We start from the raw sequence: 115,701 nt of genomic DNA on the forward strand, positions 1-115,701 counted from the left end.
AGAGAGATACAGATAGAGGAGAGAGGAGAGAGAGAGATACAGGATTTTTATGAGAGAGAGATACAGAGAGAGGAGAGGAGAGATACGATACAGAGAGAGAGAGGAGAGAGAGAGAGAGAGATACAGAGAGAGAGAGATATACAGAGAGAGAGAGGACAGAGAGAGGGAGAGGAGAGAGAGAGATACAGAGAGAGAGAGAGAGAGAGATATACAGAGAGAGAGAGCTTTAACCTTGAATTAGTATCTAACAGGTCCTCCCTGGAGACATTTTAAGAAAGTTGAAGCTCATTTACTGTATTTCTATCATTTAAACAAGGAAAATATTACCCCAGCCATTATCACCTTGGTTGCTGTAGCTTCCTTCACCTCAGTCCGTCTACTAACACACAGCCTACAATTATCCACCACACGCTAACTCACATTAACTCAGCCACCGGGATTAAAAGATATTATTTAATACGTACAGAATGATCGCAGAAAAAGTATTTTTTATTAACAAAAGGTTTACACATTTTGCCATGGGATGGGGAAGACAATTTTTTGCAGTAGCGCCTTGGGACCCAAAAGCATAATCAGTACTCTAAAGTCCCCCTTGAGCTGGTCTGGAACAATGAGGTAGTAACTCAGGGTACCGTACTAAACCACAAATGACCTCTGAATCCCGTCAGCATAATCGCAAAACGTTTAGTTGAGCGACTCACTGTATTTGTCAAACGGCAGTAGGAAGCATCGATCACCATGTCACCAGAATAAGACCCTTTCTGGGAGAGGAGCATCAAGCTCGTCACCGTGCCCTTTCACCACCTCGTGTATAGTTCATCATAACTAATTTCATCTGTCGCTTTATTAAACTGAATGCTTTCCCATGATTCCAAGTTCACTTCCATATGATTATTATATCAATAGTTACGCATAAAGGCCCTTCCACCACCATTACGCACATAATACATTTTACCAAACACGAACCGATCTCACCATGTCAAACGAACAAATTATCTGTCGGCGTTTATACAATTGTACCGAAACTTCCTGTTTCCGTCACAGCTATTGACGTTTTTATACGGTATGACTTTACTCGCATAAAAACTGTGGATGGAAACGTAGTTAATGACTGTAAAAAAAGAATGGACAAAGCCCTCGATCAACGTGACGCCATTCATTCCTATGTGAAGACTCAATAGCGCATTGAAGCCAAATGAAGTCGGTTAAGATGGCGTCTCATGAAGACATAACATGGGCAGTTTGAGCTACTCCAGGAAGTGGCGTTACAGGCTAGCTCAGTGCTGCCAACCTCTCTCAATGAGTAACTCAAGGTGAAAGCCTTGCCTTCCCTGTGGCTCAGTTGGTAGAGCATGGTGTTTGCAACGCCAGGGTTGTGGGTTCGATTCCCACGGGGGGCCAGTACCAAAAAAATATGTAAAAAATTAAAAATGCATGAAATGTATGCATTCACTACTGTAAGTCGCTCTGGATAAGAGTGTCTGCTAAATGACTAAAATGTAAAATGTAAATGTAAGGCCAACCGGGGTACTGCAGGCTAGCTCAGTGCTGCCCCCCTCTCAATGAGTAACTCAAGGTGAAGGCCGACCGCGGTACTGCAGGCTAGCTCAGTGCTGCCCCCCTCTCAATGAGTAACTCAAGGTGAAGGCCGACCGCGGTACTGCAGGCTAGCTCAGTGCTGCCCCCCTCTCAATGAGTAACTCAAGGTGAAGGCCGATCGGGGTACTGCAGGCTAGCTCAGTGCTGCCCCCCTCTCAATGAGTAACTCAAGGTGAAGGCCGATCGGGGTACTGCAGGCTAGCTCAGTGCTGCCCCCCTCTCAATGAGTAACTCAAGGTGAAGGCCGACCGCGGTACTGCAGGCTAGCTCAGTGCTGCCCCCCTCTCAATGAGTAACTCAAGGTGAAGGCCGACCGCGGTACTGCAGGCTAGCTCAGTGCTGCCCCCCTCTCAATGAGTAACTCAAGGTGAAGGCCGATCGGGGTACTGCAGGCTAGCTCAGTGCTGCCCCCCTCTCAATGAGTAACTCAAGGTGAAGGCCGACCGCGGTACTGCAGGCTAGCTCAGTGCTGCCCACCTCTCAATGAGTAACTCAAGGTGAAGGCCGACCGGGGTACTGCAGGCTAGCTCAGTGCTGCCTCCCTCTCAATGAGTAACTCAAGGTGAAGGCTGACCGCGGTACTGCAGGCTAGCTCAGTGCTGCCCCCCTCTCAATGAGTAACTCAAGGTGAAGGACGACTGCGGTACTGCAGGCTGACATTAGCAACTAAATTATCCTCATAACTTCTTCTGTGTGCGATTTTAAAATGAACGGTTCAAGGACATACATCTGGTGTATTAGAAGCAAATATTTGTACCATGATTGACACAAAAAAAAATGTTACACGAAGATTGAACACAAAGATGGCCATTTCCCCTTTCACCCCAATGGTGGAACAAGCTCCCTCACGACGCCAGGACAGCGGAGTCAATCACCACCTTCCGGAGACACCTGAAACCCCACCTCTTTAAGGAATACCTGGGATAGGATAAAGTAATCCTTCTAACCCCCCCCCCCCTTTAAAAGATTTAGATGCACTATTGTAAAGTGGTTGTTCTACTGGATATTATAGGTGAATGCACCAATTTGTAAGTCGCTCTGGATAAGAGCGTCTGCTAAATGACTTAAATGTAAATGTAAAAATGTTTCCTGAACCTCCGTGGCTCCAATGAGAGGGGGCAGTGGTTCTCCCATTGTTTAGATAGACAGACTCATTTACCAATATAAACATGTTTAACTGTCGCGGGCTAACTGAGTGACTGTCAGTGACACATTTATTTATTCTATTTTTATTTATTTATTTATTTATTTATTTTACTAGGCAAGTCAGTTAAGAACAAATTCTTATTTACAATGACGGCCTGCCGGGGAACAGTGGGGTTAACTGCCTTGTTCAGGGGCAGAACGACAGATTTTTACCTTGTCAGCTTGGGGATTACTGGCCCAACGCTCTAACCTTTCGGTTACTGGCCCAACGCTCTAACCTTTCGGTTACTGGCCCAACGCTCTAACCTTTCGGTTACTGGCCCAACGCTCTAACCTTTCGGTTACTGGCCCAACGCTCTAACCTTTCGGTTACTGGCCCAACGCTCTAACCTTTCGGTTACTGGCCCAACGCTCTAACCTTTCGGTTACTGGCCCAACGCTCTAACCTTTCGGTTACTGGCCCAACGCTCTAACCTTTCGGTTACTGGCCCAACGCTCTAACCACTAGGCTACCTGCCTAACAAGAGGAAGACTGCTGATGCACAAACCATTTTAGAAATGGCACCTTGTATATTCTACTATTCTACCTAGCAACAGTAAGTTGAGACCCCGACTGATTACCGAGGTCTGGACTGTGTAGCTACGGCCCTGTGGGGAAGTGTCCTAACTGTGTAGCTACGGCCCTGTGGGGAAGTGTCCTAACTGTGTAGCTACGGCCCTGTGGGGAAGTGTCCTAACTGTGTAGCTACGGCCCTGTGGGGAAGTGTCCTAACTGTGTAGCTACGGCCCTGTGGGGAAGTGTCCTAACTGTGCAGCTACGGCCCTGTGAGGAAGTGTCCTAACTGTGCAGCTACGGCCCTGTGAGGAAGTGTCCTAACTGTGCAGCTACGGCCCTGTGGGGAAGTGTCCTAACTGTGCAGCTACGGCCCTGTGAGGAAGTGTCCTAACTGTGCAGCTACGGCCCTGTGAGGTTAGTGTCCTAACTGTGCAGCTACGGCCCTGTGAGGAAGTGTCCTAATTGTGTAGCTACGGCCCTGTGGGGAAGTGTCCTAACTGTGCAGCTACGTCCCTGTGAGGAAGTGTCCTAACTGTGCAGCTACGGCCCTGTGGGGAAGTGTCCTAACTGTGCAGCTACGGCCCTGTGGGGAAGTGTCCTAACTGTGCAGCTACGGCCCTGTGAGGAAGTGTCCTAACTGTGCAGCTACGGCCCTGTGAGGAAGTGTCCTAACTGTGTGTGTGACAGTGTTGTGTATGTCCTCCTGACCATGTATCTTGACCATGTTTGTTTGTTTGTCTCTCCAGGTGTTGAACGAAGCGGTAGGGGCCATGATGTACCACACCATCACTCTGACCAGAGAGGACCTAGAGAAGTTCAAGGCTCTACGCATCATCATCCGCATCGGCAGCGGCTACGACAACATCGACATCAAGGCAGCCGGAGAGCTGGGTACGCACCGATACTCACTGTAGTCATTTAGCAGACACTTTTATCCAAAGTAACTTTCGTTAACACATGCAGCGCATTCGGAAAGTATTCAGACCCCTTGATTTTTTTTTTCTTCCACATGTTGTTACGCTACAGCCTTATTCTAAAATGGATTAAATAAATGTTTGTCCTCATCACTCGTGCTTCTACACCTGCATTGCTGTTTGGGGTTTTAGGCTGGGTTTCTGTACAGCACTTTGAGATATCAGCTGATGTAAGAAGGGCTATATAAATACATTTGATTTGATTTGATTTGATGATCACACACAATACCCCAATAATGACAACGCAAAAAACAGTTTTTTATAAAAAAATTCTAATTTATTACAAACAGAAAACAGAAATACCTTTATTTACATAAGTATTCAGACCCTTTGCTATGAGACTCGAAATTGAGCTCAGGTGCATCCTGTTTCCATTGATCATCCTTGAGATGTCAGAGCTAAAACCCAGCCATGAGGTCAAAGGAATTGTCCGTAGAGCTCTGAGACAGGATTGTGTCGAGGCACAGATCTGGGGAAGGGTACCAAAATATTTCTGCAGCATTGAAGGTTCCCAAGAACACAGTGGCCGCCATCATTCTTAAATGGTGAATATTATATGGGGTATTGTATGGTATGTATTATATGGGGTACTGTATGGTATGTATTATATGGGTATTGTATGGTGTGTATTATATGGGGTTTTGTATGGTATGTATTATATGGGGTATTGTATGGTATGTATTATATGGGGTTTTGTATGGTATGTATTATATGGGGTATTGTATGGTATGTATTATATGGGTTTTGTATGGTATGTATTATATGGGTATTGCATGGTATGTATTATATGGGGTTTTGTATGGTATGTATTATATGGGTATTGCATGGTATGTATTATATGGGGTTTTGTATGGTATGTATTATATGGGTATTGTATGGTGTGTATTATATGGGTATTGTATGGTATGTATTATATGGGTATTGTATGGTATGTATTATATGGGTATTGTATGGTATGTATTATATGGGTATTGTATGGTATGTATTATATGGGTATTGCTCCCCTCTAACCAATTAACAACTGTATTTCTACACACCTGATCTACATCTAACCTGTGTGTTTGTTTCTGTAATGGTGTCTCTTAATCTAACTCTGTCCTCCTCCCCCAGGTGTCTCTTAATATGTCCTCCTCCCCCAGGTGTCTCTAACTCTGTCCTCCTCCCCCAGGTGTCTCTAACTCTGTCCTCCTCCCCCAGGTGTCTCTAACTCTGTATGTCCTCCTCCCCCAGGTGTCTCTAACTCTGTCCTCCTCCCCCAGGTGTCTCTAACTCTGTCCTCCTCCCCCAGGTGTCTCTAACTCTGTATGTCCTCCTCCCCCAGGTGTCTCTAACTCTGTCCTCCTCCCCCAGGTGTCTCTAACTCTGTCATCCTCCCCCAGGTGTCTCTAACTCTGTCTGTCCTCCTCCCCCAGGTGTCTCTTAATCTAACTCTGTCCTCCTCCCCCAGGTGTCTCTTAATCTGTCCTCCTCCCCCAGGTGTCTCTAACTCTGTCCTCCTCCCCCAGGTGTCTCTAACTCTGTCCTCCTCCCCCAGGTGTCTCTAACTCTGTCCTCCTCCCCCAGGTGTCTCTAACTCTGTATGTCCTCCTCCCCCAGGTGTCTCTAACTCTGTCCTCCTCCCCCAGGTGTCTCTAACTCTGTCATCCTCCCCCAGGTGTCTCTAACTCTGTATGTCCTCCTCCCCCAGGTGTCTCTAACTCTGTGTGTCCTCCTCCCCCAGGTGTCTCTAACTCTGTATGTCCTCCTCCCCCAGGTGTCTCTAACTCTGTATGTGTCCTCCTTCCCCAGGTGTCTCTAACTCTGTGTCTCCTCCTCCCCCAGGTGTCTCTAACTCTGTATGTCCTCCTCCCCCAGGTGTCTCTAACTCTGTATGTCCTCCTCCCCCAGGTGTCTCTAACTCTGTATGTCCTCCTCCCCCAGGTGTCTCTAACTCTGTATGTCCTCCTCCCCCAGGTGTCTCTAACTCTGTATGTCCTCCTCCCCCAGGTGTCTCTAACTCTGTATGTCCTCCTCCCCCAGGTGTCTCTAACTCTGTATGTCCTCCTCCCCCAGGTGTCTCTAACTCTGTCCTCCTCCCCCAGGTGTCTCTAACTCTGTATGTCCTCCTCCCCCAGGTGTCTCTAACTCTGTATGTCTCCTCCTCCCCCAGGTGTCTCTAACTCTGTATGTCCTCCTCCCCCAGGCGTAGCGGTGTGTAACATCCCGTCGGCCTGCGTGGAGGAGACAGCAGACTCCACCATGTGTCACATCCTCAACCTGTACCGACGAAACACCTGGTTGTACCAGGCTCTCCGGGAGGGCACGCGGGTCCAGAGCGTAGAGCAGATCAGAGAGGTGGCGTCCGGAGCGGCGCGTATCCGCGGGGAGACACTGGGCCTAATAGGCTTCGGTGAGGAACTGTGTGTGGAAGGACTCTTCTGTTTTATACTCTCTCTCTCTCTCTAATGCCCTCTTTCTCTCTGTCTCTCTCTCTCTCTCTTCATCTCTCTCTCTCTCTATATCTCTCTTTCGCTCTCTGTCTCTCTCTCTCTCTCTCTCTCTCTCTCTCTCTCTCCATCTCTCTCTCTCTCCCTCTTTATCTCTCCATCTCTCTCTCTCTCTAATGCCCCCTCTCTCTGTATGGCTGAGAGACACAGTTGGTCTTCATGGTGGACACTGTCTCTCCCTCAATCAATTAATCAAATCAAATTTTTGACATCAGCCGATGTCACGAAGTGCTTATACAGAAACCAGTCTAAAACCCCAAACAAATCAAATCAAACTTTATTTATAAAGCCCTTCTTACATCAGCTGATATCTCAAAGTGCTGTACAGAAACCCAGCCTAAAACCCCAAACAGCAAGCAATGTAGAAGCACAGTGGCTAGGAAAAACTCCCTAGAAAGGCCAGAACCTAGGAAGAAACCTAGAGAGGAACCAGGCTATGAGGGGTGGCCAGTCCTCTTCTGGCTGTGCCGGGTGGAGATTATAACAGAACATGGCCAAGATGTTCAAATGTTCATAGATGACCAGCAGGGTCAGATAATAATAATCACATTGGTTGTCGAGGGTGCAACAGGTCAGCACCTCAGGAGTAAATGTCAGTTGGCTTTTCATAGCCGATCACTCAGAGTATCTCTACCGCTCCTGCTGTCTCTAGAGAGTTGAAAACAGCAGGTCCGGGACAAGGTGGTACGTCCGGTGAACAGGTCAGGGTTCCAGTTGGTCCGGGACAGGTAGTACGTCCGGTGAACAGGTCAGGGTTCCAGTTGGTCCGGGACAGGTAGTACGTCCGGTGAACAGGTCAGGGTTCCAGCAGGTCTGGGACAGGTAGCACGTCCGGTGAACAGGTCAGGGTTCCAGCAGGTCTGGGACAGGTAGCACGTCCGGTGAACAGGTCAGGGTTCCAGCTGGTCCGGGACAGGTAGTACGTCCGGTGAACAGGTCAGGGTTCCAGTTGGTCCGGGACAGGTAGTACGTCCGGTGAACAGGTCAGGGTTCCAGCTGGTCCGGGACAGGTAGTACGATGTTGTGACTAAACCATGCTCTCTGTCTCTGTGTGTGAAGGTCGTTCGGGTCAGGCGGTGGCCGTGCGGGCCAAGGTGTTTGGCTTCAACGTGATCTTCTACGACCCCTACCTGCAGGACGGCTTGGAGCGTTCCCTGGGCGTCCAGCGCGTCTACACCCTACAGGACCTGCTTTACCAGTCAGACTGTGTCTCTCTGCACTGCAACCTGAACGAACACAACCACCATCTCATCAACGACTTCACCATCAAACAGGTAGAGAGGACAGACACACAGCTGACCTTTGACCTTTATGGTATAACTCTCTGACTCCCAGTCAGTTATTCATTCATATAGTTATTAATATGAGTTATTAAATCATATAGTTATTAATATGAGTTATTAATCAGACTGTCCTGAACACCTCATCATCCTTATATATATATATATATATATATATATATATATATATATATATATATATATATATATATATATATATATATAAATATTATATATGATATGTTATTATTATTAACTACCAACTCTGCCTAGAAGGCCAGGTTTCTTGAGTCACCTCTTCACTGTTGACGTTGAGACTGGTGTTTTGTGGGTACTATTTAATGAAGCTGCCAGTTGAGGACTTGTGAGGCATCTGTTTCTCAAACTAGACACTGTAATGTACTTGTCCTCTTGCTCAGTTTTGCACTGGGGCCTCCCACTTCTCTTTCTATTCTGGTTAGAGCCAGTTTGTGCTGTTCTGTGAAGGGAGTAGTACACAGCGTTGTAGAAGATTTTACAGTTTCTTGGCAATTTCTCGCATGGAATAGCCTTCATTTCTCTGAACAAGAATAGACTGATGAGTTTCAGAAGAAAGGTCTTTGTTTCTGGCCATTTTGAGCCTGTAATCGAACCCACAAATGCTGATGCTCCAGATACTCAACTAGTCTAAAGAAGGCCAGATTTATTGCTTCTTTAATCAGAACAACAGTTTCCAGCTGTGCTAAAATAATTGCAAAAGGGTTTTCTAATGATCAATTAGCCTTTTAAAATGATAAACTTGTATTAGCTAACACAACGTGCCATTGGAACACAGGAGTGATGGTTGCTGATAATGGGCCTCTGTACGCCTATGTAGATATTCCATAAAAAATCTGCTGTTTCCAGCTACAATAGTCATTTACAACATTAACAATGTCTACACTGTATTTCTGATCAATTTTATGTTATTTTAATGGTGTCACGCCCTGACCGGGTGAACTCAGGTGTTTTGGGTCAGGGTGGTTTATGTTGGGTGGTTTTCCTGTGTTTGTTTTCTGTTTTGCGTTGGAGCCTTGTGTTGGCTCTATTGGGGAGTATTTCTATGTTGGTTTCTGTCTTCCCAATCAGAGACAGCTGTCGCTAGTTGTCTCTGATTGGGATCTCATTTAAGTTCATTTTCCCCCACGCTGTTGGTGGGGAATTGTATTTGCATTGCTATTCGTAGCCTGTGAAGCTGTTCGTTCGTGGTATCGTTTATTGTTTTGCTGGTTCACCGTTCTAATAAAAATGATGATGAACCAAACCTCCGCTGCGCCTTGGTCCCTCTATAACGACGAACGTTACAAATGGACAAAAAAAATTGCTTTTCTTTCAAAAACAAGGACATTTCTAAGTGGCCCCAAACACGCTGTCTGTGTGGGTGGACCATTTCAGTTTGTCTGTGACGTGTACACGAGGAACTTAAAACTCTCCCCCTTCTCCACTGTGGTCCCATCAATGTGGATAGAGGGGGCTGCTCCCTCTGCTGTTTCCTGAAGTCCACGATCATCTCCTTTGTTTTGTTGATGTTGAGTGAGAGGTTATTTTCCTGGCACCACACTCCCAGGGCCCTCACCTCCTCCCTGTAGGCCGTCTCGTCGTTGTTGGTAATCAAGCCTACCACTGTAGCGTCGTCTGCAATCTTGATGATTGAGTTGGAGGTGTGCATGGCCACGCAGTCATGGGTGAACAGGGAGTACAGGAGAGGGCTGAGAACGCACCCTTGTGGGGCCCCAGTGTTGAGGATCAGCGAAGTGGAGATGTTGTTTCCTACCGTCACCACCTGGGGGCGGCCCGACAGGAAGTCCAGGACCCAGTTGCACAGGGCGGGGTTGAGACCCAGGGCCTCCAGCTTAATGATGAGCTTGGAGGGTACTATGGTGTTAAATGCTGAGATGTAGTCAATGAACAGCATTCTTACATAGGTATTCCTCTTGTCCAGATGGGATAGGGCAGTGTGCAGTGTGATGGCGTTTACATCGTCTCTGGACCTGTTGGGGCGGTAAGCAAACTGAAGTGGGTCTAGGGTATCAGGTAGGGTGGAGGTGATATGATCCTTGACTAGTCTTCATGATGACAGAAGTGAGTGCTACAGGGGCGATAGTCATTTAGTTCAGTTACCTTTGCCTTCTTGGGTACAGGAACAATGGTGTCCATCTTGAAGCATGTGGGGACAGCAGACTGGGATAGGGATTGATTGAATATGTCCGTAAACACACCAGCCAGCTGCTCTGCGCGTGCTCTGAGGACGCGGCTAGGGATCCCGTCTGGGCCGGCAGCCTTGCGAGGGTTAACACGTTTAAAGGTTTTATTCACGTCGGGCCCCGGAGAAGGAGAGGAAGGGGGGGTGCAGTCCTTGTTAGCGGGTCGCATCGGTGGAACTGTGTTATCTTCACATGTCGTGAAGTAAAAGTTGTCAAAAATATAAATAGTAAACTAAAGTACAGATCCCCAAAAAACGACTTAATTAGTACTTTAAAGTATTTTTTACTTAAGTACTTTGCACCACTGGCTGAGAAGCACAGAGAGGGGAAACATTATTGCTGTGTCAATATTACACAATAACACCAGACCCTGTCTTGTCTGACACCTGGTGGAGGAGACCTCTCTCTCTCTCTGTTTCCTCTTCCTCTCTGACTCTCAGGTTGACTTCACTGCTCAGAGCTGCTGTCAATACAACAATACCCCATCTGGTCTGTCTAGTCTGCCACCTGGTGGAGGAGAGGAGAATTACACATACCTCCATTATCTCAGTTTCCTCTTCTGTTCTGTCATGTTTCTATTCTTTCTGGTTGACTTCACATCTGAGAGACAGACAGAGAGAGAGAGAGCGAGAGAGAGAGAGAGAGAGAGGAGAGAGAGAGAGAGAGAGAGAGAGAGAGAGAGAGAGAGAGAGAGAGAGAGAGAGAGAGAGAGAGAGAGAGAGAGAGAGAGAGAGAGAGAGAGAGAGAGAGAGAGAGAGAGAGAGAGAGACAGACAGAGAGACAGAGAGAGAGAGAGAGAGAGAGAGAGAGAGAGAGCGAGCATTGAAGAGCTGTCTGAAGGAGAACAGAATAGAGAAGGCTCTATCTCTTAACCTAGTTCTTAACTCCTCTCCTTTTGTCTCTTCTTCGTTGTTCTCTCAAGGCTGCATCTTCTTATCTTCTCAAAACCAGTCACATTTTGTCTTCTTTTCTCTCCACCCCCTCCAGACACTGACAGGCTACAGCCCTGAGTCTGTCTGTCTGTCTGTCTGTCTGTCTGTCTGTCTGTCTGTCTGTCTGTCGGTAATGCTCCTGTCTGTCTGTCTGTCTGTCTGTCTGTCTGTCTGTCTGTCTGTCTGTCTGTCGGTAATGCTCCTGTCTGTCTGTCTGTCTGTCTGTCTGTCTGTCTGTCTGTCTGTCTGTCTGTCTGTCTGTCTGTCTGTCTGTCGGTAATGCTCCTGTCTGTCTGTCTGTCTGTCTGTCTGTCTGTCTGTCTGTCTGTCTGTCGGTAATGCTCCTGTCTGTCTGTCTGTCTGTCTGTCTGTCTGTCTGTCTGTCTGTCTGTCTGTCTGTCTGTCTGTCTGTCTGTCTGTCTGTCTGTCGTCTGTCTGTCTGTCTGTCTGTCTGTCTGTCTGTCTGTCTGTCTGTCTGTCGGTAATGCTCCTGTCTGTCTGTCTGTCTGTCTGTCTGTCTGTCTGTCTGTCTGTCTGTCTGTCGGTAATGCTCCTGTCTGTCTGTCTGTCTGTCTGTCTGTCTGTCTGTCTGTCTGTCTGTCTGTCTGTCTGTCTGTCGGTAATGCTCCTGTCTGTCTGTCTGTCTGTCTGTCTGTCTGTCTGTCTGTCTGTCTGTCTGTCTGTGTGTGTGTGTGTGTGTGTGTGTCAGAGTAGAACACAGCCGTAATAAAAGGATGATTGGCAGCACAAGGGCTTTTCATGTCCTGGATTTCATATTTTGTCTAGATTTAAGGGATTACAGTTTCTTCCAAGAATATTAATTGGATTTTTCTGGAGCTGTTGTTTTTCTCGCTAGCAGTTTGTTGTTGTTGTCTAGTACAGTTATCAACTGTCATCTTGTCCTCAACGTAGTGCACTATAAAGGAAATAGGGTTCCATTTGGGACGTGCCCATCTACAGCCAACTATGTGAGCTGAGCCAAGTAGTGCACTATCAAGAGACTAGGTTTCCATTTGGGACGTAGCCACGCACACAATCCTTAAAGCACTTTTGACAGTCATCCTTCAGAGCTGATTTTCCTCAGGTGTAGATGTCTCTCTATGGGGATGAGACAGACATATTTGTGTGTGCGTGTGCATGTGTTGTCCAGGTGCTCAGCTTGTCATGTCTTCAGTAGAGCATTCAGTGGAGCGTCAAAGATGTTCTAGGCTCTTCTCCAGCTCTATCAGTATGTCATCTGTATTCTGGTCTCTCTTCTCCAGCTCTATCAGTATGTCATCTGTATTCTGGTCTCTCTTCTCCAGCTCTATCAGTATGTCATCTGTATTCTGGTCTCTCTTCTCCAGCTCTATCAGTATGTCATCTGTATTCTGGTCTCTCTTCTCCAGCTCTATCAGTATGTCATCTGTATTCTGGTCTCTCTTCTCCAGCTCTATCAGTTTGTCATCTGTATTCTGGTCTCTCTTCTCCAGCTCTATCAGTTTGTCATCTGTATTCTAGTCTCTCCAGCTCTATCAGTATGTCATCTGTATTCTGGTCTCTCCAGCTCTATCAGTATGTCATCTGTATTCTGGTCTCTCTTCTCCAGCTCTATCAGTTTGTCATCTGTATTCTGGTCTCTCTTCTCCAGCTCTATCAGTATGTCATCTGTATTCTGGTCTCTCTTCTCCAGCTCTATCAGTATGTCATCTGTATTCTGGTCTCTCTTCTACAGCTCTATCAGTATGTCATCTGTATTCTAGTCTCTCCAGCTCTATCAGTATGTCATCTGTATTCTGGTCTCTCTTCTCCAGCTCTATCAGTATGTCATCTGTATTCTGGTCTCTCTTCTCCAGCTCTATCAGTATGTCATCTGTATTCTGGTCTCTCTTCTACAGCTCTATCAGTATGTCATCTGTATTCTGGTCTCTCTTTAGTCTCTCTTCTCCAGCTCTATCAGTTTGTCATCTGTATTCTGGTCTCTCTTTAGTCTCTCTTCTCCAGCTCTATCAGTTTGTCATCTGTATTCTAGTCTCTCTTCTCCAGCTCTATCAGTATGTCATCTGTATTCTAGTCTCTCCAGCTCTATCAGTATGTCATCTGTATTCTGGTCTCTCTTCTACAGCTCTATCAGTATGTCATCTGTATTCTGGTCTCTCTTCTACAGCTCTATCAGTATGTCATCTGTATTCTAGTCTCTCCAGCTCTATCAGTATGTCATCTGTATTCTGGTCTCTCTTCTCCAGCTCTATCAGTATGTCATCTGTATTCTAGTCTCTCCAGCTCTATCAGTTTGTCATCTGTATTCTGGTCTCTCTTCTCCAGCTCTATCAGTATGTCATCTGTATTCTGGTCTCTCTTCTCCAGCTCTATCAGTATGTCATCTGTATTCTGGTCTCTCTTCTACAGCTCTATCAGTTTGTCATCTGTATTCTAGTCTCTCTTCTCCAGCTCTATCAGTTTGTCATCTGTATTCTGGTCTCTCTTCTCCAGCTCTATCAGTTTGTCATCTGTATTCTGGTCTCTCTTCTCCAGCTCTATCAGTTTGTCATCTGTATTAAGATTCTTAAAAGAAGGACGCAAACAAATTCTTTGTAATAACTTTATGTTGGTGGTGCCCCTCTTTAGATCAAATCAACCCCCCCCTCCTCTCTCTCTCATCTTTCTCTTTCAACCCCCCCGACCCTTATAGATGCGTCAGGGAGCGTTCCTGGTGAATGCAGCGCGGGGAGGGCTGGTGGATGAGAAGGCCCTGGCTCAGGCCCTGAAGGAGGGGAGGATACGTGGCGCTGCCCTGGACGTGCACGAGATAGAACCGTTCAGGTGAGGCACGCGTGCACGCACACACACACACGTGGACGTCCACTACACAGAACCATTGAAGTGAGACACACAGTGGATGAGGATATAGTTTACCTGGCAGTAACACCTCAGTATAGTTTACCTGGCAGTAACACCTCAGTATAGTTTACCTGGCAGTAACACCTCAGTATAGTTTACCTGGCAGTAACACCTCAGTATAGTTTACCTGGCAGTAATACCTCAGTATAGTTTACCTGACAGTAACACCTCAGTATAGTTTACCTGGCAGTAACACCTCTACCAGCTCAGTATAGTTTACCTGACAGTAACACCTCAGTATAGTTTACCTGGCAGTAACACCTCAGTATAGTTTACCTGGCAGTAATACCTCAGTATAGTTTACCTGACAGTAACACCTCAGTATAGTTTACCTGGCAGTAACACCTCAGTATAGTTTACCTGGCAGTAATACCTCAGTATAGTTTACCTGACAGTAACACCTCAGTATAGTTTACCTGGCAGTAACACCTCAGTATAGTTTACCTGACAGTAACACCTCTACCAGCTCAGTATAGTTTTCCTGGCCGTAACACCTCAGTATAGTTTACCTGGCAGTAACACCTCAGTATAGTTTACCTGGCAGTAACACCTCTACCAGCTCAGTATAGTTTACCTGACAGTAACACCTCAGTATAGTTTACCTGGCAGTAACACCTCAGTATAGTTTACCTGACAGTAACACCTCAGTATAGTTTACCTGGCAGTAACACCTCAGTATAGTTTACCTGACAGTAACACCTCAGTATAGTTTACCTGGCAGTAACACCTCTACCACCTCAGTATAGTTTACCTGGCAGTAACACCTCAGTATAGTTTACCTGACAGTAACACCTCAGTATAGTTTACCTGACAGTAACACCTCAGTATAGTTTACCTGACAGTAACACCTCAGTATAGTTTACCTGACAGTAACACCTCAGTATAGTTTACCTGACAGTAACACCTCAGTATAGTTTACCTGACAGTAACACCTCAGTATAGTTTACCTGGCAGTAACACCTCAGTATAGTTTACCTGACAGTAACACCTCAGGATAGTTTACCTGGCAGTAACACCTCAGTATAGTTTACCTGACAGTAACACCTCAGTATAGTTTACCTGACAGTAACACCTCAGGATAGTTTACCTGACAGTAACACCTCAGTATAGTTTACCTGGCAGTAACACCTCAGGATAGTTTACCTGACAGTAACACCTCAGGATAGTTTACCTGACAGTAGCACCTCAGTATAGTTTACCTGACAGTAACACCTCAGTATAGTTTACCTGACTGTAACACCTCAGTATAGTTTACCTGGCAGTAACACCTCAGTATAGTTTACCTGACAGTAACACCTCAGTATAGTTTACCTGACAGTAACACCTCAGTATAGTTTACCTGACAGTAACACCTCAGGATAGTTTACCTGACAGTAACACCTCAGTATAGTTTACCTGGCAGTAACACCTCAGGATAGTTTACCTGACAGTAACACCTCAGGATAGTTTACCTGACAGTAGCACCTCAGTATAGTTTACCTGACAGTAACACCTCAGTATAGTTTGCCTGACAGTAACACCTCAGTATAGTTTACCTGGCAGTAACACCTCAGTATAGTTTACCTGGCAGTAACACCTCTACCAGCTCAGTATAGTTTACCTGACAGTAACACCTCAGTATAGTTTACCTGGCAGTAACACCTCAGTATAGTTTACCTGACAGTAACACCTCAGTATAGTTTACCTGGCAGTAACACCTCAGTATAGTTTACCTGACAGTAACACCTCAGTATAGTTTACCTGGCAGTAACACCTCATTATAGTTTACCTGACAGTAACACCTCAGTATAGTTTACCTGGCAGTAACACCTCAGTATAGTTTACCTGGCAGTAACACCTCAGTATAGTTTACCTGACAGTAACACCTCAGTATAGTTTACCTGGCAGTAACACCTCTACCAGCTCAGTATAGTTTACCTGGCAGTAACACCTCAGTATAGTTTACCTGGCAGTAAAACCTCAGTATAGTTTACCTGGCAGTAACACCTCAGTATAGTTTACCTGGCAGTAACACCTCTACCAGCTCAGTATAGTTTACCTGACAGTAACACCTCAGTATAGTTTACCTGGCAGTAACACCTCTACCAGCTCAGTATAGTTTACCTGACAGTAACACCTCAGTATAGTTTACCTGGCAGTAACACCTCTACCAGCTCAGTATAGTTTACCTGGCAGTAACACCTCTACCAGCTCAGTATAGTTTACCTGGCAGTAACACCTCAGTATAGTTTACCTGACAGTAACACCTCAGTATAGTTTACCTGGCAGTAACACCTCAGTATAGTTTACCTGACAGTAAGACCTCTACCAGCTCAGTATAGTTTACCTGGCAGTAACACCTCAATATAGTTTACCTGACAGTAACACCTCAGTATAGTTTACCTGACAGTAACACCTCAGTATAGTTTACCTGACAGTAACACCTCAGTATAGTTTACCTGACAGTAACACCTCAGTATAGTTTACCTGGCAGTAACACCTCAGTATAGTTTACCTGACAGTAACACCTCAGTATAGTTTACCTGGCAGTAACACCTCAGTATAGTTTACCTGGCAGTAACACCTCAGTATAGTTTACCTGGCAGTAACACCTCAGTATAGTTTACCTGGCAGTAACACCTCAGTATAGTTTACCTGGCAGTAACACCTCAGTATAGTTTACCTGGCAGTAACACCTCAGTATAGTTTACCTGACAGTAACACCTCAGTATAGTTTACCTGACAGTAACACCTCAGTATAGTTTACCTGGCAGTAACACATCAGGATAGTTTACTTGACTGTGCTGTTGAGGTCAATAGACATCTTTCAACGAGTCACTCCAGATCTATAGGCCTTCATAGTATCAACAGGTGGACCTTCCCAGGGGGACAGTTTACTGTAGGAGCTTTCATTGAGGGTTAGTTATGGTGCTGAGGGTTAGTTATGGTGTTGAGGGTTAGTTCTGGTGTTGAGGGTTAGTTATGGTGCTGAGGGTTAGTTCAGGTGTTGAGGGTTAGTTATGGTGTTGAGGGTTAGTTCTGGTGTTGAGGGTTAGTTATGGTGCTGAGGGTTAGTTCTGGTGCTGAGGGTTAGTTATGGTGCTGAGGGTTAGTTATGGTGCTGTGGGTTAGTTATGGTGCTGAGGGTTAGTTCTGGTGCTGAGGGTTAGTTATGGTGCTGAGGGTTAGTTATGGTGCTGAGGGTTAGTTATGGTGCTGAGGGTTAGTTATGGTGCTGAGGGTTAGTTATGGTGCTGAGGGTTAGTTATGGTGCTGAGGGTTAGTTATGGTGCTGAGGGTTAGTTATGGTGTTGAGGGTTAGTTATGGTGCTGAGGGTTAGTTCTGGTGTTGAGGGTTAGTTATGGTGCTGAGGGTTAGTTCTGGTGCTGAGGGTTAGTTATGGTGCTGAGGGTTAGTTATGGTGCTGTGGGTTAGTTATGGTGCTGAGGGTTAGTTATGGTGCTGAGGGTTAGTTATGGTGCTGTGGGTTAGTTATGGTGCTGAGGGTTAGTTATGGTGCTGAGGGTTAGTTATGGTGCTGAGGGTTAGTTATGGTGCTGTGGGTTAGTTATGGTGCTGAGGGTTAGTTATGGTGTTGAGGGTTAGTTATGGTGCTGAGGGTTAGTTATGGTGCTGAGGGTTAGTTATGGTGCTGAGGGTTAGTTATGGTGCTGAGGGTTAGTTATGGTGCTGAGGGTTAGTTATGGTGCTGAGGGTTAGTTATGGTGCTGAGGGTTAGTTCTGGTGTTGAGGGTTAGTTATGGTGCTGAGGGTTAGTTATGGTGCTGAGGGTTAGTTCTGGTGTTGAGGGTTAGTTCTGGTGCTGAACGTTATTTATGGTGATGAGGAGATTAAGTGAGGAGACGAGGAGAGGAAATTAGGAGATGAGGAGAGGAGATGAAGGATTAAGATTAAGGAGATGAAGAAGCCACTGCCTGATTTGACTGATGGGTCTGATACTTGTTCTCTCTATCCCCCCCTCCCCCCTCTCTAGTTTTGCTACAGGCCCTCTAAAGGATGCTCCCAACCTGATCTGTACACCACACACAGCCTGGTACAGTGAACAGGCTTCTCTGGAGATGAGAGAGGCAGCTGCCACCGAGATACGAAGAGCCATCAGCGGTATGCCTGTTCCCCAGGGACCCTGTTCCCCAGGGACCCTGTCAGGGACCCTGTTCCCCAGGGACCATGTCCCCCAGGGACCCTGTCAGGGACCATGTTCCCCAGGGACCCTGTTCCCCAGGGACCCTGTTCCCCAGGGACCCTGTCAGAGACCATGTCCCCCAGCACCTCACTAGTCAGGGACCCTGTTCCCCAGGGATTATGTCAGGGACCATGTCCCCCAGCACCTCACTAGTCAGGGACCCTGTCCCCCAGCACCTCACTAGTCAGGGACCCTGTCCCCCAGCACCTCACTAGTCAGAGACCCTGTCCCCCAGGGACCCTGTCCCCCAGCACCTCACTAGTCAGGGACCATGTCCCCCAGCACCTCACTAGTCAGGGACCCTGTCCCCCAGCACCTCACTAGTCAGAGACCATGTTCCCTGCCACCTCACTAGTCAGAGACCCTGTCCCCCAGCACCTCACTAGTCAGGGACCCTGTCCCCCAGCACCTCACTAGTCAGGGACCATGTCCCCCAGCACCTCACTAGTCAGGGACCCTGTTCCCCAGGGACCATGTCAGGGACCCTGTCCCCCAGCACATCACTAGTCAGGGACCATGTCCCCCAGCACCTCACTAGTCAGGGACCCTGTTCCCCCAGCACCTCACTAGTCAGGGACCCTGTCCCCCAGCACCTCACTAGTCAGGGACCCTGTCCCCCTGCACCTCACTAGTCAGAGACCCTGTCCCCCAGCACCTCACTAGTCAGGGACCCTGTCCCCCAGCACCTCACTAGTCAGGGACCCTGTCCCCCAGCACCTCACTAGTCAGGGACCCTGTTCCCCAGCACCTCACTAGTCAGGGACCCTGTCCCCCAGCACCTCACTAGTCAGGGACCCTGTCCCCCAGCACCTCACCCCAGCACCTCACTAGTCAGGGACCCTGTCCCCCAGCACCTCACTAGTCAGGGACCCTGTCCCCCAGCACCTCACTAGTCAGGGACCCTGTCCCCCAGCACCTCACTAGTCAGGGACCCTGTCCCCCAGTTCCTCACTAGTCAGGGACCCTGTTCCCCAGCACCTCACTAGTCAGGGACCCTGTCCCCCAGCACCTCACTAGTCAGGGACCCTGTCCCCCAGCACCTCACTAGTCAGGGACCCTGTCCCCCAGCACCTCACTAGTCAGGGACCCTGTCCCCCCTGCAACTCACTAGTCAGGGACCATGTCCCCAGCACCTCACTAGACAGAGACCATGTTCCCTGCCACCTCACTAGTCAGGGACCCTGTTCCCCCAGCACCTCACTAGTCAGGGACCCTGTCCCCCAGCACCTCACTAGTCAGGGACCCTGTCCCCCAGCACCTCACTAGTCAGGGACCCTGTCCCCCAGCACCTCACTAGTCAGGGACCATGTCCCCCAGCACCTCACTAGTCAGAGACCCTGTCCCCCAGCACCTCACTAGTCAGGGACCCTGTCCCCCTGCAACTCACTAGTCAGGGACCATGTCCCCAGCACCTCACTAGACAGAGACCATGTTCCCTGCCACCTCACTAGTCAGGGACCCTGTTCCCCCAGCACCTCACTAGTCAGGGACCCTGTTACCCAGCACCTCACTAGTCAATAGTGATATATAATAATTTTAATAATAATAATATAATCTCTCTCTCTCTCTCTCTCTCTTTGTCTCTCCATGTTTCTTAATCTATCTCCCTCTCCTCCCTCCATCTCCCCACTTTCTCTCTCTCTCCCTCCCTCGCTCCATCGCAGGCCGCATCCCTGACAGCCTAAGAAACTGTGTGAATAAGGAGTTCTTTGTGACCACAGGACCGTGGGCAGTAATGGACCAGCAAGGTGTCCACCCAGAGCTCAATGGCACCACCTACAGGTAGGCTGAGGAAGCACAGTGACAAGTGTGACATCTACTGTGTGTGTGTGTGTGTGTGTGTGTGTGTGTGTGTGTGTGTGTGTGTGTGTGTGTGTGTGTGTGTGTGTGTGTGTGTGTGTGTGTGTTTTCCTTCAGCATTCTCCCTTACACACACACACACACACACACACACACACACACACACACACCATTTTATTTTATTGCTCATTTCACCACTTGACATATAGGTTTCTGAGGTTATTTTCATAGTCCTGGATAACTTTACTTTACTAGTTCCATACGGCAGTCAGATACTTTTATGAAATACAGGGACATTTACAGGCACAGTAAGACGGTTTGAGATAAAGAAACTGTCAGTTTAAAAAAAAACATGAATAGAAATGTCAATGTTATGTTTTTCCTAGAATATAGTAGAAACTCTCCTGTAGGTTTTAACTGCAACCCTGTTCCTGGAGAGCTACCCTCCTGGAGGTTTTAACTCCAACCCTGTTCCTGGAGAGATACCCTCCTGGAGGTTTTAACTCCAACCCTGTTCCTGGAGAGATACCCTCCTGGAGGTTTTAACTCCAACCCTGTTCCTGGAGAGCTACCCTCCTGGAGGTTTTAACTCCAACCCTGTTCCTGGAGAGATACCCTCCTGTAGGTTTTAACAGGACAGCTCTAGTAACAGGGTCTAGTAACAGGGTCTAGTAACAGGGTCTAGTAACAGGGTCTAGTAACAGGACAGCTCTAGTAACAGGGTCTAGTAACAGGGTCTAGTAACAGGGTCTAGTAACAGGGTCTAGTAACAGGGCAGCTCTAGTAACAGGGTCTAGTAACAGGGTCTAGTAACAGGGCAGCTCTAGTAACAGGGCAGCTCTAGTAACAGGGCAGCTCTAGTAACAGGGTCTAGTAACAGGGTCTAGTAACAGGGTCTAGTAACAGGACAGCGCTAGTAACAGGGTCTAGTAACAGGGTCTAGTAACAGGGTCTAGTAACAGGACAGCTCTAGTAACAGGGCAGCTCTAGTAACAGGGCAGCTCTAGTAACAGGGTCTAGTAACAGGACAGCTCTAGTAACAGGGCAGCTCTAGTAACAGGGCAGGTCTAGTAACAGGGTCTAGTAACAGGACAGCTCTAGTAACAGGGTCTAGTAACAGGGTCTAGTAACAGGACAGCTCTAGTAACAGGGTCTAGTAACAGGGTCTAGTAACAGGGTCTAGTAACAGTGTCTAGTAACAGGACAGCTCTAGTAACAGGGTCTAGTAACAGGTTCTAGTAACAGGGTCTAGTAACAGGGTCTAGTAACAGGTTCTAGTAACAGGTTCTAGTAACAGGGTCTAGTAACAGGGTCTAGTAACAGGGTCTAGTAACAGGGTCTAGTAACAGGGTCTAGTAACAGGGTCTAGTAACAGGGTTTAGTAACAGGGTCTAGTAACAGGACAGCTCTAGTAACAGGGTCTAGTAGCAGGGTCTAGTAACAGGGTCTAGTAACAGGGTCTAGTAACAGGGTCTAGTAACAGGACAGCTCTAGTAACAGGGCAGCTCTAGTAACAGGGCAGCTCTAGTAACAGGGTCTAGTAACAGGACAGCTCTAGTAACAGGGCAGCTCTAGTAACAGGGCAGGTCTAGTAACAGGGTCTAGTAACAGGGTCTAGTAACAGGACAGCTCTAGTAACAGGGTCTAGTAACAGGGTCTAGTAACAGGACAGCTCTAGTAACAGGGTCTAGTAACAGGGTCTAGTAACAGGGTCTAGTAACAGGGTCTAGTAACAGTGTCTAGTAACAGGACAGCTCTAGTAACAGGGTCTAGTAACAGGTTCTAGTAACAGGGTCTAGTAACAGGGTCTAGTAACAGGTTCTAGTAACAGGGTCTAGTAACAGGGTCTAGTAACAGGGTCTAGTAACAGGGTCTAGTAACAGGACAGCTCTAGTAACAGGGTCTAGTAACAGGGTTTAGTAACAGGGTCTAGTAACAGGACAGCTCTAGTAACAGGGTCTAGTAGCAGGGTCTAGTAACAGGGTCTAGTAACAGGGTTTATTAACAGGGTCTAGTAACAGGACAGCTCTAGTAACAGGGTCTAGTAACAGGGTCTAGTAACAGGGTCTAGTAACAGGGTCTAGTAACAGGGTCTAGTAACAGGGTCTAGTAACAGGGTCTAGTAACAGGACAGCTCTAGTAACAGGGTCTAGTAACAGGACAGTTCTAGTAACAGGACAGTTCTAGTAACAGGGTCTAGTAACAGGGTCTAGTAACAGGACAGCTCTAGTAACAGGGTCTAGTAACAGGGTCTAGTAACAGGGTCTAGTAACAGGGTCTAGTAACAGGACAGCTCTAGTAACAGGGTCTAGTAACAGGGTCTAGTAACAGGGTCTAGTAACAGGGTCTAGTAACAGGACAGCTCTAGTCACAGGGTCTAGTAACAGGGTCTAGTAACAGGTTCTAGTAACAGGGTCTAGTAACAGGGTCTAGTAACAGGGTCTAGTAACAGGGTCTAGTAACAGGACAGCTCTAGTAACAGGGTCTAGTAACAGGGTCTAGTAACAGGGTTTAGTAACAGGGTCTAGTAACAGGACAGCTCTAGTAACAGGGTCTAGTAACAGGGTCTAGTAACAGGGTTTAGTAACAGGGTCTAGTAACAGGACAGCTCTAGTAACAGGGTCTAGTAACAGGGTCTAGTAACAGGACAGCTCTAGTAACAGGGTCTAGTAACAGGGTCTAGTAACAGGACAGCTCTAGTAACAGGGTCTAGTAACAGGGGTCTAGTAACAGGACAGTTCTAGTAACAGGGCTCTAGTAACAGGTCATAGTAAACGGCACCAGCTCTAGTAACAGGGTCTAGTAACAGGGTCTAGTAAACAGGGTCTAGTAAACAGGACAGCTCTAGTAACAGGACAGCTCTAGTAACAGGGTCTAGTAACAGGGTCTAGTAACAGGTCTAGTAACAGGGTCTAGTAACAGGACAGCTCTAGTAACAGGGTCTAGTAACAGGGTCTAGTACAGGGGTCTAGTAACAGGACAGCTCTAGTAACAGGGTCTAGTAACAGGGTCTAGTAACAGGACAGCTCTAGTAACAGGGTCTAGTAACAGGGTCTAGTAACAGGACAGCTCTAGTAACAGGGTCTAGTAACAGGGTCTAGTAACAGGGTCTAGTAACAGGGTCTAGTAACAGGGTCTAGTAACAGGGTCTAGTAACAGGGTCTAGTAACAGGGTCTAGTAACAGGACAGCTCTAGTAACAGGGTCTAGTAACAGGGTCTAGTAACAGGGTCTAGTAACAGGACAGCTCTAGTAACAGGGTCTAGTAACAGGGTCTAGTAACAGGGTCTAGTAACAGGACAGCTCTAGTAACAGGGTCTAGTAACAGGACAGCTCTAGTAACAGGGTCTAGTAACAGGGTCTAGTAACAGGGTCTAGTAACAGGTTCTAGTAACAGGGTCTAGTAACAGGGTCTAGTAACAGGGTCTAGTAACAGGACAGCTCTAGTAACAGGGTCTAGTAACAGGGTCTAGTAACAGGGTCTAGTAACAGGGTCTAGTAACAGGGTCTAGTAACAGGGTCTAGTAACAGGGTTTAGTAACAGGGTCTAGTAACAGGGTCTAGTAACAGGGTCTAGTAACAGGGTTGGAGAGGCCTGATAGAGCGTTACCTCTTACTCCTTCACCATGTGACCTCCCTGGATGTTGATCTGATCTCAGTCTGTCCACCTCCGTGTGCTTCTCTCACACAGCCAAGCCAACCAACCTCTGCACGCCCTAACAACCGGTGTTCCTCAAGACAAAATGTAATACCTTTAGCGCTCAGGTAAATACTGTGTGATGATCCGGGCCAGCCTCGTTCCGCCAGGCCTGGATATACTAACAACCATAGAAATATAATCTATAGAACTGTTCTCCCCATTCACTCTACAGACTGTATTTCTATGACTAGAACCTCCCTGTTTCTCACCTATTTGCTGTGGACTGTAATGTTGTTATCACCCTCTGTTCTGTTCTCTGAAAACATCCCTTTAGTGTAGAAATAGATATAGATAGATTTACTTCTTTCCGCATGGCTCTATTCAACTATTACTCCTCTTTGCTCCCTGTGGAGCAAAAGGCGACAACAAGTCCACACTTGTTGCATAGATTTATACGCTAGCAAAGGTAGTGTTCTCAACCCCCTCTACCATTAGACAGACCAACCCCCTCTACCATTAGATAGACCAACGCCCTCTACCATTAGACAGACCAACCCCCTCTACCATTAGACAGACCAACCCCCTCCACCATTAGACAGACCAACCCCCTCTACCATTAGACAGACCAACCCCCTCTACCTTTAGACAGACCAACCCCCTCTAGACAGACCAACCCCCTCTAGACAGACCAACCCCCTCTACCATTAGACAGACCAACCCCCTCTACCATTAGACAGACCAACCCCCTCTACCATTAGACAGATCAACCCCCTCTAGACAGACCAACCCCCTCTACCATTAGACAGACCAACCCCCTCTACCATTAGATAGACCAACCCCCTCTACCATTAGACAGACCAACCCCCTCTACCATTAGACAGACCAACCCCCTCCACCATTAGACAGACCAACCCCCTCTACCATTAGACAGACCAACCCCCTCTACCATTAGACAGACCAACCCCCTCTACCATTAGACAGACCAACCCCCTATACCATTAGACAGACCAACCCCCTCTAGACAGACCAACCCCCTCTACCATTAGACAGACCAACCCCCTCTACCATTAGACAGACCAACCCCCTCTACCATTAGACAGACCAACCCCCTCTACCATTAGACAGACCAACCCCCTCTACCATTAGACAGACCAACCCCCTCTACCAGACCAACCCCCTCTACCATTAGACAGACCAACCCCCTCTACCATTAGACAGACCAACCCCCTCTAGACAGACCAACCCCCTCTAGACAGACCAACCCCCTCTACCATTAGACAGACCAACCCCCTCTATACAGACCAACCCCCTCTACCATTAGACAGACCAACCCCCTCTAGACAGACCAACCCCCTCTACCATTAGACAGACCAACCCCCTCTAGACAGACCAACCCCCTCTACCATTAGACAGACCAACCCCCTCTACCATTAGACAGACCAACCCCCTCTACTATTAGACAGACCAACCCCCTCTACCATTAGACAGACCAACCCCCTCTAGACAGACCAACCCCCTCTACCATTAGACAGACCAACCCCCTCTAGACAGACCAACCCCCTCTACCATTAGACAGATAACCCCCTCTAGACAGACCAACCCCCTCTACCATTAGACAGACCAACCCCCTCTACCATTAGACAGACCAACCCCCTCTACCATTAGACAGACCAACCCCCTCTAGACAGTCCAACCCCCTCTACCATTAGACAGACCAACCCCCTCTACCATTAGACAGACCAACCCCCTCTACCATTAGACAGACCAACCCCCTCTACCATTAGACAGACAAACCCCCTCTACCATTAGACAGACCAACCCCCTCTACCATTAGACAGACCAACCCCCTCTAGACAGACCAACCCCCTCTACCATTAGACAGACCAACCCCCTCTACCATTAGACAGACCAACCCCCTCTAGATAGACCAACCCCCTATAGATAGACCAACCCCCTCTACCATTAGACAGACCAACCCCCTCTACCATTAGACAGACCAACCCCCTCTACCATTAGACAGACCAACCCCCTCTACCATTAGACAGACCAACCCCCTCTAGACAGACCAACCCCTTCTACCATTAGATAGACCAACCCCCTCTAGACAGTCCAACCCCCTCTACCATTAGACAGACCAACCCCCTCTAGACAGACCAACCCCCTCTACCATTAGACAGACCAACCCCCTCTAGACAGACCAACCCCCTCTACCATTAGACAGACCAACCCCCTCTACCATTAGACAGACCAACCCCCTCTACCATTAGACAGACCAACCCCCTCTAGACAGTCCAACCCCCTCTACCATTAGACAGACCAACCCCCTCTACCATTAGACAGACCAACCCCCTCTACCATTAGACAGACAAACCCCCTCTACCATTAGACAGACCAACCCCCTCTACCATTAGACAGACCAACCCCCTCTAGACAGACCAACCCCCTCTACCATTAGACAGACCAACCCCCTCTACCATTAGACAGACCAACCCCCTCTACCATTAGACAGACCAACCCCCTCTAGATAGACCAACCCCCTATAGATAGACCAACCCCCTCTACCATTAGACAGACCAACCCCCTCTACCATTAGACAGACCAACCCCCTCTACCATTAGACAGACCAACCCCCTCTACCATTAGACAGACCAACCCCCTCTAGACAGACCAACCCCCTCTACCATTAGACAGACCAACCCCCTCTACCATTAGATAGACCAACCCCCTCTACCATTAGACAGACCAACCCCCTCTAGACAGACCAACCCCCTCTACCATTAGACAGACCAACCCCCTCTAGACAGACCAACCCCCTCTACCATTAGACAGACCAACCCCCTCTAGACAGACCAACCCCCTCTACCATTAGACAGACCAACCCCCTCTACCATTAGACAGACCAACCCCCTCTAGACAGTCCAACCCCCTCTACCATTAGACAGACCAACCCCCTCTACCATTAGACAGACCAACCCCCTCTACCATTTGACAGACCAACCCCCTCTACCATTAGACAGACAAACCCCCTCTACCATTAGACAGACCAACCCCCTCTACCATTAGACAGACCAACCCCCTCTAGACAGACCAACCCCCTCTACCATTAGACAGACCAACCCCCTCTACCATTAGACAGACCAACCCCCTCTACCATTAGACAGACCAACCCCCTCTAGATAGACCAACCCCCTATAGATAGACCAACCCCCTCTACCATTAGACAGACCAACCCCCTCTAGACAGACCAACCCCCTCTAGACAGACCAACCCCCTCTACCATTAGACAGACCAACCCCCTCTAGATAGACCAACCCCCTCTAGATAGACCAACCCCCTCTACCATTAGACAGACCAACCCCCTCTAGATAGACCAACCCCCTCTACCATTAGACAGACTTACCCCCTCTAGACAGACCAACCCCCTCTAGATAGACCAACCCCCTCTACCATTAGACAGACCAACCCCCTCTAGATAGACCAACCCCCTCTACCATTAGACAGACCAACCCCCTCTAGACAGACCAACCCCCTCTAGACAGACCAACCCCCTCTAGATAGACCAACCCCCTCTACCATAGACCAACCACTAAGCAGATCTAGATGTTGACACTGGTAGGAGGAGGTGTGTTGTTCAGGAAGCATGACGTCACCTACATGACTTCTGTCATTCACATGGACAGTCTGCTTCTTCATCTCCAGACTGACAGTGGTAGATATGTGTGTTATCACTGAACATATTTGTTTCAGTGTGATGTGGTAGAGGTAGTGGTAGAGGTAGAGGTAGAGGTAGAGGTAGAGATAGAGGTAGAGATAGAGGTAGAGATAGAGGTAGAGGTAGAGGTAGAGGTAGAGGTAGTGGTAGAGAGGTAGAGAGGTAGAGAGGTAGAGAGAGAGAGACAGACAGACAGACAGACAGACAGACAGACAGACAGACAGACAGACAGACAGACAGACAGACATTAAAGTGTCTCTGGGTGAAGAAAGGTCTTCTCCTACTTTGATGCCTGTCCTCATCACTCAGTCACACAACGCTTAGGACTCTTCAGCTCTGGGCTGCTTTGCTATTGCCTGTCTGTCTACGGATGACCTTTGACCCTGACCTCTAACCTCCCTCTCCCTAGGTACCCGCCAGGCATGATGGGCATGGCTCCAGGGGTGATCCCGAGTGGGTTAGAGGGGATGGTGCCAGGGGGGGTACCAATCGCCCATACCCTGCCCTCTGGTACGCACCCGTCCCAGGCACCCTCGCCCAACCAGCCAGCCTCCAAACACTGTCATGGAGAGACCAGAGAGCACCTCACCGAGCAATAGCACCCTGACCGCCAGCATAGCAGCCAGCCAACCAACCAGCAGAGAGGACAACAACAACAGGAAGAGCAACATGCTCCTCAACACCTCAAACTCAACCAGTAGAGAGGACAACAACATCCTCAACACCTCCTCAAACTCAACCAGTAGAGAGGACAACAACATCCTCAACACCTCCTCAAACTCAACCAGTAGAGAGGACAACAACATCCTCAACACCTCCTCAAACTCAACCAGTAGAGAGGACAACAACATCCTCAACACCTCCTCAAACTCAACCAGCAGAGAGGACAACAACAACAGGAAGAGCAACATCCTCAACACCTCCTCAAACTCAACCAGTAGAGAGGACAACAACAACAGGAAGAGCAACATGCTCCTCAACACCTCCTCAAACTCAAGCTATACTCACAACCAACTCAAGAAAAACAAACACACAAACAAAAGAGCCTCAGTGAAGTGGGACCAATAAGACACAGAACACAACGATAGAGAGCGTCAGTTCTGGGAATAAACATACCGAGCTGTGAAAGAAGAGAGGAAGCAGTTCCTTCACGGATTTGTACTTAACATTTTAGTTTTGACTGTCTCGTTGGTTGGTACGGTCTCTTTAGGTTCAGTACCAACTGCTACAGTACTCAGTTTTATTCCGGAACATGCCCATTTGGACCGTATGTGTGGGACCATGGGTCCAGTGTTAGCTATCTATCGCCGTCGTATAGTGGCAAGCAGAGAGGAGACTGACAGTCCCGCCCACACCTCAGAGCATCATGGGAAGACTTCCTGACCAATGGGAGAACATTGAGAGAAACCTTTAACATCACCCCCCCATCCTTTGACCCCTCATCCTTTGACCCCCATACTTTGACCCCCCCATCCTTTGACCCCCCCATCCTTTGGCCCCCCCCATCCTTTGACCCCCCCATCCTTTGACCCCCCCCATTGTCAGGTCTCTAGGTCTATTCTGTTTTATGCCACAAAATATAACATTTTTTATTTTGATCTTAATTAGATTTTGATCAAAAATATTTTTTGATCTAAAATAGACAAAGAAAATATGATAATAAACTATATATATATATATATATATATATATATTATCATCAAACAGAAAGAAAAATACATTACAGATGACTTTATCATCAGCAATTGTAATCTGAGTGAACTTTAACCACTTTCCCGACCAATACGTCCTGCTATCATCATCATCATCATCATCATCATCATCAGGGTTTCACAGTTGTTTCAGTTCCCAGGTGTTTACCACCAAAGAGCCCTATTATACTGCAGCGGATTGGTGGAAATGCCCTTTTCCCTCCCTATTATACTGCAGCGGATTGGTGGAAATGCCCTTTTCCCTCCCTATTATACTGCAGCGGATTGGTGGAAATGCCCTTTTCCCCTCCCTATTATACTGCAGCGGATTGGTGGAAATGCCCTTTTCCCTCCCTATTATACTGCAGCGGATTGGTGGAAATGCCCTTTTCCCCTCCCTATTATACTGCAGCGGATTGGTGGAAATGCCCTTTTCCCTCCCTATTATACTGCAGCGGATTGGTGGAAATGCCCTTTTCCCTCCCTATTATACTGCAGCGGATTGGTGGAAATGCCCTTTTCCCTCCCTATTATACTGCAGCGGATTGGTGGAAATGCCCTTTTCCCTCCCTATTATACTGCAGCGGATTGGTGGAAATGCCCTTTTCCCTCCCTATTATACTGCAGCGGATTGGTGGAAATGCCCTTTTCCCTCCCTCAGCCACGGAATATCATAAACAACAAAGTGTTGTGTTACCGAGAGGGCATGTGTTGGCCGATCTCTGACATAACATATTGTAGATAGAGCCCCTGTAAGAACAGAGGACAAACGTAGCTGGTTACTACAGCATGGATGCGATGATGGCCCGGGATTCAATCCGATAACTTTTACATCCTCGTTTTACGCTGTTGAACGCGACGCGGCGTGACGTCATACTTCCAGGCTCAGTCCCGTAATCTTTTTTTTTGGAATTCGGCTCGACAAATCTATCATCAAATTCGTGAAAACGCGGTCATTTAAGATATCAAATTATATTTGTGGATGAATTTACTTTCTGCCAGATGCCTTTTTATTAAATTTTTGTTGTTGTTGAGATGAAGACCATTTGCGCTACGTTTTTTTTTTTTGCACGTTGAAGAACATTCAAAAAGCCAACAAAAGTTTTTTTTAAAAACGACAAGGCTACTTCCTAGAAAAAAATGGCGTGTCACTTTCATAGCGTATAACGTGCTGGACTTAAAAGATAATTTACGATTGAGACGTCATATGAACTGTTTACCGTGAATGCAGTCATTGCCTTTTGTTAAGAGTCTAAGCCGGGTTTACTAAAGCTAACATATTGAAATTATTTTTAAGATGGTCCTACCAATGATTTTGAATCTTTTAGGACCCCCTTTAGGTATAACAAAAATATATATTTAAAAAATAATTATTTGATGAAATGTTGAATTTGGCCTTAATGCTCTTAGCCCATAGAAACGCATTGAATAACATATTAATACATGGGGATAAAACAGTCAAAGAAAATTATCAAAAGGAAGTTTGTTTTAAAGTTTCTGCCCTATATCTGAGAGATATAAAGAAAGATCAGGAAATGATTCATATATATTTTTACCCATATTTACTGAGAAACAAAATTATTTTACTGGTACCAGGCTACCTTTAGACAAGTCTTGACAGGCTTTTGTGTTCGTGAGAGTCTCACCTTGCCATAGTGGTCATATTATACTGAACAAATATATAAAACGCAACATGTAAAGTGTTGGTCCCATGTTTCATGAGCTGAAATAAAAGATCCCAGGAATGTTCCAGATGCACAAAAAACATATTTCTCTAAAATGTTGTGCACAAATTTGTTTACATTCCTGTTAGTGAGCATTTCTCCTTTGCCAAGATAATTAATCCACCTGACAGGTGTGGCATATCAAGAAGCTGATTAAACAGCATGATCATTACAAAGGTGCACCTTGTGCTGGGGACAGACCACTCAAATCTGCAGTTTCGTCACATAACACAATGCCACAGATGTCTAAAATTTTGAGGGAGCGTACAATTGGCATGCTGACTGCAGGAATGTCCACCAGAGTTGTTGCCAGAGAATGTAATGTTAATTTCTCTACCATAAGCCACCTCCAACGTTGTTTTAGAGAATTTGGCAGTACGCCCAACCGGCCTCACAACCGCAGACCACGTGTAACCATGCCAACCCAGGACCTCCACATCCGGCTTCTTCACCTCCGGGATCGTCTGAGACCCCCTCCCATCCAGAGACAGCTGATGAAGCTGAGGAGTATTTCTGTCTGTAATAATGCCCTTTTGTGGGGAAAAACTCACTCTGATTGGCTGGGCCTGGCTTCCCAGTGGGTGGGCCTTAGCCCTCCCAAGCCCAACCATGGCTGAGCCCTTGCCCACTCCCATCCTAATTTATTCATTTCAATTGACTGATTTCGTTAAATGAACTGTAACTCAGCAAAATCGTTTAAATTGTTGCGTTTATATTTTTGTTCAGTATAGTTTTGTAGGCCAAACCTTTCGGGCGCTACAGACGTTTTCTTGAGAAGACCCATGGTCTCTTGGTCTGACAAACACTCTGCAGCTCAGCCACCTTCCACCACAGATGGAAGGCTGCCACTGGTGGATGCTATGGATTGAGACACAGTCCATGCAACAAAATATATATATATATTGTATCTCTAGCTTAGACATATTTGATGGGGATATTTTCTATTTACTATGCTAATTGATTTTCCGTGGGGGGGGCCACAGATATCGACTCTAGGGGATAAAAGTTGCACAGCCGACAAAAGCGCGATGGGATTGAATCGTGGTTACATTGAAAATATTCAAAATACATCAATAAGACATAAAAAATATTCAAAATACATCAATAACACATTAAAAATACATCTATAATACATTAAAAATATTCAAAATACATCAATAATACATCAAAAACACATTAAAAATATAAAAAATACATCAATAACACATTAAAAATATTAAAAATACATCAATAATACATTAAAAATATTAAAAATACATCAATAACACATTAAAAATACATCAATAATACATTATTTTGGCAATTGTAAGTTCCAAGGTAAAACAATATTGTTCCACATCGTCCAGGTCAGTCAGTGTTCAACAACACGTTTCTCCCAACGCTCTGATTGTAGTTAATCATATCCGACTTATTGGGAGTCGTGTTACACACGGCGCTCCAGAGACAACAGGAGACAGTTCAGTTTATTACGGAGGGATTCCACTCCTCTCAGAGCTTTAGGATTCAATCTGATCGCGAGTTATAAAGCCACTCTTCTCAGAGCTTTAGGATTCAATCTGACCGTGAGTTATAAAGCCACTCCTCTCAGAGCTTTAGGATTCAATCTGACCGTGAGTTATAAAGCCACTCCTCTCAGAGCTTTAGGATTCAATCTGATCGTGAGTTATAAACCACTCCTCTCAGAGCTTTAGGATTCAATCTGATCGTGAGTTATAAACCACTCCTCTCAGAGCTTTAGGATTCAATCTGATCGTGAGTTATAAAGCCACTCCTCTCAGAGCTTTAAGATTCAATCTGATCGCGAGTTATAAAGCCACTCCTCTCAGAGCTTTAGGATTCAATCTGACCGTGAGTTATAAAGCCACTCCTCTCAGAGCTTTAGGATTCAATCTGATCGCGAGTTATAAAGCCACTCCTCTCAGAGCTTTAAGATTCAATCTGATCGCGAGTTATAAAGCCACTCCTCTCAGAGCTTTAGGATTCTTTTTTCTTTTTTTAAAGGCAATTTCTGATTGAGCCGACACATTGCAGCGTTTACCGTGAATGGGATCTCCACAGACGCAGTAACATTACCTTAACAAGCTGCGTTGTCGACAGCGTTTTATACGGATTGAATCCCAGCCCTACTCTCTCTCTCTCTGAACCTCAACATGAAACTGGACTATTCCCTCAGATAGCCCTGTGTCTATCCTGAAAGACGCTGAGTGAGACTCTCTCTCTCTCTCTGAACCTCAACATGAACCTGGACTATTCCCTCAGATAGCCCTGTGTCTATCCTGAAAGACGCTGAGTGAGACTCTCTCTCTCTCTCTGAACCTCAACATGAAACTGGACTATTCCCTCAGATAGCCCTGTGTCTATCCTGAAAGACGCTGAGTGAGACTCTCTCTCTCTCTCTGAACCTCAACATGAAACTGGACTATTCCCTCAGATAGCCCTGTGTCTATCCTGAAAGACGCTGAGTGAGACTCTCTCTCTCTCTCTGAACCTCAACATGAAACTGGACTATTCACCTCAGATAGCCCTGTGTCTATCCTGAAAGACAGTGTGAGACACATCTCACTGTCAGCAAGAGGGGAGGACGTCATTTGCTGTACATTATTGGATAAGAATACATTTTGTGCAGCTGTCAAGATACACAATGTTTATTACTCACTGAAGAGGATGTTTGTGGTTTTAACTGTTTTGCGAGAGGACACACTGTCTGTTTTTCTCTCTGTTTGGCAAGATAACATTTTTATGGGTCTCCTTGCAAATGGACAAGCAAGTCTGACTCTCTCTCCCTTATTGACGGCGAAAGGAAACCGCTTGTGACTCTCCTACGTGAGCGATTTTAGTTGTGTTGAGCCCCACTACACATCTCTGATCGATTGATCTCCGTGATCAGGAAAGGATTCAAGCTCAACTTGCATTCCTTTATGACTCAGGAAAACACACCATTTTTTTGCAGATATCATTTCCCCTCCAAAATGGCTTCCAATAATGTGGGTGGTTCTGGATATTTTTCCCCTCTTCCTTCCTTCCTCCATTGTGGTATTTTTATATAATGAGGCACATCCCCCCCATTGTTGGTGTTAAAAGAGTTTTGCTAGATTTGTTCCTGTTAGATTTGTATTGCCTAGTTCAATGTTCCTATAACCATTAGTCCCATGTGATCCCTCCATCCTCCTCCTCTCTTCTTCGTGCTTTTGAAAGACGTGGCTCTTTGGGCCGTTTTGCTATTTTACTCTATTATAAAAAAAAAACGGGTAGTTTGTATCCTGGATGCTGATTGGTTGATAGCCGTTAGTTATTCACGATAATACATAAATGCCTGTTTTACAGTTCCATTGGAATGAACTCTGTACTTGATCAGAGTACTAGGGAAACGGTGTCCCAGCAATAGCAAAAGAAGAGACAGCCAGCCAGCAGTGGGTTTTATTTTAGTGTGAGTATTTGTTACTTGTGCAAGGTGATCATTTATCATTCAGTGCAGCTCAAATAAAATAAAAAAATGATTGAGATTTAGCTGTGTGTGTGTGTGAGAGTGTTTAAAAGCAAATGACTCCATCATCTAACATCTACCTGGGGCTGGCAGGGAGCCTAGTGGTTAGAGGGGGGAGGCAGGTAGCCTAGTGGTTAGAGTGGAGGGGAGGCAGGTAGCCTAGTGGTTAGAGTGGAGGGGGGCTGGTAGCCTAGTGGTTAGAGTGGAGGGGCGGCAGGTAGCCTAGTGGTTAGAGTGGAGGGGTGGCAGGTAGCCTAGTGGTTAGAGTGGAGGGGCGGCAGGTAGCCTAGTGGTTAGAGTGGAGGGGCGGCAGGGAGCCTAGTGGTTAGAGGGGAGGGGCGGCAGGTAGCCTAGTGGTTAGAGTGTTGGGCCAGTAACCTGAAAGGTTGCTGGATTGAATCCCCGAGTTGACGAGGTAAAAATCTGTCGTTCACGGGCAGAACAAGGAAGTTAACCCACTGTTCCCCGGTAGGTCGTCATTATAAATAAGAAGAATTTGTTCTTAACTGACTTGCCTGGTTAAATAAAGGTTATACACACCATACTGACCCAAAAGTTATTTTATTGGCATTTACATATGTCCCCATTATCAGTAAAACATAATCAAAACCTATTTCTTTCACTTAATTGCTGTGTTGTTTCATTCTCAACCAGGATTTCTATGGAACGCCGTTTGGGTCAAAAAAGATACACGTCAAATAATCTTGTGGACCAATCAGGACCTGAATATGACTGCACGTCACATAATAATTTATGTGTTTAATTTAAATAAAGGTTAAATAAACAATAAGTACACAGACCTCTCTACATACATCTGCTGTATTCATATACACTGAACAAAAAATATTAAACGCAACATGTAAAGTGTTGGTCAAATTTTTTAAGAGTTGAAATAAAAAGACCCCCCCACAAAAAATGACATACACACAAAAAAGCTTATTTCTTGTTTACGTCCCTGGTAGTGAGCATTTCTCCTTTGCCAAGATAATCCATCCACCTGAGGCATATCAAGAAGCTGATTAAACAGCATGATCATTACACAGGTGCACCTTGTGCCGGGGACCAAGTGTAACCATTGCCAGCCCAGAACCTCCACATCTGGCTTTTTCACCTGTGGGATCGTCTGAGACCAGCCACCCGGACAGCTGATGAAACTGTGTGTTTGCACAAACTGTCAGAAACCGTCTCAGGGAAGCTCATCTGCATGTTTATCCTCCTCACCAGGGTCTTGACCAGACTGCAAATACTCACCTTCGACGGCCACTGGCGCGCTGGAGAAGTGTTCTCTTCACGGATGAATCCCGGTTTCAATTGTACCGGGCAGATGGCAGAGTGTGTATTTAGGAAAGGTATTCCTTGCCACCCATTCTAAAACGAACTGCAGCTCTTTGTTAAGCGTGGCAGTAATTTCAGTCGCTGTAGTAGCTGACGGGTATAGTGTTGAGTCCATCCGCATACATAGACACTCTGGCTTTACTCAAAGCCAGTGGCATGTCGTTAGTAAAGATTGAAAAAAGTAAAGGGCCTAGACAGCTGCCCTGGGGAACTCCTGATTCTAACTGGATTATATTGGAGAGGCTTCCATTAAAGAACAACCTCTGTGTTCTGTTAGACAGGTACCTCTTTATCCACATTATAGCAGGGGGTGTAAAGCCATAACACATATGTTTTTCCAGCAGCAGACTATGATCAATAATGTCAAAAGCCGCACTGAAGTCTAACAAAACATCCCCCACATTATTTTTTATCATCAATGTCTCTCAGCCAATCATCCGTCAATTGTGTAAGTGCTGTGCCTGTTGAATGTCCTTCCCTATAAGCGTGCTGAAAGTCTGTTTACTGTAAAATAGCAATGTATCTGGTCAAACACCATTTTTTCCCAGAAGTTTACTAAGGGTTGGTAACAGGCTGATTGGTCGGCTATTTGAGCCAGTAAAGGGGGCTTTATACTATTCTTGGGTAGCGGAATAACTTTTGCTTCCCTCCAGGACTGAGGGCACACACTTTCTAGTCGGCTTAAATTGAAGATATCGCAAAAAGTAGTGGCAATATCGTCCACTTTTATCCTCAGTAATTTTCCATCCAAATTGTCGGACCCCGGTGGCTTGTCATTGTTGATAGACAATGGTTTTCACCTCTCCCACATTCACTTAACAGAATTCTAAATTACAACGCTTGTCTTTCATAATTTTGTCAGATATACTTGGATGTGTAGTGTCAGTGTTTGTAGCTGGCATGTCATGCCTAAGTTTGCTAATCTTGCCAGTGAAAAAAATCATTAAAGTAATTGTCAGTATCAGTGGGTTTTGTGATGAATGATCCATCTGATTCAATGAATGATAGAGCCGAGTTAGCCCCTTTTCCCCAAAATGTCATTTAAGGTGCTCCAAAGCTTTTTTTTACTATCATTCTTAATATAATTTATCTTTGTTTCATAGTGTAGTTTCTTCTTTTTTATTCAGTTTAGTCACATGATTTCAAAATTTGCAATACGTTTGCCAATCGTTTGTGCCGCCAGATTTATTTGCCTCATCTCTCTCAACCGAACCATTTTTCAATTCCTCATCAATCCACAGTTTTCACAGTTATTTTCTTAACGGCTGCATGCTTATTAGTAACAGAAATAAGCAATTTCATCAATGTGTCAAATACAGCGTCTGTTTTGCTCCTCATTACACACCAACAAATATTATTTACGACAACAACATAGGAATCACAACAAATCTTATTGTATGACCTCTTATACACTATATTAGGCCCAGCCTTTGGAACTTTGGTTTTCCTACATATGGCTACCATACTGTGATCACTACATCCGATGGATCTGGATACTGCTTTCAAGCACATCTGAGTTTGAGTTTTTTTTTTATTACAGGGACAGTGCACATTAAATCAACTTTTCAATATAAGTGACGGTTTTAGCCAGCCGGCTCATTTTCAACCGCAGTCACTGGGCAGCTTATTAAAAACAATTATAGTAACAATACAAACAAACAATGAGCAGAGAGCTAATGCAGAGCAACACAGAACAAGCAACATGTTGCATGCAGACAGAGCAATAGCACAAACATCAAAAAAACTAAATACATAAAAAAAGGAAACAGTGTTTCCACACCTCACAAGCTACAGACAACATGGAAAGTGGCAATACACAGCTAGGGATTATGTTCACTAGTCTGACTGTCCTTTAGCCAAGTCTTTATGTTCTATGAAGCTCTCACAGAGAAAGCAGATTGACTAAAGGTGTTTTTCCTTAAGGGAACTACACAGTCACCTCTCGTGGCAGACCTTGTGGATCTACTGCCGTGGGGTTTTGGGTTTTTCTGTTTAACAAAAGTACTAAGTCTACTATTTCTGCAGCGTTAGTAAAGATGTGATCAATACATGTTGATGATTTCATTCCTGTGCTGTTTGTAACTACCCTGGTAGGTTGACTGGTTACAGTTTGAAGCTTTTTCTTGAGTGGGCAGTTTGATGAAAGCCAGTCAATATTTAAAATTACCTAGACAATATACCTCTCTGTTGATATCACATACATTATCAAGCATTTCACACATATTATCCAGAGACTGAATGTTAGCACTTGGTGGTCTATAGCAGCTTCCCACCAGAATGGGCTTTAGGTGATGCAGATGAACCTGTAACCATATTACTTCAACAGTATTTAACATGAGATCCAGATAGTGACTGTTAGCACTTGGTGGTCTATAGCAGCTTCCCACCAGAATGGGCTTTAAGTGAGGCAGATGAACCTGTAGCCATATTACTTCAACAGTATTTAACATGAGATCCTCTCTAAGCTTTACAGGAATGTGGTTCTGAATATAAACAGTAACATCTCCACCATTGGCATTTGTCTTCTCTGTAAATATTATAACTAGGGATGCACGATATATCGGTGAACATATCGGAAACATTGATGTATAAACTCAGTGAGCGAGTTTATTAGCAAGTGCATCAGTGATGTTGTACCCACTGTGACTATTAAAACCTTCCCTAACCAGAAACCGTGGATTGATGGCAGCATTCGCGCAAAACTGAAAGAGCAAACCACCGCTTTAAATCAGGGCAAGATGACTGGAAACATGACTGAATACAAACAGTGTTTGTATAACATGACCGAATACAAACTATTCCCTCCACAAGGCAATCAAACAAGCTAAGTGTCAGTATAGAGACAAAAGTAGAGTCGCAATTCAACGGCTCAAACACGAGACGTATGTGGCAGGGTCTACAGTCAACTACAAAACTGAAAACCAGCCCCGTCCCGGACATCAACGTCTTGCTCCCAGACAAATTAAACAACTTCTTTGCTCGCTTTGAGGACAATACAGTGCCACTAACACGGGCCGCTACCAAAGCCTGTGGGCTCTCCTTCTCCGTGGCCAACGTGAGTAAAACATTTAAACGTGTTAACCCTCGCATGGCTGCCGGCCCAGACGGTATCCCTAGCCGCGTCCTCAGAGCATGCGCAGAGCAGCTGGCTGGTGTATTTACGGACATATTCAATCAATCCTTATCCCAGTCTGCTGTGGCAACATGCTTCAAGATGGCCACCATTGTTCCTGTCCCCAAGAAAGCAGGTAACTGAACTAAATGACTACCGCCCCGTAGCACTCACTTCTGTCATCATGAAGTGCTTTGAGAGACTAGTCAAGGATCATATCACATCCACCCTACCTGATACCCTAGACCCACTTCAATTTGCTTACAGCCCCCATAGGTCCACAGACGACGCAATCGCACACTGCACACTGCCCTATCCCATCTCAACAAGAGAAATACCTATGTAAGAATGCTGTTAATTGATTACAGCTCAGCATTTAACACCATAGTACCCTCCAAACTCGTCATTAAGCTGGAGACCCTGGCTCTCAACCCCGCCCTGTGCAACTGGGTCCTGGACTTCCTGACGGGCCACCCCCAGGTGGTGAGGGTAGGAAACAACATCTCCACCCCACTGATCCTCAACACTGGGGCCCCACAAGGGTGCGTTCTCAGCCCTCTCCTGTACTCCCAGTTCACCCATGGCTGCGTGGCCATGCAAAGACCCACACGGCGTTCCATAGAAATCCTGGTTGAGAATGAAACGACTGACCAAATGAACAACGAAACAGCACAGGAAGTGAAAGAAACAGGTTTTGATGATGTTTTACTGGTAATGGGGACATACGTAAATGCCAACAAAATAACGTCTGGGTCAGTATGGTGTGTGTGTGTGTGTGTGTGTAACCTTTAACTAGGCAAGTCAGTTAATTGATCATTGATAAGTCATTGTCTCAATGCAGCTTTATAATGCTGTGAAAAGATCCAGGAACCCAAATGATTTGGGTGGAAACCATCCTCCTTATAAAACGTGTTTTGTATCCAAAAGGCATCGAAATTGTCTACATTAATTACGTAGCCAGTTGTGAAGAGAAAGAATCCTGCTAAAGCGTTCAGTGCCACGATTCAGAGAGGGATCAGAGAGGGATCAGAGAGGGATCAGAGAGGGCACAGGGCCAGATATGATGGGTCTTTTATTAGTTTCTAGCAGAGAATCAATCAGCTCTTTAAAATCCTGATTCAACTGTTCAGAGATGCCCTTCATAATGTCATTAAAACCCACATGGACGACGATAGAATCGATTTCCATGTCCTGGTGTAGTACATTCAGGAGAGGCTTAGTAATGTAATTTAATCGAGCTCCGGGATAGGACATTGTTTTTACACTAGGAGCGGTCACATTTCTTACCATGGAGCCTCCCAAAATCACGGTTGGCGAGAAGGACGAGGGAATCCTTCCACTCCCACACTTCACAGGATTCTGAGAACCCTTTATGGACAGGCGAGAGGCAGGATAACATGAGCCCGTAACTCCTGGCTCAGGCCTACGACAGATGGAGAAGCCCCGCTCAAACCAGAAAAGGGAGGGAAGGTTGCCGACGTCGACTTCAAAATCGTAGGGGAAGGAGTAGGCACAGCGGCCGCAGACACAGGTACCCCCAGCGATGAAGGTCCAGGAAGATCAGGCTCCAGGGTGGCGAAACGGTGGTTTGTATCGGCTCTGGGCCTCTCGTTGGGGGTGTAGACTGCTTTGGGGGAGGCCGCCGCGCTTTGGATTCCACGATTCGTGTCATGCGACCATCGTTGATTGCCATGCTCCTCTTGCTGTGCTCCTTCGACTCCATTATCAGATGGGGGAGGAGAGGCAGGAGATAACACCCCTGGTGAAAAAAAAACTCTGGGCAACACGAGCCCGTCGAATAACGACAAACGACAAGGCGGAAATGCATTCAACAAGCGTGAACGCCGTCCAGCCACCGGCGTAGAAAAGGTAAACATTCCACACTGCGTTTTCCCCAGTTTCTTTGTAGGCTGGCGACCTGCGTGATCAAGGAAGCCACCTCAAGCCTATAATCAATGGCCGCATTGGAGCTCTGAATGATCCAGTTTGTCTCGAAACAAAGCGTAGTAGATACAGCTCCTATAACGCTGGGAACGTTCATTTACTTATCCAGACAAAGAGGGCTCCATTGCAAAACTAATCTGGAAATAACTATGTTAGCTTGATGGCTAGCAGTTTAGCGGCTCTTTCAAGCAGGCTTCAACCTGGTCAGGCATTAACTACGAACATTCGAACACAATTGCATTTTATCGATGGCAAATTGAATGCACAGAGATACCGTGATGAGATCCTGAGGGCCATTCATCCACCGCCATCTAGTTCAGTTAGTAGAACATGGCTCCAGGTCCTCTGTAGTTCAGTTAGTAGAACGTGGTCCTCTGTAGTTCAGTTAGTAGAACATGGCTCCAGGTCCTCTGTAGTTCAGTTAGTAGAACATGGCTCCAGGTCCTCTGTAGTTCAGTTAGTAGAACATGGCTCCAGGTCCTCTGTAGTTCAGTTAGTAGAACATGGCTCCAGGTCCTCTGTAATTCAGTTAGTAGAACATGGCTCCAGGTCCTCTGTAGTTCAGTTAGTAGAACATGGTCCTCTGTAGTTCAGTTAGTAAAGCATGGCTCCAGGTCCTCTGTAATTCAGTTAGTAGAACATGGTCCTCTGTAGTTCAGTTAGTAGAACATGGTCCTCTGTAGTTCAGTTAGTAGAACATGGTCCTCTGTAGTTCAGTTAGTAGAACATGGTCCTCTGTAGTTCAGTTAGTAGAACATGGCTCCAGGTCCTCTGTAGTTCAGTTAGTAGAGCATGGCTCCAGGTCCTCTGTAGTTCAGTTAGTAGAACATGGTCCTCTGTAGTTCAGTTAGTAGAACATGGTTCCAGGTCCTCTGTAGTTCAGTTAGTAGAGCATGGCTCCAGGTCCTGTGTAGTTCAGTTAGTAGAACATGGTCCTCTGTAGTTCAGTTAGTAGAACATGGCAGCAGGTCCTCTGTAGTTCAGTTAGTAGAACATGGCTGCAGGTCCTCTGTAGCTCAGTTGGTAGAGCATAGCTGTGTTTTGGATAAAATTGTCTGGCATATAGTATGTGTTACTCTGGTTCCCATCACCAGGGGGCAGTGTGAGTTCTGGTTCCCATCAAAATCAAATCACATTTTATTGGTCACATCCACATGGTTAGCAGATGTTAATGTGAGTGTAGCGAAATACTTGTGCATCTAGTTCTGACAGTGCAGTAATATCTAACAAGTAATCTAACAAATTCACAACTAACTACCTAATACACACACAAATGTAAAGGGATGGAATAAGAATATGTACATATAAATATTTGGATGAGCGATGGCCGTGCGGCATAGGCAAGATGCAGTAGATGGTATAGAGTACAGTATATACATATGAGATGAGTGATGTAAGATATGTAAAAATTAAAGTGGCATTATTTAAAGTGACTAGTGATACCTTTATTAAATCCATTTATTAAAGTGGCCAGAGATTTGGGTCTGTATGTTGGCAGCAGCCTCTCTATGTTAGTGATGGCTGTTTAACAGTCTGATGACCTTGAGAAAGAAGCTGTTTAACAGTCTGATGACCATGAGAAAGAAGCTGTTTTTCAGTCTCTCTGTACCAGCTTTGATGCACCTGTACTGACCTCGCCTTCTGGATGATAGCGGGGTGAACAGGCAGTGGCTCGGGTGGTTGTTGTCCTTTTTGGCCTTTCTGTGACATCGGGTGCTGTAGGTGTCCTGGAGGGCAGGTAGTTTGCCCCTGATGATGCATTGTGCAGACCGGTTGATGGCGGTGCAGTTGCCTATCACCTTACCAGGTGATACAGCTCGACAGGATGCTTTTAATTGTGCATCTGTAAAAGTTTGTGAGGGTTTTAGGTGACAAGCCAAATTTCTTCAGCCTCCTGAGGTTGAAGTGGAGCTGTTGCGCCTTCTTCACTACACTGTCTGTGTGGGTGGACCATTTCAGTTTGTCCGTGATGTGTACGCCGAGGAACATGAAGCTTTCCGCCTTCTCCACTGCGGTCCCATCAATGTGGATAGAGGGCTGCTCCCTCTGCTGTTTCCTGAAGTCAACGATCATCTCCTTTGTTTTGTTGACGTTGAGTGAGAGGTTATTTTCCTGACACCCCACTCCGAGGGCCCTCACCTCCTCCCTGTAGGCCGTCTCGTCGTTGTTGGTGATCAAGCCCACTACTGTTGTGTCGTCTGCAAACTTGATGATTGAGTTGGAGGCGTGCATGGCCACGCAGTCGTGGGTGGACAGGGAGTACAGGAGAGGGCTGAGCACGCACCCTTGTGGGGCCACAGTGTTGAGGATCAGCGAAGTGGAGATGTTGTTTCCTACCTTCACCACCTGGGGGCGGCCCGTCAGAAAGTCCAGGACCCTATTGCACAGGGCGGAGTTGAGACTAGAGGTTGACCGATTAATCGGCCATAAGGCCGATTTGAAGTTTTCATAACAATCGGTAATCTGCCTTTTTGGACGCCGATTACGGCCGATTACATTGCACTCCACAAGGAAACTGTGTGGCAGGCTGATCACCTGTTACGCGAGTGCAGCGTCAAAAGGACCTTGTGGCAGCAAGGAGCCAAGGTAAGTTGCTAGCTAGCATTAAACTTATCTTATAAAAAACAATCAATCTTAACATAACCACTAGTTAACTACACATGGTTGATGATATTACTAGGTTAACTAGCGTTGCATATAATCAATGCGGTGCCTGTTAATTTATCATCGAATCACAGCCTACTTCAACTTCGCCAAACGGGTGATGATTTAACGAAAAAAGATTTAGCGAAAAAAGTACAATCGTTGTACAAATGTACCTAACCATAAACATCAATGCCTTCCTTAAAATCAATACACAGAAGTATATATTTTTAAACCTGCATATTTAGTGAAAAGAAATGTATGTTAGTAGGCAATATTAACTAGGGAAATTGTGTCACTTCTCTTGCGTTCAGTGCAAGCAGAGTCAGGGAATATGCAGCAGTTTGGGCCGCCTGGCTCGTTACGAACTGTGTGAAGACCATTTCTTCCTAACAAAGACTAATTAATTTGCCAGAATTTTACATAATTATGACATAACATTGAAGGTTGTGCAATGTAACAGCAATATTTAGACGTAGGGTTGCCACCCGTTAGATAAAATACGGAACGGTTCCGTATTTCACTGAAAGAATAAACGTTTTGTTTTCAAAATTATAGTTTCCGGATTTGACCATATTAATGACCAAAGGCTCGTATTTCTGTGTGTTTAATATAATTAAGTCTATGATTTGATATTTGATAGAGCAGTCTGACTGAGCGGTGGTAGGCAGCAGCAGGCTCGTAAGCATTCAAACAGCACTTTACTGTGTTTTCCAGCAGCTCTTAGCAATGCTTCAAGCATTGAGCTGTTTATGACTTCAAGCCTATCAACTCCTGAGATTAGGCTGGCAATACTATAGCGCCTACAAAAACATCCAATAGTCAAAAGGTCTATGAAATACAAAATGGTATAGAGAGAAATAGTCCTATAATAACTACAACCTAAAACTTCTACCTGGGAATATTGAAGACTCATGTTAAAAGGAACCACCAGCTTTCATATGTTCTCATGTTCTGAGCAAGGAACTTAAACGTTAGCTTTCTAACATGGCACATATTGCACTTTTACTTTCTTCTCCAACACTGTGTTTTTGCATTATTTAAACCAAATTGAGCATGTTTCATTATTTATTTGAGACTAAATTGATTTTATTTATGTATTATATTAAGTTAAAATAAAAGTGTTCATTGTTCATTCAGTATTGTTGTAATTGTCATTGTTACAAATATATATATATATAAGAATCGTCTGATTAATTGGTATCGGCTTTTTTGGTCCTCCAATAATCGGTACCGGCGTTGAAAAATCCTAATCGGTCGACCTCTAGTTGAGACCCAGGGCCTTAAGCTTAATGATGAGCTTGGAGGGTATAATGGTGTTGAAGGCTGAGATGTAGTCAATGAACAGCATTCTTACATAGTTATTCCTCTTGTCCAGATGGGATAGGGCAGTGGGCAGTGTGATGGCGTTTACATCGTCTGTGGACCTGTTGAGGCGGTAAGCAAACTGAAGTGGGTCTAGGGTGGCCGGTAAGGTGGAGGTGATATGATCTTTGACTAGTCTCTCAAAGCACTTCATGATGACAGAAGTGAGTTCTACGGGGCGATAACTGAACTGAATGACTGACTATCTATTCCTTCTTTGGTACAGTAGCTATCGAGGCCATCTTGAAGCATGTGGGGACGGCAGACTGGGATAGGGAGCGATTGAATACATCTGTAAACACACCAGCCAGCTGCTCTGCGCATGCTCTGAGGACGCGGCTAGGGATGCCGTCTGGGCCAGTAGCCTTGCGAGGGTTAACACGTTTTAAATGTCTTACTCTCGTCAGCCACAGAGAAGGATGGGGGGGAGGGGGGGGCTGCAGTCCTTGGTAGGGGGACGCGTCGGTGGCACGGAATAATCCTCAAAGCGAGCAAAGAAGGTGTTTAGCTTGTCTTGTGTTTCCAGTACTTGTCTTATATTATGTCCAATGTAACGTCCATGTAAAAAACCTGTCTGATTAGGATGAATAATATCTGACAAAACATTTAAGTCATTTAGCAGACGCTCTTATCCAGAGCAACATACAAATTGGTGCATTCACCTTATGATATCCAGTGGAACAACCACTTTACAATAGTGCATCTAAATCTTTTAAGGGGGGGGGTTAGAAGCAGCTCCGTAGGCAAGCACCATGGTCTTGTAGCGGATGCGAGCTTCAACTGGAAGCCAGTGGAGAGAGCGGAGGAGCGGGGTGACGTGAGAGAACTTGGGAAGGTACTTTAATTCTATGCGCCAAGCGTTTAGCTACAATTTTTGCATCACAGCACTGAAGTGTAAGAGTCCACCAATTTTTTTTTTTAAATGGACTGGATCTTTATATATATATACACACCACTTGGATCCTGTTTCAGTAATAATGAAATCAGACCTTGTCGAGTGTCTGATAATCTACCATTTATATAGAAGTGGTTAAAACATGCTAATAAAGTTCTCTTCAGTATATCAAAAAAAAGTTTGGTATACCTCCACTGGTATGCCATCCAGCCCTGGAGTTTTCACAGAATTAAAGGCTTTAATTGCATCAAGAAGTTCCTCCTCTATAATTTGGCCTTCACACGAATCTTTCTGTACAGATGTTAATTTCACATTATTAATAGTAAAAAAAAAATCCATACAATTAGCTTCGGTTAGTGGAGATGGAGGAAACTGAAACGAAAACATGTTCTTAAAGTACTTTACTTCCTCTTTCAAAATATCGTTTGGTGAATCATGGGCAACTACATCATTTGTAGTTTCGGTAAATTATTTTTGGTAGCATTTCTACGTTGACGATTTTTTTAAAGAATTTGGTGCATTTTTGCCCATATTTCATTCAGTTCGCTTTATTTTTTTATAATATATTACACTGGATCTTTCTTGAATAAGTTCCTCCATTTCTTTTACCTGGCACTGTTTCCAAATGCTAACATTTTTAGCATCTCATTCAAAGTCATGGTACTGATGTTAGCATTACAGTATGTACCAATCATCTATCAGAAGAGAAGATTGCAAAACGAGAGGGTTTACTTCGCCCCAAAAATCTCTCAATAAGTGTTGGATTGTCAACAAAAAAAGTGAACTGCTAATTTGCTACGTGAGGTTTATATGCAGACTAGGGCGCGTGCGCCATCGCCCGCATGTGGATTTTGTACATCCACACCAGGCGCAAATCTGGACGCGTAGGTTGAAATACCAAAACGAACTCTGAACCAACTAACACATTAATGGACATTTTGGCTAGCTAGCTTGCTGTTGCTAGCTAATTTGTCCTGGGATATAAAAATTGGGTTGTTATTTTACCTGAAATGCACAAGGTCCCTTTTTTCTTCCTGGATCTTTCTAGAATTTCGACCCATTTTGGAGTCACATAACATCGTGTTTTCTCTACTCTGACAATTCATCCACAGATAAAAAGGGGAAACCTAGTTGGTTTATAGTCATCATTTATCTTCTTCTTCTGTGGACTTTATATGGCGGTTTGGTAACCAACTTTAAGGTGCGTTACCACCACCAACTGGACTGGAGTGTGGACCTCAGTTCACCTTTCAATCACCCACATGGGTATATGCTACTAAAAACCAATGAGGAGATGGGAGAGGCGGGACTTGCAGCACGTCATCCAAACTGCTCGCGCACATCAACGAGCTTCTGTTTGGCTACTTGGCTCTATTTCCAAACTGCTCACGCGCGTCTAGTCAGCATGTTAGGTTGTTACAAATGGATGCCGTGGCATTTCGGCAACTGTGAAAAAAAACTACTTTATATGGGAGTTGTGCCCGTTGTTCACACTCGTATCTGCCCTCTCATTGGCTAGAATGGTCCCACTCAATTATCTTGTCAATATAATAGAACATCTTTGCTGTAAGTGACTCTGTTGAGCTTCACAATCCATTTGAGATACTTGCAGATGATTTGGACATGATGCCGGAAAATGCTAATAAATCGGTAGCATAACGTGAATGGGATTTGTGCCAAAAATGCTAATAATCGGTAGCATGACATGAATGGGATTTGTGCAAAAATGCTAAAACAGTGTCAGGTAATAAAACCAAATCATGGATTGCCATCATACCTTTTCCATAAGACTGCTTACAGAGTAAGCAAATCAATTGTGTCATTTTGTCATTTGGGTGAACTATCCCTTTAATGGACTCCTTTTAGAAAAGCAGCTGAGTGTTTGTTATTTTAGGCCCATCTCTTCTCCCACCATAATATCGATCCACCGCTGGAACATCAATGACTTAATACATCACACTAACAAATGGCACCCAACTTGTACAGGTTTTCTCCTCACAGAGTGAATGATGGAAATAATCAAACAAAAACACAGAAAAACCAAGAGCAGAAAAAAGTATAAAACTCTTCCTCTCTCTGCCCCCCCCCTCGCCCTCTCTCTTCCCCCCCTCGCCCTCTCTCTGCCCCCCCCCTCGCCCTCTCTCGCCCTCTCGCTGCCGAACTCTCCTAAACAAATAAATAGTTATACCATCCAACTTCTCTCGCTCTCCCTGTACCCCTCTCTCCCTCGCTCTCCATGTGCCCTCTCTCTCTCTCTCTCTCCCTGTGCCTCTCTCTCCCTGTGCCTCTCTCTCTCTCGCTCCCCTGTGCCTCTCTCTCGCTCTCCCTGTGCCCCTCTCTCTCTCTCTCTCTCTCTCCCTGTGCCTCTCTCTCTCGCTCTCCCTGTGCCCCTCTCTCTCTCGCTCTCCCTGTGCCCCTCTCTCTCTCTCGCTCTCCCTGTGCCTCTCTCTCTCGCTCTCCCTGTACCCCTCTCTCTCCCCTCGCTCTCCTAAACATAGTTTTACCATCCAACTTTTTTAAAGGATTTTGCAGAAGGGATAAACGATCCAGAAAAACAGATGCTCTTCCTGGTTAACCTTGTAGATACACACATTGTGGGATGAAAAGTCTCCTTAATAACTCTGCTTTAGCTTTTAAGCTAATTCTGTTAGCATTTATAATCCTCTAAATAGAATAGTTTAATTTCATGAGTGCAGCAGTCTTTTAAGTTTCCTTAAATATAACTATAGCTTCCTAAACATAGTGCTACTTCTCTCTGGTGGAGGGGATTGAAAACGACAAGTATTCTCAATAACAAAATAGGTAGCGGAACACTTTAGAAAAATTGTTAAGTAATGTGGTTTCGTAGGTAGATGTCCATAGTAGTGATGGTCAATGAGGATTCCTGTCTTCCACTTTGATGCTGGTATTTTTGTTGTTGTTTCCTAGTACATCATTTATACAACACATGCATTATTACAATGATGGATAAATAATTACACTGGGAGAAATGGAAAAACTAAATATTTTAAAGATGATTAACATTTCACAAACTATAGTTGTTTATTTAAAATACTATGGGTTGCTACTTGTGGTAGTCGCTGTCCTTGGGGGCGTTCGTAAATTCACTCCGGCTATCTACTCCCATTTCAGAACACTGTCGTCAGTGTGAGAGAGGGACAGAATATCTGATTCATTTATAAAAACACGCAACACCCGCTGAATATGACCGGTGTCAGTAAACCTCTGCAAAAAAAACTAAAAATAACGTAATTCAATTGTTGCCAACAGAACAGTTACAAACACTCTGGATAACATGTAAACAGCCTAACCTGCTCTACTAGGGAGAGTAAAATAGTCAGAGTGAGTTGTTCTCTCATTATGTGTCTGGAAGTAGCTAGCAAGGTAGCCACCAGTTAGCCAGTTAGCTTGGGTGCTTGATTGCCGTTGTGCGCTCTGAATTTACAACCTGACAAGGCTCTCCTGAGTGAATTTACGAACGCACCCATTGTTGTTGTCATGGTTTTGTCGAGGAGATTCTAGAACGTGTTCTAGAGTGTTCTTTCAGAACCAGGGCAAGTCTCCTCTCTTCAGTGCTTCTGAGACGGCAGAGTGAAAAGACCATTGAACGCTCCGCCCGCGTCCCAAATGGCAACCTATTCCCTATATAGTGCGCACTACTTTTTTGAGCAGAACCCCTATGTGCTTTGGGATACAGCCTCAGGTGGCAGCGCAGAAGACCGTCGATCCTCTTCGAGGTGAGGAGGCGTATGGTACTGTATGAAGGATGCTAGTGGTCTCGAGTCCCATCCAGTGACGCCATCTCCTCCTCTGTCACCCTCTCCTGTGTCTGTCACTGTGTCCTTCACCTCCTTCACTCATCTTCATCCTCCTCCTCCCCGTCGGAGAGAGAGGCGCAGGGACAGATCTGTCGGTATCCATCCAGCCAGTTCTCCACCATTTGTGTGACCAGAGGGTGGTTGCGTCGACGGGACGACTTCTGCATTGCGGCCAGCATGCCTCCCTCCGTTACACAGCAGTCCAACCACTCCCTCAACAACTTCTCCTGCTGCTCCTCGTTACCCATCTAGAGAGAGAGAGAGAGAGAGAGGTAGGAGACAGAGAAAGAGAGAGAGAGAGAGAGAGAGGAGAAAGAGAGAGAGAGAGAGGTAGGAGACAGAGAGAGAGAGGTAGGAGACAGAGAGAGGTAGGAGAAAGAGAGAGAGAGAGAGAGAGAGAGAGGAGAAAGAGAGAGAGAGAGAGAGGTAGGAGACAGAGAGAGGTAGGAGAAAGAGAGAGAGAGAGAGAGAGAGGAGAAAGAGAGAGAGAGAGAGAGAGGTAGGAGACAGAGAGAGAGAGAGAGAGAGAGAGAGAGAAACCATGCTTTAGACAATGTATCTGTTACACAGCAGTCCAACCACTCCCTCAACAACTTCTGCTGCTCCTCATTACCCATCTAGACAGATAGAGAGACACACATTGGAAAGAATTAACAAAAAAACTAAGCAAACTAGAATGTAATGTATGTGGGTATAACTGACAGTAAAGGGACAGTTATTAATGTATGTGGGTATAACTGACAGTAAAGGGACAGTTATTAATGTATGTGGGTATAAGTGACAGTTATTAATGTATGTGGGTATAACTGACAGTAAAGGGACAGTTATTAATGTATGTGGGTATAACTGCCAGTGATGGGACAGTTATTAATGTATGTGGGTATAACTGCCAGTGATGGGACAGTTATTAATGTGTGTGGGTATAAGTGACAGTAATAGGACAGTTATTAATGTATGTGGGTATAACTGACAGTAAAGTGACAGTTATTAATGTATGTGGGTATAAGTGACAGTTATTAATGTATGTGGGTATAAGTGACAGTTATTAATGTATGTGGGTATAACTGACAGTAAAGGGACAGTTATTAATGTATGTGGGTATAACTGCCAGTGATGGGACAGTTATTAATGTATGTGGGTATAACTGCCAGTGATGGGACAGTTATTAATGTATGTGGGTATAACTGCCAGTGATGGGACAGTTATTAATGTGTGTGGGTATAAGTGACAGTAATAGGACAGTTATTAATGTATGTGGGTATAACTGACAGTAAAGTGACAGTTATATATATATATATATATAAAAAAAAAACATCTTTCTATAGTTTAAACAGATGTATTTTAATATTATGTAATTAGATTTACGCTGGGGGCGCGCGGAAATTGTAGGCTAAGAGTTAATGTTTACCTCGTGTGCAGACAGGAAATGTACGTGCAGCAGTTTCCTCTCGCTGTCCACCAGCGGCAGGAAGGTTACGGTGACGTCGTCGTCGGTGTTGAGGTTGGCGCCCGCGCCGCGATTGTCGTAGCCGTCGTTCTCCATGGCGACCAGGGCAGAGAAGTGTCCACGCGTGTAACCCAGGGCGATGGGACTCTTCCAACAGAAGCTCTGCTCCCACAACAGGGGCAGGTACACACCTGTACAGGTAGAGAGACAGGTCAGTCTCAGACAGGTACACACCTGTACAGGTAGAGAGACAGGTACACACCTGTACAGGTAGAGAGACAGGTACACACCTGTACAGGTAGAGAGACAGGTACACACCTGTACAGGTAGAGAGACAGGTCAGCCGTGTACGTCCCAGTACATCACTAGTACAGAGGTCCCAGTCATCCAGGACCTCTATACCAGGCGGTGTCAAAAGAAAGGCTCTAAAAACTCCAGCCACCCAAGTCACAGTCTGTTCCCTCTGCTACCGCACGGCAAGCGGTACCGAGTCGTCGAGTCTAGGTCCAAAAGGCTCCTGAACAGCTTCTACCCCAAAGCCATTAGACTGTTGAACAGTTAATCAAATGGCTACCCAGACTTTGTGCCTTTCTCTCCTACCGACATGTACATAGATTTTTAGTACTATCCCTCCAACTACCTCGTACCCCACTACCCCGACTCACTACTACCTCGTACCCCAGTACCCCGACTCACTACTACCTCGTACCCCACTACCCCGACTCACTACTACCTCGTACCCCGACTCACTACTACCTCGTACCCCAGTACCCCGACTCACCTCGTACCCCAGTACCCGACTCACTACTACCTCATACCCCAGTACCCCAACTCACCTCGTACCCCAGTACCCTGACTCACTACTACCTCGTACCCCAGTACACCGACTCACTACTACCTCGTACCCCACTACCCCGACTCACTACTACCTCGTACCCCAGTACCCCGACTCACTACTACTTCGTACCCCAGTACCCCGACTCACTACTACCTCGTACCCCAGTACCCTGACTCACCTCATACCCCACTACACCGACTCACTACTACCTCATACACCAGTACACCGACTCACCTCGTACCCCAGTACACTGACTCACTACTACCTCATACACCAGTACACCGACTCACCTCGTACCCCAGTACACCAACTCACTAATACCTCGTACCCCACTACCCCGACTCACAACTACCCCGACTCACTACTACCTCGTACCCCGACTTCCTACTACCTCGTACCCCAGCACCCCGACTCACTACTACCTCGTACCCCAGTACACCGACTCACTACTACCTCGTACCCCACTACCCCGACTCACTACTACTACCTCGTACCCCAGTAAGTACCCCGACTCACTACTACCTCGTACCCCAGTAAGTACCCCGACTCACTACTATCTCGTACCCCAGTACACCGACTCACTACTACCTCGTACCCCAGTACCCCGACTCACCTCGTACCCCAGTACCCGACTCACTACTACCTCGTACCCCGACTTACTACTACCTCGTACCCCAGCACCCCGACTCACTACTACCTCGTACCCCAGTACACCGACTCACTACTACCTCGTACCCCACTACCCCGACTCACTACTACTACCTCGTACCCCGACTCACCACTACCTTGTACCCCAGTAAGTACCCCGACTCACTACTACCTAGTACCCCAGTACACCGACTCACTACTACCTCGTACCCCAGTACCCCGACTCACCTCGTACCCCAGTACCCGACTCACTACTACCTCGTACCCCGACTCACTACTACCTCGTACCCCAGTACCCGACTCACTACTACCTCGTACCCCAGTACCCCGACTCCCTACTACCTCGTACCCCAGTACACCGACTCACTACTACCTCGTACCCCACTACCCCGACTCACTACTACTACCTCGTACCCCACTACACCGACTCACTACTACCTCGTACCCCAGTACCCTGACTCACCTCATACCCCACTACACCGACTCACTACTACCTCATACACCAGTACACCGACTCACCTCGTACCCCAGTACACCAACTCACTAATACCTCGTACCCCAGTACCCCGACTCACCACTACCTTGTACCCCAGTAAGTACCCCGACTCACTACTACCTCGTACCCCAGTACACCGACTCACTACTACCTCGTACCCCAGTACCCCGACTCACCTCGTACCCCAGTACCCGACTCTCTACTACCTCGTACCCCGACTCACTACTACCTCGTACCCCAGTACCCCGACTCACTACTACCTCGTACTCCACTATCCCGACTCACTACTACCTCGTACCCCAGTACCCCGACTCACTACTACCTCGTACCCCAGTACCGACTCACTACTACCTCGTACCCCAGTAAGTACCCCGACTCACTACTACCTCATACCCCAGTACCCCGACTCACTACTACCTCGTACCCCACTACCCCGACTCACTACTACTACCTCGTACCCCAGTAAGTACCCCGACTCACCACTACCTCGTACCCCAGTAAGTACCCCGACTCACTACTACCTCGTACCCCAGTACACCGACTCACTAATACATCGTACCCCAGTAAGTACCCCGACTCACTACTACCTCGTACCCCAGTACACCGACTCACTACTACCTCGTACCCCAGTACCCCGACTCACCTCGTACCCCAGTACCCGACTCACTACTACCTTGTACCCCGACTTACTACTACCTCGTACCCCAGCACCCCGACTCACTACTACCTCGTACCCCAGTACACCGACTCACTACTACCTCGTACCCCACTACCCCGACTCACTACTACTACCTCGTACCCCAGTAAGTACCCCGACTCACCACTACCTCGTACCCCAGTAAGTACCCCGACTCACTACTACCTCGTACCCCAGTACACCGACTCACTACTACCTCGTACCCCAGTACCCCGACTCACCTCGTACCCCAGTACCCGACTCACTACTACCTCGTACCCCGACTTACTACTACCTCGTACCCCGACTTACTACTACCTCGTACCCCAGCACCCCGACTCACTACTACCTCGTACCCCAGTACACCGACTCACTACTACCTCGTACCCCAGTACCCCGACTCACCTCGTACCCCAGTACCCGACTCACTACTACCTCGTACCCCGACTCACTACTACCTCGTACCCCAGTACCCGACTCACTACTACCTCGTACCCCGACTCACTACTACCTCGTACCCCAGTACCCCGACTCACTACTACCTCGTACCCCAGTACACCGACTCACTACTACCTCGTACCCCAGTACCCCGACTCACTACTACCTCATACACCAGTACCCCGACTCACCACTACCTTGTACCCCAGTAAGTACCCCGACTCACTACTACCTCGTACCCCAGTACACCGACTCACTACTACCTCGTACCCCAGTACCCCGACTCACCTCGTACCCCAGTACCCGACTCTCTACTACCTCGTACCCCGACTCACTACTACCTCGTACTCCACTATCCCGACTCACTACTACCTCGTACCCCACTATCCCGACTCACTACTACCTCGTACCCCAGTACCGACTCACTACTACCTCGTACCCCAGTAAGTACCCCGACTCACTACTACCTCATACCCCAGTACCCCGACTCACTACTACCTCGTACCCCACTACCCCGACTCACAACTACCTCGTACCCCACTACCCCGACTCACAACTACCCCGACTCACTACTACCTCGTACTCTACTACCCCGACTCACTACTACCTCGTACCCCAGTACCCCGACTCACTACTACCTCTTACCCCAGTACCCCGACTCACCTCGTACCCCGACTCACTACTACCTCGTACCCCAGTACCCCGACTCACTACTACCTCGTACCCCAGTACCCGACTCACTACTACCTCGTACCCCAGTACCCCGACTCACTACTACCTCGTACCCCAGTACCCCGACTCACTACTACCTCGTACCCCACTACCCCGACTCACAACTACCCCGACTCACTACTACCTCGTACTCTACTACCCCGACTCACTACTACCTCGTACCCCAGTACCCCGACTTACTACTACCTCGTACCCCAGTACCCCGACTCACTACTACCTCGTACACCCCTACCCCGACTCACTACTACCTCGTACCCCAGTACCCCGACTCACTACTACCTCGTACCCCAGTACCCCGACTCACTACTACCTCGTACCCCAGTACCCCGACTCACTACTACCTCGTACCCCAGTACCCCGACTCACTACTACCTCGTACACTGACTCATTACTACCTCATACTCCACTACCCTACTCGGTACAGCTACTCCTTGTATATAGACTGTATATAGCCTCGTTTATTTTATTGTGCTACAATTTTCTTATCAATTTGCTAATTTTCGTACTTTTTAACTGCAATGTTGGGAAAGAGCTCGTAAGTAAGCATGTCACGGTAAAGTCTACACATAAAATTTGATTTTATTAAGATTTTATTTGATCCCAAAATAATAGCAAATGAAAACACTTATTCCCAAACGAGGTCCTTGAGTGGTCCTTTTCATGATCTAGTGTTGCATGCATTGGTTGCTAGAGCTTTTCTATTAATTGTAGTCTGTTTAGAACATGAAAGGAAAGGATTTGGAGATCTGTGTAGTTTTGATGTTACCCAGCAACCATGTTGTTCCTATAAGGTTTCATATGTAGGCTCAGCTTAGGTACACACACACACACACACACACACACACACACACACACACACACACACACACACACAGTCTCTATCTACAGCTTCCTCTGGTCTAATAACACACTATTTCACCTGATTGTTTTCATGCAGGGTCCAGGTTGTTAAAGTCCTGCCACCCACTCTATAATGACATGAAGTGTGTGTGTTTCTCTCTCTCTACAGGTCTGGGGTCAGACTGACTGGTCTGTGAGTTATAGCTATAACCGTTACGTAGCTGCCCATTACGCTTGGAGGAATGAAGTGTCTGGGTCCTTGTAAAGCGCTACGTTAAACCTGCATATTATCACAATAGACTCCCAAGATAATGATTTTACCGCTCCACTCACCTTGGAAACGAGTGTAGCCTAACGTTTCTCCACTCCGCTCACCTTGGAAACGAGTGTAGCCTAACGTTTCTCCGCTCCGCTCACCTTGGAAACGAGTGTAGCCTAACGTTTCTCCACTCCGCTCACCTTGGAAACGAGTGTAGCCTAACGTTTCTCCGCTCCGCTCACCTTGGAAACGAGTGTAGCCTAACGTTTCTCCACTCACCTTGGAAACGAGTGTAGCCTAACGTTTCTGCACTCACCTTGGAAACGAGTGTAGCCTAACGTTTCTCCGCTCCGCTCACCTTGGAAACGAGTGGAGCCTAACGTTTCTGCACTCACCTTGGAAACGAGTGTAGCCTAACGTTTCTGCACTCACCTTGGAAACGAGTGTAGCCTAACGTTTCTGCACTCACCTTGGAAACGAGTGTAGCCTAACGTTTCTGCACTCACCTTGGAAACGAGTGTAGCCTAACGTTTCTCCGCTCCACTCACCTTGGAAACGAGTATAGCCTAACGTTTCTCCGCTCCACTCACCTTGGAAACGAGTGTAGCCTAACGTTTCTCCGCTCCACTCACCTTGGAAACGAGTGTAGCCTAACGTTTCTCCACTCACCTTGGAAACGAGTGTAGCCTAACGTTTCTCCACTCACCTTGGAAACGAGTGTAGCCTAACGTTTCTGCACTCACCTTGGAAACGAGTGTAGCCTAACGTTTCTCCGCTCCGCTCACCTTGGAAACGAGTGGAGCCTAACGTTTCTGCACTCACCTTGGAAACGAGTGTAGCCTAACGTTTCTGCACTCACCTTGGAAACGAGTGTAGCCTAACGTTTCTCCGCTCCACTCACCTTGGAAACGAGTGTAGCCTAACGTTTCTCCGCTCCACTCACCTTGGAAACGAGTGTAGCCTAACGTTTCTCCGCTCCACTCACCTTGGAAACGAGTGTAGCCTAACGTTTCTCCACTCACCTTGGAAACGAGTGGAGCCTAACGTTTCTCCGCTCCGCTCACCTTGGAAACGAGTGTAGCCTAAGGTTTCTCCGCTCCGCTCACCTTGGAAACGAGTGTAGCCTAACGTTTCTCCGCTCCGCTCACCTTGGAAACGAGTGTAGCCTAACGTTTCTCCGCTCCACTCACCTTGGAAACGAGTGTAGCCTAACGTTTCTCCGCTCACCTTGGAAACGAGTGTAGCCTAACGTTTCTGCACTCACCTTGGAAACGAGTGTAGCCTAACGTTTCTCCGCTCCGCTCACCTTGGAAACGAGTGTAGCCTAACGTTTCTGCACTCACCTTGGAAACGAGTGTAGCCTAACGTTTCTCCGCTCCACTCACCTTGGAAACGAGTGTAGCCTAACGTTTCTCCGCTCCACTCACCTTGGAAACGAGTGTAGCCTAACGTTTCTCCGCTCCACTCACCTTGGAAACGAGTGTAGCCTAACGTTTCTCCGATCACCTTGGAAACGAGTGTAGCCTAACGTTTCTGCACTCACCTTGGAAACGAGTGTAGCCTAACGTTTCTCCACTCACCTTGGAAACGAGTGTAGCCTAACGTTTCTCCTCTCCACTCTCCTTGGAAACGAGTGTAGCCTAACGTTTCTCCGATCACCTTGGAAACGAGTGTAGCCTAACGTTTCTGTACTCACCTTGGAAACGAGTGTAGCCTAACGTTTCTCCACGGAAACTCTTGTAATACTTCACTCCGTACACGATGATTGGTCGACGAAGAATGTGCGCTAGAACAAAGATGTGAGTCTGTTCCAGGCTGGCACCAGGCTGGGGGGAAAACAGACAGACAGGAAGACAGGAAAACAGACAGGAAGACAGACAGACAGGAAAACAGGCAGGTAGACAGGAAAACAGACAGACAGACAGACAGGAAAACAGACAGACAGACAGGAAAACAGACAGACAGACAGACAGGAAGACAGACACAGACAGACAGGAAAACAGGCAGGTAGACAGGAAAACAGACAGACAGACAGACAGGAAAACAGGCAGACAGGAAAACAGGCAGACAGGAAAACAGGCAGGTAGACAGGAAAACAGGCAGGCAGACAGACAGACAGGAAAACAGGCAGGTAGACAGGAAAACAGACAGACAGACAGACAGGAAAACAGACAGACATGAGATTGGTGATTAGGAGATATTCAATGTACTACAATACTTTAGTCTCCTCACAATGGAAGGCTTAAAGGGATAGTCTACCCAAATGACATTGGTTTTCTTATCCTGTCAACAATCTATGGACAAGGTATGACAGCAATCCGTTCTCTGGTTTAGTTTTCCTGGCCCTTTTGCCACATGCTAATGTTTTAGCATTGGTGGCACAAATCCCATTCAAGTCATTTTTATTTTTTATTTATTTGACCTTTATTTAACTAGGTAAGTCAGTTAAGAACAAATTCTTATTTATAATGACGGCCTACCAGGAAACAGTGGGTTAACTGCCTTGTTCAGGGGCAGAACAACAGATTTTTACCTTGTCAGCTCAGGGATTCAAACTTGCAACCTTTCGGTTACTAGTCCAACTCTCTAACCACTAGGCTACGCTGCCATTAGCATTTCAATCAATTTGAGAAACTTTCACATGATTTGGTCATGATAGTGACAGCTGTATATTGTATAACTCAGATCAGATAAACAAAGTACATCAAATAATAACATGGCATTATATAATACAAAAGCAGATAGAAAGGCTGATCTCTCTCTGTGTGTGTGTGTGTGTGTGTGTGTGTGTGTGTGTGTGTGTGTGTGTGTGTGTGTGTGTGTGTGTGTGTTACCTGGCTGGCCAGAGAGAGTATGAAAGCCCAGTCCTCCTGCCACTGTTCCTCTCGGAGGGAGAAGTGGAGACCAAAACTCTGAGAATACCAGGACTCCCACTCCTTCCACCGTGTGTAGAACCTGGAATACAGAACAAACACCTCATTACCAGGACTCCCACTCCTTCCACCGTGTGTAGAACCTGGAACACAGAACAAACACCTCATTACCAGGACTCCCACTCCTTCCACCGTGTGTAGAACCTGGAATACAGAACAAACACCTCATTACCAGGACTCCCACTCCTTCCACCGTGTGTAGAACCTGGAATACAGAACAAACACCTCATTACCAGGACTCCCACTCCTTCCACCGTGTGTAGAACCTGGAATACAGAACAAACACCTCATTACCAGGACTCCCACTCCTTCCACCGTGTGTAGAACCTGGAATACAGAACAAACACCTCATTACCAGGACTCCCACTCCTTCCACCGTGTGTAGAACCTGGAATACAGAACAAACACCTCATTACCAGGACTCCCACTCCTTCCACCGTGTGTAGAACCTGGAATACAGAACAAACACCTCATTACCAGGACTCCCACTCCTTCCACCGTGTGTAGAACCTGGAACACAGAACAAACACCTCATTACCAGGACTCCCACTCCTTCCACCGTGTGTAGAACCTGGAATACAGAACAAACACCTCATTACCAGGACTCCCACTCCTTCCACCGTGTGTAGAACCTGGAATACAGAACAAACACCTCATTACCAGGACTCCCACTCCTTCCACCGTGTGTAGAACCTGCAACGCAGAACAAACACCTCATTACCAGGACTCCCACTCCTTCCATCGTGTGTAGAACCTGGAATACAGAACAAACACCTCATTAGCTTTTCCTGCCAAGGATCAAAGACAACCCAAAGAACCAGCTAGACAGCAGTAGCCATCATCTAATCTCCTATGGATGTAACTACCTGCCGGGAGTCTCCTACTCTGCAACAAGGCTCCACTTAGTGATGGAGGAAAATACTGATAGTTACATATCGGGATATCTGTCTCTGTCTCTCTGTAGCGGACCTATAGTGGGCCATATCTCTCTGTCTCTCTGTAGCAGACCTATAGTGAGCCATATCTCTCTGGAGCAGACCTATAGTGAGCCATATATCTCTGTAGCAGACCTATAGTGAGCCATATCTCTCTGTAGCAGACCTATAGTGAGCCATATCTCTCTGTAGCAGACCTATAGTGAGCCATATCTCTCTGTAGCAGACCTATAGTGAGCCATATCTCTCTGTAGCAGACCTAAAGTGAGCCATATCTCTCTGTAGCAGACCTATAGTGAGCCATATCTCTCTGTCTCCCTGTAGCAGACCTATAGTGAGCCATATCTCCCTGTAGCAGACCTATAGTGAGCCATATCTCCCTGTAGCAGACCTATAGTGAGCCATATCTCTCTGTAGCAGACCTATAGTGAGCCATATCTCTCTGTCTCTCTGGAGCAGACCTATAGTGAGCCATATCTCTCTGTAGCAGACCTATAGTGAGCCATATCTCTCTGTAGTGGACCTATAGTGAGCCATATCTCTCTGTAGCAGACCTATAGTGAGCCATATCTCTCTGTAGCAGACCTAAAGTGAGCCATATCTCTCTGTAGCAGACCTATAGTGAGCCATATCTCCCTGTCTCTCTGTAGCAGACCTATAGTGAGCCATATCTCCCTGTCTCTCTGTAGCAGACCTATAGTGAGCCATATCTTTCTGTAGCGGACCTATAGTGAGCCATATCTCTCTGTAGCAGACCTATAGTGAGCCATATCTCTCTGTAGCAGACCTATAGTGAGCCATATCTCTCTGTAGCAGACCTATAGTGAGCCATATCTCTCTGTCTCTCTGTAGCAGACCTATAGTGAGCCATATCTCTCTGTAGCAGACCTATAGTGAGCCATATCTCTCTGTAGCAGACCTATAGTGAGCCATATCTATCTGTAGCAGACCTATAGTGAGCCATATCTCTCTGTAGTAGACCTATAGTGAGCCATATCTCTCTGTAGCAGACCTATAGTGAGCCATATCTCTCTGTCTCTCTGTAGCAGACCTATAGTGAGCCATATCTCTCTGTAGCAGACCTATAGTGAGCCATATCTCTCTGTCTCTCTGGAGCAGACCTATAGTGAGCCATATATCTCTGTAGCAGACCTATAGTGAACCATATCTCTCTGGAGCAGACCTATAGTGAGCCATATCTCTCTGGAGCAGACCTATAGTGAGCCATATCTCCCTGTAGCAGACCTATAGTGAGCCATATCTCTCTGTAGCAGACCTATAGTGAGCCATATCTCTCTGGAGCAGACCTATAGTGAGCCATATCTCTCTGTAGCGGACCTATAGTGAGCCATATCTCTCTGTCTCTCTGTAGCAGACCTATAATGAGCCATATCTCTCTGTAGAAGACCTATAGTGAGCCATATCTCTCTGTCTCTCTGTAGCAGACCTATAGTGAGCCATATCTCTCTGTAGCAGACCTATAGTGAGCCATATCTCCCTGTCTCTCTGTAGCAGACCTATAGTGAGCCATATCTCTCTGTAGCAGACCTATAGTGAGCCATATCTCCCTGTAGCAGACCTATAGTGAGCCATATCTCTCTGTCTCTCTGTAGTAGACCTATAGTGAGCCATATCTCTCTGTAGCAGACCTATAGTGAGCCATATCTCCCTGTCTCTCTGTAGCAGACCTATAGTGAGCCATATCTCTCTGTAGCAGACCTATAGTGAGCCATATCTCTCTGTAGCAGACCTACAGTGAGCCATATCTCTCTGTAGCAGACCTATAGTGAGCCATATCTCTCTGTAGCAGACCTATAGTGAGCCATATCTCCCTGTAGCAGACCTATAGTGAGCCATATCTCTCTGTAGCAGACCTATAGTGAGCCATATCTCTCTGTAGCAGACCTATAGTGAGCCATATCTCTCTGTAGCAGACCTATAGTGAGCCATATCTCTCTGTCTCCCTGTAGCAGACCTATAGTGAGCCATATCTCCCTGTAGCAGACCTATAGTGAGCCATATCTCTCTGTAGCAGACCTATAGTGAGCCATATCTCTCTGTCTCTCTGGAGCAGACCTATAGTGAGCCATATCTCTCTGTAGCAGACCTATAGTGAGCCATATCTCTCTGTAGCAGACCTATAGTGAGCCATATCTCTCTGTAGCGGACCTATAGTGAGCCATATCTCTCTGTTGCAGACCTAAAGTGAGCCATATCTCTCTGTAGCAGACCTATAGTGAGCCATATCTCTCTGTAGCAGACCTATAGTGAGCCATATCTCTCTGTAGCAGACCTATAGTGAGCCATATCTCCCTGTCTCTCTGTAGCAGACCTATAGTGAGCCATATCGCCCTGTCTCTCTGTAGCAGACCTATAGTGAGCCATATCTCTCTGTAGCGGACCTATAGTGAGCCATATCTCTCTGTAGCAGACCTATAGTGAGCCATATCTCTCTGTAGCAGACCTATAGTGAGCCATATGTTTGGAACATCGAATCGCAATATTGGGGGGTTCACTGTAACATATGAACAATAAAGTTATATTGTATTGTATTGGCCACAGCGTGTGGATACGGGGCCACAGCCGGCCACAGCCCGGCCACAGTGTGTGTGTTTCTCAACAGGAAGAGCAGTCGTGCAGTCTGTCCTGGAAATCTTTGCAGAGGACAGTGTGTGTGTGTGTGTGTGTGTGTGTGTGTGTGTGTGTGTGTGTGTGTGTGTGTGTGTGTGTGTGTGTATCCATATATCCGTGTGTTTCCTACCAGTGAGAGCAGTCATGCAGGCTGTCGTGGAGGGTCTTGCGGAGGACAGAGTCCTTGTCGTATATCCCCCAGGTAGCCTGCAGTACCGAGTCTAACAGGCAGTCTCCCTGTGTACGGTTCCACAGGGCATACAGTCTGCTGTCCAGCCTGGTACCCAGCTCCAAAGACCAGTTGATGATGGGAGACTCTTCCTCTAGCTCTGTAGAGACCACACACACACACACACACACACACAGAGAAAGGACACACACACACACAAAGAGAGAGAAAGGACACACAGACAGAGAGAAAGGACACACACACACACACACACACACACACACACACAGAGAGAGGACACATAAATTGTTATCCATTTGGAGAGGGAGGGAGAGAGAGGACACACACACACACACACACACACAGAGAGAGAGAACACACACATTGTTATCCATTTAGAGAGGGAGGGAGAGAGAGGACACAGCCACTCAATGACTTATTTCTTCTCTCGTCTCCACTTGGCCCTGCAACAACCAACTGGAGCATCCTATTTCTCCCACGTAACCCAATTACACTACTAGCTGAAATAGGTCACAAGACACCTCCGAGACCTAGACACACCTGGGAAAATCAGAGCAAGTGAACACTTAATAAGGATGTACAGCTGAAACGTCTGTATAGTTAACCCTGATGGTAACTAGCTAGCTGAGGAGAGGAGAGGGTGGTGAGGTAACTAGCTAGCTGAGGAGAGGGCGGTGAGGTAACTAGCTAGCTGAGGAGAGGAGAGGGTGGTGAGGTAACTAGCTAGCTGGGGAGAGGAGAGGGTGGTGAGGTAACTAGCTAGCTGAGGAGAGGGCGGTGAGGTAACTAGCTAGCTGGGGAGAGGAGAGGGTGGTGAGGTAACTAGCTAGCTGAGGAGAGGAGAGGGTGGTGAGGTAACTAGCTAGCTGGGGAGAGGAGAGGGTGGTGAGGTAACTAGCTAGCTGAGGAGAGGGCGGTGAGGTAACTAGCTAGCTGGGGAGAGGAGAGGGCGGTGAGGTAACTAGCTAGCTGGGGAGAGGGTGGTGAGGTAACTAGCTAGCTGAGGAGAGGGTGGTGAGGTAACTAGCTAGCTGGGGAGAGGGTGGTGAGGTAACTAGCTAGCTGGGGAGAGGAGAGGGTGGTGAGGTAACTAGCTAGCTGGGGAGAGGAGAGGGTGGTGAGGTAACTAGCTAGCTGAGGAGAGGAGAGGGTGGTGAGGTAACTAGCTAGCTGGGGAGAGGGAGGTGAGGTAACTAGCTAGCTGGGGAGAGGAGAGGGCGGTGAGGTAACTAGCTAGCTGGGGAGAGGAGAGGGTGGTGAGGTAACTAGCTAGCTGGGGAGAGGAGAGGGTGGTGAGGTAACTAGCTAGCTGGGGAGAGGAGAGGGTGGTGAGGTAACTAGCTAGCTGGGGAGAGGAGAGGGTGGTGAGGTAACTAGCTAGCTGAGGAGAGGGTGGTGAGGTAACTAGCTAGCTGAGGAGAGGGTGGTGAGGTAACTAGCTAGCTGGGGAGAGGAGAGGGTGGTGAGGTAACTAGCTAGCTGGGGAGAGGAGAGGGTGGTGAGGTAACTAGCTAGCTGAGGAGAGGAGAGGGTGGTGAGGTAACTAGCTAGCTGGGGAGAGGGAGGTGAGGTAACTAGCTAGCTGGGGAGAGGAGAGGGCGGTGAGGTAACTAGCTAGCTGGGGAGAGGAGAGGGTGGTGAGGTAACTAGCTAGCTGGGGAGAGGAGAGGGTGGTGAGGTAACTAGCTAGCTGGGGAGAGGAGAGGGCGGTGAGGTAACTAGCTAGCTGAGGAGAGGAGAGGGTGGTGAGGTAACTAGCTAGCTGGGGAGAGGAGAGGGTGAGGTAACTAGCTAGCTGGGGAGAGGAGAGGGCGGTGAGGTAACTAGCTAGCTGGGGAGAGGAGAGGGTGGTGAGGTAACTAGCTAGCTGGGGAGAGGAGAGGGTGGTGAGGTAACTAGCTAGCTGGGGAGAGGAGAGGGTGGTGAGGTAACTAGCTAGCTGAGGAGAGGTTGGTGAGGTAACTAGCTAGCTGGGGAGAGGAGAGGGCGGTGAGGTAACTAGCTAGCTGGGGAGAGGAGAGGGTGGTGAGGTAACTAGCTAGCTGAGGAGAGGGTGGTGAGGTAACTAGCTAGCTGGGGAGAGGGTGGTGAGGTAACTAGCTAGCTGAGGAGAGGAGAGGGTGGTGAGGTAACTAGCTAGCTGGGGAGAGGAGAGGGTGGTGAGGTAACTAGCTAGCTGAGGAGAGGGTGGTGAGGTAACTAGCTAGCTGGGGAGAGGAGAGGGTGGTGAGGTAACTAGCTAGCTGGGGAGAGGAGAGGGTGGTGAGGTAACTAGCTAGCTGAGGAGAGGAGAGGGTGGTGAGGTAACTAGCTAGCTGAGGAGAGGAGAGGGTGGTGAGGTAACTAGCTAGCTGGGGAGAGGAGAGGGTGGTGAGGTAACTAGCTAGCTGGGGAGAGGAGAGGGAGGTGAGGTAACTAGCTAGCTGGGGAGAGGAAAGGGTGGTGAGGTAACTAGCTAGCTGAGGAGAGGAGAGGGCGGTGAGGTAACTAGCTAGCTGGGGAGAGGAGAGGGTGGTGAGGTAACTAGCTAGCTGGGGAGAGGTAACTAGCTAGCTGGGGAGAGGAGAGGGTGGTGAGGTAACTAGCTAGCTGAGGAGAGGAAACTAGCTAGCTGAGGAGAGGGTGGTGAGGTAACTAGCTAGCTGAGGAGAGGAGAGGGTGGTGAGGTAACTAGCTAGCTGAGGAGAGGAGAGGGTGGTGAGGTAACTAGCTAGCTGGGGAGAGGAGAGGGTGGTGAGGTAACTAGCTAGCTGGGGAGAGGAGAGGGTGGTGAGGTAACTAGCTAGCTGAGGAGAGGAAACTAGCTAGCTGAGGAGAGGAGAGGGTGGTGAGGTAACTAGCTAGCTGAGGAGAGGAGAGGGTGGTGAGGTAACTAGCTAGCTGAGGAGAGGAGAGGGTGGTGAGGTAACTAGCTAGCTGGGGAGAGGAGAGGGTGGTGAGGTAACTAGCTAGCTGGGGAGAGGAGAGGGTGGTGAGGTAACTAGCTAGCTGAGGAGAGGAGAGGGTGGTGAGGTAACTAGCTAGCTGGGGAGAGGAGAGGGTGGTGAGGTAACTAGCTAGCTGGGGAGAGGAGAGGGTGGTGAGGTAACTAGCTAGCTGAGGAGAGGAGAGGGTGGTGAGGTAACTAGCTAGCTGGGGAGAGGAGCAGATTGGGGCTCCTAAAGGAGGACTCTTCGCATTTTCACCAGCTCATCTGAAAGACTGACTGACGCAGAATTATCACCCATAAAATTCACACCTAATATACACTGAGTGTACAAAACATTAGGAACACCTGCTCTTTCAATGACAGACTGCCCAGGTGAATCCAGGTGAAAGCTATGATCCCTTAAATCCACTTCAATCAGTGTAGATGAAGGTGAGAAGACAGTTTAAAGAAGGATTTTTAAGACTGGAGACAATTGAGACATGGACAAAATAGTTAAGTGCCTTTTGAACAGGGTATGGTAGTAGGTGCCAGGCGCACCAGTTTGAGTGTGTCAAGAACTGCAACGCTGCAGGGTTTTTCCCACACTCAACAGTTTCCCCGTGTGTATCAAGAACGGTCCACCACCCCAAAGGACATCCAGTCAACACGACAACTGTGGGAAGCATTGGAGTCAACATGGGCCAGCAGCCCTGTGGAACGCTTTCGACACCTTGTAGAGTCTTCCATCATTTTATCTGGTCATCTGAGACGGACGCAAAAGGATCACACACACACACACACACACACACACACACACACACACACACACACACACCTAACACATATTTGATTCTAATGGTAAATCTACAACATGCAGTACGTATCCCTGGCATGGGGTTGATGGGAGATATTGAGAAATACCCAGAATCCTCTGAGATCTTTTTACCTTTCTGTACATCTCGATCTAACACCTCATCAAACAGCTTCTCCTGGACTGCAGTGGGCAGGTCTTCGATGTCTGCAGAAACACACAATGAGAGAGAAAGAGAGAGAGGAATTAGGTGACTTAATAATATATTTGCTTTTTTTTTTATCAGCTAGATTACAAAATGCCCCTTGTTCACATTTGCCTATATTGACTGCCTAACACCCCCACTAATCAAAACGGTCATAGTGAAAATAGAAACAGCACTGAGAAAAGATGCTTGTAATGCTGCTCCATAAAACGGTCTACATTTTGCCAATGGTGACTGAACAGTAAACATGCTCTTCATAAACTGCTGCCTTCACAAAGAATTCATACCCCTTGACCTATTACACACTGTGTTGTGTTACAGACAGAATTCAAAATGGATTAAATAACAAAAAATCTCCCCCATCTACCCACAATACCCCATAATGACGAAATTAAAACATGTTTTTAGACATTTTTACTAATTTAGTGAAAATGAAATACAGAAATATCAAATTTTCAAAAGTATTCACATCCCCTAGTCAATACTAATCCGTTTCAGCTTTGAGGCGTCTTGGGGATGTCTGTTTCAGCTTTGAGGCGTCTTGGGGATGTCCGTTTCAGCTTTGAGTCGTCTTGGGTGTGTCTGTATCAGCTTTGCACATCCTGGATTCGGGGATTTTCTCCCATTCTTCCTTACAGATTTCCTCAAGCTCTGTTAAGTTAGCTGGCGAGCGGCGGTGAACAGCAATCTTCAAGTCTATCCACAGATTTTCAAATGGGATTCAAGTCTGGGATTTAGCTGGACCACCCAAGGATTTTCACACACTTGTTCTGAAGTCATTTCAGCGTTTGAGTTTATTTTATTTTTACAGGGACAGTGCACATTAATCAACGTTTCAGTAAAAGTGTCGGTTTTAGCCAGCCGGCTAATTTTCAACCGCAGTCCCCGTTGCGCTTTGGCTGTATGCTTGGGGTCATTGTCCTGTTGAAATGTAAATCTCCACAGTTTAAGGTCGTTTGCACTCTGAAGCAGGTTCTCATCGAGGCTTTGCCTGTTTTTGGCTCTATACATTGTTCCCTCCATCCTTACCAGTCTCCCAGTCCCTGCCGCTGAAAAGCATCCCCATAGCATGATGCTGCCACCGCCATGCTTCACGGTAGGGATGGTGTGATGAGCTGTGTCTGGTTTTCTCCAGACATAGCGCTTTGCATTCAGGACAACAACAAAAAAAATCCGATGTGTCTCATCAGACCACAGAATCTTTTGCCTTTATGCTCTTAGTCTTTCACGCGCCTATTTGCAAACTCCAGGCGTGCTGTCATGTACCTTATTCTCAGGAGTGGCTTCCGTCTGGCCGCTCTCCCATAAAGCCCAGATAGGTGAAGTGCTGTAGAGACTGTTGTCCTTCTGGCAGGTTCTCACATCTCAGCCAAGGAACTCTGTAGTCATTGGTGGTCATTGGGTTCTTGGTCACCTCCTTGACCAAGGTCCTTCTAGCCCGGTAACTCAGTTTGGTCAGACAGCCAGCTCTAGGCAGCGTCTGGGTAGTTCAATATTTTTTCCATTTCCCAATTATGGAAACTTTCAAGATTCTAGAAATTGTTTTATACCCTTCCCCAGATATATGCCTCATCACAATTATCAGGGATCTACGGAGAGTTCCTTGGACTTCCTGGTATAGTTTCTACACGAACATGCGCTGTCAACTGTGAGACCTTATATAGACAGGTGTGTTTCTTTCTAAATCATGTCCAAACTATTTAAAATTGGCCGCAGGTGGACTCCAAATAAAGTTGCAGTGACATCAAGAACGACGAAAAGAAATTGAATGAACCTGAGCTCAATTTGGAGTGTCATAGCAAAGGGGTGTGAATACTTAAGTAAATTAGATTCCATTTTCAATATATTTGTAACCAAAAAAATTCTGAAAAACATGTCTTCACTTTGTCATTGCGGACTATTGTGTTTAGATGGTTGAGAAAAAGAAAAAGGGAGATAAAAAAAAAATCCATTCTGAATTCAGGCTGTAACAACAAAATGTGGAATAAATCAAGTGGTATGAATAGTTTCTGAAGGCACAGTAGCTGCATGGCTAACTGCATACACAGAAGAGAACACTGATGGCCATTCTCTGGCTCAATAGTGAATACACTGGACTTGACAGAGAGAGAGAAAACCCTCTCACTGTAATGGCCTGAAGCCAAGCTCTGCCTGCACAGAAATACTAGCCTGCTCTGAAACAGAATACAACCCGGCAACTCTACTGTGTGTGTGTGTGTGTGTGTGTGTGTGTGTGTGTGTGTGTGTGTGTGTGTGTGTGTGTGTGTGTGTGTGTGTGTGTGTACAGTTAAGTGCACATCTCTGAAATCTCAATGACGATATTATGCAGGCAGGAAAAGACTGGCTGCAGTCTCTCTCTCTCTCCCTCACTAAGGCTAGCTACTGTACTACAAGACTGGATGCAGTCTCTCTCTCACTAAGGCTAGCTACTGTACTACAAGACTGGATGCAGTCTCTCCCTCACTAAGGCTAGCTACTGTACTACAAGACTGGATGCAGCCTCTCTCTCCCTCACTAAGGCTAGCTACTGTACTACAAGACTGGATGCAGTCTCTCTCTCACTAAGGCTAGCTACTGTACTACAAGACTGGATGCAGTCTCTCCCTCACTAAGGCTAGCTACTGTACTACAAGACTGGATGCAGCCTCTCTCTCCCTCACTAAGGCTAGCTACTGTACTACAAGACTGGATGCAGTCTCTCTCTCACTAAGGCTAGCTACTGTACTACAAGACTGGATGCAGTCTCTCCCTCACTAAGGCTAGCTACTGTACTACAAGACTGGATGCAGCCTCTCTCTCCCTCACTAAGACTAGCTACTGTACTACAAGACTGGATGCAGTCTCTCCCTCACTAAGGCTAGCTACTGTACTACAAGACTGGATGCAGTCTCTCTCTCCCTCACTAAGGCTAGCTACTGTACTACAAGACTGGATGCAGTCTCTCCCTCACTAAGGCTAGCTACTGTACTACAAGACTGGATGCAGTCTCTCCCTCACTAAGGCTAGCTACTGTACTACAAGACTGGATGCAGTCTCTCCCTCACTAAGGCTAGCTACTGTACTACAAGACTGGATGCAGTCTCTCCCTCACTAAGACTAGCTACTGTACTACAAGACTGGATGCAGTCTCTCCCTCACTAAGGCTAGCTACTGTACTACAAGACTGGATGCAGTCTCTCCCTCACTAAGGCTAGCTACTGTACTGCAAGACTGGATGCAGTCTCTCCCTCACTAAGGCTAGCTACTGTACTACAAGACTGGATGCAGTCTCTCCCTCACTAATGCTAGCTACTGTACTACGAGGATAACCTACATTGTTTATTCACACACTTAAACATACTTGCTATATGTATTTTATATACAGAACAACTTGAAATTGGATCAAACATTTCAGTCCTTTTGCACATTTTTTTTATCATGATGAACAAATCTCCCTCGGACATTTAGCCTACAGCTTGTTAACCATCAATTCATCATCACTGAGGAACACTTGAGGACAAACAGCTTGATGTACAGTAAAGACAGGGCAGGTCGGTCACCTGCGGGCAGTGTGAAGGTCACCAGGTCAGAGAGGAAGTAACAGTTGAAGTCTCCTTTACGTTGGTGCAGAGAGGCAGCGATCTCCCTGCGGATCTGTTCTGTCAGCTCACCACACGCCATGGCAGGAATACACTTAGCTGCCTGCTGGGACACCTGCACGGGGATGGAGGGAGGAGAGACTCGTTATGACAAGACACGTTTTTATTTTCTGGTACCCTGCTGCTCCTGGAATAACCTCCTCCAGAATTAGTTGATTTTAGACAGTTTTATCCAGTTAAAGGAATTCAAGTTGACAGTAACAGACTTGCTACAGGAGATATGTAACTGAGAGGATGGATGACAGTAATAGACTTGCTACAGGAGATATGTAACTGAGAGGATGGATGACAGTAACAGACTTGCTACAGGAGATATGTAACTGGGAGGATGGATGACAGTAACAGACTTGCTACAGGAGATATGTAACTGGGAGGATGGATGACAGTAATAGACTTGCTACAGGAGATATGTAACAGAGGATGGATGACAGTAACAGACTTGCTACAGGAGATATGTAACTGGGAGGATGGATGACAGTAATAGACTTGCTACAGGAGATATGTAACAGAGGATGGATGACAGTAACAGACTTGCTACAGGAGATATGTAACTGGGAGGATGGATGACAGTAACAGACTTGCTACAGGAGATATGTAACTGGGAGGATGGATGACAGTAACAGACTTGCTACAGGAGATATGTAACTGGGAGGATGGATGACAGTAATAGACTTGCTACAGGAGATATGTAACTGAGAGGATGGATGACAGTAACAGACTTACTACAGGAGATATGTAACTGAGAGGATGGATGACAGTAACAGACTTGCTACAGGAGATATGTAACTGAGAGGATGGATGACAGTAACAGACTTGCTACAGGAGATATGTAACTGGGAGGATGGATGACAGTAACAGACTTGCTACAGGAGATATGTAACTGAGAGGATGGATGACAGTAATAGACTTGCTACAGGAGATATGTAACTGGGAGGATGGATGACAGTAACAGACTTGCTACAGGAGATATGTAACTGAGAGGATGGATGACAGTAATAGACTTGCTACAGGAGATATGTAGGACGTGCCTTGTTGATAGTGTTGTTAAAAAGGCAGAACAGCGCTTTACTACGGACAGACTTCTCCCCATCTTAGTTACTGTTGCATCAACATGTTCTGACCATGACAATTCACAATCCAGGGTGACTCCAAGCAGTCATCTGCAAACAGACACACTGGCTTTACTCAAGGCCAGTGGCATGTCATGAGTAAAGATTGAAAAAGGTAAGGGGCCTAGACAGCTGCCCTGGGGAATTCCTGATTCTACCAGGATTATGTTGAGAGGCTTCCATTAAAGAACACCCCCACTATACACACACGTACACATGGGTTTTGTGTTGTAGAGTAGGGACTTGAGGTGCACACACTTAATGCGTTTGGAAATATGTTGTGAATGTATTGTAATGTTTTTAAAATTGTATAACTGCCTTAATTTTGCTACACCTCAGGAAGAGTTTCTGCTGCCTTGGCAGGAACTAATGGGGATCCATAATAAACCCCAGGAAGAGTAGCTGCTGCCTTGGCAGGAACTAATGGGGATCCATAATAAACCCCAGGAAGAGTAGCTGTTGCCTTGGCAGAAACTAATGGAGATCCATAATAAATACAAACCAAACATTTTCTCATATTCTATGCTAGTTGTACCCATGCTAGCATCTTTAGATCTCCCCTTTCTTAATTTCTAACAGATATTTTAATCTCTGTCACATGAAACCGCTCACACATGCGGTGTGCTTTTGAGAACAATGTTTCCCCGCTAATTGCAATTTGGAAGATTTGCGCATACAGCCATGTGCGTATTGTTGAGCTTATAATATGAATAAATAAAACTGGATCAACATTTTAAGCTAAACGATCTGATATGTTGCATCAGCCTCATTGCATTAAAAAAAAAATTATAAAAATACTTGGATTAGTAAAAAAAAAAAAAAAAAAAAAAAAAAATCTGTCCTACTTGCAAAAAAAAAGTTACATGTGACCCGTTTCAGGAAACTTATGTTGGATTTTCAAGATGTCTGATTCGGGAAACGAATGAGTACAGCTGCTTGCTTATATGTGAATTACAGTTGTGACAAGTCTGACCAAGAGTCAGATGCCATTTTGTTTTTTGTCTCCCTTTGTCTCCTTGACTTGCAACCACTTTACGTTCGAGCCATTAGGATAATTGGTACTGTTCTAAATAGCTAGTCGGTCCACGTGAGGGAAAAAAAATTATCCGAATCTGGACATTCACCTTCACTCTTATGTATTTAAAAAAAATAATAATAATGTAACTTTACCTCAGTGAGAAGGATAGCCAACATGTCTTGTCTCTGGAAGCGGATGGCCAGGTGAACTAGCGTAAAGCCATCGTTGAAGGCAGTGGCACGGTTCAGGAGACGGACCTCGTCTGAAGTCATCTGACGGGCGATGTCACCGCCGGACGACTTGTAGGCCTCGACAGCAGCCATGTTCCCCTCCACCACACCTGCAGCACAGACATTTTTTTTCCCCCATTTAGGCTACATTTTTTAAATCATAAGTAGACACCTAGGCTACATTTAGACAGGCAGACCAATTCTGATTTTTAAAAAAAATAATTGCTTTGAAAAGAGCTTATGTGATCAAAAGAAGATCAGAATTGGGCTTCCTGTCTAAAGGTAGCCAGAGAGACAGGGGAAAGGGAGGGAAGAACTCATTACTGGGGATGACCCGGAACAAGTTATATTAAATTGAAACTTTATTTGTCTCTGCAGAGAAATTGATTGTGCAGCCAGGAGTAGGCTACACAAAACAACAAATAGTACTACAGTATACACGTTTTTTTTTAAACAAATTATGGATCTATACATAGTCTGTGAGGGTGCAGAAGAAGGGAGGAATGAAGTCGTAGTGTTGTGTGTTGGGGGGGGGAAATTCAGTCCATTGACTTCACTGAACACAACACACTGTGTACCTACCACTGTGAGACTGTCAAGATAAATAACAATTCTGTACAGACATTGTTTGAACACCCTCCCCCCCTCCTCCCTCCCTCACTACCACAAACACTGTTCTACTGTCAGATCCCGACTGTCCTCTCTCCCTACTCTTGTCACCCACAGAAAGGAGCTGGCAGTGAACAGTCAGGCTGGTCATTGTTAAGAGATTTACTGTAGGTCGAGGCCTGTAGAGCAGGCAGTGAACAGTCAGGCTGTCAGGCTGGTCATTGTTAAGATATATACTGTAGGTCTAGGCCTGTAGAGCTGGCAGTGAACAGTCAGGCTGGTCATTGTTAAGATATATACTGTAGGTCTAGGCCTGTAGAGCTGGCAGTGAACAGTCAAGCTGGTCATTGTTAAGAGATATACTGTAGGTCGAGGCCTGTAGAGCTGGCAGTGAACAGTCAAGCTGGTCATTGTTAAGAGATATACTGTAGGTCTAGGCCTGTAGAGCTGGCAGTGAACAGTCAGGCTGGTCATTGTTAAGAGATATACTGTAGGTCGAGGCCTGTAGAGCTGGCAGTGAACAGTCAGGCTGGTCATTGTTAAGAGATATACTGTAGGTCTAGGCCTGTAGAGCTGGCAGTGAACAGTCAGGCTGGTCATTGTTAAGAGATATACTGTAGGTCGAGGCCTGTAGAGCTGGCAGTGAACAGTCAAGCTGTCAGGCTGGTCATTGTTAAGAGATATACTGTAGGTCGAAGCCTGTAGAGCTGGCCGTGACCAGTCAGGCTGGTCATTGTTAAGATATATACTGTAGGTCGAGGCCTGTAAAGCTGGCAGTGAACAGTCAGGCTGGTCATTGTTAAGAGATTTACTGTAGGTCGAGGCCTGTAGAGCTGGCAGTGAACAGTCAGGCTGGTCATTGTTAAGAGATTTACTGTAGGTCGAGGCCTGTAGAGCTGGCAGTGAACAGTCAGGCTGGTCATTGTTAAGAGATATACTGTAGGTCTAGGCCCGTACGCTTGCTTCGCTTTGTGCAGGCCTTTAGCCTAGATAACGTCCCTCAATGTACTTTGACGTACATCCAACCCATGAAGCAAGTTTGCATCGTCAACATTCATGTCATGGCAGACAGATACATGAGCTTTCCATTTGAAATATTATGTGTAGCGTGGCCATTAAAGAAGAGATATCGTACATGGACTTTGTTATGAGATATAGTCCTACACAGCCTTCCCTGTGGCTCAGTTGGTAGAGCATGGTGTTTGGAACGCCAGCATGGTGTGTGCAACGCCAGGGTTGTGGGTTCGATTCCCACGGGGGGCCAGTACAAAAAAAAAATAACAACAAAAAAATGCATGAACTGTATTCACTACTGTAAGTCGCTCTGGATAAGAGCGTCTGCTAAATGACTAAAATGTAAATGTAAAAATGTACATTGCTTTGTGTGTCGCCTAGGTAATAAAAAAAAATATCCCTTGATGTTGAAATACACCTGTAAGGAAAGTTTAAAATCGTCAACATTCATATCATTGCATTACAGATGTAGAAGCTTTCCCATTTGAAATATGATGTCCCAAATGTGCAGCTTCTGCAACAGTATCTGAATGGATTGAAGCTTGGATCGACTCCAGAGGTACGTCCCCCATACAGAAAGCTGGTTAGAAAATGCTAGATGTAATTGACAGGCTGTGGTGTTCATTAAAAAGACCTACATCATTTTCCATCACATACTGAATGGGCTCCATACTGTTCCTAGTCTTCCATAGGGCTTTGGTCCTAAGTCCTTATGTAGGTTAGTGTTCCTAGTCTCCCATAGGGCTTTCGTCGTAAGTCATTATGTAGATTAGTAGGCTTTATGAAGCCATTATGTAGGTTATGAATGAAAGTCACCCAGTAAAAACACTACTTGAGTAAAAGTATAAAAGTATTTGGTTTTAAAGATACCCAAGTATCAAAAGTAAAAGTATAAACCGTTTCAAATTCCTTATATTAAGCAAACCAGAAGACACAATTTTATTTTTATTGACTGATAGCCAGGGGCACACTCCAACACTCAGACATAATTTACAAAACGAAGCATTTGTGTTTAGTGAGTCCGCCAGATCGGAGGAAGTAGGGATGACCAGGGATGTTCTCTTGATAAGTGTGTGAATTGGACCATTTTCCTGTCAAAATGTAACGAGTACTTTTGGGTGTCAGGGAAAATGTATGGAGTAAAAAATACATTATTTTCTTTAGGAATGTTGTGAAGTAAAAGTAGGCAAAAATATACTGCTCAAAAAAATAAAGGGAACACTTAAACAACACATCCTAGATCTGAATGAATGAAATAATCTTATTAAATACTTTTTTCTTTACATAGTTGAATGTGCTGACAACAAAATCACACAAAAATAATCAATGGAAATCCAATTTATCAACCCATGGAGGTCTGGATTTGGAGTCACACTCAAAATTAAAGTGGAAAACCACACTACAGGCTGATCCAACTTTGATGTAATGTCCTTAAAACAAGTCAAAATGAGGCTCAGTAGTGTGTGTGGCCTCCACGTGCCTGTATGACCTCCCTACAACGCCTGGGCATGCTCCTGATGAGGTGGCGGATGGTCTCCTAAGGGATCTCCTCCCAGACCTGGACTATAGCATCCGCCAACTCCTGGACAGTCTGTGGTGCAACGTGGCGTTGGTGGATGGAGCGAGACATGATGTCCCAGATGTGCTCAATTGGATTCAGGTCTGGGGAACGGGCGGGCCAGTCCATAGCATCAATGCCTTCCTCTTGCAGGAACTGCTGACACACTCCAGCCACACACTCCAGCCACTTTTTCTTGGGCCACTATAACTAACTATTTTGCCAACTTGGACAGGTCCCCCCTTCCACACGGAACCCCACTAACCCACAGACGGAAACGCACGAGGCGGCTAAAAACAGACCTCCCTCCCATCTTCCACCAGCTTGCTACCTATGGCCCGGCTAGCTGTCTGATTCTCACTGGACCCTCTGATCACTCGGCTAAGCATGCCTCTCCTTAATGTCAATATGCCTTGTCCATTGCTGTTCTGGTTAGTGTTTATTGGCTTATTTCACTGTAGAGCCTCTAGCCCTGCTCATTATACCTTATCCAACCTCTCAGTTCCTCCACCCACACATGCTATGACATCTTCTGGTTTCAATGATATTTCTAGAGACAATATCTCTCTCATAATCACTAAATGCCTAGGTTTACCTCCTCTGTACTCACATCCCACCATACCTTTGTCTGTACATTATACCTTGAAGCTATTTTATCGCCCCCAGATACCTGCTCCTTTTTCTCTCTATTCTGGACGTCACAGACGACCAATTCTTATAGCTTTTAGCCGTACCCTCATACTTATCCTTCTCTGCTCCGCTGGGGATGTAGAGGTGAATCCAGGCCCTTCAGTGCCTGGCTCCACACCTACTCCCCAGGCGCTCTCTTTTGATGACTTCTGTAACCGTAATAGCCTTGGTTTCATGCATGTTAACATTAGAAGCCTCCTCCCTAAGTTTGTTTTATTCACTGCTTTAGCACACTCTGCCAACCCGGATGTCCTGGCTGTGTCTGAATCTTGGCTTAGGAAGTCCACCAAAAACTGTGAAATCTTCATCCCTAACTACAACGTTTTCAGACAAGATAGAACGACCAAAGGGGGCGGTGTTGCAATCTACAGCAGAGATAGCCTGCAGAGTTCTGTCCTGCTATCCAGGTCTGTACCCAAACAATTTGAACTTCTACTTTTAAAAATCCACCTCTCCAAAAACAAGTCTCTCACCGTTGCCGCCTGCTATAGACCCCCCTCGGCCCCTAGCTGTGCTCTGGACACCATATGTGAACTGATTGCCCCCCATCTATCTTCAGAGCTTGTGCTACTAGGCGACCTAAACTGGGACATGCTTAACACCCCAGCCATTCTACAATCCAAGCTTGATGCCCTCAATCTCACACAAATTATTAATGAACCCACCAGGTACAACCCCAAAGCCGCAAACACTGGCACCCTCATAGATATCATCCTAACCAATGTGCCCTCTAATTACACCTCTGCTGTTTTCAACCAAGATCTCAGCGATCACTGCCTCATTGCCTGCACCCGTAATGGGTCAGCGGTCAAACGACCTCCACTCATCACTGTCAAACGCTCCCTGAAACATTTCAACGAGCAAGCCTTTCTAATCGACCTGGCCCTGGTATCCTGGAAGGATATTGACCTCATCCCGTCAGTAGAGGATGCCTGGTTATTTTTTAAAAATGCCTTCCTCTCCATCTTAAATAAGCATGCCCCTTTCAAGAAATTTAGAACCAGGAACAGATATAGCCCTTGGTTCTCCCCAGACCTGACTGCCCTTAACCAACACAAAAATATCCTGTGGCGTTCTGCATTAGCATCGAACTGCCCCCGCGATATGCAACTTTTTAGGGAAGTTAGAAACCAATACACACAGGCAGTTAGAAACGCCAAGGCTAGCTTTTTCAAACAGAAATTTGCTTCGTGCAACTCCAACTCTAAAAAGTTCTGGGACATTGTAAAGTCCATGGAGAATAAGAACACCTCCTCCCAACTGCCCACTGCACTGAGGATAAGAAACTCTGTCACCACCGATAAGCCCACTATAATTGAGAATTTCAATAAGCATTTTTCTACGGCTGGCCATGCTTTCCACCTAACTACCCCTACTGCATTCAACAGCACTGCACCCCCCACAGCTACTCGCCCAAGCCTCCCCCATTTCTCCTTCTCCCAAATCCATTCAGCTGATGTTCTGAAAGAGCTGCAAAATCTGGACCCCTACAAATCAGCTGGGCTTGACAATCTGGACCCTTTCTTTCTAAAATTATCTGCCGAAATTATTGCAACCCCTATTACTAGCCTGTTCAACCTCTCTTTCGTGTCGTCTGAGATTCCCATAGATTGGAAAGCAGCTGCTGTCATCCCCCTCTTCAAAGGAGGTGACACTCTTGACCCAAGTTGCTACAGACCTATATCCATCCTACCCTGCCTTTCTAAGGTCTTCGAAAGCCAAGTCAACAAACAGATTACCGACTATTTTGAATCCCACCGCACCCTCTCCGCTATGCAATCTGGTTTCAGAGCTGGTCATGGGTGCACCTCAGCCACGCTCAAGGTCCTAAACGACATCGTAACCGCCATCGATAAGAAACATTACTGTGCTGCCGTATTCATTGACCTGGCCAAAGCTTTTGACTCTGTTAATCACCACATCCTCATCGGCAGACTTAGTAGCCTTGGTTTCTCAAACGATTGCGTCGCCTGGTTCACCAACTACTTCTCTGACAGAGTTCAGTGTGTCAAATCGGAGGGCCTACTGTCTGGACCTCTGGCAGTCTCTATGGGGGTACCACAGGGTTCAATTCTTGGGCCAACTCTTTTCTCTGTATACATAAATGATGTCGCTCTTGCTGCTGGTGAATCTCTGATCCACCTCTACGCAGACGACACCATTCTGTATACTTCTGGCCCTTCTTTGGACACTGTGTTAACAACCCTCCAGACGAGCTTCAATGCCATTCAACTCTCCTTCCGTGGTCTCCAACTGCTCCTAAACACAAGTAAAACTAAATGTATGCTCTTCAACCGATCGCTGCCTGCACCTGCCCGCCCATCCAGCATCACTTCTCTGGACGGTTCTAACTTAGAATTTGTGGACAACTACAAATACCTAGGTGTCTGGTTAGACTGTAAACTCTCCTTCCAGACTCACATCAATCATCTCCAATCCAAAGTGAAATCTAGAATTAGCTTCCTATTTCGCAACAAAGCATCCTTCACTCATGCTGCCAAACATACCCTCGTAAAACTGACCATCCTACCAATCCTCGACTTCGGCGATGTCATTTACAAAATAGCCTCCAATACCCTACTCAACAAGCTGGATGCAGTCTATCACAGTGCCATCCGTTTTGTCACCAAAGCCCCATATACAACCCACCACTGCGACCTGTATGCTCTCGTTGGCTGGCCTTCACTTCATCATCGTCGCCAAACACATTGGCTCCAGGTCATCTACAAGACCCTGCTAGGTAAAGTCCCCCCTTATCTCCGCTCACTGGTCACCATAGCAGCACCCACCTGTAGCACGCGCTCCAGCAGGTATATCTCTCTGGTCACCCCTAAAGCCAACTCCTCCTTTGGTCGTCTCTCCTTCCAGTTCTCAGCTGCCAATGATTGGAACGAACTACAAAAATCTCTAAAACTGGAAACACTTATCTCCCTCACTAGCTTTAAGCACCTGCTATCAGAGCAGCTCACAGATCTCTGCACCTGTACATAGCCCATCTTTAATTGAGCCCAAACTACTACCTTTTCCCCTACTGTATTTATTTTATTTATTTTGCTCCTTTGCACCATATTATTTATATTTATATTTTAACTTTTAACTTTCTTCAAACTACAAATCTACCATTCCAGTGTTTTTTTCTTGCCATACTTTATTTACTTTGCCACCATGGCATTTTTTGCCTTTACCTCCATTATCTCACATCATTTGCTCACATTGTATATAGTCTTATTTTTTTTTATTTTTTATTTTTTTTTCTACTGCATCATTGATTGTATGTTGTTTTACTCCATGTGTAACTCTGTGTTTTTGTATGTTGTCGAACTGCTTTGCTTTATCTTGGCCAGGTCGCAATTGTAAATGAGAACTTGTTCTCAACTTGCCTACCTGGTTAAATAAAGGTGAAATAAATAAATAAATAAAAACATGAGGTCTAGCATTGTCTTGCATTAGGAGGAACCCAGGGCCAACCGCACCAGCATATGGTATCACAAGGGGTCTGAGGATCTCATCTCGGTACCTAATGGCAGTCAGGCTACCTCTGGCGAGCACATGGAGGGCTGTGTGGCCCCCAAAAAATGCCACCCCACACCATGACTGACCCACCGCCAAACCGGTCATGCTGGAGGATGTTGCAGGCAGCAGAACGTTCTCCACGGCATCTCCAGAATGTCACGTCTGTCACATGTGCTCAGTGTGAACCTGCTTCATCTGTGAAGAGCACAGGGCGCCAGTGGCAAATTTGCCAATCTTGGTGTTCTCTGGCAAATGCCAAACGTCCTGCATGGTGTTGGGCTGTAAGCACAACACCCACCTGTGGACGTCGGGCCCTCATACCACCCTCATGGAGTCTGTTTCTGACCGTTTGAGCAAACACATGCACATTTGTGGCCTGCTGGAGGTCATTTTGCAGGGCTCTGGCAGTGCTCCTCCTGCTCCTCCTTGCACATAGGCGGAGGTAGCGGTCCTGCTGCTGGGTTGTTGCCCTCCTACGGCCTCCTCCACATCTCCTGATGTACTGGCCTGTCTCCTGGTAGCGCCTCCATGCTCTGGACACTACGCTGACAGACACAGCAAACCTTCTTGCCACATCTCGCATTGATGTGCCATCCTGGATGAGCTGCACTACCTGAGCCACTTGTGTGGGTTGTAGACTCCGTCTCATGCTACCACTAGAGTGAAAGCACCGCCAGCATTCAAAAGTGACAAAAACATCAGCCAGGAAGCATAAGAACTGAGAAGTGGTCTGTGGTCACCACCTGCCGAACCACTCCTTTATTGGGGGTGTCTTGCTAATTGCCTATAATTTCCACCTGTTGTCTATTCCATTTGCACAACAGCATGTGACATTTACTGTCAATCAGTGTTGCTTCCTAAGTGGACAGTTTGATTTCACAGAAGTGTGATTGACTTGGAGTTACATTGTGTTGTTTAAGTGTTCCCTTTATTTTTTTGAGCAGTGTATAAAATAGTAAAATAAAAGTACAGATACCCCAAAAAACGACTTGAGTAAAAATACTTTAAAGTACTATTTAAGTACTTTACACCACTGGTAAGGAGGTGAAGGTGGATAATGGAGGAGGAAGAGGGTCTGAATTGACAGCAGGTAGAAGGACTCAGGAGAAATACACCTCAGTCTTCTTATGTACGTGCTTCTGAAAAGAACTTGGATGAATCCTACGGAGAGGCGTGGCTTAACGTGAGTAGGGTACCCACAGCACACCGATTTCCCATCGTCATAGCGATGTATATCCTGAAACCATGAGGTCGGTCTAACTTGGGCCTTGGACAGTTGATGAAACTTGATTTGATGGTGTTTTGTCCTACTATTTGTTCAGGCAACAACAACAAAAAAGGTACCAGCAGCTTTTAGCATCTTAGCTATAAAAGCACGGTTAGTTAGCTAACGATAGCTAGCTGAAGAAAGTCCATTGGTATCGGGCTCTTTGGCTGATAATCGTGACGTACATTCCATGCGACAGTCTCTGTCCATTGCTAACATTTTTACGTTTAGAATCAAAAGCTGTTTTTGAATACTCATGCTAACCGCACTAAGTGTACCATTTGTGACATAAATGGAGTATATAGTATGCTTTTTGGTCATAGTATGGATGTAGATAGTATGCTAAAAGTTCCCGGATGTCGTACTAAATTCGACAAAACACAAAGTGGACACTATTTCCGTGCTTTTAGAGCCCATAATACAATTCAGAAAATGGGCGTGGCTTCACAACGTTTTCAGATTTGGAAAAAATGAAGGAAAATATGCAGCCCAAGTCCGACGAGAGCGGATACAAATTTGTTATTTTAACTAATTATGAAAAATGTTAAGAAAATGTTGAGCAATGCAATAAAGTCGACTTCTCCAATAAGTTACGTTGGCCGACAATTTGCTAGCTACGCTATCCTTACGAACCGCATAGCATATCATTACAGCAGTATGTACCAGGTATGTGAGCTACCTACTGTAACGTTAGTTGGCTACTAGTACATCGAACTTGCCAGTAAATTTAATTTACGCTATCTAACTAACTACCCAACGTTTATTGACTTGATTATTCACGTCATTCATAGCTTAGCTAAGTGGTATAGTCGTTAGGGTCCGTTTGTAAATTCGCTCTGGCTATCTACTACGATTTCAGAGCACTCTCATCTGACTGCCTGAGGCAAAGCACAGTATAACTGATGAATTTACGAATGTTCAACACCCATTGAATATGGACGGTGTCAGTAAACGTTGGCGAAAAAGGGTCATTAAATTGTTGCCAGCTGCAAAGTTAGTCACCAACGCTCTAGATAACATGAAAACAGCCTAACCAGCTCTGCTAGGGCCAGTAAAATGGTCAGAGTGAGTTCTCTCATTATGTATCTGGAAGTAGCTAGCAAGCTAACCAACATTAGCCAGTTAGCTTGGGTGCTTGATTGCTGTTGTGAGGTCAAAACGCTCGGATCAACCCTACTCCTCGGCCAGAGCATCCAGTGTGCGCTCTGAATGTCCCGATCGGGACAACGCCCTGAATTTACGAACGCCCAGAGCGCACTCTGGCACTCCAGGTTGAATTTACAATCACACCCGAAGTCTAGCTAGTAATATGTTACGCTAACAAGCTAGCAAGAGGTTGCATAGCAACAGCATCAACATCCGGTAGACAGGCGAAGCGCTAGTACGCTCAACTGAAAGGATACCGTTCGTTTACAGTATACTAAAAGTAACTAATAGTATATACTCATTAAGTAAGTAGTATACAGTATGTTAATACGGGTATTCGAACACAGCGGTTGTGTTTGTAGGTATGATGTAGTTTGTTGATTAGAACGACGTGGAAGTATGTTAAAAAACGACCAACCAAGCATATCCCAAATGTTCATAGAACGATAAAAACATTATTAAAAAAATACAGCCGTTGTGGGGTTATGAGTAAAGTAGGCGATTTAACATGGGAGTGTGCCTCCCGGGTGGCGCAATGGTCTAAGGCACTGCATGGCAGTGCTAGCTGTGCCACCAGAGATTCTGGGTTCGAGCCCAGGCTCTGTCGCAGCCGGCCGCGACCAGGAGACCCATGGGGCGGTTAGGGGAGGGTTTGGCCGGCAGGGATATCCTTGTCTCATCGTGCACTAGTGACTCCTGTGGCGGGCCGGGCGCAGTGCACGCTGACCAGGTCACCAGGTGTAACGGTGTTTCCACCGACACATTGGTCCGGGTTGGATGTGCATTGTGTCAAGAAGCAGTGCGGCTTGGTTGGGTTGTGTTTCGGAGGACGCATGGCTCTCGACCTTCACCTCTCCCGAGTCTGTACGGGAGTGGCAGCGATGAGACAAGACTGCAACTACCAATTAGATACCACAAAATTGGGGAGAAAAAAGGGGTAAAAAAATGTAAAATGTACCCTACTCGGGGGTGTGGTCACGTTAAGCCACGCCTCACCGTGTACATCCATCTTTCAGTATGATTAAATGTATACACTCAGTACCATGCTGAATCCTATTTCCCCATCCTCTCTATTCAATTGACAAATAGGCTAATAGTATTGTCAGAACACTGCATTGTATAACATTTTATCCAACTTCACTCAATTCAACACATCAAAGTTTATAATGTAACGACTTGACATGGACTCATTCTTTCCAACAGGAAAACATGAACAAAGTTATTGTTGTTGGCTTACCGAAACGGAACAATATTACACAAACACTGCCTGCTTCCTTCTGCTATGGAAAACCAATGAGATCATCTGATCAGAGTTTTACTTCAGAATAACCAGCACTGAAACTAAAACCAATGAGATCTGATCAGTTTCCTTCAGAATAACCAGAACTGAAACTGAAACCAATGAGATCCGATCCGTTTCCTTCAGAATAACCACTACTGAAACTAAAACCAATGAGATCATCTGATCAGTTTCCTTCAGAATAACCAGTACTGAAACTAAAACCAATGACATCTGATCAGTTTCCTTCAGAATAACCAGAACTGAAACTAAAACCAATGAGATCATCTGATCAGTTTCCTTCAGAATAACCAGTACTGAAACTGAAACTAAAACCAATGAGATCTGATCCGTTTCCTTCAGAATAACCAGCACTGAAACTAAAACCAATGAGATCTGATCAGTTGTTTCAGTGCTGGTAGGCCGTCATTTGTAAATAAGAATTTGTTCTTAACTGACTTGCCTAGTTCAATAAAGGTTAAATAAATATAACAATATAACCTAACCTAATAACCCAGTTAATATCACATTCATTGGTCAATATGCATGTCCCAAGACAATATCGTGTCTCAACAAACTCTCTAGCCAGTCTTATTGTATCTCAACAACAGACTCCCTGGCCAGACATTATGTCGGCTATGGGTTGTGAAGTCATTATGTAGGTTAGCAGGTGTTATGACATCATTATGTAGGTTAGTAGGAGTTATGACATTATGTCGGCTATGGGTTGTGAAGTCATTATGTAGGTTAGCAGGTGTTATGACATCATTATGTAGGTTAGCAGGAGTTATGACATCATTATGTAGGCTATGGGTTGTGAAGTCATTATGTAGGCTATGGGTTGTGAAGTCATTATGTAGGCTATGGGTTGTGAAGTCATTATGTAGGCTATGGGTTGTGAAGTCATTATGTAGACTATGGGTTGTGAAGTCATTATGTAGGTTAGCAGGAGTTATGACATCATTATGTAGGTTAGCAGGAGTTATGACATTATGTAGCCTATGGGTTGTGAAGTCATTATGTAGGCTATGGGTTGTGAAGTCATTATGTAGGCTATGGGTTGTGAAGTCATTATGTAGGCTATGGGTTGTGAAGTCATTATGTAGGCTATGGGTTGTGAAGTCATTATGTAGGCTATGGGTTGTGAAGACATTATGTAGGCTATGGGTTGTGAAGTCATTATGTAGGTTAGAAGGTGGTATGACATCATTATGTAGGTTAGAAGGTGGTATGACATCATTATGTAGGTTAGTAGGTGGTATGACATTATGTAGGTTAGTAGGTGGTATGACATCATTATGTAGGTTAGTAGGTGGTATGACAGGGCAGCCAAATGATTGCGGTCACCGGAATAACTGTTCGAATAACATTTTATTGTATTTAAAAAAAATTAAAAAAAGGTTCTCTTTAACACACAATTTCTCCAATCCTCCGCTTCTGACCGCATGTGCTGCCATAGAAATATAATGAATAGAACGGGCATCCTCATTCAGGAGCGAAGCAGGAAGTAAAATATCTGCCATGTGATTTGTTGATTCAACTCAACTGACATTAGAAAAAAAATACATTCCATTGTATGAGCCACATCGCTTCCATGATCTGAATGAACATTCTACATTACCGTGTATAGTGTAGGCTGACCCTGGTGTGATGTTTTGATTACCATGTAGTGTAGGTTTACCCTGGTGTGATGTTTTGATTACCATGTAGTGTAGGCTGACCCTGGTGTGATGTTTTGATTACCATGTAGTGTAGGCTGACCCTGGTGTGATGTTTTGATACCCATGTAGTGTAGGCTGACCCTGGTGTGATGTTTTGATTACCATGTAGTGTAGGTTTACCCTGGTGTGATGTTTTGATTACCATGTAGTGTAGGCTGACCCTGGTGTGATGTTTTGATTACCATGTAGTGTAGGTTTACCCTGGTGTGATGTTTTGATTACCATGTAGTGTAGGTTTACCCTGGTGTGATGTTTTGATTACCATGTAGTGTAGGTTTACCCTGGTGTGATGTTTTGATTACCATGTAGTGTAGGCTGACCCTGGTGTGATGTTTTGATTACCATGTAGTGTAGGTTTACCCTGGTGTGATGTTTTGATTACCATGTAGTGTAGGTTTACCCTGGTGTGATGTTTTGATTACCATGTAGTGTAGGCTGACCCTGGTGTGATGTTTTGATTACCATGTAGTGTAGGTTTACCCTGGTGTGATGTTTTGATACCCATGTAGTGTAGGCTGACCCTGGTGCGATGTTTTGATTACCATGTAGTGTAGGCTGACCCTGGTGCGATGTTTTGATTACCATGTAGTGTAGGCTGACCCTGGTGCGATGTTTTGATTACCATGTAGTGTAGGCTGACCCTGGTGCGATGTTTTGATTACCATGTAGTGTAGGCTGACCCTGGTGTGATGTTTTGATTACCATGTAGTGTAGGCTGACCCTGGTGCGATGTTTTGATTACCATGTAGTGTAGGCTGACCCTGGTGCGATGTTTTGATTACCATGTAGTGTAGGCTGACCCTGGTGCGATGTTTTGATTACCATGTAGTGTAGGCTGACCCTGGTGGGATATTTTGATACCCATGTAGTGTAGGCTGACCCTGGTGTGACGTTTTGATACCCATGTAAATCTCTCTCGGACAAGGATGACTTTAATCAATATATTTCCACTCATACTTAGAAAATGCTAACTAGCATCAAAGTAGACACGCAACACTACAAATCCCTGCAAGTCATCTCTAGCTGAAAGCTTTTCTAAAACAGGTTGTGTCAATTTAAAAAACACTTACGAGACAGTTCACACAATTGTCAATTTAAAGAAATACAGACAATTTATTCATTATTACATTTATGTAGCATTAGATGGTTAATCCAGAGATTCTGACCTTTGCCTCGACTCGGCCGTCTAACCCAGACCTCCGTGCTATTTTGTAGTTCTTTATGAAATAATCCGTGCTATTTTGTAGTTCTTTATGAAATAATCCAAGCTTGATGATGAGTTGGTTATTTGAATCAGCTGTGTGGTGCTGGGGGGGAAAAACCATAATGTGCACAACCCTGGCCTAGGAAACCAAAGACTTGTTTCCTTGTTTCCTTCCTTGTTTCAGTAGGGAGCAACAAAGTTACATCACATTGTTAAGAGTCCATGTTATGGCTGTTCATTCCACAATTATGATTTAAAAAAAAAAAAAAATATATATATATATATATATATATATATATATATATATATATATATATAGATAGAGATATAGATATTTATTTCTGTTTATGATGTTATTTTATTTCATGACAGTCTTCATCCATAACCGTCGGTTATACGGTAGTTGTACCAGCCCTAGTCATGAAGTCGTTAGGTAGGATAGTAGGTACCCTTCAAGGTGTTAACCAACTTTGTCTCAAAGACTCAAGACAGTATTGTATCTAAACAACAACAACAAACTCCCTAGCCGGACAGAGACAGACATCGGACCATGGATGGGGGGGAGAGGTTAGCCGACCTAATGTTCATCAGCAAGGTCAAATAATAAAACTGTGATCTGATGTCACAGAAGAGAGGTTAACCTAATCATAAACAGTGATCTGATGTCACAAAAGAGGAGGTTAACCTAATCATAAACTGTGATCTGATGTCACAGAAGAGAGGTTAACCTAATCATAAACTGTGATCTGATGTCACAGAAGAGAGGTTAACCTAATCATAAATTGTGATCTGTCACAGAAGAGGTTAACCTAATCATAAACTGTGATCTGATGTCACAGGAGGTTAACCTAATCATAAACTGTGATCTGATGTCACAGAAGAGAGGTTAACCTAATCATAAATTGTGATCTGTCACAGAAGAGGTTAACCTAATCATAAACTGTGATCTGATGTCACAGGAGGTTAACCTAATCATAAACTGTGATCTGATGTCACAGAAGAGAGGTTAACCTAATCATAAACTGTGATCTGATGTCACAGAAGAGAGGTTAACCTAATCATAAACTGTGATCTGTCACAGAAGAGGAGGTTAACCTAATCATAAACTGTGATCTGATGTCACAGGAGGTTAACCTAATCATAAACTGTGATCTGACGTCAAAGGCCTGATAGTCAATATAAATATCAATAGAAAATATTATTTGTGTCTCAACAACAAACTCCATAACCGGACAGAGACATCTGCCGTAGGGAGGACAGTAAATGTATTCATCACTAAGTTAGATGAGCTGTGAGTTGGTGAGAGTTATATGACAGCCCTAGTCCTCACAGAGCCCTCACAGAGCCCTCACAGAGCCCCCACAGAGCCCCCACAGAGCCCCCACAGAGCCCCCACAGAGCCCTCACCCAGTCAACATCAGTCATTGGTCAATATGCATGTCCCAAGACAATATTATTTGTGTGTCTCGACAACAGACCAAAGCCAGACTGACTGTGGACAGAGGGGAGTAAATCAGAGCCAAGGTCAGACTGTCACAGTGTTGTCATGTGTTGTGCTCATGTTATGTCAAGGCTATTTTTAACTTCCTGCTATGACGGATGGCTGACTGCTTGGCCCAGCAAGAGCAGTCAACACTAACCAGGTTAAAGAAGCATCAGTGAGTTATGTTTACATGAACATTAATAATTGGATATTAAACTGATTAAAATGGCAGAAGGCCGAGTATGACAGTCATGTAAACAACCTTTCTCTGTTCATCTTAAATCTGCGTCAGGTCCTATTTGAAGTAAGCGTACGCTGATTAAAACACCTGGTTTTCTGAGCAATCTTTCCAATTATTAGGACATAAAGTGGCAAGAAAAAGTATGTAAACCCTTTGGAAATACCTGGATTTCTGCATAATTTAGGTCATAAAATTTGATCTGATCTTCATCTAGGTCACAACAATAGACAAAACACAGTCTGCTTAAACTAATAACACACTAACAATTATATGTTTTCATGTCTTTATTGAACACACTGTGTAAACATTCACAGTGCAAGGTGGGAAAAATATGTGAACCCTTGGATGTAATAACTGGTTGACCCTCCTTTGGCAGCAATAACCTCAACCAAACGTTTTCTGTTGTTGTGGATCAGACCTGCACAACGGTCAGGAGGAATTTTAGACCATTGCTCTTTACAAAACTGTTTCAGTTCGGCAATATTCTTGGGATGTCTGGTGTGAACTGCTCTCTCGAGGTCATGCCACAGCATCTCAATCAGGTTGAGGGTCAGGACTCTGACTGGGCCACTCCAGAAGGCGTATTTTTCTTCTGTTGAAGCCATTCTGTTGTTGATTTACTTCTGTGTTTTGGGTCGTTGTCCTGTTGCATCACCCAACTTCTGTTGAGCTTCAATTGGCAGACAGATAGCTTAACATTCTCCTGCAAAATATCTTGATAAACTTGGGAATTCATTTTTTCGTCGGTGATAGCAAGCTGTCCAGGCCCTGAGGCAGCAAAGCAGCCTCAAACCATGATGCTCCCTCCACCATACTTTACAGTTGTTATGAGGTTTTGACGTTGGTGTGCTGTGCCTTTTTTTCTCCACACAGTGTTGTGTGTTTCTTCCAAACAACTCAACTGTAGTTTCATCTGTCCACAGAATATTTAGCCAGTACCGCTGTGGAACATCCAGGTGCTCTGTTGTAAACTTCAGATGTTTTTTTGGACAGCAGTGGCTTCTTCCGTGGTGTCCTCCCATAAACACCATTCTTGTTTAGTGTTTTACGTATCGTAGACTCGTCAACAGAGATGTTAGCATGTTCCAGAGATTTCTGTAAGTCTTTAGCTGCCACTCTAGGATTCTTCTTAACCTCATTGAGCGTTCTGCTCTGTGCTCTTGCAGTCATCTTTGTAGGACGGCCACTCCTAGGGAGAGTAGCAACAGTGCTGAACTTTCTACATTTATAGACGATTTGTCTTACCATGGACTGATGAACATCAAGGCTTTTAGAGATACTTTTGTAGCCCTTTCCAGCTTTATGCAAGACAACAATTCTTAATCTTAGATCTTCTGAGATCTATTTTGTTCAAGGCATGGTTCACATCAGGCAATGCTTCTTGTGAATAGCAAACTAACATTTTGTGAGTGTTTTTTATAGGGCAGGGCAGCTGTAACCAACATCTCCAATCTCGTCTCATTGATTGGACTCCAATTAGCTTTTGGAGAAGTCATTAGCCTTGGGGTTCACATACTTTTTCCAAGCTACACTGAATGTTTAAATGATGTATTCAATAAAGACAAGAAAAATACAATAATTTGTGTGTTATTAGTTTAAGCACACTGTCTATTGTTGTGACAGATCAAATTTGATGACAAATTTATGCAGAAATCCAGGTAATTCCAAAGGGCTTTTTCTTGCCACTGTATAAAACACCTTGATCTGCGTTCCAGAGGTGTATTTGATATGAGAACGTTCTAGCACCAGCCAAGCGAGCCTCCCTCTTTAGCGCGAGTGAAGTGTTTTTGGGAACAAATTAGAAGTTGTTATCACATACAAACTTTATATATGCCGGAACTCAGAATCAAAATGTGCTTTCCAAAAAACACCATGTTGGCTGTGGTAGAACGGTCATTTTGACTCCCTCAGGAGAGACAGCCAGAAGAGGCCGTCCCTCAGGAGAGACAGCCAGAAGAGGTCGTCCCTCAGGAGAGACAGCCAGAAGAGGCCGTCCCTCAGGAGAGACAGCCAGAAGAGGCCGTCCCTCAGGAGAGACAGCCAGAAGAGGCCGTCCCTCAGGAGAGACAGCCAGAAGAGGCCGTCCCTCAGGAGAGACAGCCAGAAGAGGCCGTCCCTCAGGAGAGACAGCCAGAAGAGGCCGTCCCTCAGGAGAGACAGCCAGAAGAGGCCGTCCCTCAGGAGAGACAGCCAGAAGAGGCCGTCCCTCAGGAGAGACAGCCAGAAGAGGCCGTCCCTCAGGAGAGACAGCCAGAAGAGGCCGTCCGTCAGGAGAGACAGCCAGAAGAGGCCGTCCGTCAGGAGAGACAGCCAGAGGAGGATGTCCCTCAGGAGAGACAGCCAGAGGAGGATGTCCCTCAGGAGAGACAGCCAGAGGAGGATGTCCCTCAGGAGAGACAGCCAGAGGAGGATGTCCCTCAGGAGAGACAGCCAGAGGAGGATGTCCCTCAGGAGAGACAGCCAGAGGAGGATGTCCCTCAGGAGAGACAGCCAGAGGAGGATGTCCCTCAGGAGAGACAGCCAGAGGAGGATGTCCCTCAGGAGAGACAGCCAGAGGAGGATGTCCCTCAGGAGAGACAGCCAGAAGAGGCCGTCCCTCAGGAGAGACAGCCAGAGGAGGCCGTCCCTCAGGAGAGACAGCCAGAGGAGGATGTCCCTCAGGAGAGACAGCCAGAGGAGGCTGTCCCTCAGGAGAGACAGCCAGAGGAGGCTGTCCCTCAGGAGAGACAGCTAGAAGAGGCTGTCCCTCAGGAGAGACAGCTAGAAGAGGCTGTCCCTCAGGAGAGACAGCTAGAAGAGGCTGTCCCTCAGGAGAGACAGCTAGAAGAGGCTGTCCCTCAGGAGAGACAGCTAGAAGAGGCTGTCCCTCAGGAGAGACAGCTAGAAGAGGCTGTCCCTCAGGAGAGACAGCTAGAAGAGGCTGTCCCTCAGGAGAGACAGCTAGAGGAGGCTGTCCCTCAGGAGAGACAGCTAGAAGAGGCTGTCCCTCAGGAGAGACAGCTAGGAGAGGATGTCCCTCAGGAGAGACAGCTAGGAGAGGCTGTCCCTCAGGAGAGACAGCTAGGAGAGGCTGTCCCTCAGGAGAGACAGCTAGAAGAGGCTGTCCCTCAGGAGAGACAGCTAGAAGAGGCTGTCCCTCAGGAGAGACAGCTAGAAGAGACTGTCCCTCAGGAGAGACAGCTAGAAGAGGCTGTCCCTCAGGAGAGACAGCTAGAAGAGGCTGTCCCTCAGGAGAGACAGCTAGAAGAGGCTGTCCCTCAGGAGAGACAGCTAGAAGAGGCTGTCCCTCAGGAGAGACAGCTAGAAGAGGATGTCCCTCAGGAGAGACAGCTAGAAGAGGCTGTCCCTCAGGAGAGACAGCTAGAAGAGGCTGTCCCTCAGGAGAGACAGCTAGAAGAGGATGTCCCTCAGGAGAGACAGCTAGAAGAGGATGTCCCTTATTTGTATCAATCAAGGAGGCCATTTTTTGTTGTTGCAAACTCTACAAATCACATGAGCGCTACAGAAACATCACCAATCAAACAAGGGTCTCTGGCTGGTGCACAATTGAATTACAGGGCAACTATACCCCAAAACCTGGAAAAAACCCAGGAGAAAATACAAAAACGGAATCAGGCTAAAAATATAACAGATTTTATAGTCCTACTCTCCCAACGACAGCCTCTCTGCGTCTCCCGGTCGGTCTCTTTCCCTCCCCCCCGGTCCGTCTCTTTCCCTCCTCTCCCGGTCCGTCTCCTCTCCCAGTCGGTCTCTTTCCCTCCTCTCCCGGTCCGTCTCCTCTCCCAGTCGGTCTCTTTCCCTCCTCTCCCGGTCCGTCTCCTCTCCCAGTCGGTCTCTTTCCCTCCTCTCCCGGTCCGTCTCCTCTCCCAGTCGGTCTCTTTCCCTCCTCTCCCGGTCCGTCTCCTCTCCCAGTCGGTCTCTTTCCCTCCTCTCCCGGTCCGTCTCCTCTCCCAGTCGGTCTCTTTCCCTCCTCTCCCGGTCCGTCTCCTCTCCCGGTCGGTCTCTTTCCCTCCTCTCCCGGTCCGTCTCCTCTCCCGGTCGGTCTCTTTCCCTTCCTCCCGGTCGGTCTCTTTCCCTCCTCTCCCGGTCGGTCTCCTTCCCTCCTCTCCCGGTCGGTCTCCTTCCCTCCTCTCCCGGTCGGTCTCCCGGTCGGTCTCTTTCCCTTCCCCCCGGTCCGTCTCTTTCCCTTCCCCCCCCGGTCCGTCTCTTTCTCCCGGTCGGTCTCCCGCTCACTCTGTCCCTCCCTCTGTCGCCACTCTCCCACTGGACCCAGACAGACAGCAGACCTCTCCTCCTCCTCCTCTCTGTCACAGTCTGCTCCCCAGCCTAGTCAAAGTAGCTGCTCATCCCTACAGGCCTGAGGGATTACTTTCACTATCAGAGACAGAGATTCTCCCAGAACAGCAAGGACAAACACTCAGGGATTCAATGGGTCCAAGATTCCCTTCTAACTAAACCCTCCCTTAATTAATAATACTGTAGTTCTGTGTGTGTTGTGTTTATTATGTAACAATGCAGCTGCTGTGCCACTAACTGTAACAAGTCTATTTTCATTTTAGATAGTTATTCCTCCAACAAACACCTTGTGTATCCACAAAACATCTCTCTACTCGAGTGCATTCAATCTAGCCAAGGCCTAGTCGTGCTTAGAGAGAAAGCTCACAGTTTCTATCAAATGGTAGGCTTATAGGCTACCTTGCACTCTGTCCTCTGGCAACAGCCTGACTCGTACTGGCACACGCACATGACGTTTACACAGAGGTACATGTGGGTCGCTCTCCCGGGGGTCGCTCTCCCCGGGGGTCGCTCTCCCAGGCTCTCACCGGGAGTCGCTCTCACCGGGAGTCGCTCTCCCCGGGAGTCGCTCTCACCGGGGGTCGCTCTCACCGGGGGTCGCTCTCCCCGGAGGTCGCTCTCACCGGGGGTCGCTCTCACCGGGGGTCGCTCTCACCGGGGGTCGCTCTCCAACATCATATGTGCCTTGAGTATTTTTTTTTACGTTCAATTATTATTTTAAAAAATTCTCGCGTCGCATCAATTAAGCATCGGCACAATGTAACGGAACCACTGTAGTCACATTTAAGACCTGGAAAAACTGAATGAAAGACAGTTTGAGAGTAAGGACCAACGGACATCCTGAAAACAGAGAACACCATCGTGAGAGTCTCATCTTTCCATAGACTTTATAGACCAAACGGTTGGGACGCTACAAACGTTTTCATGAAAAAAAGCAATATTTTCTGGATGTCTCGTGTCTTGACAAACACCGCTGTAGCTCGGCCACCTTCCACCGCAGGTACGGAAGGCCGCCATTGGTGGATGCTATGGATTGAGACACAGCCCATACAAAAAAAAACCCACTTAAGACAGATCGATTGGATTTTTGTATTATGCTAATTAGATTTCCGCGGTGGCGCAGACATCGACTACACGGTGGGTTAAAAAGAATAAGCTATAGGATTAAAAATACCAGAGTTTGGCGCTGGTACAGCTGACTAGCGCAAGCTAACACCACAAAATGGATACCTGGGAGTCAAAGTATCGATATAATATGTCTTACAAAATAATATTGTGATATCTAACTATAGACCCTCCGCCCTCCATCACTTTGTAGCGTGGCCAGTTAGTAACAACCAGGGTGAACTACAGCAGCGTGGCCAGTTAGTAACAACCAGGGTGAACTACTGCAGCGTGGCCAGTTAGTAACAACCAGGCTGAACTACTGCAGCGTGGCCAGTTAGTAACAACCAGGGTGAACTACTGCAGCGTGGCCAGTTAGTAACAACCAGGGTGAACTACTGCAGCGTGGCCAGTTAGTAACAACCAGGGTGAACTACCGCAGCGTGGCCAGTTAGTAACAACCAGGGTGAACTACCGCAGCGTGGCCAGTTAGTAACAACCAGGGTGAACTACTGCAGCGTGGCCAGTTAGTAACAACCAGGGTGAACTACAGCAGCGTGGCCAGTTAGTAACAACCAGGGTGAACTACAGCAGCGTGGCCTGTTAGTAACAACCAGGGTGAACTACAGCAGCGTGGCCTGTTAGTAACAACCAGGGTGAACTACTGCAGCGTGGCCAGTTAGTAACAACCAGGGTGGACTACAGCAGCGTGGCCAGTTAGTAACAACCAGGGTGAACTACAGCAGCGTGGCCAGTTAGTAACAACCAGGGTGGACTACAGCAGCGTGGCCAGTTAGTAACAACCAGGGTGGACTACAGCAGCGTGGCCAGTTAGTAACAACCAGGGTGAACTACTGCAGCGTGGCCAGTTAGTAACAACCAGGGTGGACTACAGCAGCGTGGCCAGTTAGTAACAACCAGGGTGAACTACTGCAGCGTGGCCAGTTAGTAACAACCAGGGTGGACTACTGCAGCGTGGCCAGTTAGTAACAACCAGGGTGGACTACAGCAGCGTGGCCAGTTAGTAACAACCAGGGTGGACTACAGCAGCGTGGCCAGTTAGTAACAACCAGGGTGAACTACAGCAGCGTGGCCAGTTAGTAACAACCAGGGTGAACTACTGCAGCGTGGCCAGGAACGAGAGCGTTTCATTCATTTTCACCTGATCTTGTGTCTGTGTAATGTCCAATCACAGACAGGAGGACTTTATGTACAGTAAGACTAACTTACATCCTATAATAACCACTCACTCACCTGCACAAGCATTGAGGAACAGCCAGTCAGTTTTCCTCATCCTGTTCTTAATCTGTTTGGTCTTCTTGAAGTCGATGTTCTCCGGATGGTGATGCTGCTCCTCTCCGCTGCCCATTGCCCCGGCCGCCAGCTCAATCCTCTGGAAGTCCATCTTTACCTCCGCCTCTCTCTTAGAGGTGGGTGGAGAGGTCATCCTCAGTCCCTGTCTCTGTCCCCCGCTCAGCCCCCTACTGCAGCTCCCTCTCCACCTGGCCCCGTCTCTGTCCTGTTCATTGATGTTTGAGGATGTGGATGAAGGAGCCTCCTCGGACTGCCCAGCCAACTCTATAGGAATAGCCTCCCGGTTATTAGGTTGAGGCTGGGGGTGGTCGCAGACGATGCACTTCCGGGTCTTGGGATAGTTCTGGTAAGTACAGGCAGTGCAAGTCCAGTGCTGGCTACTGCTGCTACCACCACCACCACCACCACCTCGGGTGTTGAGTCTGTTGAGTCTGTTACGGTCGTTGTACTCCTCTGTACATGGATCCATGGGGGGAAGGGCTTGGCGGTAGCCCACGTTGGAGCCTGACGTCTGGGGGGCCTCCGTGGGACTGCAGGGGGTCCTCTGGTGGCGCTGACACAGACACTGGGTACAACGAATGGCACGAGGCCAGTTCAGGTAGGTGCACATGTGACAGGACCACTTGGAGCTATTCTCAGTCACGCCGGGAGGCTTGACACGAGGCCTGGCACTGGAATCTGGGTAGATCAAGAGGCTACCGCAACTTCCCTCTGGGTTTGGAGGGTCCTGCCAATCACAACCAGGCTCCATAGTAACACTGCTGGGGCTGCTGCTATTGTAGGTCTCCTTTGTGATTATGGGGCTGCTGGGACATTGTGCACGACACATGGTGCACTTAACAGCGGACGGCCAGTTCTCATAAGTGCAGTAGTCGCAGGCCCACTTCACTCCCACCTCTGTCATCACGGATGAGGTAGAAGGAAAACGGTTCTGTTCCCGTTACCAAGGGGATCAGTACGGCACTGGCTGCGGAGACAGAAATGCACAGAAATGTAATAACTACTTTAGCAAAACTGTTTGAATACATTTTTTTTTTTTTTAATTGGTAGATACATAACAAATGGGATAGGGTAAACCTTTAGCTGAACAGACAATAAGATAAGTGTTTGGAAAGACGACACATTTGTCTGCATTTCATTCCTGTTTTTTTTTTAAGCTTACCGAGGACAATTTCATGTTCAGTACACTCCCAACTCAGGAAATACTAGCTAGCTAGTAGCTAAGGAGCCCCACCACAGAGTTGAGTACCTTGAGTAAACACTGTACTTTGCCAAGCAACTCAACCCCCTCCTCCTCAAGCCATCGTTCATTGACGTTAGCTAGCGCCAAATGCTAACTAGTTCGCTTTTGTTATGGAGGCACCACCTGTCGGGGTTTCAAACCGACAGCCATGTTTTTTGGTTTTTACCGTCTGTGTCGGGGTGAAATATTGAAATAACCCCCTCCAACATCCCGTTTTTAAAAAGGATATTGTTCGAAGTTAACTAACTAGTTAGCTACGCTTGCTAGTTAGCTAACGGTTAGCTTGCTAGCTAGCTTTGCCTGTTTGCCAATCGATCAACTGTTAATATTAGCTAACGTTAGCTACTAGCTAGCTAATCCTATTATACTCAATAACGAAAAACATTGTCTTTGTCATCGATCAAATTGATCATTAGCTACTAAAACTATAGCTAGCTAGCTACCTAACTAACTCATTGATGAATCGTATCTTTCCCTGTGTACTTTTCCTCTTTGGGTCCAGAACCATAATAACAAACCTGAATCGCTCAGTCCTGCCTCCTCTTCCTTCTATCAAGCCTTCCTAGTCCGTTCTTCCAGTGGATTTCTTTACCTCCTTTTTCTCTCACATGTTTTTCTTTGACCACTGTAAACTCTATAGGAGGGGGGGAGAAATGGACTGTGTTATAGTGTAAAGCTCCTTTCCGCTTCGGCTCTTTATATCATGTTGTCAATCCACCGGACTCCATGGTTAGTGGTGATGAATCGTTCGCGAACAACAACGATCGGTTCTTTTTTTTTGAACAGGTCTTTTTTGATGAACGTCGGGAATCGAATTTCATTTGTGAAAGAGCGGTTCATTTGACTCTCTAGTTTGCTTACTGTTACAACTGTTTCGGTGGCTTTTTTTTTTTAGTTCCAGACGATTTAAACTGCAGATAAATTATTATTTTTTAAAGTATCTGAAGATTGTTCTTGCGGTGAGGAATTACTATCGTTTGTGATGATACTCATTCTGTTCCACACCACATTTTTTTGCAGTGCTTTTTAATGTGTTTCTCCATTTCTTTTGCAGGACATCTAATCATTTGGTCAGGTGAAATGTATTTGAAGTCACATGTCACGATCTGACATGATGTCAGGCAACTGTTTAGGCTTTACATTAGAGATTTGCAATAATTTTTTTCACGGTTTTAGGTAGCTTCGTTTTTAAACACTAGGCCTACTGAACGTAGTGCCGTTTATGAGCTAAATGAACGGCTAATTTTAGCTGAACGTAGCCAAATGAACCGGATCTCCGAAAAGACCCGAGGTAATGTGGTCCCGTGTGGCTCAGTTGGTAGAGCATGGTGTTTTGCAACGCCAGGGTTGTGGGTTCGATTCCCACGGGGGAAAAAAATACAACGTAATGGAAGTATATATATATACTCACTACTGTAAGTCGCTCTGGAAAAGTCTGCTAACTGACGTAAATGTATCAAATGTAGAAGAGAGAGGACGCGAGGATAAAGCAATTGAGGTACTCCCCTTGCGTCATTTCTCCGCGCCTCCTCAAAAACCATTGGATGAGAAGCTCAGAGGTCTCTCCTCTCTGAATGCAGAGCCATAACAAAAAATCGCTGGTTTTTATTGCCGGGGACGAAGATACATTGTGATCTGCCTGAAGGAGTAGTACCACAGATACTTTTGAATATATATTTTGAATATTGTGACGATAAACCCAGGGTTGTCACAATATGTTTTTCACCTTTCCCCCAGTCCCCATTCTGCGTTAAAGTGTTTCAGTTTTCACCCCACCCAGAAGGTGGCGGCAATACACCTTTTTTGGTTGCAGTCTGACAGAGATGAAGAAGATTGGGGGGGTGCAAACAGGTGTGCCTTGTTAAACGTTAATTTGTGGACTTTCTTTCCTTCTTAATGCGTTTGAGCCAATCAGTTGTGTTGTGACAAGGTAGGGGTGGTATACAGAAGATATCCCTATTTGGTAAAAGACCAAGTCCATATTATGGCAAGAACAGCTCAAATAAGCAAAGAGAAACGACAGTCCATCACTACTTTAAACATGAAGGTCAGTCAATCCGGAAAATTTCAAGAACTTTGAAAGTTTCTTCAAGTGCACTCACAAAAACCATCAAGCGCTATGATGAAACTGGCTCTCATGAAGACCGCCACAGGAAAGGAAGACCCAGAGTTACCTCTGCTGCAGAGGATAAGTTCATTAGAGTTACCAGCCTCAGAAATTGTGGTCCAAATAAATGCTTCACAGAGTTCAAGTAACAGACACATCTCAACATCAACTGTTCAGAAGAGACTGTGTGAATCAGGCCTTCATGTTCCAATTGCTGCAAAGAAACCACTACTAAAGGACAACAATAAGAAGAAGAGACTTGCTTGGGCCAAGAAACACAAGCAATGGACATTAGACCGGTGGAAATCTGTCTTTTGGTCTGATGAGTCCAAATTTGATATTTTTGGTTCCAAATGCCGTGTCTTTGTGAGACGCAGAGTAGTTGAATGGATGATCTCCGCATGTGTGGTTCCCACCGTGAAGCATGGAGGAGGAGGTGTGATGGTGTGGGGGTGCTTTGCTGGTGACACTGTCTGTGATTTATTTAGAATTCAAGGCACACTTAAACAGCATGGCTACGACAGCATTCTACAGCGATACGCCATCCCATCTGGTTTGCACTGATTTGCATGTTATTTTGGCATTAATACGTTTCACGTTTGCAAACAATGTAAAAAAAAAAAAAGATCATTGAGTTAATAAAGCCGCATACAAACATGGTCTCTTTTTTGGTTTCTTGGGTAAAGCAGCTCCAGAATGCAGGTGTTTCAGCCTAGCTCAGTGCTTCCTGTGGTGGTGGGGCAGCCAGCGGAAAATACAGAGCGTAGGGGTTGGTAGTGTTCTCTAGTTGTGCCGTGATTGGCTCAGTGTTCTGTCACTCATGGGTACACTACGTCACCGCAAAATCTACAGGGAGAGCTCAAAAATTCAAGACCCTTGGGTGCTGCTGTAGATTTACATTAGAAGTGCCCATCCAAGAAGTCTCAAGGTCATTTGTAATCACTAGCCTGCTATTCAGTGGAGAGGGTGTGTGTTCCAAGTCTGGGTTTAACGGTCTCTTTTCCAATCTTAAAAGGACAAACATTCACATGCAACACCATGGGCCAGAAAAGGTTGAATACATTGGCCATGCTGTCAATCCAGCATGACTTCTGCCGTGTTCAAAACACCTGGAAACTCGGAACTGGGAAATCTCAGACTTCAATGAGTTCAAGACAACTGGGAATTCAGAAAAAACCAAGCTCTGACTGGGAAAATAAGTTTTGAACGATCATTCAAATCGGAATTCCAAGTCGAGAACTCAAGCCTCTTTCTAGAGGATCACTGATGTCATGATTAAACCTTGGTTTTTTTCCAAGTTCCCAGTTGTCTTGAAAGCAACATAAATCCAGAGAATGCCAGACTTTGATGACAAAGAAACGACTGCCACCTTCCTGTAAAAGTGAGCACGGCACAACAAAGTCCAAAAAATGTCTTGTATGCTGCTGCATAAATGATGTAATATGCCGGGGAGATGTGTATACTGTAGCTAAGAAAGTAATGTTAAGTGTAAGTTGTGTAGTAAGCTGTTAGCAATGTGCCTCACCCTAATAATTTGGTCCCTCTCCCCCTCATAACTTATCCTACGGTTCTGACTTGGTGGTGCACATGTAGCCTATAACCTGTTTTAGAGAAATGTCATCATTGAATATTGTAAGAGCTTTCATTGTCTGCTTATATGCCCCCTTTATTTATCCTACGGTTCTGACTTGGTGTACAGAGAGAATACTGTAAGAACGTCCCATGTTCTGAATTCTGTCAGTGTACATTTCAAAAGTGCTGAACAAATAGTTATATTGACTACGTCTGTCCTAGCTCAATCATTGTCTTAATTGAAATTACGGAATGCCTCTTATCCGCTCATCGTTCCCTTATGCCACAGTTTGTACATCTCAATTGTCAGTAGAAACCACATTTGTTTTAAGCAAGTCAGCCATTTCAGCTATGTTTTTTTTTTAAAGGCAGTAAATGAGGCTGAATGAACTGTGTCCCTGCCAGACAAGGCTCCACTGATCGCCAGGTGTAGCGGTGGTAAAGATTCACTCCATGGTGCTGAAAAGAAAGCTCTGCTGTTGGGACAGCTTTATGTAGGCCCTAACAGTTTGTGGGCATTATAGTGCAATTAATGTAATGTTTATTGTTGTGTTGCGTAGTGGCTTTGCTGACATGCATACAAAAAAAATGGCATGTTAAAATCCCCAATACATCTGCCATACACCATTCTGGATCTAGAGTAATGTACCTGAAGTAGAACTGCACTTTCTAGCAAAACCAACTCTGAATTTTGCCCAAGGAAGTACATACGTCTCAACAGATCTCATATAGTGAGTGTCTTGGCCTTCTCTGCTCCTGTTGCAGTATGCCATTCTCTGTCCGTATTTAGATGAGACCTGTTGAAGCTCTGTGTTTTGAAGGACCTTTTGCCCAGTCAAGCACACACAGAGGACTTGGAACCTCACGATGGCATTCTTCAACTCCCACAACTGGCTCAACTTCTTCACATCAGCGAAGAAGAAGGTTGGTTCAGCAGACGCCACTTACGGTCATGCATGAATACCAATATGGGTGGGCCCTCGGAATCAAACCCACAATCGAGGAGTTGCAAGAGCCAAGCTCTACCAACTGATCCATACAGGACCGCTGGTTGGGTCTGTCTGTCTGTCTGTCTGTCTGTCTGTCTGTCTGTCTGTCTGTCTGCCAGTTCTCTGTCTGTCTGCCTGCCTGCCTGCCTGCCTGTCTGCCTGCCTGCCTGTCTGTCTGCCTGCCTGTCTGCCTGTCTGTCTCTTGCGTGCCAGAGACGGAGACAGTTTATCACTCTCTCCTAAAGTAGCAGGAATTGTCCCAGATGTACCTGTGTTACCGGTGTGAAATGGCTAGCTAGTTAGTTGTGTGCTAGTCAGCAGAGGCTGGTGGGAGGTGCTGTGTCCCGTGTGGTTCAGTTGGTAAAGCATGGCGTTTTGTAACACCAAGGGTTGTAGGGTTTGATTCCTGCTGGTACCACCCATGCATAAAATGTCTGCACGCATGATTTAAGTGGCTTTAAATAAAAAGCATCTGCTAGATGGCAAATATTGTTATTATATTACAGGTGCAGGAGCTCCAACAACAACAAGAAGGACGACTGAACCGGAGGAACGAGCGTTACGCTGTAGGTGTGATGGAGGCGTTACGCTGTAGGTGTGATGGAGGCGTTACCCTGTAGGTGTGATGGAGGCGTTACCCTGTAGGTGTGATGGAGGCGTTACGCTGTAGGTGTGATGGAGGCGTTACGCTGTAGGTGTGATGGAGGCGTTACCCTGTAGGTGTGATGGAGGCGTTACCCTGTAGGTGTGATGGAGGCGTTACCCTGTAGGTGTGATGGAGGCGTTACGCTCTAGGTGTGATGGAGGCGTTACGCTGTAGGTGTGATGGAGGCGTTACGCTGTAGGTGTGATGGAGGCGTTACCCTGTAGGTGTGATGGAGGCGTTACCCTGTAGGTGTGATGGAGGCGTTACGCTGTAGGTGTGATGGAGGCGTTACGCTGTAGGTGTGATGGAGGCGTTACCCTGTAGGTGTGATAGAGGCGTAAGTTGCAAGCTTCTGCTAATTGACATACATATATTATAAAATATTCTAAACGGTCAGACCTCTTGACAAGGTCGCTGTGACTCCTTTGTTTCATTTTCATTAGAGAAAATCATTTGAATTTGCATCCCTCAGGATCTCTACGGCCAATAGGGTCCAGTTGAGACATCTTCTCTCAGAGCAGTCATCCAGCCAATAGGGTCCAGCTGAGACATCTTCTCTCAGAGCAGTCGTCTCTATGCTGCCCCCTGCTGATAGCTCATCTCTCAGGGCATCTATGAGGAGAAGTGGGGGTTTCGAAAGGTGCCACTCAAGACGTTTGGGTTATGGGACATTACTCATGGTCTGAAGAAATGACAGTAAGGAATTTCAGTTAAGCCCCAAAAATGTCTTCCCTCACTGTGAGCTGTGAACTTTACCTGCAGGTAGCCACGTATGTAACGTTACGTTTTCCAGACATCTAAACGCTAGCTGACGTTAGCTACCTTAACTTATAAAAAAAATAAATATGCATTACATTTTACAATGTTTTGTTTATTATTGAATATTATATGGTTCCTTTCGAAACCCCCACTTCTCCTCATAGATGCACTGAGAGATGACATATCAGCAGGGGGCAGCATAGAGACCCTGAGAGACGACTGCTCTGAGCAGGGACGGACTGGGAATGAAAAATGGCCCTGGACTTTTTGACTCAGACCGGCCCATCAAACCCCCCCCTCCCCAGCAATACACCACCACCCACACAACCCACGCCACACTTTATGTCAACAAGATTACTGAATAATATTTATAACAAATCACTTTTAGTAAAATAGAACAGAGGGGAACGTGTTGCTCTTATGAGGAGGCTGGCTAGAAGGAGCACATATTGGCACAATGTCACCGGCAGCAAGACGGCAAGAATCTCTGGAACCATCTGACCAGTAGAATAGATAATACAGGAGGACATTTTGTTGGTGAAAAGACTGGTGAGTAGACAAGTCATAGAATAAAATAAAAAATAAATGGTTTTCTTCTTTCGAGACCTTTTTCGTTGGCATAGTGGTCTCTAACTCCAGCTCTGTTTCCTCATCTCGTTGCTGCAACTTCCTGTTGGCCCACTGAACAAATATGTCTGCAGCTGCCTTGACTTTTTCCAAAAAATCTCTTGCTGTTCCTTTCAGCTGCTCCTCTGTAGACACAACCATACGATGCGCAGACAGAATGTCCATTCCACTTGTTTGAAGATATTTTTTTTAAACTGGTGAGGTGACCTGAAATATTCTAAGGAATATCTGAGCTGTATTGTATTGTTTCATACTTCAGCAACCCCTCAATGTATCCTTGTGCCTTGACCCGTGCAGTAGTGTTGATGTGAGAAGGGCATCAACATACACAGAGCCTCATCTGGATTTCCTAAAAAGCTCCAAAGATCTTCTTTAATAAAGGCACTGTCTTTAGCCCACCAGCGAGTCTCTCCGAATTGGAGCAAGATGTCTGTGTCTTGGGTCCTTGCTCTCCTTCTCCCAAATGTTCATCCTCTGGTAGGATTCACAGAAGAACACAGCAATGTTGTTCATGAGAGAGAGAGAGAGAAAAAAAGTGACCCACTTGGCAAGACACTCTCTCTGTTGTGTCTGCCAAAACAAGGTTTAAAAAAAATGTGTGCATAGCAACCACACATGCAATTGATTGGTGGACTTTACAGAGAGCAGGGCAGAGAAGCCTTTATACTGGCCTTACTGGAGGCTCCATCAGTGGAATTGCCAATGCACTTGCTGATGTCAAGCTTCATGTTTTCCATGTTTCTACTCAGTACCTGGACAAAGTATAGTCCAGTGGGATGCCTCACATTTCACCACAGCCACAAGCCTCTCATGGACGACGTTCGTCACATACCCGACTATGACAGAGCATTGATCTTGTGTTGTAATATCCTGCGTAGTGTCAATCTGGACTGAATTACATACCAGCTTCCTGGATTTCACTTGCTATGGTGGCCTGCATTGTGTGTTGGATGGTGTTAATGACGTTATCGATGGTAGTCCTTAATGATAGAGTGATTAGAGAGCATCTGCCCCCTTTCTTGACACAGGCAGTTTCCTGCTTTTCTCTTATGCAGGAAGTGAGATGCTCTTTCATACACAGGTCATACTTTCCCAGCAGAATGATCATCTCTAAAAAGTTGACATGGTCAATGCTGCTGTCACCTAGCGTATAAGCTGCTTCAGACTGCATGCCTCTGCTGTCACCTAGCGTATAAGCTGCTTCAGACTGCATGCCTCTGCTGTCACCTAGCGTATAAACTGCTTCAGACTGCATGCCTCTGCTGTCACCTAGCGTATAAGCTGCTTCAGAATGCATGCCTCTGTAGCTCAGACCCCTCTGGCCTATTTATTTCTTTTATTTATTTATTTCACCTTTATTTAACCAGGTAGGCAAGTTGAGAACAAGTCCTTTATTTAACCAGGTAGGCAAGTTGAGAGCAAGTCCTTTATTTAACCAGGTAGGCAAGTTGAGAACAAGTTCTCATTTACAATTGCGACCTGGCCAAGATAAAGCAAAGCAGTTCGACAACATACAAAAACACAGAGTTACACATGGAGTAAAACAACATACAATCAATGATGCAGTAGAAAAAAAAAAAAAAAAGACTTTAACAACTATCTATAATGCTCTCTAGCACTTGCCGCCTTCTGCGCACTTGCTCTCTATGAGCAGACATCTGACTGCCGAGGAACACACTCTCAATGTTACCTTTGGAGGACCTTAGAAAGTAGGCCTCAGCATAACCTCTATGCATAATGCTCTTCTCATGCTCCTCCACTCTCTGATATGATCTGCTTCTGTAACAGTATAGCTTCCGTCCCTCTCCTCGCCCCAACCTGGGCTCGAACCAGAGACCCTCTGCACACATCAACAACAGTCACCCACGAAGCATCGTTACCCATCGCGCCACAAAAGCCGCGGCCCTCGCAGAGCAAAGGGGGAACAACTACTTAAGGTCGCAGAGCGAGTGACGTCACCGATTGAAACGCTATTAGCACCACCGCTAACTAACTAGCCATTTCATTCATGAAAAGGGCTGTTCTCTGTGGGCTTTTTAAATACCATACAAACGAAAGCAGAATAAAGCATTGTTCTCTTCATTGTAAATGACAACCACTTCTTGATTGGTCCCCTCTTTACAAAAGGAAACCTTCTGCACCACAGACTTTTCCCACTTTCGTTGGGGGCGGAAACAACAAAAAAAAAAAAACATATCTAGGTCCCCATGACTACGGCCTCTTTAAAATTAGGTTGGCATCCTGGCTCTGGCTTAATCTACATCTGTCCACTGAAGATACACTATCCTCAACCTGGACGAGTAATTACTATACATTTGTATATTATTATAATATTATAACATTAAATGCAAAGTATAATGTATAATATGAATATATTAATTATATAATGTTAGTATGCTCATATAATAGTATACTGTATACCACTAGTATAATATTAATATGTTAATTATATAATAGGATACTGTATACCACTAGTATAATATTAATATGTTAATTATATAATAGTATACTGTATACCACTAGTATAATATTAATATGTTAATTATATAATAGGATACTGTATACCACTAGTATAATATGAATATATTAATTATATAATGTTAGTATGCTCATATAATAGGATACTATATACCACTAGTATAATATTAATATATTAATTATATAATAGTATACTGTATACCACTAGTATAATATTAATATGTTAATTATATAATAGGATACTGTATACCACTAGTATAATATTAATATGTTAATTATATAATAGGATACTGTATACCACTAGTATGATATTAATATGTTAATTATATAATAGGATACTGTATACCACTAGTATAATATTAATATGTTAATATTATAATAGGATACTGTATACCACTAGTATAATATTAATATGTTAATATTATAATAGGATACTGTATACCACTAGTATGATATTAATTCCAATTGGACAATACAGCAGTTTAGGAAATACACAACCACAACATTTCTAATTTTTGTTGTAGGTTTTGTTCCGTCATTAAATCCCTGTGAAAGAAAAATGTTCTCCATTTGGTGGTTAGTCTCTAGTGTGTTAATGCTTAGTACTAACTTGTCAATAATCAGAACCAGTCATGCAGAACAATGTTTCCAATGTTTGCTGTAGCAAGTAAACCCTTTTTGTTAATGTCCCGCCCCATCCAGGCTGTGATTGGTCGCTTCACGAAAAGTGACATTGACGAGCGTTTGTTTCAACAAAAAGGCACCCGATATATATAGCTAAATAGCCAGCTAGCCAAACCCAAACGTTGCTTATCTTATCCCTATTGTCTTCTGTCTTACCGCTTCAGCTGCAAAATCCTTTAACTAACAGTTGAACTGGTATCGCTGGGCTCAATGGGTTGCTCTCTCTCTCCTCTCTGCTGCCAGTGCCTTCAGGCTCACTAGGCTGAGATGATTGATTGGTAACGGCGCCAAATGAATAATTTGCCATTTTAAAACTGGATCAGCCTCAAGGGACTGCAACCTCTTTTCTCTCATATTAGGGCATGGAACCAGTAGAGCCACATAAATAGTTCAGAAATAGACCTGCCTTAAGCCAGGTTCATGCATGTAGGAACCATAATAACAATCCTTGGCACTCTACAGAAATAACCATACGTGTCATCCTGCTAACTCCTCTGAAAGGGACACCCATGTTCTGGAAAAGACCCCAAGAGGTGTAACCATAGCAACAGTACATAGTTGGCCACAACACAGTTACATGAATAACCAGGCATGTCTACACCCCAGACAGGTGCATGTCTAAGGCTGTCCAATGACACAGAGCACGTATAGAGTGCACTAGTTTTGCTGGCTCCTTCTGAAATAAATAATTGCCACATATGTACTGAAAAATTCACAATACACCACCTTTTAAAGTTTTTTTCTCTTTTTGTTTTGTCCATCTTGCTCCAATCCACTATTTATCCAAATGTCACCATTTAAACAGAGATGGGAAAGGGGCGGGGCCCAGGTAAAGTTAGAATGGACTGGTCAGTCAGACACACAGCACTGGACCCTATATAGGGCATAGAGAGTTAGACTGCTCTGAGAGAAGATGTCTCAGCTGGACCCTATATAGGGCATAGAGAGTTAGAGACAGTGAGAGATGACGTCGCAGCTGGACCCTATATAGGGCATAGAGAGTTAGACTGCTCTGAGAGAAGATGTCTCAGCTGGACCCTATATAGGGCATAGAGAGTTAGACTGCTCTGAGAGATGACGTCACAGCTGGACCCTATATAGGGCATAGAGAGTTAGAGACAGTGAGAGAAGATGTCGCAGCTGGACCCTATATAAAGTATGTTTCTTTTCGGTGACACGCACCAGCTTGACGTCATAACAAAATGGCAGCCTACTTGAGCCGGTTGCACCACATTTCACTCCACGTTACAAACGTGGATAAAATAGCGTATGAACTGGTTTCTAAATTTAAGTTTAATTTATTTGTTGCGAGGCTGACGGAGAAGTCTAAACAGTTGGCTTTTAGAAAAGGAGCTGCAGTTTTCGTCGTCAATGAAAGACCAAACATGTCCCCTCTTGAATTGAATGGAGTAACGCTATCGACCGAGAGAGGGATTTCTCCTTCAGAGTCGGAACCGGGATGGACTAACAACATTCAACCGGGGGAAAACAACGACAAGGATCCGAATTGTCTTTACGATGTCCACCCACATTATCCCGTCGATACCGCGTCTAACGTCTGTTTCGAAGTGGAAGATGTGGAAAGGTCATTCAAGTCTCTTCGTAACCTCGGCTGCGATTTCTTGGTTCCCCCAACAGAGGTGTGTGACGACAAGGGACTTGTCACCTATTCAGTCGTCAAATCAATCTTGGGAAATGTGAACCACACGCTCGTTGACACGAGTAAATATAAGGGGAGCTTCTTACCCGGGTTTCAGGAGGTGGAAAACGTGGCTAAGAGTACAGAGTCATGTCCAATCACTCATTTTGATCACATCACCTATGCTTGTCCAAGACGGTGCACACCGCAGGTGATGAGCTGGTATGAGCGACACTTTGGCTTCCAGAGGTTCTTCATTGACAGGTTAAGTGGCTTTGTTAAAAAATAAAAATTCGTTCTGCAATTGAAAATAATGAATTGTTAGATGATTATTGATCATGCATCTCAATACAAACTGATATGAATAAAAGTTATTGTGAGTACAGAACATTTTTGTTTGGGTTGGACACCAGACCTGTTAGTGTTGTCATGCTACTCTGTGTCATAAGCCAAACATATGACAGAGTGGAATGATGGCACAAACCGGGTTTGGTACCCAGGCTAAGCTATAAGGATAAACCATATAATTCGGCGTTTTAATACTAATTAATTAAATAGTATGTCTATGGGATAAACAATTAAGAAAAATAGATTCTCTTTCTGTAAGTGTTGTTTTTTTCATCTGGGACAATAAATAAATGGATTCTGTCTGTTTCCCTGAGCAGTAATGAGGATGTGGATGAGGGCTATGTTCTGAACAAGGAGGGCATTGGACTGCGTCTCACAGCCATGGAGTATTGGAAATGCAGCGAAACAGGAATCGAGCTTCCCTTCACAGATAAGAAACAACCGGACTGCAAGTTTGTCATTGCAGAGTCGCTGCCTGAACAAGGTCATCGCTTTCTAAGAGTTATTATACTGCTCATTTCTTCATATTTTTATTTTTTTCCCCCAACGGTTCCTCAAATCCTCTCTTCTCCTCTTTCTCACCTGTTTTGGAAGAGAAGGTCAAAGGTCTCTCGTCTTCAATTTGATTTGAGGAGGTTAGGTGTAGAGGTTGACACGGGAATGAAAATTCAGTCAAATTCCCCCCCCCCCTGTACTTCCCTGATCCGGCAACAGTTCTATAACCCCAGAACTTTCCTGTCCCTTCCTGATAAAAATCCGTCCCGTGCGCAGAAATATGTAGGCTATTGTGTTTGTTTAGGAAGTATTACAAATAATGTAATATTGCGACTGTGATTATGTGGTTGTATTGTGTAATTGTAGTTAAATGTTCAGACTGTAGGCCTAAACCTCTCTGGATGAGAAGGTATTCTATATGACCTAAATAGATGGAGGATGAGGACAGCGCCCCCTGCAGGATGGTCTGTTCACTAGTGTAAATCTGTAGCCTGACATCTGAGCACATATTAACATTTACAACGTCAACCTAAAAAATTAAATATTAAAATACAAGAACACCTAAACCGACAGTACAGCACAAGTCGATCTATTTTCATTTCACTCTTCACCTCAAATGTCACGGGTTTTTAGTTAAATACTCAAACAATTAGTCTTGATGGTAAAGTTGTGGGTAGAGCAGCTCTGCTGCTTCAGGCCGTTTGTCCCGCTCTGCGGTTGGTTGGACTATTTGTTTGAAACGCAGCATTTGTGTTTTATTTTTAAAAAATTTTTACAAGCCGTGTACTCGGGGTTTCTTCGTTGTCAAAGACAACTCCCATCAAATTTAGCTTAAACGTCGCTCTTTCCTTGGCTGTACTGTTAGCGATGGGACCTTGTTATGTAACAAGACATTGTAATTCCTCCATTGAAGACTTCATAATTTAGCCTGTTATTGTCGGTTAGCATCTGAGGTAACCTAATGACTGACGCGAGAGTGAGCCGCGGGAGAAATTACCTTATTTTTAATTTTACTCAAATTGCTAGACTGTTGTTGTTTTTGAAGAAATGCTCCTTCACATTACATATTTCTGCCCCCCCAAAAAAACTCAGTTTATAACTATTTGTATAGACTGTTGATCCTGTCCCGAAATGGACTCGAGAACTTCACTTCCTGTTCCGGTGTCGACCTCTTAGTTAGGAGAGATGATGTGAGGAATAGATGGACTGAGAGAAAGAGATTTTACATTTACCCATGACCAATTTTCATTGTAATGAATTACCACCTGCCGAGACCTGAATCTTGTCCGTCTCTGTCTGTGTGCCAGGCAGGAACCAGGTGGACACCTTCCTGGAGCAGCACAGAGGCCCAGGGATCCAGCACATTGGATTGTACACACAGGACATAGTATCCACAGCACAGACCATGGGCCAGGCAGGAGTCCACTTCTTCTCTCCTCCACCTGCCTACTACACGGAGGTTTGTCTCACTCAGTCACCATAGCACCCAATGGCTCACCCCAAATGGAAGCCCTAGAGGATTTGATTGGTATAAGCAATATGGTGAAACTTCCACTTAGTCTATCAGAGAGCAGGGTGGAGCTACTACCATATTGATTGCAGCTAATAGTTATAAATAATTTATTGACATTTTATAGCACTTTTCATAATAATCTAAAATCTCTGACTCATGTCCGCCCGTCTCTCACTCACGTCCCCCTCTCTCTCATGTCCGTCCCCCTCTCTCTCATGTCCGTCCCCCTCTCACTCATGTCCGTCCCCCTCTCTCTCACGTCCGTCCCCCTCTCTCCCTCATGTCCCCCTCTCTAACTTGTGACTGAAACAGGTGTGAGATGCCCCAATGCATTGTGGTTCCAGTACATGTATCATTCAAAGGAAGCCAAACAGTCCTCTGTAGCTCTACATGCATCTACAGGAAGTTGTTTTCAGGAAGTAGGAAGTTGTAGCGTGATTGAACACTACAGGAAGTTGTTTTCAGGAAGTAGGAAGTTGTAGCGTGATTGAAGCGTGTTGTTGGTTGATTTCCTCTCGACTACATTGCGGACGCGTCCCAGATCTTACAGCTCCTTGGTAGGTATTTAACATGTCAGCTAACCACATCGTATGACGTAGCCATCTGACGCCCGTCTGCACAATGGATGACGTGGCACGCAACCATTGGTTAATGAAACGCCTGCACATCTAGTCAGGCAGGAAGTCTTTGTTGACCCCTGTGTCTGTTCTGTGGCAGGAAGTCAAGCGTAACGTCTACTACCACTGACCTCGTTGACCCCTGTGTCTGTCCTGTGGCAGGAAGTCAAGCGTAACGTCTACTACCACTGACCTCGTTGACCCCTGTGTCTGTCCTGTGGCAGGAAGTCAAGCGTAACGTCTACTACCACTGACCTCGTTGACCCCTGTGTCTGTCCTGTGGCAGGTGGGTAAGCAGCAGGAGATGGAGGACGCAGGTTACGACCCCCAGATGCTGTCTCGGCACGGCATCCTCCTGGACACAGACCTGCGCCAGGCCCAGACTGACCCCTCCTGTCAGACTACGGACACGCAGAAGAAAAGGTACCAGATTCATTAGCTAGCCTGTAGGTATCAAATGCTAGTGTTCCTCAAAAGCTGTCAAGGGTTTTCAATATAGTACTTTATTTCACCTCTGATGAGACCGCAGTATGTCTACTGTTCTGCTTCATCACAACACAGAGTGTGGAGACCGGTCGGTCAGGAGTGTGGAGACCGGTCGGTCAGGAGTGTGGAGACCGGTCGGTCAGGAGTGTGGAGACCGGTCGGTCAGGAGTGTGGAGACCGGTCGGTCAGGAGTGTGGAGACCGGTCGGTCAGGAGTGTGGAGACCGGTCGGTCAGGAGTGTGGAGACCGGTCGGTCAGGAGTGTGGAGACGTTAGTCTCAACTACACCAACATCTCCGTTTTGAAATGTTTTCTAATGATGATCAAACACCTTCAAGGAAGTGAGACACCCAGCTTTTAATGACTGACTGAGGTGGAGGCTACCCAATATATCTACCCTATGTTTTCCTCTCTTCTCATTCCCTCTAAACAGATACCTGTTCCTGGTGTTCACCAAGTCCATCTTCTCATTCCCTCTAAACAGATACCTGTTCCAGGTGTTCACCAAGTCCATCTTCTCATTCCCTCTAAACAGATACCTGTTCCTGGTGTTCACCAAGTCCATCTTCTCATTCCCTCTAAACAGATACCTGTTCCAGGTGTTCACCAAGTCCATCTTCTCATTCCCTCTAAACAGATACCTGCTTCAGGTGTTCACCAAGTCCATCTTCTCATTCCCTCTAAACAGATACCTGTTCCTGGTGTTCACCAAGTCCATCTTCTCATTCCCTCTAAACAGATACCTGCTTCAGGTGTTCACCAAGCCCATCTTCTCAGAGGACACTTTCTTCCTGGAGCTAATAGAGAGGAGAGGTGCGTCAGGGTTCGGAGAGGGGAACATCCAAGCCCTGTGGAGGTCTGTCCAGGCATACATGGACACAGAGAGGGCAGAGACTGAGGCACAAGGAGAGAACATAACCCCAGAACCGAAGCACTGCCACAACGCGTAACGTCTTACAGCGAACTCCTTCCTCCACTACTCTTTCGTCTGTGTGAGGCTACAATACACTGAGGTTCCCGGGGAAGCTGTGAAGCACCGGGGAAGCTGTGAAGCACCGGGGAAGCATGATTGAATGATTGTGTTTATGAGTCTGTTATTAAATGTTTATGATTAATGATTTTTTCATTAAATCATGTATGACTACAAATATTTGTATGGCTTATATAAATTATTATACAGTACCGGTCAAAAGTTTGGGTTTTTCTTTATTTTTACTATTGTATAATAATAGTGAAGACATCAACTATAAAATAACATATATGGAATCATGTAGTAAACAACAACAAAAAAAGAGTTAAAACAAATCAAAATATATTTTAGAATCTTCAAAGTAGCTTCCATTTGCTTTGACAACTTCTACACACTCTTGGCATTCACTCAACCAGCTTCATGAGGGGAAGCTTTTCCAATAGTCTTGGCGTTGACTCAACCAGCTTCAAGAGGGAAGCTTTTCCAATAGTCTTGGCGTTCACTCAACCAGCTTCACGAGGGGAATGCTTTTCCAATAGTCTTGGCGTTCACTCAACCAGCTTCACGAGGGGAATGCTTTTCCAATAGTCTTGGCGTTCACTCAACCAGCTTCACGAGGGGAATGCTTTTCCAATAGTCTTGGCGTTCACTCAACCAGCTTCACGAGGGGAATGCTTTTCCAATAGTCTTGGAGGAGATCTTTGGTGGTGGAAAACCAGCAAGTTGCTGCTCCATTCTCATTTCACCTCTTAGCTGCTGTCGTTGCAAATGCCTCAGTGAACTTCCAAACGGTGGGTTATAGGGCTGTTACGGTGACCAAATTACCTCCACACCGCCAGTCAAGTTCAACGTGACCGTTTAGCTGAGGGTCATTAGTAGCCTACCAAACTTGCTAACTGCCTGGTACTCCGCACTCTATTGTCTCTCTAATCTCTCTGACGACAATGCAAAATGTAATAGAAAATCTAATCAATCACTTCATGAGAGTTCATGTTGCGCAACATTTCTATAGGCTATGCAATTGCGTGAGAACAGTGATGGCCTCTACTAAAAAGAAGAGGATCCCATCAGCTTTCTATAGGCTAGGCCTACTATATTTATTTCTCAACTTTCCTAATATTAAGCACATTGCTTATCTTTATAACAGGAGTATAGCCTACCTGTATAGCCTACCTGTATAGCCTACCTGGCTGGCATGAAAATGAACCACGGGAAAAGCGTCCTCCATTCGCTATTTAAGTGCATCGATTACATGTCTTTTTTTTCCCTTGCCCCTGTTTTGAGGCAGGTGAATGATTCATAGTCAATTCTAAATCAAAACTAATTCCACATGGTCATGGCTCACATCAACACCATCATGCCGGAAACCCTAGACCCACTCCAATTCACATACCGCCACAACAAATCCACAGATGACGCAATCTCAATCGCACTCCACACTGCCCTTTCTCACCTGGACAAAAAGGAACACCTATGTGAGAATGCTGTTCATTGGCTACAGCTCAGCGTTTAACACCATAGTGCCCTCAAAGCTCATCACCAAGCTAAGGACCCTGGGACTAAACACCTCCCTCTACAACTGGATCCTGGACTTCCTGACGGGCCGCCACCAGGTGGTAAGTTTATACAACAACACATCTGCCAGTCCCATCCTGTCCATCGTAGTCCCATCCTGTATTCCCTGTTCACCCACGACTGCGTTGCCAAGCACGACTCCAACACCATCATTAAGTTTGCTGACGACACAACAGTGGTAGACCTGATCACTGACAACGATGAGACAGCCTATAGGGAGGAGGTCAGAGACCTGGCAGTGTGGTGCCAGGACAACAACCTCTCCCTCAACGTGAGCAAGACAAAGATCGTGGACAAAAGGAGGGCCGAACAGGCCCCCATTAACATCGACGGGGCTGTAGTGGAGCGGGTTGAGAGCTTCAAGTTCCTTGGTGTCCACATCACCAACAAACTATCATGATCCAAACACACCAAGACAGTCGTGAAGAGGGCACGACAACACCTTTTCCCCCTCAGGAGACTGAAAAGATTTGGCATGGGTCTCCAGATCCTCAAAAAGGTCTACAGCTGCACCATCGAGAGCATCCTAACCGGTAACTGGCAACTGCTCTGCATAAATGTAGATAAAATGTAGCATTGTTTTGTTTGATAAAATCTATTTTTATGTTCAAATGTAGGAACTGGGGTCTACAGTTTGAACCCCAATGCTGTCTCTGGCTCCACACCCACCCCGCCCAGCCATCTAGATGTGTGAAAGTTAGTCGATAAGCTAATGATCCATCATGTACGACAATCCTGGGACTGTGTAAACATAATTTTTTTTATTACCAAAGCATTTTGTATGTTCTCTGTAGTTATGTACTTGGAAAATGTATCATGTTGACCAATTCGGCACATTTGGTCAAACTCCTGGCAGACTAATTCTTCACTGGATCAGTCTGAATCTTTGCACACACACTGCTGCCATCTGGTGGCTAAAATCTAAATTACACCTAGACTCCTATCTGAAGGTATGGCCTTTCTCTTGCATTTCAAAAAAAAAAATTTTTAAACCGCATGTTTTTTGGTTTGTATTATCTTTTACCAGATCTATATTCTCTTACATTAATTTCACATTTCCACAAATTTCAAAGTGTTTCCTTTCAAATGGCACCAAGAATATGCATATCCTTGCTTCAGGTCCTGAGCGACAGGCAGTTAGATTTGGGTATGTCATTTTAGGCAAAAACTGAACATTATAGTACGATCCTTTGGTAAGCACGGTAATAAGGTCTCCACCTGTTGTATTCGGCATCCTTGGGTAAGCACGGTAAGGTCTCCACCTGTTGTATTCGGCATCCTTGGGTAAGCACGGTAATAAGGTCTCCACCTGTTGTATTTGGCATCCTTGGGTAAGCACGGTAATAAGGTCTACACCTGTTGTATTTGGCATCCTTGGGTAAGCACGGTAATAAGGTCTACACCTGTTGTATTCGGCATCCTTGGGTAAACACGGTAATAAGGTCTCCACCTGTTGTATTCGGCATCCTTGGGTAAGCACGGTAAGGTCTCCACCTGTTGTATTCGGCATCCTTGGGTAAGCACGGTAATAAGGTCTCCACCTGTTGTATTCGGCATCCTTGGGTAAGCACGGTAAGGTCTACACCTGTTGTATTCGGCATCCTTGGGTAAGCACGGTAATAAGGTCTACACCTGTTGTATTCGGCATCCTTGGGTAAGCACGGTAATAAGGTCTCCACCTGTTGTATTCGGCATCCTTGGGTAAGCACGGTAATAAGGTCTCCACCTGTTGTATTCGGCATCCTTGGGTAAGCACGGTAATAAGGTCTCCACCTGTTGTATTCGGCATCCTTGGGTAAGCACGGTAATAAGGTCTACACCTGTTGTATTCGGCATCCTTGGGTAAGCACGGTAAGGTCTACACCTGTTGTATTTGGCATCCTTGGGTAAGCACGGTAATAAGGTCTACACCTGTTGTATTCGGCATCCTTGGGTAAGCACGGTAAGGTCTCCACCTGTTGTATTCGGCATCCTTGGGTAAGCACGGTAATAAGGTCTCCACCTGTTGTATTCGGCATCCTTGGGTAAGCACGGTAAGGTCTACATCTGTTGTATTTGGCATCCTTGGGTAAGCACGGTAATAAGGTCTACACCTGTTGTATTCGGCATCCT

The 115,701-nt window shown here is 45.8% G+C and overlaps 3 protein-coding genes and 1 long non-coding RNA gene across 8 annotated transcripts; 2 read left to right on the top strand and 2 right to left on the bottom strand.

The window, feature by feature from the left end:
* Nucleotides 1–4,047: 4,047 nt before the first annotated feature.
* LOC115183936 (C-terminal-binding protein 2) lies at nucleotides 4,048–28,366 on the top strand (the record flags this gene model as incomplete). 2 transcript variants are annotated; one of them, XM_029744918.1, is given in 8 exon segments in its annotated part: nucleotides 4,048–4,192; nucleotides 6,458–6,664; nucleotides 7,821–8,035; nucleotides 13,867–13,997; nucleotides 18,050–18,177; nucleotides 19,924–20,041; nucleotides 23,750–23,823; nucleotides 27,820–27,957. In XM_029744918.1, coding segments are annotated over 7 exon segments (1,002 nt in total), but the record flags the coding sequence as incomplete, so codon positions are not given.
* A 19,868-nt stretch (nucleotides 28,367–48,234) lies between these two features.
* Nucleotides 48,235–97,583, bottom strand: LOC115183932 (ubiquitin thioesterase ZRANB1). 4 transcript variants are annotated; one of them, XM_029744910.1, is made up of 11 exons: nucleotides 97,497–97,583; nucleotides 96,604–96,719; nucleotides 94,783–95,809; nucleotides 72,326–72,513; nucleotides 69,948–70,101; nucleotides 66,339–66,410; nucleotides 62,425–62,623; nucleotides 58,630–58,750; nucleotides 57,492–57,621; nucleotides 50,830–51,059; nucleotides 48,235–49,669 (listed from the first exon to the last, which is right to left on the bottom strand). In XM_029744910.1, exons 3-11 carry the CDS (start codon nucleotides 95,744–95,746, stop codon nucleotides 49,457–49,459), a joined length of 2,271 nt encoding a protein of 756 aa, XP_029600770.1. In that variant the 5' UTR covers nucleotides 95,747–95,809; nucleotides 96,604–96,719; nucleotides 97,497–97,583; the 3' UTR covers nucleotides 48,235–49,456. The 4 variants fall into 4 exon arrangements, with proteins under 4 accessions (XP_029600770.1, XP_029600774.1, XP_029600769.1 ...); XM_029744914.1 differs by lacking the exon at nucleotides 96,604–96,719 and having other exon boundaries at nucleotides 97,497–97,578; XM_029744909.1 differs by lacking the exon at nucleotides 97,497–97,583 and having other exon boundaries at nucleotides 96,604–97,362.
* Nucleotides 55,186–56,237, bottom strand: LOC115183933 (uncharacterized). Its single transcript, XR_003874126.1, has 2 exons — nucleotides 55,954–56,237; nucleotides 55,186–55,869 (listed from the first exon to the last, which is right to left on the bottom strand). It is a non-coding gene; the product is annotated as an uncharacterized LOC115183933 (long non-coding RNA).
* Nucleotides 97,584–106,848: 9,265 nt separating the features above from the next.
* Nucleotides 106,849–112,226, top strand: LOC115183935 (4-hydroxyphenylpyruvate dioxygenase-like protein). The gene is made up of 5 exons (XM_029744916.1): nucleotides 106,849–107,850; nucleotides 108,252–108,418; nucleotides 109,737–109,888; nucleotides 110,846–110,982; nucleotides 111,784–112,226. Exons 1-5 carry the CDS (start codon nucleotides 107,150–107,152, stop codon nucleotides 111,992–111,994), a joined length of 1,368 nt encoding a protein of 455 aa, XP_029600776.1. The 5' UTR covers nucleotides 106,849–107,149; the 3' UTR covers nucleotides 111,995–112,226.
* Nucleotides 112,227–115,701: the final 3,475 nt, after the last annotated feature.

The sequence above is a fragment of the Salmo trutta genome, unplaced genomic scaffold (genome assembly GCF_901001165.1).
Source record: "Salmo trutta unplaced genomic scaffold, fSalTru1.1, whole genome shotgun sequence".
NCBI classification, from domain to species: Eukaryota; Metazoa; Chordata; class Actinopteri; order Salmoniformes; family Salmonidae; genus Salmo; species Salmo trutta.

What these genes read in the sequence shown, in the direction of transcription:
- LOC115183935 (XM_029744916.1), top strand. Translation starts at nt 107,150, where the DNA reads ATGGCAGCCTACTTGAGCCGGTTGCACCACATTTCACTCCACGTTACA. An exon ending in AGAGTCGCTGCCTGAACAAG is followed by an intron (nt 108,419 to 109,736) that starts GTCATCGCTTTC and finishes TCTGTGTGCCAG; the next exon opens with GCAGGAACCAGGTGGACACC. An exon ending in ACGGACACGCAGAAGAAAAG is followed by an intron (nt 110,983 to 111,783) that starts GTACCAGATTCA and finishes CCCTCTAAACAG; the next exon opens with ATACCTGCTTCAGGTGTTCA.
- LOC115183932 (XM_029744910.1), bottom strand. Translation starts at nt 95,746, where the DNA reads ATGACAGAGGTGGGAGTGAAGTGGGCCTGCGACTACTGCACTTATGAG. An exon ending in GTTCCTCAATGCTTGTGCAG is followed by an intron (nt 72,514 to 94,782) that starts GTGAGTGAGTGG and finishes TCTGTGCTGCAG; the next exon opens with GTGTGGTGGAGGGGAACATG. An exon ending in TACTCTCTCTGGCCAGCCAG is followed by an intron (nt 57,622 to 58,629) that starts GTAACACACACA and finishes TTTTCCCCCCAG; the next exon opens with CCTGGTGCCAGCCTGGAACA.